This window comes from Sander vitreus, chromosome 5, assembly GCF_031162955.1.
Source record: "Sander vitreus isolate 19-12246 chromosome 5, sanVit1, whole genome shotgun sequence".
Taxonomy (NCBI): Eukaryota; Metazoa; Chordata; class Actinopteri; order Perciformes; family Percidae; genus Sander; species Sander vitreus.
In genome coordinates this window covers 6,316,942-6,461,120 of record NC_135859.1, presented here as the reverse complement: position 1 = coordinate 6,461,120, position 144,179 = coordinate 6,316,942, and the positions used below count along the sequence as shown (strand labels likewise).

Sequence of the window (144,179 nt, the reverse complement as noted above, 5' to 3'; positions counted from 1 at the left end):
AGTCCCAGTAGCTCTCGTTCTTTCCGGTGACCACCAAGAGGAGGTTATCTTCAAGGTTGTGGCAGCATCGTTCTCTCCTCTCATTCTCGGTTTTCCCTGGCTCAGGTTACACAATCCTCAAATAGACTGGCAACACAAGACTATAAACAGTTGGAGCAGTTTCTTCCAGTCATTCCACATGTCTCGGTTCAGCTATTCCTCCCAAAATTGTAACCCCGACTACATCTGTGAAACTGCCTGATTTGTCATTGGTCCCCAAAGAATATCTGGATTTAGCTGAAGTATTTAGCAAGGAAAAGGCTTTATCTTTGCCACCTCATAGACCCTATGATTGGGCTATTGAGTTGTTTCCAGGAGCCCCCTTGCCTTCAAGCCGACTCTACAACCTGTCCAGGCCTGAAAGAGAGGCGATGGAGAAATATATCGGTGATTCACTGGCTGCAGGTATTATTCGCCCATCAACGTCTCCTGTGGGGGCGGGTTTCTTCTTTGTGGACAAGACACTACGCCCCTGTATTGATTTTTGCGGATTGAACAATATTACAGTGAAAAATAAATGCCCATTGCCACTCAAACTCTGCTTTTGAACCCCTTCAGGGCGCCACGGTTTTCTCAAAACTGGACCTGCGCAATGCCTACCACCTCGTCAGGATTCGGCAAGGGGATGAGTGGAAAACTGCCTTTAATACACTGCTTGGACACTTCGAATACCTGGTAATGCCGTTCGGACTTACAAATGCACCAGCAGTATTCCAAGCGATGGTGAATGATGTTTTGAGAGACATGTTAAATCGTTTTGTGTTCGTCTACCTGGACGACATTTAGATTTTTTTTTTTTTTTTCTAAGTCCCTTGAGGAACATGTCTCCCATGTCCGTCTAGTCCTTAAACACCTCTTGGAGAACAAGCTTTTTGTAAAAGCGGAAAAAAATTTGAATTCCATCGTGAGTCAGTTCCTTTCCTGGGGTTCATCATAGAGAAGGGACAGGTTTCTGCAGATCCTGAAAAAATTAAAGCAGTAACTGAATGGCCCATACCTCAGACTCGCAAACAGTTGCAACGTTTCCTGGGTTTTGCTAATGTTTACAGGAGATTTATCCAGGGGTTTAGTCGGGTAGTAGCTCCCCTCACCAAGCTCACTTCCCCTAAAGTCCCATTTGTGTGGTCTCCTGAAGCAGACCAAGCCATGAGTACCCTGAAAGAACTGTTTTCCACCTCCCCAGTGCTCATTCACCCAGACACATTGCCTTTTATTGTGGAAGTAGATGCGTCAGATTCAGGTGTTGGAGCTGTTCTCTGACAACGCTCCCCCCACGGAACAAAAGCTCCATCCTTGTGCCTTTTTCTCCAAAAAATTGTCACCAGCAGAGAGACACTACGATGTGGGGAACCGGGAGTTGCTGGCCGTGAAACTGGCATTGGAGGAATGGAGACATTGGCTGGACGGGGCGGAGCAGCCTTTTGACCACAAAAACCTGGCCTTCATCCAGTCATCTAAAAGACTAAATTCCTGCCTTTACTCTTACCGTCCTGGCTCTCGCAATGTAAAACCTGATGCTTTGTCCTGCCAGTTCTCTGTCTCTGAAGAGTCCAGTGAGCCTGAGTCCATCCTGCCATCTACCTGCGTCATGGCCGCAGTCCGTTGGGAAATCGAATCCCTCGTCAAATCAGTCGAAGAATCCGACCCTGGACCAGCAGGTGGACCACCTCTATGTCCCTGTGTCTGTGCGGTCTGAAGTGCTGCAGTGGGTCCATTCTTCCCGTTTCGCCTGTCATCCAGGGATACAACGTACCCTAACGTTGCTCAAAAGATTTTTTGCCACGGGCTTACGTGGCAGCATGTACCACCTTTGCCCGAGGAAAAGCCTCCCACCAGTCTCACTCGGGTTTACTGCAGCCTCTGCCGGTTCCAAGTCGTCCCTGGTCTCACATAGCCCTGGACTTTGTCTCCGGTCTCCCTGTGTCTGAAGGTAATGATACAATACTCACCACTGTGGACAGATTTTCTAAATCTGCTCACTATGTAGCATTACTGAAATTACCGACTGCCAGTGAGGCAGCGGACCGCTTAGTCTTACATGTATTCCGTCCCCATGGTATACCTGTAGACATTGTTTCTGACAGAGGCCCACAGCTCATTTCTCAAGTTTGGAAAGATTTTTGTTCTGCTCTTGGCGCGACTGAGTCTCTCCTCAGGATTCCATCCGCAACCAAACGGCCAGACTGAGAGCCAACCAGGACCTGGAAGCGTCTCTTCGCTGCGTGGCGGCTCAGCATCCATCTTCTTGAGCAAAACACCTTCCCTGGATCGAGTATGCCCATTATTCCCTGACCACCTCTGCCACCGACCTATCCCCCTTCGAGGCGTCGCTGGGGTATCGACCTCCTGTTTCCTGATCAAGAAAAGGAGTTGGTTGTCCCCTCAGTTCAGGAGAACTTACATCGCTGTCATCAGATTTGGCGCGACGCCTGTGAGGCGTGCTCAGGACTGCGGAGCAGAACAAGAGTTCAGCAGATCGGTGCAGGATCCCAGCTCCCCAGTACCAACCGGGACAACAGGTGTGGCTTTCCTCCAAGACCATTCCCCTGCGGATCGAATCACGCAAGTTGGCACCTCGGTTTCTGGGTCCATTCATTATTGATTCGATTATCAATCCCTCTGCTGTGCGGCTAAAGTTGCCGCAGACTATGAGGTGTCATCCCACCTTCCATGTGTCGCAACTGAAACCTGTCTCGTCCAGTCCTCTGTGCCCGCCTGCGGATCCTCCACCTCCTGTACGCATGATTGACGACCACCCAGCCTACACTGTCCAAAGGCTTTTGGATGTTCGGCGGCGGGGTAGGGGTCCCCAGGAGTTTTATTTTGGATCCGCAACTGGTGACGGACTTCCATCGAGCTCACCCTGACAAGCCGAGGCCTAGAGGGACGCTGGGAGGCGTCCGTTGAGGGGGCTACTCACGTGTATGATGACATTTAGGGAAATTGTTATGCAGGATGTCTTAAAGACATTTTCTGAATATTTTCTAAAAGGAAAAACACTCCAAAATTATCTGTGTATATTGGTATTTTGACTAACAGACCATTAGCAGCCATAAAACTAAGCAGTCTTCAGCGTTTCTGCGAAAAACTGGTTACTTTGTTGTACTGTGAATTTGCTAACTACTTTTTTATTTTTTTCTCCCCCCCCCATGAGACTAAGTACCCATGTTCATAAATTAAGAAGCTTAGAATTTGGGTTTAATATGTAAGTAAACCTATATTATTACCTGGTTCAACTGTTTGTTTTTAATTTAAGGGCAGTGCAATAAGATGGAAACAACAATAGCATAACGCTGTTCGTAACGCTACATTTTGTTATATAATTATTATCAAAGATGCTAGCAAAACTATACAGCAAATAAGCACAGCAGAAACGTCACATAGGTCGGACAACCGTGTTTACCTATTAAATGTTAGTTATGGCTGTAAATGACAACAGTAATAAACAAGTTTGCCGATTTTACATATCTCCACAATTCAAATCAACTGCCATTTGTCTACCCTGAAGGGATTTTTGTGTTTTGCGCGGGGATTTAGTCTATACATTGTTTTTTTTGTTTTTTTTAGGATAATCCTGCATATTATACATAGACTGTTAATATTAATGGACAACGCATGCCTTATGCATGAAGTGCCTTAAACTAGCATTCTATCTGAATTCCAGCAGGGGGTGACACATGCGGTTGCAAAAGGAGTTCGGTTTCTGTAGAAGTCTATGAGAAAGTGACCTACTTCTCATTTGATTTATTACTTCAGTAAACATTTTCATAATGAGGTTATGGTCTCAATCGCTAGTTTTAAGTCTTCTGCAATACAGAATGATCCTTTTTTTTTTTTTTTTTTTAATTATGGTCTCGTTGATTTTAAAATCGGCGATAAAGCTAGGGCGCGATAAAGTTTTAGGGCGTGGCTATGATGTGAGTGCCAGTGAAAGTGTGTAACATATAGTGTAAGGGCTCCTCCCTCACTTCTCCCTCTCGTCTAAAATCGTCACATCCGCAACCAGGATGGCTGCGCCCGTAACAACAAACTCGACGACGGATAGCAAATCTCCACAAACCAATGGGTGGCATCACACATGCGCTGTCCATTAATATACAGTCGATGATATTATACCTTTAACTTGCATCACATAGCCTATGTAACATATGTACTTACTGTTCCTAAAACTAACCACGTAGTTTTGTTGACTAAACCTTAATTGTTTCTATCAGGGGTGTAGCTAGAAGTTGTAAACATACGGGGCTCAGCCGAAATCTAGAGGGATCTCGGGCCATTCTCCATTTACAGCAGCTTTATGCACTATTTATCAAGCCATTCCATAATAGAATGCCTAAAAAATCTGTACATTATTTGGGAAAAAGATGATAGTTGCCAAGGAAAAAAAACATCCTGTAGAGCTGACATTCTGTTTCATATCTAATTGTTCTCCAACTGTCTTCATCGTTCTAAAACCACAAAATGTTAAGGATGACTCATTTTCCCTCCTGCCACCAAAAAAAAGGGACAACAATTGTCTATTATTTAATGTACATTAGGTAGGTTAGGAATTTCGCGTTTTTTCTTTTATCTTACTTGCAACAGTTGTCACTCTTAATACTAAGTCAACTTACAGCGCTGCGGCCGAGCTGCTGCTCTGCCCGGTGCGTTCCATGCAGACGCTAAAGGATTGATTTTTGCGTCGGTATCTGACGCTGAGAGCCACTGTCCAAGCGTCAGTATTTTACGAGTTGGGAGTGAGAATGGGTTGTGCCGGTACATAACGTGGTGTTGAGTGGTCATTTCACGTATTTCTGTGAGATCAGACCAGGCTGAGGGGGAAAAGCAAAGTCAGGTGATGATTCTCTGTGGGCTTGTCACTACAAATGACCCACTTCACATATACCTGGTCATTTTATTTTTTTATCAATTGTTTGTATAAAAATATTGATAAGAGCTGGTTTGAGAAAACATTTTAGAAATGAATTCCTTTGCATTTCAGTGAATATAAACTAGCACTATGAAGACTAAGATTCTTTTGACAGCAATATTTGATCAAAAGATTAAAAGTTGAGCTGTGGATCATTTTTCTTCTGACAAGGGACTGACTCTTCACTTTCTGCTGTTATAAATGCCATTCAGTTGTCCATAGGTTTCCTAGCAGTAGCTGTAGAAAAGGCTGATTGGTGCTTCATCTCAGACAGATTTCCTCTCTGCCACTCAGGCGCTGAGCAGCTCATAGAGGTCTGGGCTAAATGTTCTGGTCATTAGTTCAATACCATTGACTTGATAAGCTCACCTGGGAAGGACAGGTAATGGTTTCTATCGGCGCAATTATGGCTCCTCGCACAAACAGCTATTCCTACTTGTCACGTACATACCTGCTCAATTTCTCTGACCTCTGGAGCTAAGTGATGGAGCCTGACATCTGGCACAGAGCTCGGAGCACAGTCACAAAACACTGTCACGTTTCTGCCAGTATTTTCTAAAGTTTAAGAAAACATTCCACACAGTCATGCACATTTTTAACAGTACTTCTTGGTACATATTTACTTTCTTTTTCTTTTTTTTTACTGCTTAGTTTAACTGGTATTGAAAGCTAGTTGATTTAAAAAAAAAAAATTTGGTGCATTTTCTCACAATGCAATCTTTGTATTTGGTATCTAATTAAAGTTATTGTGTGATATTTTAGCATCATTTTGAATCTTGCCTTTTCTTAGTGTTCATCTCCTATTCTGTGTCTTTGAGCCTCACTAATGACAAACAACAGTGGATATGCTAACTTCAAGTACTTGATAACGTAATAATATTCATGTTTGAAGATGTGATTAAGTGACTCTGGGTAGCAAACTATTTCCACGTCTGTCAGATATCCATTTACTATGATCTGGCTTTGTTTCATTTGGCACACCAAGAATTAGACAATAGTTCATTACTGCTGTCAAATGTTTGTTCAATCTCATAATTTTGGTCCCAGTTGTTGTTGTTGTTCATGCCACACTTAGTATAGGGCTTTACAGGCCTGTTTAAAAATGGACTATATGTGGCCGGGTTAGTTCAGTTGGTAGAGTAGGTGCACATAAATCAAGGTTTACTCCTCGATGCAGCAGCCGTGGGTTCAACTCCGACCTGCGGCCCTTTGCTGCATGTCATTCCCCCTCTCTCCCCTTTCATGTCTTCATCTGTCCTATGGAAATTAAAGGCCTAAAATGCCCAAAAAATATCCTTACAAAAACAAATGTATTATAAACAATTTTAAATGACATCCTATGATTTATCTCAAAAGAACTCTCTGTGAATCCAGTCATAAAACTGCTCAGTGTTTAGTCAGTTCTGTTTGTTTTGGTTTTCTCGTTCTTGTATTTTCGTCAGGCAATGTTAGTCCATTTCTGTGAATAGGTCCTACTATTATTTGTTCAGGCACTTAGTTAGGCACCTAGCGGTATAAAGCCTGAAGCAAGAGTTAGGACCCTCCTTTTTAGAGTCATTTACACATGTGCAGAGCAAGCAGCAGCAGGTTGACTCCTTAGATTGCAGTTTAGTTTTTTGGTGTGCATGCATCTAATGGTGAGTTGATACCAGTAACTCTATGTATATTTCTAGCTTTAATGTTACATTTGTTTACTAGAGGCACCGCTTTAAGTTTATGGGGCTCATCAGCAAAAGTGCTAATGTTGCTATGCTAATGCTAGGACATGCTAGTTGCTAATATGCTAGCTTTCTTATTTGTTTCATTGTTAGCCATTGTTAGCCATGCTGCTTAGCCTCAGGCTGTGTATTAGCTTAACAGGTCAGAATGTAATGTTAGCTATGCTAATTGCATGTTTTCATAGGACATTGAATTGTCTTGCTTTTTGTTTATTTCAGAACCATACCCAAGCTCCCAACCTTTCATTCACCTGATCCATCTCTGTTCTGTGTTGTGGGTGTGAAGACTTAATGTAAAATAAATCTTTGAATGACCTTGACAAGCCTGGTTTCTGTGTTCTGACTGGACACCCTGTGGAGGTTGCTACTGGAAATTAAGAACTACATCCCTCATCACCCAAAATCCTTTTCATGGTCCTTCGAGTCGGAATGGCAAGTTCTGCAGCTTAACCATGTCGGCCAAAGAGAGGAGGCAGTCACCCGCAACACGTGAAGACTCAGACGGAGGAAGATCAGATGCTACAGGCCTTGAGAGGTGTCTACGTATCCTCGCTGAAGAGAATACAGTATTAAGGCGCTGTCTAGAGGAAATGAAGGAGTAACAAGTGTACTACTCACGTCCGAGGCATCATAGCCCTGGGGCCAGGGCTATCTCCACTCACACCGATTTCACAGTGCATGGAGATGTCTCCAAGAGATCAACAGGATCCATGTCCTCCGATGTATCCATACTAATCGACAGCTACTGAGGGCAAGCTACAGCATGCAACGGAACGAGGGGATGTTGATGACACTGCCCATGGGCTGGAAAGGATGGGACGGCCATCCAGTCGAGACAGAGTATCCCCTTCTCGAGACCACCATAGCAGGAGGATAAGTTGCCGCCGTGAATTACTTCTTCACCACAGCTACTCTTCACATGATGACCCTCTCCTTGACTCAACCTGGCATCATCGCCCTCGCAGATCTTCACCGTCCCATGGATATCAGTATGCGAGTGCATCTGCTAATTATCGTCATGACTATTCAAGCAAACACAGATATGACTCCCCAAGAGACCAGATTCTACTGGATCACCTGAAACTGGAAGAAGCATTGCTCATTGCTGATTCCTACAGTCACAGCCGAGATCCATATGCTGATACCATGGAAGCTTTGACAGAGATATATGGCCAACCTCATCAGCTTGCATTTCAATGCATCTCGAAGCTGGTGGAGGAGCCAAATATCAAGACAGGGGATACAAAGGCCTTTCGACAATTTGGTCTTAAAGTGCGCACCTTGGTAGGCATGTTAGAGCAACTTGGCAACAGTGGACGAACAGAGCTGTGGTGTGGATCCCATGTTTCAAGTCTCCTAGGAAAGTTGCCTCATGATTTAAGAGCTAGCTTCAGGAGATGCGTGAATCCCATAAAAACTCCCATTCCCACTCTTCTTGATCTAGCTGAATGGCTAGAATATGAGGCAAGGGTGCAGGTGGACGTTTCACAGTTCAATGCTGACCACAGCAAGGAACGCCAGTGCTCCAAAGAACAACGCAAGGACCGCCAGTCAAAGCCCAGGTCCTCAGCAGTGAGCCGAAAGCATCCCAGTTGGAACCAAAATCAAGTGGTTCAGATTGGCCCAGCGAAAAGCCCAAGAAATTCTGTACCTTTTGCAACACCTCAACACTATCCGAATCAGTGTGCGAACTTCCAGATCCTCACTACGGAGCAGATCGGAAAGTGGATCCGGTCCAATCAGAGATGCTGGAAGTGCGGAAGGAACACTTGTCAGCCGAATGCACTTTGAGGGCCAAATGTAAGAAATGTGACAAGCGGCATCTGGACATTCTTCATGAGGTGAACACAGGTGGACGTAAGACCGCCACTTCCATGAAGAGCACTACCAGGTTTTCGGTGAGTGCCAAACCAACCAGCTCCACTACTGAAACCCTCTATGTGGACAGACCCACCAGGAGAGGAAAGCCACATGAGATCCTTTGTGACAGAGGAAGTGCCCTGTATCTCAATGTTTGCACATGAACACACACAGGAGATGACTTCCTGTCTCCTTGCATGTTTACACCTCTGTGCGCCCCACACTATTCTTTTTCTATTTTTGTTTTTTCACCCGCCCAAAATACAATTACAAAGACATCCAGGATAGCATTGTGACATTTCACAGGCAAGTGTTGGTCTTTTTCTCAACCCAACAAAAGGTCACGTCCAGTGATAAAGGTATCGGCACAGTATAAGGCATTATTCTTGCCTGAAATACATCAAAACAAAGGGAAATAAACTGGAGAGAAAATAAATCTGTTTTATCACTTGAGGCTGAAATAAAAAAAAAAAAAGGAAACACTTCTATTTCTACTTGAGACAGTTTAAGTGCTGGGGATGTTAAATTACATACTCAGGCACTTCAATACCTACCCCACCAACAGATATGTAAATGTAGGCCTATTATTGTCTTAAAAATACTTTAATTCTCTACAGAAGATTAGAAAAACGGATCATTTTGTTGCATTTTTAGAAAACCGGTTAAAGTTTTAAGTAAATTAACCCGTGACACTGTAAAACTAACCTCCCTATCCTCCTAGACAAGATGCTGTATGCTATCCAACATGATTGAACCTTTAGAGTTCCAAAATTGACTCCTGCTCACTTTAGTGCCCTACATTCCTCGCCTTTCAAATGGAATGTTTTGGATTTGATTGATTTCCAACTTGATCTATCTCTGCACCTGTACTCAACCACCTCCATCAACTTGGCAGAAATGCAACTAGAGCGCTATTGATTTTCCGTAGCCCTGAAATCACTTAGAAGAGGATATACGCTTTGCTCTCACTGTACCAAAAATAATTTTATCTCTCCAAAATGGTTTCCTATATTCTCAATTTCACAAACTCATTTCATTCAGGGGAACATTACTGTGGGGGGAAATTGAACATGGACTGGCTGTGCCCAGGTCAATGAAACTTTAAGATATAGAGCCAACACTTACATTGTGTGGAAGTGCTGTGCAGTCCACTGTGATCAGCGACACGTTGAATGTAGAGCTGGTCTTATAGGTTGCAATGGATATTTATAAAAGAACCCAGAATAAAGAATGACTTGGTTCACATAGAAATATTGCTGTTTTCATAAATCCAATTTAAAGTGTGAAACTTCAGTGGTGTTACAGTAATAATAGGAGCCTATGGTCAATATGATGTACTGGCCATACAGTATCCGTTAGATCTGTGTTGTGGACACAGCAGTTTTCATAAACCAAATACTATATCAACAAAGATTTTAGGATCCATGTTTACATCCAAAAAGAGCCCAATGGCCGCTTCTTTCGCAGCTTATCGGGCGACGTTGCACTGCAATTGACAACAACAAAAAAAGCCCTGCTCCCACATGACAGTGTCATCCACAGCTCTACTCTTTGTGTCAAAGTCACCTCTGGTGTCACTGCTTCATGGAAAGCTGCCCAATGATGAGCTGCCAGGTATTAGGCATTTTTAATCTCACTTAATCTCCCACGAGTTTCATCCAACCTTCCATTTTCAAGGAGTTAAAACTTTATGATTTGTGATACACGTTTATGATTCTCATATTTCCTTCCTTCCCAGTCCCTACAGTGACATCAAGTGTGCATTTTACTTTCCTATACTGTATATAGACTTACTGCGACGGAGAAGCAAATGACCTACATGGGAACCATCACGTTCTTGATTGAATCTTGCATCTCGTGTAACACTTAGGGTCTCGATGAAAGAAATATCAAAACAGATTAGCAGTAAAGTAGATTGAGAATAATCCCATTTTTAAGAAACAAAATCCTATTTTTTTTTCATTACTGGGTGTTTTGTGTGATGCCCCATGACCAAGTATGTCACCCTAAGTAACCCTTAGTAGTAGTAGTAGCCAAACTCTGCACGTAAACTGCACAATTCAAGCTGATTTGATTTTACAGAGCTACATTTAGTCTAATCCTGTTATCCCCTGCACTAAACAGTGCAGTATATTCAAGGCCATGTACAACACATGAAATATAAAGAGGACACGCGCACAACCACCCCACACACCCGAGGGGTCCTTAAACAGCTGGAGATGGTCTGTGAAGCCTGTCAATCAAATCATGCGTTCATTTAATTCCAAATATTATATGTCAAGGAGATATAATTAAGTAAATGGATGTTTAAAAGAAATGAAATTGTTCAACAAAAACAGACGGTGCTGGGTTGAGTGTAGAGAGCGCAGGCTGTTTTTCTGCACAGCAATGCACACCATTTCTCCCTCAAGTATCTCTGTTTCTTTATCCGTCACTCCTGTTACCCCTACATAACATGGCACCGGTGGAGATGGATGCGTACTGCCCATAGGTCAACTCAGTCTCAGATGCAATTGAGAAAGGAGCTGTGACGCTGGCAGGAAAGCACAGCTTGAAGCTGTTCTTCAGATGAGTGAAAAATGTCACAGAAAAAGTGACATATCCCACACAGGTTATGACGGTGGATATGGCTTTGCATAGCAACTCAGTATAGCCTCCAGGTATTCCAAATTTTCTGTGCGGAAACTGCTTCATGTGATGCTCACAAGGTGGATAAAGCAACCACAGGAAGCACAAATAGATTTTTTTTTTCTCTCCAAGATTTCTGCCGAATTAACGGAAGCATTTCCAATGTCACAGTCAGTAAACAAATATAACCAAAATAGATATTTTTTATGTTCCTTGTTTTGTTTGTGCTGTATTATGTGGAGGAAAATTGGTGCAATGTGCCTCTGCTCTGAAGTACGAAGAGCTATTTGAATTCCTGCTGTGCATAATTATGATGGATGTGCATAAGTCTGGGTGGCGGGGAAGCTTTGTGTGTGTGTGTGTGTGTGTGTGTGTGTGAGCTGTTACTCAGGTCAGACAGATAGACGCAGAGATTGTGTGGGTGATCTCTGGAGCTGACAGGAGTGAGAGGTTCCTCATGTAGGAACATTTTAAATAGCCTAGATACAAGATACTACAATGTGCCAGCACTGAAAGAGGACTGACAATTTAGATTTCCTTCCTCTGACAGAGAAGAATGCATTTCTCTTCATTCATGCCTCTTACCAGTGTTGGCATGCACAGCTGTGAAATGTTATTATCTTGTTTTTGTGCAAGGTGCCATCCTTGCAAGACACTGATGTACTGCTGACGTCTAAATAGGAAATTAGCAGCATTTGAGAGTGTTTGTAAAAATCAGCCCTTTCGCTCAATATTCTCCTGCATAAAGTGCTTTTTAAATATTTGATTTATTATTATTAATTTTTTTTTAAATGTCTCTGACGTTTAGTGCAAACGTTCAATCAAACAGCCAACTTTTCAGGTACACGCTGGCAGAGAAAACCAGTATGAGGGGAGCACAATGTTTTAACAGCCACCTGAGCAAACATCAAAGCATTTCACAGTTATTGGGTTTGGTATAGACGCACAGTGGAAATCCTTGAGATTTAGCAACATCTTTGATTCTGATTCCTGTGGTGTTCATGCACTGCACATCTAGAGATCTCACCAGTTTGGTTTTCTGAAGACGGCGCTCTTTAATTCGTCTGTTCAGCCAAGGTGACTACTGCTGCTCATGCTAATTACACAGGACTCCAAGTGGGAACAAGTTCACTCACCAAAGTGTTTTTACTAATACCATGCACATAATAAATGAGTACTGGTTACATAAGGCCTTTATCTATTAATTGATAACTACATGTAGATATTCAGTAAAGCGTACATAAAATTGTCACTGATTATGACATTTTAAAGGGGACCTATTATACAAATTTTTATATTTTTATAATATTTACATGTTTACATGCTTTAATGTTCAAAAAATGCTTTATTTTTCTCATACTGGCCATGGCTGCTGCACCTGTATTCACCCTCTGAGGAGCACTGTTGAAGTGCCTGTCTCTTTAAGCTCCCCCTCCCGAAACAGCCCAGTCTGCTCCGATTGGTCAGCCTTTTCATATTTCTGAAATCTCGGCAGTAAAAATCACCAGTGACAGCTTTTAAACCAAATCTTACACAACCGGACAGGTTCCAGGAGGAATGTGATTTGGTAAACAATTAAAGGAGAATTCCGGTCGATTTCAACCCGTAGCTCTGTTGTTTGTAAATTTTGAGTGCTGTCAGTAGTGATAAAAATGATGATGAATGATGTTAAAAAAAAAGAAAAGAAAAATGTTATCCTCCTGCTAGATTTTGCAGCCAACAGGCTTAAACAGGGCAAGTTTTAAATGTGTTTTTAGCCTCTAAACATGTTTGAAATGTCATTACAAGTGCCTACCCATGTGCAGTTATTCCTATCGGGGGAACACAGCCAATTTGACTGCAGTAGATGTGACAGAAATGCATAAAAGTAGTGATAATCCATACTTCTGTTTGTTTCCTGGTGTCTAGTGAAGTCCACACTAGTCGATTGCCGAACTCATACAATCCAATATTCCAAAACGTATTTTTCCCCCAAAAAACGATTTTCCATGGTTATTTCCATAGTAATGACTGTAGCAACCAGCTGTAACCTGACACCACACCACAGCTCAGCCTGCAGAGTGGCCAGCTGGAGTTCAAAAGTTCAACAGCTATCGCGCATGCACATGCATAATGTAACCATGGCAATGGTGAAGATTCACAAAATTTTTTTTTTTTTACTCACAGACTGTCAGCTGAGCTGAGAGAGAAAGGAAAAAGACTATGTAATAGTATATTTTACAAGTAAAGTTTAATAAGTAAATTGTAAGAATAAGTAAAGTGTACAGTTCTATAATATATTGCTAACACCTATCTGTTATCAGTGGTTTTATAATATAACCGTACACATTTCATTTGTGCTTTTGTGTCTTTACTTCAACAACAACAAAAAGGAAATTACAATATCACAATCTAGACACAATGTAAAGTATGTACAGTGCAGTGTGTGGGTTTATACATAATCATGCCGCAACATAGTCTGAAGTGTACAAAGATAAAATAGTTCAGTACTCTTTTCCTAGGTCTAGAACATGCTCATATAACACAAACTCGAACCATATTCTCATATTCCTCCTGATCTAACTCCAAGCTCCGTCTGTCAGCTCTGTGAGCTTCTCTCTGCTTTCGCCAACAAGCTCCACCGTTGCCATGGTTACCTTATGTGCATGCGCGATAGCTGTTGAACTTTTGAACTCCAGCTGGCCACTCTGCAGGCTGAGCTGTGGTGTGGTGTCAGGTTACAGCTGGTTGCTACAGTCATTACTATGGAAATAACCATGGAAAATCGTTTTTTGGGGGAAAAATACGTTTTGGAATATTGGATTGTATGAGTTCGGCAATTGACTAGTGTGGACTTCACTAGACACCAAGAAACAAACAGAAGTATGGATTATCACAACTTTTATGCATTTCTGTCACATCTACTGCAGTCAAATTGGCTGTGTTCCCCCGATAGGAATAACTGCACATGGGTAGGCACTTGTAATGACATTTCAAACATGTTTAGAGGCTAAAAACACGTTTAAAACTTGCCCTGTTTAAGCCTGTTGGCTGCAAAATCTAGCAGGAGGATAACACGGTGTAGGCAGCACCGATTGTTTTCGTTTTTCTCGCTACTGACAGCACTCCAAATTTACAAACGACAGAGGTACGGGTTGAAATCCACCGGAATTCTCCTTTAACAACATCTGCAACCAAGATTGCAGGTTTTCCCTGACGTTAGCATGTAGCTACATGTAGTAGTGTAGAGCAGTGGATTGTAATGGAATGTAGCAGCGCTTTCTACTGTCTAAAACCACCAATAAAGGCTTTTACACCAAATACCAAACAATCAGACATGTTCCACCAGCAATGTAATTCGGATTTGGTAAGCAATTAACATCTGCACCCAAGATTACAGTTTTCCCTGATGTTAGCATGTAGCTACATGTAGCAGCGTATGTAATGTAAGTGCTGCAGCATCGGGCCTTGATCAGATGTCCATATATAGAAAACCGGCCCGGAGTGACATCACATAGAGCCGAGAGTAGAAAAAAACTGTTGAAACCAGAGCGTTCAGAAAAGCGTGAAATCTGAGGTTTTGGCTCACACTCTTAAATATGAAAAAAGCATAATAGGTCTCCTTTAATCTTTCAATAACACGAGAAAACAAGTGCAAGGCTAAGCCACAGTTAAAAAAAAAAGAATGCTTCATCTCACTCAATCCCTTGTTAGTGAATGCTGTTCCCAGGTGCGGTGATGCCAAATCCAAAGCCCAGTTATAAGCTGTGTCCCAAATCCACACCACATACCACATCTCATCATGTGGAGTGTTCACACTGGAAAAAAGTGACGTTTACTCCAACCGGTCAGGATGCATACTAAAGAACTCTTGCTTTTTGAGTGTGCTGTTGATGGCCACTGTTCTCCCACAATGCAATGCACAAAGGCAATGGAGGAGTTTTACATGGTAAATGCTAGATCAGATCTGCTAGACGTGTCGACGTGGTTAGGTTTAGGAACGAGGAGTGGGGATTGGTTAGAGTTCGGGTAAGAAAAACGGTAAGCCAATTCCAAAAGAATAAGGCAAAAATAGGGCATTGACACATCTTGCGGATCTGATCTAGCATCTAGCGTTTTTCATGTGCTCGGAAAAAAAAAGATAAACAAATTGTGAATGATGGGGAAACAGCTTTGTGAACGCCCCAGCAATAAAAACATAAATATCAAATCCTTGGGAATACATAATTTGTGCTGGCTTTTTGAAGTAGCAGTTTGATTGACATGCAACTGCACACATCCTTTCCTGTTAGAATGAAACAGTTAAGTATGTTGATCTTTTTGTCTGCTAATGGAAAAAACAATATTCTAAGACAATTATCTGTATAGGCAGTTGTAATTAGTATGGAACTGGGACACGCTGACTGTATCCCTGTGTGTAAAACAGATGTGTCTCTTTCTTTTTGGCTATAGAACAAGACATATGGCTCCACCACATTCTTGTCCACCCACATTTATGAAAAGCTCTTTTGGGAAATTACCACTTGTTTTTTAATTCAGTCAGAGAGAACTAGTTAATAGAGGCGATCAATTCATTTGCCTAGTGTTAATTAAATCAGTATCTTCCAATTAAAAAGTCATATGTCATTTTTTGGTGCCATTTCATTCAGTGGTGGAGGAAGTATGCACATCCTTTATTCAATTCACAGTAGCAATACAGTTATTTAAAAATACTCCATTACAAGGAAAAGTATTGGTTGTAGCAGGAGGCAATATGAATTGCAAATTGGACTCAGTGAAAGATCGTTTCTACAGGTACTGATAACATGCACGCCAAATCTAGGAAATTGATACAAGAGTATATGAAAGACCTAAACCTGCTGGATATTTGGAGACACCTTAATGCAGAGCTCCATATCTTATACACACTACTCACTCATTGATTACTTTTTGGTGTCTGCACAACTGCTTCCTTAGATTACAGATTGCCAATATAGCCCAGTGTAGTTATTTGTGATGATGCAGCAGCATGGTTAATTTAACACAAAATAGTGAGCGACCCTCCCTAATGGCGTCTTTTAACAGGATGGCTTCGGGACTCATCATTAGAGTTCCTAGGCAAGCAAATCAATTTATTTTTTGAAACAAACACACGTGAAACTTCTGCATGTGGAAGATGGGAAGCATTCAAAGCTTCCATTAGAGACATTTTCCAAAAAAGGAACTGACAATGCAGATGACCATAAGAAACTGCTACTCAGGTCCCAATTAAATGAACTGTCTGCAAGTAGAGCAGCTGCAAAAATATGGAAGTTAGAACAGAATTGTTATGAACATGGAGACAACTGAAGGTCCAGTGAAAATGAATTTAGGGATTATTTTAAAATGTTTATGCATATATATGATACAACATCATGGATGCTAAGGATATGATTAGATATTATGTCTGTAAATAGTGGTTTCCAATAAAATGTTATGGACTTGTACAAATCATATCTTTAAAGGCCGTTTTCTCAAAATGAGTTTTTTCTTGTACTCCGAGCCAGAAATCTCCATTTCAGTAGCAATTACACCAGGCTTTTCAGTTTTATTCCTTTCTATATTCTGAAGGTTTTTACACAGGAGTTTATTCATATATCATTCATAACCTGATTTATTTAACTTTTTATTCCTAAAAACATGGATAAAAACATTTCTTTCTGGCTGTTGACAGTATTTTCTGAATTTATGGAGTGATAAAAAAAGATTCCCTCTGTAAAAACCTCTGACTCTAATATGTCAAGAATTTTGAAACCAGTGTTTGGATTCTGTTTTCGAAATGTATGCAAACGAGTGCATAGTTAATTAGATATGCCTAATTTGCCAGCAATTCAAACATAACATTTCAGAAAACTTGTAATACAAAAACATTGGTCTTTATGTAAGTAAAAAGTTTGATGATGATATCTATTAGAATTTTTTTGTACCCTATTCACCTGTAGTGTGTACAGGTGTGTGTCTGTGTTCCTGTGTCAGAGTGTATGTGCGAGGGACCTTGCTTACTCGCTGTAATATTGGAGATATTTGAATGAATAATGTCTTATACGGCCTCTCATAAACCCGTTCATTCTAGCACACACACGGTGCCCCTCGGCTTTACACACAAACATGCCCCAGTATCCAAAGACTCTCTGTAAGGAAGGCTTCTAACTCCACAGAACATTACACTACAGTGTAAATACAACTACAGTGCACAACATTTGTATTCCTTGTATAAACATGAACCAATAGCCGTACTGTCTAGACTTAACAGCAATTAAAAGACTCATTTCCAGCTGCATTTGCTCGTTTACAATCCTTTTTATATATTTAAATGATTCTAAATGAATTGTGCAACTCTCGTCAACATAATAGAGAACCAGGAGATTAGCTGTAGATTAATTTAGTGAGTAAATTAATAAAAACAGGAGAAGGGGGGGAGGACAGACTCATATACTCAAATGAAAATAAATTATGTTTGGATTTTGGCTACACATATAGTGTTTAACATATTCATTGCAGGCTGCTGGCACATTTATAAAAGAGCATTAGCTGTGTGTAACAGCTTCATTACACGTTTGTATGACAAGAGTAGTGATGTCAATACAATACATTTTGGTTGCTGAATACATTTCCAATCACTTTATTTCCAATCTAAATGCTTTTATTCTGGACTTTGCTATGCAGCCAATTAGATAATGCATGTGACACTAAAAGGAATTTCCGTGTTATGAAATGTGTCATCGAGCTGTTATGAAAACAAAAAAAAAGGATCTGGTTTCAAAAAGACAAGAGCAATACATGGAGTGGTGTGCACCCATCTCAGATGTCTCTAATGGATTTCCCTCCTGCCAGGTGTTTGTGTTTAACAAAAAAAAAACAGATTACTCCCGGGTGAAACCCTGCCAGTTACAAAGAGCCTTTCTTGCTGAAGCTCCCCTGACCGTCACTCATCAATACGAGCTCTTATAGCAGGCAGAGATCTTCCTGTTACTTAACCAGGTTCCGTATTATAATTCACTTCTGATTAAATAGCCACGCTCGCTGATTAAACATGATCCGCAGCCATCCTTCCAGTAGCCTTTCTTGAAGTTCTTGATTAGATCTGCCATGATAGAATCCCAGCCATGTGGAAAAATAGGGGGAAAATGCTGGATTTCTGCAAGTCATGAATTGCCTTCTGCCAGGGAGATGTAAATCAGTGTAGCAAGCTAAAATTGATGGAGCATCCTCTGGTTTTATTCCTGGCCCCCGAGATCACCCCTTATGCCCCAGCCGGTGCTCACAGACACTAAAAGATGGATTACAGGCAAAAACGAGAGCTGTGAAACAAAAAAATTCAACATCTGAGCTATCAATCACATTGGTCCGATACGGCTTTTTGTGGCTCTTACTTTGTTACATAAACTGTAAATATGGACACAGCTGAATGTAAGGCCTGCATCTGCTTTGATCCCCATTGACAGTGCTTATGTTGAGTTAATTGAGCTCATATCCCAAGATACATGTTGCAGGGCTGTAACATTATCCATTTCCTGCTTGCTAGCTCATTGGGATGCAAGGGCAGTGCTGTCAGAGTAAACTGCGCCTTGGCAGAGATGGCGAGCAGTGCTGCTGCTGCTCCTGCAGGGACATGACAGCTACAGTCTTCCCAGCCATAAATCCCCCCCACACTCCGCAGGGCACACAGCCACACCTGTGTATTAAGTTGAAAGACAGCTAAATTCAATCTGCCCCGTCGTGCCATGTCAGTGGGTGAAGTTGGTCGGGTGTAAGACATTTGTGCTGTTTCATCAACAGCCCATTATTTATTATGGGTGGCTTTTTTCAGTTGCCAGGGAGGGGGGGGGGGGGGGGGGGGTTGGGGGGTTGGAAGTCACTCCACAGTGTGTGAACCCAATTATGCCACCTCCTTCACTTGTCCCACTCGAAATCAAAGCAGTTTGCTCAAAGCCACATCCCAAGCTTTTCTCACTATGTCAGTCATGGATATAAGCATGTATTATCCTGAATAGAGTGTGATGAATGTTAAGCTTTTCCCTTCTTTTTTTTTTGCTCTTCTTTAAAATCAAATAATCAATCACTGACTACTTTATGGAGTGTACTTAATTGTTCACGGCAGCGCCTGTGGATATCAACCACTTGCTGCCGCGCGCGGTTGAGGATGGGAGGTAAACAGCTCTCCTTCTGCTTCCCAGCTCAGTGTGATATGACTTTGATTGTCTACTTGCAATTTACCCAGCAACTGCCAGCTCTCTGTCCTCGCCACATCTCAAACAGACCTTTTCTTAGATCTCAATGGATTGCCTAGCAACCTTTTTCCTCAGAACAAATACCAATCTGTGCACCCAGCAGCGCATGGTGACCAATAGCCCTATAATTATTATGCAAAGGGAGACTAACCACAGACCTAACACCTTAAGAAACAATGGAGTTATAGAAATCCTTAAATATATACACAGCTAATTAAACATTCAATAGAAACACTAATGGTTTATTCATAACTCCATGTACCTTGCATGAATTATGAGAGCGACTTCCGGTTATTCCTTTCGTTGAAGCGGCAATTTAGTGCTACAGGAGTCCTTCCTTTTCTTTGAGCTTTTCTGAAAAAAGAAATGATATGGGAACACAACCTGTCACACATAAAGGTATACGTAGTATCTGTGAGTCGGCGTAGAGGCCACTGGTGAAGAATGTATTTAATAGAAGTCCTTGGAGTATGCCGACCCAATTGACCTGTCATCTGAACTGCAGCTGAATGTGAAACTAGATTAGCTGCATGTATGGATGGAGCTTAATGGAGGATTTTCACATTATATAGCACATACCACAACTATAATCCTGCAGCGAGCACGTGTCTGGTAAAGTGGATATTGTAACTTAAATTTTGGTTGGAGGTCTGGCAGTCTGAGTTTTTTGGGGAGAGCAGGGAAGAATCTTTCACTTTTTTCTCATTTTTTTTCTCATTCATTCATACTTTATTTTAACCTTCCTTCCCAATATAGTTAATAGTTACATCTATTATTACATTAAAAAAAACCCGCTTTCAGCTGTGCCATGATTTATAAAGGTGCACTTTGCCGCAAAGGACAACAATTCTGTTTCTGTGTCAGGGTTTTATTAATGTGTACACTGTGGCGTACATTAGAAATAGAAATTGTGGTACACCATTAATCAAATTGTACTATGTTAAAACTGTTATATTAATTTTGTCATGTGTGTGGGGACGGTGATGCAGTTTTTTCTGAGTCAAGAATTTGGGTTCAAAGAAAACATGAATTGCTTTTTAACAAAGTGAAACATAAGGTTGGGCCCCCCTCACCACCCCAATCATTTGTGTACAGCCCCTAAACAATGAGTCTGTTTACATTACTGGGTTATACCCAGGAGTCTTTTTTCCCATCACATTGCAGAAAAATGGCCTACTCTAACATAGTTTTAACTTGTAAAATGGAGGATTAGGTAGTTGAATATGAATGTGGGAGTCATTGAACTTTTCACTTCAAAAGCATCCCTCATTAAAGCAACTTTAAAACAAGACAAACAGAGTTATGAGTCATTGGGAGTCATTAAAAGTGGCCACACCTTTGACTCTGAAATGTATCAGGAAAGTATTGCCTTGAGTTTAAAAATAAACTAGCAGCGCCAGTGTCATAGTGGGCTTGTGAGGTGGTAAAGGTAATCTCAAAGTGTGGGCATGGCAGCAGTGTAACTCCCCAGGGAAATCAAGAGCTTTTACAGCTGCCCTGCCCGCCAGCAGTTGCAACACAACTCTAAAATGACACGGCAAGAAGACAGACAGAAACTTGAGCTTGACCTTACATCAAAATACTTCAAAATACACCATCAACTGGTGGGTGAGACAAAGCTGCTTGTTTCCAGATAAATATGCCACTGCCTGAAGTGCAGCCGAACATGAAAGTGTGTTTATCTTTCACCCTGCAAGTTTGATATGAACCGTACATCTGTTAAGAATTCTATTCCCACTTGTTTTGTGTTATGCCAACCACTCAGCATTTATAAGAGGAATATAGGTTAGACTATGCCAAGAGCCAAAACATGTGGCCCAATTTTATAGGATTCTAGGAAATTAAAGTAAACAAGAAGAGTACAGAGTTACTGTATTTGAGTCACGTAGCCATTTGAAAAGAAGTGCAGAAAGTACATAAAATGAAGGAGGTATCGTGCCTTTTTAACACTTCTTCTACCCTTTAGTTTATTGTGCTTTTATGAGTCTTGTAAATATAGAGAGCTCTCTTGATGACGTCCTGAATCCCAAAGAATATAAGATCACTGGATGAAATCAATGGAACAGAATGAGGGATGAGAGGATTTTAAGCCCACATAATATAAAGTGTTACATTGTCTAGCTTACTTTGACAGCTCCGAAGAGGGAGAAAATAGCTTGTGTCCGCTTTCCAAAGAAGTGCCTACAGATAGTCAGAAAGACCAATATGTGTCCAAATAGATAAAATGTCAAGTGAATAACAAACCTAAAAAAATCGTCTCTTGCTATTACCTTGAAATTACAGTTAGGGACCGTTCAGTATTTATGGAATGGACCACCGGAGGAAAATAGGGGAGGATCATGTCTTTTTATTCTTTTTTGAGGGGAGGGTCACCCAACGTTTTTTAGTCTGGGGGGGGGTACATACTTTTGTATTCATGAAAACAGCAACATTTCAAAGTGGCTTGTTTGGTGCATATTTTTCCATTTAGCTCCCAGTCTCGGTCCCCCATCTCTAGCAGATGGGTCGGATCCAACAAAAATCGCACCATCCACCACCCCAATGATGCACCACACCTGACCCCCCCCCCCGATCACAGGTAGTCCTATTGTGAACAAGCTATTTAAGCTCTTGTGAATGCGCACAGATTCAAAAAATGGATCACAACGAGCTGAAGACGAAAAGCTGGAAGCACAAAAACCTGTTTCACTCCAGACCTTGTCGGGTGAGGAAACATTCAAGAAAATAGATTTTTTTATAGATAATGTTGACACTCCAACATTACGAGGAGTCCAGAGAGTGTTGGAGGAGTTGCTGGTACCCTATGAAGACAAGCCATGTGGTGTCTTGGATATGGATTTTGCCTTCAAACTGTTTGCGTCATTTTTCCAGTTTTAATATATAGATGAACAGGTAAAAAAACAGCTAAAATATACAATGATTGAGGAAGCCTAGTGACGAGTCCATAGCAATCAGTTCATGTGTTTAATTTGGTCTCAATGTTTTATTGTTTTATTTCATGTGAACTAGTTTACTAGAGGAGCAACTTAGTATTTGAAGTAATGCAGTAATGCAGGAAGTGTGCATTTAGTTTCCATGCTTATTGTGTTTCCACAACAATGTTAGTGAGTAAGTCTACTGAAATGGCCACCATCTTGATGGAGTATGATGTGTAAGATGAGAAAGCAGAGGTTAAGTCATGTATGTCATGATTGTAAAAAACAGTGGCTATCTGTACATCTTTGCCAAACACAAACCTGTCATAAAGGCATCAATAAATTGTTGGGGAGGGTCATGCCTTTTATCCCAATCATTTTGGAGGGTCATAGAAAAATGTATTGCTGGCAAAGGGAGGGTCAAGTCTATTTTTGTTAAAGATCCCAAAACTCCTCCGGTAGCCCCTTAAATGACAATCGAACTTAGCAACTTGTTGCTCCTTTATAAATGTTTTTCCCAAGTGACCCTCTGACGTGAGCACACAATTCTGAACACTGTTTTTCAGGCCGTTTCAGTCTATTACAGGTTGAGTCATTTCAAGGACTTCAGATGACAGCATTTCTCGATTAGAAAAACTTTTCCACATACCAACCCTCCTGGTTTAGGCAAACTCCCAGAATTAAAATATCTTGTACTTCTCTTGTGTTTATATGAGTCACACAGTTGATTTAAGACATGCCGTGGGTGATAATTATTTTCCTAGTAAAGTTGCAGAGACAGAACAGCTCCAGAAATGGTTATCGATTGAAGCATCATGAGTCATCAGCCTGTTAGTGTAAATGCTTGTGAACACATAAGTCTGAATGCTATGCTGTATCTCCTCTCTATCCTGATTCGCTCACCCGACGCTCTTCTGGACACTTAAAGTGAGTGCAGTGTATGCAATCTATCAGTGTCGTTAAACTGTTCCATGTGTGCGGCTACAGAGCAATAAATCCTACAGCAGCGTGAATCTGTCATATGTCAGAACGTGTTGTCATAAGCAGATATATCTTCTGCACTGCCTATTTTTTCTTTTCTTTCTACAGAGGAAAACCAGGCGGAGCATTTACAAAATGTCTGTTATTGAGGAATCATTGAAAATCTGACATACAAGTGTGCAGTTGTACACAATCAATGTGTCAATCATTTGCGACTATGATGTCGGATGACTGATTTTATACAGTCAGCTTTAAAATATTCAGTTTACATATATTACATATTATGTTTAATATTATGTTTTATAATATGCCCCCGTCCCCCAAAAAAACAAACAAACAAGGAAATACAAGGAAAATAATGTTTCTATAAAAAAAACATAAAAAGCAAACATATAATAAATAGATATGACAATTTCATTTATGTCACATGTTCAAAAGCATTTTGTTTTATTATCAAATCAATATTGTAAAAAGCCACTCAGCGACATTGAATTGACCACTTGCTAAGCTCTGCCCCCTTAGTCACTTTTGCCACACCTGTCAAGCTCTCTGTTCTCACACAGCACTATGAAACCAGGGACAATCTACCACTCAAACTTCTTAGTCATTTATAAATCAGTGGCTCCAAGATTTCAGACAGTGGTACACAAAAGAAGCTTCTCCATTCTATCTGGCGACTCTTGATTTTCCCAGCTGAAATGAAGCTGAAACTGTTGCTGGCAGATTGTCTCACCTGTAGCAAGCCAGCTAATTAAGCTTCGAAATTAAACATTTGCTACATTAATTGATTAAAACGCTTACTCCGGGGAACATTTTGAAGTTTCCAGCTGACTTTTTTTATAACGTTTGATTTGATGGCTACATGCTAAAAAACTGAGGCTAAAGCTACATTTCCAAGACATTTTTGTTTTGTTTTGTTTTTCAGATGAGTGTGTTTGCTGAACACAATCCTATCTCTGGTAACGGGTTTGCTGGAGTGTAAACGTCCCAAAATCCAGCAGTAGAACAGGGGCAGGACAGAGCTGTTAACATTAGCGTACCCTACACATTAGTATCTAGGACCTGCGGCCATGCAGTGGGATATATTACACAGTGGACGTGCTAGTTGTGAAGAGGGCTTTCTGTCTAACCTACCCCACAAATGTAGTTAACTAATGAAATGCTCCTTGGCCTCGAAAACAACACTTTAGCCAGTAAGCTAATTAGCCAGGCATGCTAATGTTTGCAGCTTACATTAGAGCAGAAAAACACAGTTTAATCACTTATGCTCTTGCGTTTATGGTCTATGAAAGACTAGACAAAAAGATACAACCCTCCTAATTCTTTAAGATACTGTCCTCCCCCAAACCAGAATCTTTTTCTAAACTTAACTAAGTAGTTGTGTTGCCTAAACCTAACCAAGGAGTTTTTGGGCCTAAACCTAACCAAACTAAAACCGTTTCATGTTAATGACCTGTTTAAAACTGTGGGGTGTCTTTTCTGCCCCCGCTAGGGGCACAAATTAATGAAACACTCTATGAATGAACAACCAATATGGTCTTATGGTTTGGAGGACTTGTCTTTAAATGCTGAGTATGACTCTTACCAGAAACACACTGCACGCGTGGAGCGTGAAGCGTGAAGCATATCTATTTTAATTTCGGCGCCCATGTTATCCAATCGGCTGCGATCAGGCGCGGAGCGGTCGCACCGGCCCACGTGCTGCAGCGATCGTTTAATCACATACAGGAAGGCTACAGTGCAGCCGGATACTTTACAAAATAAAATAAATTTCAAAATAAAACACCCAGGTTTAGGGAGATTTTGGCTGTCTTGACCTCTCAGCCATGTGTGTACAGCGAGACACGCGATCAGGCACACACACACACACACACACAAACAGGAGAGAGAGCGAGAGCTGTTCTGTAGAGTGGAGAAGAGAAGAGGTCATTTTGTGACTGGTGCGGAGAAATGCACGGCTGGTATGAACAGCCAGGCGCGCGTTCAGGCACGATCGGTGTGTTCCTGGTGTTACAGCACCACGCACAACAACAAAGCTTGACAGGCATGGTGCACCTTTTTACGGTTGCCTAACTATGACTGGACAATTGGTATTCAGGGGGCTGTTTTAACTAATGGTCAATTCCCAGCTGACAAACGTGCCAATTAAATAAATACATTTAGCTTTCACCAGTTTCATGGCACACTATTTGTGTGTGAAGAACATGTAGCTGTTGTCTATTAATACCCAGGACCTTAATTGGGTATTGTTTTGTACAAAAGTTTTTTTCTTTTCCTGGAAGCAACATAGAAGTCCATTAGGCGAGTTCAGAAAGTGGAGTATACTGTATTACGTCAGATAACGGTCACACACAGTCACAGGAGGGAAAAAAGTGGAAGTTACCATCAGGGTCTTGATCACTAAGGCAAAAACAAGACATATGATTTTTAGCAGTCTTGCCATCAGCGCTGTGCTCTTCAGTCTTAACCACATATGCTGCTGTTTAAATACAGCAAACAGTTGTTTGGGTTGATACCAGTCATCTTGATGAATGACAATGTGATTGGTCATTTACCACAGTTTATTTACCATATATTATGATGTAACATCTTGTAAAAAGCACACACATGTAGCTATATGAGTGTACAATCAGATAATTCGTCAAAGAACACATTTCCAAAACAAAAACCATTAACTAGAGTGATTTAAATGGATGGTGAAAAGTAAATATCCGCACATCCCAGTGCACCGAGATCTGGTGTTTATTTTTCATCTGTTTATTTCTCAGCTCGATTAAATTAATTATACATCCTAAATCATTTAGGAAATCAAAGGTCACCATGTAAATTATACTTACTGCCGGCAAGATGTGTAGGCTGTACATTTTATATGACAATCACTGTCTGTTGTTTTCTGACTTGTTTCTCTCATCCTGGGTAATTTCATTTGGGTGGCTCATCTCTCGAGATGAGAGCGCCATGGGGACGTGAGTTAGCGAGAGACCTCTGACTGACAGGGTGATCAGAAAAAAGCAGCAGAAAACCTTTGAGCTTGGCTGAGCTTTCTCTTGTTCTGCTACTCAATTGCTCATCATGCTGTTCCCCTGCTCTGTTAATAGCATTTCGCATTTGATTACCTTACCTGACGGCGGAGGGGTGCCCGGATAAGGATCAGTCGAGGAAATATGTTTTAATAAGATTAACAAATCATTAAATTATTAGCCTAAATACACCTTTAGAGGCAGAGCAGAACGTGGAAAGCAATGCTGCTGCTCAGCCTCCTTTGCCTATTGAGGACATCGTGGGTCAGGTAGGTCAGAAGCTCACTAATCAATACTGCTGCACCCTTTTATTTTCACTGAGAACTATTTTCATTTTCATTACTCAGGGTCCAAGAAGCTCTGCAGTAGATTAATTGTCTCCTTTGCTTCTTTACCAGTCCCAGTTCCCTCCCACGCAGCCTTGTGTTTCATCGGTCCCATTATTCTGTGCAACAGACATACAGTAGTTTGAACACAGAGCCTCACAGTGGGCACAGCTCACTGGTGGAGGGAGTGGGTCTGGGGGCAAGGCAGCGCAGGCTCGGAGGGGAGGGGAGCCATGAGGCCGGGGTGATACTTGGCTTGCCTGGGACCTCCCAGTGCCTGAGTTGGGGGCTCCATGCCCATGTTGAGGTGCAGCGACAGGTGGGCATGGCAGTAATCCAGAACCGACTGCTCACACCTGTACAACGTCAGAGCGCTCAGCTGCCGCCGTATCTAGACAGAAAACAGGATAGGCAAGGCAGAGAAAAAGAGAACCATGCGTAAGTTTTCTAAATCAGCCAAAAAAAGGCTTCATTTCAACATTCACAACACACAGCTCTCGGAATATTTGGAATTGGCTTAATTTACATCATGAAGTCGTGGCACATCGCTGTCATTAATGCAGCCTTGGCTGCTGATACAGTGCGCGCTCCAAGACCTGAAATCTGTGGTGCTCAAACACCCACTTTCAGCTGGAGTGATTTATATGCAAGATGAAAGCCTTAAGCAAGAGTGCACACATATTTTTTGCCCTCTTTTAAATGGAGTCAAGACTCCATTTAGAAGAGAGTGCTTATTACATTACAAGCACTTTGCTGATTCAAAGACCCCTCTTAGTTTTCCATGTTAGTGTGGTCTGAATTTTGTCAATTAAATGGAAAAATGCTGCATCATGGCCTGATATTAATATCATAATGCCTATTATTGCTTGCACACAAAATATGAATGCACTCATATATCTTGAAATGCACAAAGCAACATAATACAGTGTATAGAAAGATCTATATTACAATATGTCAGACAATGCATCACTTACATGCACTATGTTCACCTCCACATAGAGATATACACTGCCATTCAGACGTTTGGAATCACCTGTTATTAGTGGTATATTATATTATGGTGCTAACCCCAGACCAACCTACTATTTCCATTGTGACATAGCTTTGCTAAAGCAACACGTTGCCTGTTGATTCCAGCTAGTTATAGGCATTATTGTGCACTTGACACTGCCTGTTCCTATTTAAATCTGCACACATTTTGATGCTAATCTTCCAGTTTCTTTATCCAGCGACTGCTGGTTTCTTGTATTCTGATTGAACTGTTGCTTAGAGGGATCTTTGTCTCTTTCTGCCCTTTCAGTTGCCAGTCTGGTTGAACCATTGTACAGCGTACTGTTTGCCATGAACAGAACATGACTTTTTTGCAAACCCTTTATATAAAATAACATCTACAGTTGAAACCAGATATTTACATACACTTCAGAAAAAAACACAAAAACTTTTATTTCTTTACTGTCATACATTAAATCAGAGACAACTTTTTCTGTTTTAGATCAATACATTTTAACATATTTTTTGCATTTGTTAAATGTCAGAATCGAGCGAGGGAGAATTTCTATGTATTTTATTTATCACTTTCATCAAAGTCAGAAGTATACATACACTAAGTTTATTGTGTCTTTAAACAAAAAGAAAACTCCAGATGATTCCATTCTGAGCTTAAGAAGCTTCTGATTCCATTTGAGTTAATTGGTGGCACACCTGTGGATGCATATAAAGGCACACCTCAAACACAGAGCCTCTTTCTTTGACATCATGGGAAAATCAAGAGAAATCAACCAAGACATCAGGAAAAGAATTGTGGACCTCCACAAGTGTGGCTCATCCTTAGGTGCAATTTCCAGATGCCTGAAGGTCCCACCTTCATCTGTTCAGACAATAATAAGTATAAAAAACATGGGAATGTACAACCATCATACCGCTCAGGAAGGCGACGGATTCTGAGTCCCAGAGAGGAAAGTTTTTTGGTGCGAAATGTGCGAATCAATCCCAGGACAACAGCAAAAGACCTTGTGAAGATGCTAGCTGAAACTGGTAAGACAGTGTCATTATCCACAGTAAAACGAGTCCTGTACCACCATGAGCTAAAAGGTTACTCTGGGAGAAGAAAGCCATTACTTCAAAACCACCATAAAAAAGCCAGACTACAGTTTGCAACTGCACATGGGGACAAAAATCTTAATTTCTGGAGACATGTCCTGTGGTCTGACGAAACAAAAATTGAACTGTTCGGCCATAATGATAAACAGTATATTTGGAGGAAAAAGGGCGAAGCTTTGAAGCTTCAGAACACCATGCCAACTGTGAAGTATGGGGGTGGTAGTATAATGTTGTGGGGCTGCTTTGCTGCAGAAGGGACTGGTGCACTTCACAAAATAGATGGCATCATGAGAAAAGAAAATTTTGTGGATATATTGAAGCAACATCTGAAGACATCAGCCAGGAAGTTAAAGCTTGGGCGCAAATGGGTCTTCCAAATGGACAAAGACCCCAAGCATACCTCCAAATTAGTTACAAAGTGGCTTAAGGACAACAAAGTCAAGGTATTGCAGTGGCCATCACAAAGCCCTGATCTCAATCCCATAGAACATTTGTGGGCGGCACTGAAAAGGCCAGTGCGAGCAAGAAAGCCTACAAACCTGACCCAGTTACACCAGTTCTGTCAAGAGGAGTGGGCCAAAATTCCAGCAAACTATTGTAGAAAGCTTGTGGAAGGATACCCAAAACGTTTGGCCCAAGTGAAACAGTTTTGGGCCAGTTCTACCAAATACTAAGGAAGGACTTTGATGAAAGTGATAAAAAAAATACATAAAAATTCTCCCTCACTCGATTCTGACATTTAACAAATGCAAAAAATATGTTAATATGTATTGATCTAAAACAGAAAAAGTTTAGTCTGATTTAATGTATGACAGCAAAGAAATAAATGTATGTAGTGTATGTAAATATCTGGTTTCAACTATATTTGTAAAGGATTCTACAACCTAAAAGCACCAAAGACCATTCAAAAATATAGAGCAGTCCTCTCATCCAGCCATCTGACTTTACCCAATCAAGCTTTTGTGGCAGGCGATTCCAAACTTCTGAACAGCAGTGTATTCTGCATTTTATTATACATCATACATCTTATAATGAATTATTCCCATTTTCAAACACTGCATATTCAACTTAATGAACATCAACAACACAAGTGCCTGCTTGAAACATCACTATAATATAATTGTAAAATATGTTGGATTAGATTATTGTATTGAATCACAAAAGCTGATTTCATGCAGAAATGACTTTAAGATTTCTGTTTTCTCTTTCAGAGAGCCTTAAATTTAAAATCACAGCTCATTAAATGTTTTCCTTACTGGAAAAAAAAAGATATGGCTCTGTTTGCTCTCTGCTTTAACAGGAAGATTAGTTAAAAACACTCTATTGTCTAATTCAACAGCTGAACTTTGCACACTGCTTCAGAGGCCTTAATAAAATATTCGTCAACAATGCTCCAAATGCAAAATGAGCTCAGTAGGGGGGGTTGAATCTGGGAGTTCTCTGTACAAACTGTCAAGGGGAAAGGCTACATTGTGGACTTGTTTTCTCCAATTATTGCAATTGAAAGAGTCAAACCTGTAAGTGCAGTCAATATAAATTTGGTTTGTTGACTGGTTGAACCGATAGCCCCCCCCCCCCTCTCTCTCTCTCTCGCTGTGTGTACAGCAGTTGGCAGAGCACTTGCAACCTTGGTCTCTTCAACATCCCTTGCCTCCTCTGTTGTGTTTTCCACATTGCCAGTTTATCCCAGCTGAAATCCAAAGGCCCCATAAAATGAACTGAGCTGCAGTTACTGAGACAATAAAAGGCTTTTTTGCGTTCCCTCTACAGACCTGTCAAAACATAAATAAATACACCTTTTAAAAAAGGTATGGCGCTATTATTATATAGGTCTCCTCACTATAAACACAGGATGAATAGTCCAGACGGCATCAAATAGAAAGCTTATGACCTCTTAAACTAAAATGAGGAATCATATAGCCTTTCTTTAGGACTGAAATAGCATTTAGGATTTTTGAAGGATTTGTGTCATTCATAATAGTCAGACGAGATTGTGAAATAATTAACAACTGAAATTCAAAACTTTGAGAGTTGTGCCAGGTTATTTCTGCTGTGCGTCAAACATTATACAGTATATATCTGCTTATACCAACAGTTTGCAGATGCATGTACACCTCAGAGAACCTGACACAACTAGCTGCAAATTTTTTATCATTATGTTTAGTCTGCGGCAAATGCATCAGTGTCAAAGTTGTTGTCTCTGTTTGCAATTTGCTGTTTGAAAGATCGTTTTAGACTACGGCAGAGGATCCAAATTGTGCCAATTCATTTTTCTGCTCGGCCAGGAGGTATAGTGTGATGGAGGTATAGTGTGCAGGGGCGGGTCTAGAGGTGTGTCAATCTGACAAATTTGATTTCCATTGGATCAGAGTACTGTCACTTTGCTGCCTGTTCTGCCAATCGCTGCCTTTCCATTTGGTAAATAGATATATACTTTAAACACACACTGTATGGCAACTGTGTACTTTGTTGAAATGTGGAGGCCAGTTTAGAAGTAGAACATATTGAACTCACTGCAGAGCACTTGTTGCTGTAAGAAATAAATTCTGTATTGCACTTTATTTCTGTTCTGATACCTATTATCTGAAAACTGTGTACAGCAAGATTTTCTGTGTTGAAGTTTGAGTTTATTGTAGTGTATTGCACCTTATTTTTATATGGTTCTGTGAAGAAAAAAAACTTCCCAGCCCTTGTCATATGACATTAATGTTAGGGTTTTTTTTTGCCTTATGAGCCCATAGTAAATGTGTATTGTAGGCCTATTGGGATACACAATTTGTTGAAAATAAAAACAAGCGAAATTAATAATGAATGTGATGTGTTTTATTTAGTAAAATTACATTGTGTTGTTCTATCCTATCCAATATTTAACTATATTTCTAAGCAGATTTTCTAGGCTGTATTCTGATAAAATCCCCTGGGCCCCCACAGACTGATTATTGGTTGCCCCTGTGCTAACCCACTTAAAAAATCCTGGAATCACCCCTGATAGTGTGATGCAACACGTGTGGTAATGCACTGAAAACTCATTCCCAAAATAGCATGTATGCAAATGTTGTCTAATGTTTGTCTAACCTATATTTGTATGCTACCAATCAAAAAGCACATTGACCTGGAGAGATACACTATCCCTCCTAGCAAGTTTGTTAAATAAAACAACCACACTGTATGATGACCTTTTTCGGTTTTTTATTGCCTCCTCCACAAACACTTTAGTCAGGTACTGCCTTTTCCAGCACTTTGCTTGAACTGTCACCTACTGTAGCTTACATAAAGTGCACTCTTACTCTGCAATTCACTAAGTTGCAGTCACGTTTTTTATTATTATGGAGCAGCTTACCATGGAATAGACTATAATTTCTATTTCATGGGGTCTTTACTGTATTTTTTTAGTAAGGCTCTCCTCAGTATTTTTGCATTGACAGCCGAGGGTGGTATATCTGGAACTTTTCTCTCTTAAATGTCGTACTATCGTTCTATTGAAAACTGAAACATTTGAGCCCATATGACTTGCTCCAGATCAGCCCTCTAAAGCCACACTTCATATAAAATGCATTATATGAATGTGTTCTACTGACACTACAGAGTTGAAGTGACACAGAAACATCACTGAGTTTGTGAATCTTCAACACTCATCATTAAGAATGGCTTGAAGTAGTGAGATGTGAAACGCCAAATGATCGAAACCAGAATATCACACAGTAGGAATTGTTCTAATGACATTTGTTGAATGTCCTCTGCTCTGCTATATATTTTGGAGCGCTCTCCTATATTATATTTAACAACACTAAACAGGCGTTCAGAATGAAAACAGCCCTGTGTTAAAACAGATGGAGGTGTGTTGCTTCAGCTACCGGTGAGAATGAAATTTGATCCAGAAAGTTTGGGTACGATCTGTGAATTTGAAGGCTTACCAGATGCCATAATACCCTGACACAGGATGTTTAAAAAGTTATCACAGTGGCAGTTATTTTTTTTCTTCCATTGCAACTGAGGTAAACATCTTCATGTGACTATGTACAAAGAATATATGTATTTGACAGACTGTCCTCGCCTAAAAAAACAACCGTATAGGTTGATTGTGCAAGCAGCTCATAAATACCCATATATATGTTTGCTGTTATGCGGCGACCTCTGGTGGCCATAATAATTATCGTGGCAGCAAACAAAGAAGTGAGGTGACAAAGTATAAGAGCAACAAATTCCACAAGGAGACAAATTGGGGTGGTTTATGGGTCAAACAAACACAGGACTGACTCAGGAGAGGTGATCGTTTCCCGTGTAAAACCAAAAGTCAATGGTCATTTTTGAAATTACTTGACTGTTACGAACCTTAGTCCGTGACGTCCTTATTTTAGTAGTCTTACGTGCCAAATTTAAGCCAATCCCTGATGATTACCTAACTCTAAGTAACTTTACTAGTTCCATTTCACAACATTAACTACGTGTTTAAAATGGCGGCCGTTACGTTAATAGACCGGTCACATGTTTAAAACCATGCCATCGCAGCAGTAAATACAACTGTCATATATGTCGTTTTGGGAGTCATTAGAAATCGACCTATTCTGTCGTTTAGGTATAAGGATGTGTAAATATTTGATTGGCCACCACAGCGTTTTTCCGGATGCCATGCCATCTAGCTTTGAGTTAAATGCTAATGCTAGCGTGCTAACATGCTCACAATGACAATGCTAACATGCTAATGTTTAGCAGGTATAATATTTACTGTGTTCATCAGCTTAGTTTAGCGTGTTTGCATGCTAACATTAATTAGCAATAAACACAAAGCAGAGCTGACGCTGATGGGAATGTCATCAGCTCTGTAGGTATTTGGTCGTAAACATATTGGACAATTAAAGGTTTTGACCTGATGTTGGCAGTAAAGGAAAAGTCAGGGGATCACCAAAGTGATAACAATTTGTCTTGAGGGGAACATGAATGTGTATATTAAATTCCATGGCAATCCATCCAATGGTACGGTAAGATATTTCACTCAAAACCACAAATGTGAAATTTATGGTGGTGTTGGAGTCAGAGGATCACCAAAGTCAGAAGAATTCACTCATTAATATCTGAACCAAATTTTCTTGCAATCAATCCAATAGTGGTTGAGATATTTCAGTTTGGACCAAAGTGATGAACCGACCAACCCACTGACATTTCCATCTAAAGAGCCAGGCTATTTGGCTACTAAAGCTAAAAAAAAAATGATGAGGACTGACGCAGCACAGACAGGCTGACTAAAGTGCCTGTTTGTATATTTGTGGTAGTAAGTTGTTCTAGAAAAACTGCTGTCTAGTAACCAAAAGGTCACCTTTTTGATTTCAACCACATCCTCATGTCTTCCAATTAGCCGACCAATTATCACACCCTCTCCAGCGTTTTTGTAAAAGATTTCAAACAGCTTTTCAACTCAGTGTCAGTCTCCCTGGACAAGGAGGCCCACTAATTTCTTAAATACAAAATGTCAAAACAAAGTCAATTAACTCAATGCCAGCTCTCTTCATAAGTGTGATGAAGTCTCGATGAAGTTGAGAGTCATTAAATTGGAATCAGTGTTTTATAGCTTGGCAGTACTGCATGTCTCCTAGGTCAACAAAACACTGTCTTGCATTTTAAACCTGTTCCACTCACACTGAGCAGATGCGGCCTTTTCCCATTTCTCCATGGGTGAGATAAAGTTTAAATATCTGCAATTCTGAGGCAGTAAACTAAAACAGGCTCAGTTTCACGTCCTAGCACAGAAGAAAAGAATAAAAGCCTTTTTGGCCAACTGAGCTGAGTGGGCATTCAGGTTTAATCAGGAATATTGAGGAAACGTTGGCTGTTCTGGTTGGAGCTCTTAGAGAGGTGAGTCATTGGCTAGCATAGCTTGGATAGCCGCCAACAGAGCGGCTTAGGGTTGAGCGCTGCATACAGTCGGATTTTGCCTGAGGCATGATCTCCATCTTTCCTCAACTTTAATGTCTCAGGAAGTCCTTTTCAATCTAGACACAAGCGGATAAATATAAAATGAATTCAGATCTCTTGATTACAATAGCTATCTAAGAAAAGCCTTGTTTCCTCTTGACAAGTGTAAGTCATTATTCAGTGAGTCAGTGGCTACTGGCCAAGGTAATAAAGCGGGCATCTGGCATCAGCCCGATCTTGTCCTCACTTTATGTTAACAGTTTAAACTACATCTCAACCAGTTTACCCTGAAGTGAATTTAAGTGTCCTGTACAAAAGCTGCAACGTGCAAATGTGGAAACTACACTTCTGTTCCAGCTGATGTATTGTATGTGTATACTGTGTAATACATTTATATTTGAGGCTAACACATCCTATTTCAATTTGATGATACACTTCTTCCTCTCAGCTAGAATGACTCATTGTTTATCACTGGAAACCTCTAGAGTTTGAAGTGTTAAGAAAATATCTTCTCAATTGATCTGGGAATTGTTTTAGGCTTCAAGTAGTACCAGCTATTAACATAAACAGTCGGGCTCTTTTTTATTTATAGTTTATTCCAGTTTAGTTCTTTGGGTGTTGATAACACAAAAAGTTATTTAAAAAGGAAAAGAGGATGAATGTAATTGTTAGCCAAAACAAAAATGATAAAATATAAATGACAAAAACATTAAACATAGGGGAAAATTTGGAAGGTTGGAAAAAATAAAAGACAGTCGGCCTGATGCAGAAACAGAAATCACAGGAGACGTGAGAGTTGGTTTTCAGACAATTTTGAGCCTCAGCAAAACATAAGCACTGAAACCCTCACCCCAGGCAATATGACAAATTATTCACTACCATTTCTGCCCAAGACTGCAGTGGGTAGTTAAAACATTTCTGTGTAGCACACACATCATCTAGCTATTCTGATAGATCTTACTACACAGAGATCAATGCAAAAATATTAAGAATGGTTGACATTTAGGAATATATGCTTATTTTCTTTTTTCAGTTAGACAATGAGATAAATACCACTCTCATGTCTGTACAGTAAATACGAAGCTAAATGTGAAGTTATGCTTTCCATCTGCTGCTGGCTAGCTAGCTTCATATTTAGCTTAGCACGGAGACTATAAACACAGATACCTTAAAGATTACAGATTACTAGCCTATGACACACCCTCGAAATGGTTGCAGTTGGTTTGCATTTAGGCACCAAAACGACTTGGTTAGGTTTAGACGTCAAAACTACATGGTTAGGAAAAGATCATGGTTTGGGTTTAAATAAGTACATATATGCAGGAAGTAGTTTATTTCCACAACGTTCCACTTCCGGGATTGCTCCAGTGCTGCCAGAAATTGTGCCAGTCACTCTTTTCGGCCGGATATCCGTTACCTTCCGTTTAGTTTGTGTTGGAATTTTAAAGGAGTGATTGAATGATTATATAGGGTATTTTACACTGTTCCTTAAGGTCTCCTAATAGGGTATGTAACATTGGTTGGGCTGAAAATTGCCCGAATGCTATTTTATTAGGCCCTTAACTACCCTTTGAATATGGCTCTATTTGGAACAAGAGCTTTTCTTCCAAATATGGTATGCTCATGAATATTTAGATGAGCTGCGCGCTGATTGGTTTGAGCGAACCACATAGAAACACATTGGAGACGAGACAGCAGGTCTCATATTTCAGACACTGCAAAGTTATACGTTGTTTGTCGGGCTATTTCGTTATTAAATTCACTTCTGAGACTTTTTTAAGCGAGAAATCAACTATATAAAGCTCAAATATGGGCCGTTTTACGAAAATTGATGGCTAATTGCAAATTTGGTAAGACGTGTCGGACTTGGAGCTAGGAGCTAACAATGGTGTCCGATTTCAATTTAATGATTTTTTGTGAACATTAGGGATTTCGTTAGCTGCTACTGTCCCTTCAATCCTATGTGTACAGATCGCGGCTAGTTAGCTTCACTTTCGGCATAATTAGAGTATATTTACAGTTTGAATTTCGTCACGCCACTTACATAACATCTACCCCAAGGTCTTATAAAGCTAACAATGGTGTCCGATTTCAATTTAATGCATTTTTGTGAATTTCAGAGGAAGAGGAGGCTAGCTAGCTCTCATTGATAGAGCTCCATCCAGCCGCAGGCTCTATCAATGAGACTCACGGACAAGAGGCGTTTATTTCCCCGATCGTTTGTTTAAATAACTCAACACATTATAATTACACACATTATAAGATTAACTGGAACCTGCGGTAAGAGATTGCTGGCATAACAAGCTTGCTGACCACGCTCTCACTCACACACACCGGCCATTTAGCAGGAAGAGGGGCGCTGCAGGCCCTGGAGCTCTGTCAGGGCAGCGGTGTTTGGTAGTCCATTAACCCAAAAAACGGTGACTTTGCGCAGGTATGGAGTGCCGTGGGCTGCCAGCCGTGACGGAGCTCCATCTACCTCACAGCAGGCCGGGGTCTGTGAAGGAAGGCAGGCCGGGCGTCGAGGCAGCAACACAGGCAGCACCGGCCGCTGAACTCCGTCACACAATTTTCGGACAAAATTTGCAATTAGCCATCAATTTTCGTAAAATGGCACATATTTGACCTCTACATAGTTGATTTCTCGCATAAAAAAGTCTCAGAAGTGAATTAAGTGGTAAAATAGCAGAACAATGTATACAATTTCTGAGATCTGTGCGACCTATTCAGAAGACTACCTGATCTTAGGTCAGTGATGTAGCCTATGTAAATGTTTGGGCGTGACAAAGATAGAGACTAGAGCCAAATGAGGAGGAGCCACTGAGTTGACGTCAACTTGGCGGCTCGTTGAGATTTGCCCGTTTTTAGAGGCAGTTCAAATTGTAGGATTTGCAGAGGAAAGAGGTGTCAATGGGATTTTGAGGTTCTATGTATGTCCTAGTTACCCACTAAACTGTCATTATTCAACTATGACAAGGTAAAATCGGTTTTGCATTCAATCACCCCTTTAAACTCTGGTCGATTTATGAGGACTGTGGTTAACTGCTCCTCAGATCTCTGCAGGGTAAATCCAGAGTTTTCTGTTGTACAACTAAAACAACTTTTGAACGTACACGTTCCACCAAAAGAAGTTCCTTCCCGAGGCTAATTTGCAGTGGCAACGGGGCTCCGATCCCTGAATGCTGTGTAGGCTAGCCGGAGGAGAGTCTGGCAAAGCGAAACTATGCAGGAAGTTATCTCAGAAACTGTAAAAATAATGGACGAAGCTTCCAGATGTGAAAAAGGGAAGCCAGTGCGGAAGTGCATTAAACCTGCATTCTATCTAATTTCCAGGAGGGGGCGACTCCACTGGTTGCAAAAATAAGTCTGTTTTTTAATAGAAGTTAACCTTTCTCCATGTTTCCAGTCGTTATGCTAAGCTAAGCTAGTTGGCTGCTTCATATTTATTGTACAGACATGACAGTGGTATCAATCTTCTCATCTAAATAATATTTCCCAAAATGTCAAACTAAAAATAAAAGAGGTGGCCTGACTCTATGCAAAATATCAGAAACTTCCAATGTTATCCAACATCTTGCTGGTAAATGAAATGTTTTCCAACAAAAGGCAGTGTAGTTCTTTACTAAAGCCCTCTGACCCACTCTAAAGCACTTTACTGCACATGTAGAAGAGGACAATGATAGAAACTCTTTTCACACAGCAATTAATTCTAATTCCCAAGCTATTAGCTTTGGATTGCTATTAAAAGCATTCACATAGGTGGTCCCCCTTTGCACTGCTCTGAATGTAGGTCAAGCTGCAGCTAAATGATTCCCAATTAGGTGATAGGCAGCTGCACCATGCCAGCGTGCCTCAGACTGGCACGGGAGCCATGAGCTCTCATTGGCATATTAACAGGCCGAGCTGTGCTGCTGCTCTCTGTCAGCTGGATAATTCACTCAGTGGTCAACGTTGCGTCGAGAGAGCACAGACAAGCCTCTATTATCATTGCTGTCTATTAGGCGACACACACATGGATGCTGAATGGCATGCTAATGGCCACAAGACCCACGTTCCTGATTGTTGCTTAGCATAGATACATTAAAAAATGATTTCAGGGTGAGTGACACAGACATGAAGCTGATAGCAAATAAACTTAATCAAGCAGGGCATATTGTACTGTAGGGGAAATACACAATGTGTGTATTGCACATGTTCATTATTATGAATGTTAGAAATATTCACAAAAAAGCCAGGATGAGTTGCACAAAAAACCCATAATAATGAATAAACCTTACAGACAGCAGACCATTAGCATCCTCCTTATAAGCACGGTGTAAACTACAGGGGGCGGCTTGGCTCCTCTTAATAAGACATGAGGAGCTATCTGTAAAATATTTACAGTATGCTGTTTTGCCATGCATTTCTATTTTCTGTATCTTTATCATGGATAATGCGTAAAATGAGGCTAGTATCGAAGTATGATTCATGTACTAGGGAGATTTATCACTCTTTTTTTAAAGTGAATTCACTTTAAAAAAAAGAAAAAAGATACCGGCATGCATGCAATTCTTTCCATCACAATCGAAGCGTGGCAACAAAATAGGAAAATGCAGAGTATACTGTGTCCTACCTAAATTGGCTGTATGGTATCATACTGCGATGTTTAGTTTTGATACCCGTGTGGAGGTTTGATGTGGCCATTCATTTTCTGATTCAAACTGATCTTCATTTGAATGATCCAATATCAATTCATAAAATCCTAAGATCCATCTTTTAAGAGGCTCCGTTTTAAAGCTAGAGTTATTGGGATCATATGAAACTAGATGATCTAGGGCAGGGATCTTCAACAAGGGGTCCGGGACCCCCTAGGGGGTCCTCAGAGTCAATGCAGGGGGGCCTCCAAATCATTGTTAATTTTTGAAAGTTTTTTCAAAAATGTAAAAAGTCTTAACATAAATCCCCACTGCTTACTGGCCTATAGTCAAGGTAGTCACTAAGGCCACCCACAGATGTATTCCACATGTATGTTTAACATCTGTAGGAGGTCCCAGTCCATCTCTCTTTTTAGATAAGGGGTCCTTGGCTTAAAAAAACTTTGAAGACCCCTGATCTAGGAAATTCATGTCATGCTAAATATCGTTCCAAAGTTAGGCTAAAATTTGGCTGGCATTGGCTGTTTTCGCAGATGTATGGCTTTAGGTATAGCGTCTAAAGAAAGCAGTTTTTCTGTCTCTATGTAGCTGCTTTGGGATCAAGTCTTAACATCAACATTCAAGAGAGTTCCTTGTACAATTTACAGCATTAGTTCTCTGAGAATGTCTTTCATTTCCGAGCAAAATTGGTATAGTAACGTATCAAATCAAATCGGAAATCAAATGGAATCATAACCTCGTGAATCGGAATTGAATCGGTTTTAGGAGATCAGTGGCGATACCCAGCCCTATATATCAGATGTGCTGACATAAAGCAAACAGGCCTGCATGCTTGCAGCTATGAATGTTTCTTTGCAACAAGAGTCACAGTCAGTCCTCTCTTTGAGCTTCCTCGAGCCAAAGCCATAGTACTGTATATTTCGCACACTGTCTATACAATTCCAGCAATCAGGAGAGAAAAAAACTGACACCCGTCAGAATGGAAACTGAAAGTAGTACATTGTAATACAGCGTGTGTTAGAACTCCCAAAAGATCACCTTTTACTGACTTTAATATTCACCATGAAATTACATTTCTATTTGAAAAGCACTTTGCATTTGTCAACATAACCATAATCCTTCAGATGTGGGGATTTATCTTCTCCTAATGCTGCTCATCCCATTTTCTGCTCATCAATGTTGGCAAGGCATGCTGAGATTTACTGTTATTTACTGGATGGACAATTTATGAGTCACTACAGACTCTTTCCTGATGTATGTAGATATAAGTAACCTGGATATAGATACCAAGAAATAAAGATGCATAGATGAATCCCTACAGCGAGAAGCGATGTGTGATACAGTGTCTATCACGCGGTGGCTGTTTTCCTTTCTCTTTACACTCCCACACACATTTCTGAGTGCACACACACACACACACACACACACACTGCACAAACACATAAACATACAGTATGTCCTGATGCTGCATATCAAAACAGCCATTAAATGCCTCAACCCTGAAAAATAATATGTCGCTTCTAAGGTCACAGTTATTTACTTGGAACGGCGATGGTATCTAGTGTACTGTATTATTCTTTCAAATCTGTTTCAAGCTTCATAGTTCATTTTTTGAACAAACACACACATATAAGGTAGAGCTAAAGGCTGCATGCATTGGACTGAGGATTAAATATTGCAGTCCTTAATTCAATTCCAATAATATTTACAACAAGAAATACATCTACAACATAGGCTTTTCATTTAGACAGAGACCTTAAGTAACCCAATTTGATAGATTTTTTTTATGTATAATGCTACATATTGGTATTATTTCATTTGGGGTCTGGTTGCATGGGTAGACCAACTGTACTTTACTGGGGAAAATATAATAATGTGTTTTTGGGGCCTTGGATTGTCCAAGAAATATCTTTGACCAGTCCTAAATATGAAAGAACAGTTAAAGTATACTTAAAGCTGCCCTGATCAACATTTGTATATTTACAATGGCTCACATGACTACTTGTATGTGAAAGGGCTCCCTCTTACCCAACTCTGCAGTTCTCTTCAGCTCTGCAGAGCTTTTCGGCATCTTTCAGTTCATCATTTTAGTTTTCTGACACACAACTTTTTATGTTTGGTTTACTTTCACCGCTACCTTCCCATCACCAAACGCCATGAAGACAAAGTTAGCACCTACCGGCCTAACATAGTGGGTGGTTTAGCAGCTAAAGAGCCAGATATTTCCCTCAGGAGTGTGGAGACCAAAAGTTCAAAGGAGAGTCAATATTGGACTTACATTCATCAGGTGGACAGAAACACGACTCCAAATGAATGATAATATTGTGCCCAACAGCTTATCAGAGTTCATACTTTTATTTTGGGTGTCTATTAGAACATGCTTTAATGTTCAAAAAACACTTCAAACTCTGTCTGAAACACTACGTTTTAGCACCCGTCTCTTTAAACCCCCCATCTCAAGAAACCAAGTCTGCTGTGATTGGCTTGAGAGAAAAATGTAACACATCTTTGCAAAGGTATAGTCATGGATGTATTATAAGACCTGAATGCAACATTAATAGTGGAGCCCCATTGCGCATTCGCCAAAAATGTTTCCGGGTTTACTTCTGTGATATGTGACCACTGACTATGCGCAGTATTCTCCCATAATGCCTCAGGCTCTTTTACAATGCTGGCCAATGAGGAAATCCTTTCTGGGTTGCAGGGGGATTTTTAGTTGCAATACCGTGAGTGGCCACTGGACAAAATCAGCGGAGGGGCTGAGCACTGGGGGCCTGGGTGTAGTTCTAAAGCTGTGGGTGGAGATACTCAGATGGGGGCCAGTATATTCTGAGCTTGCATGTGACATAGGAACGGGAGCCAAATCTGAATGGCTTGTTAAATCCCATGTTGTCAGCTCTAGGCAGCCCACAAAAAATTTACTGGGATGTCTTATTTCAGTTTGTGGGTTGGTAGGCACTCCAGATACCCAAATGTATGTGCACAAGCATGACATGATATGTCCCCTTCAAAAGGTAATGTAAAAAATAATCAGCTTAATATAAATAGTTATTCAGTTATGGTCCTAACCCCCTTATGTTTTTTTAGGATGAATGAAAGATGAATGGTGCCTAGTCCAGCATGCCCTGGAAGAAAAGCAGGGACAAGAAACCAGTCCCTCATAATAGAAATACAGCACAGTTATTCAAAAAGCTATTCAACATATTACATGAAAGGTATTTTTTTGACTTATTTTTGACTTTCTTACCAAAAGAAAAGAGGTTTGTCAAGAGGGACATAGTCGGTTGCACTAAAAGAAAGTGCACTAAGGCCAAGCTATATAATTCTCTAATGGATCTCCAGAGTTTATCAGCCTTGATTTGTCCAGATGAGATACCAAGCTAATGTTGCAAATCACAGATAATTTAGCACTGTAAGTTCTAAAAGGATACAAAAGGATACGAAAGACTAGAATGACAGACGTGTGTTTAATGGATATGGTAATAATACAATCTCCTTGGTTCAGATTGAATGCTCATTGATTGTGCAGATGACTGCTTCAGAAATGTTGGGCAAGATTTTGCTTGATATGACGATTTTACAGTTACAGTGTCTAGTTGGAGACTGCCCTTCTCTTATTTAAAACATTTTAAATGTGTGTGGACATGCTGATATCCACACACGACATTAGAGATGTGTAATCTGCCTACAGTTTACTTGGAGAGTCCAATTAAGTGATTACATGTATTAGTTACAAGTCTGCAGTCATTATACAACATTATGTGAAAAGGATAAGTGAAAATTTAGAGTAGGGGTTAATTTGGGGATTACAGTAACACTTAAAATATGGAGAGGATAGAGGGTTGGGGTTTAGGATTACAAATGGGGTTGGGATAACCCTAAACTCAGTTTTGGAGGACACATCAGACTCAAAAGAGGCCACTGCTATAATCCTCCTGTTTTTCACTATAATGTTTTGTTTCCTTCCAATCTTCTTTGCAGTCTCTGTTGTCAGTGAGACACAACAACATGAAGCAGTCAAGCTAACACACTATGTGCTAATTAAGAAAAACTCTGACAATGCCTGAATTGTGCATAAGGCAGGTAATTAGTTATGTGCAAACTGTTCCTCGGTTACATTTCCCCTCCAGTACTATATTTAGAGAATGAGCACTGCGCAAAAAGTTCTGCATCTGAAGATTCTGAAATTCAAATAACTTGTGACATCTTTTACCAGAGAAATCAGTCTGTGATTAAGGGATCCTCTTGTGATTTGGTTTGCCTCTTGTGGCCAACTTTGTCAGTTATTGGAGCCGGAAAATCCAAATTTGGGAGAACAGGGGTCGGATTGAGGAGGGAAATGAAGAAGCGGAAGCAAGCATGGTTGAGAGAGATAGGCTTAGATTCCTGTCAATCACCGAACATGCTCCCAAACATACATAACCTTCAACCAATGCACATGTTATTCCTTTTTGTTATTCCTTTCTGTTATTGCTTTCTGTTGTCCTCCTTCCTACATATAACTACCTGTTTTTTTTCCCAATAAGTTAATATACAGTGTAGAGGCTAAGCCCAAACTTTAAGCCCCTGAGGTGCTGTTCCACAAGTAGAGTAATTGACACACTTTTTACCTTTTTGATCAATGAAAGTCCAAGTCATATTTGCAGTTAAAACCTTTGATTCCATTTATTTCCATGAGATCTTAGTAGGGTTTCCAGACAAATCACTGCTTGTATGTATGCCTGTGTGGTGTTGTGCGCGTGTGGTCAAAACTGTATGTGCTTCCGGGTTGCACCCGAGGAACCAAAGATTGGTTCCTATTTATACAAAGGGCACTAATTGGCTTTTACATACAGCATATTATGACATAAATATCAACATGTAACGCTGTAAATAAAAATGTGCAAAGAAAGAAGCTTTTAATAAATCTTTATAAGTGCGTTAAATGATAATATGTTTTACACATCTAGCATTTATTTGGAGTCTTGTTTCCGTGCACTTGACTAAGCCCAAAGTGCTCTTTTCTTTTGGCTCTGGTTTGGTCTCCCCCAGCTCCTGAGGTAAACATCTGCCTCTTTAGCAGCTAAATACACCATTATGTATGTTCATCAGCTATTTGCTAACTTTGTCTATCTACTGTTAAGTGCTGTGCAGGTAGTGTACAGTTGCTTGATCAGAGCTTTTTGCCTGCTGCATCTAGAAACAACAATAAGTGCTGTAACAGTGAACCACAACAACAAGCTGAAAGACGTTATGAACCTGCGTAGAACTGAAGGGAACTGTAGAGTCAGGGGATAACTCTCTGTGGGTTCATCACTACAAACTACACCTGCAAGATCATCTGCATACATAAAAGTAGTGCAGAGATAAGGTAACTCTCTTTGGGCTTCATAGTCTCCAAAGTAACACCAAATAGGCAAGTGACACCATTAGACAACTACTTTATGTTGGTTAATAGTTATTTGAGCAAGAGCAACGGGCAATCAAAATAAAGGGGACATATCAGGCACAAATTATTTAAATCAGAGAATATTTATGGCCTAAAACATGTCTGGAGGGGGAAGCTGACTTTCTGAAGCATGAAAGAATTTAGGTAATACCTTTAATATAGCCATGCAACCATCTGAGGACTCAGAATTGAAGCAACATGAGAACCCTTTTGGCTGCTGATATATAACTGAATAGTGTTGCTGAGGAATTTTCATTAGTTATCACTGTTGCTTGTTTCTGATCACTGAGCCCTTCTAACAACTCAGAACTGCATTCATTCAGTGGTACTAGAGTGGTCAAAGCAAAACAAAAGATGCAACAGTAGGAATCTATATATTTTTGCATTTTAGAGGAGTTGACAGATATAGTTTGTACACGGTGTGAAACAATTTCATATAAATGTCACAGTGTAGGACCAGGAGGCTGTCATGCCATTGCGCCATTCACTGTAGTACAGGCTTTTCACTCCTGTCCAGTTTCCATGGTGATACCTCTAAAGAATGGGCTGTATGTCTAACTCTTAATGCTGTGGAAGATTGCATGTGTGTGCGCGCCTGTGTATGCCACATTATATTTTATGTGCTCTGTAATGACGTGAGTATCCACTTTACTTTCTGCTCTGATATAAAATCTTTTAAAGATATTGAACAGAGATCTCATAGAAACAAATACACACGCACGCATGCACACACACACACACACACACACACACACACACACACACACACACACACACACACACACATCATTTGCTCTAGATTTGATCACTATCCTCAGTTGTTGAAAAACCAACATATCTACTAGGAAACAACTGAGTGCACAAAATCTTCAAGACAATGAACTGCAGGGGGAAAAAAAAATCTGATTTGGCAGGGGCAGAGGACGGCCATCTGTTTAAGTGCTACAATCTCAAACAGCCCCTGAACTTGAACAGACTTGTCCAATATTGATGTGGCTGGAAATGTGAGGCGACAAGAGATGAACTGCAGCCAGCTGTTGGCCTCCCATGATATTTCCACAGAGGAACGATCTGCACCGGGAGGATCGGATTGTTATTAAGGAACCAAAGCCCGACGAAGATTAATCTGCAGTGATGAGATGTGAATATTGCAGAAGGATAATATACAACTCAAGTGAAATGGCGTGAGGCCAGTGCTGCGATACAATAGCTGCTGCATAGAACCGTACATTATCTTGCCATTCTTTTCCCTGTCACACAAAGGCACTGATTTTGATGACGATGCTCCACTTAAAGTCGTCTCAAACTGTCATCTTGTTTTAATTTGGTATAATGTGTGGTGCTCATGCCTCCTCCCCACAGGCATGGTATACAGAGACACACGTTAACCACACTGGCCGTGCACCTTGTTGTTGCACCCTTATAATAGTGGATAACTGTGCTTAACCATTGTGTTAAGCAGCACCATCGCATGAAATTCTCCTTTCTCTACCAAACTGTCTTCAACGTGTGAGGTCATGCAACAGACTACAGAGAAAACTTTTTTTTTTAAAAAGCTCACTATTATGAGCTTTGAGTAGCTTGGCGCACCAGTGGCACATGGTTTCTGTAGTTTTGCTCAATCCCTGCATTTCTGGTAGCACTTTTAACTTAAAGCTAGTGGCCTCACTGCTCACCTGTATCTGTAGTAAATGTAATAAAAACACATGTGGGTACAGACACACATAATGTTTAAACTGCTGAAATACTATAATACTCCACATGGCTACAGGATCATCACTGGCAACAGCACTGTGAAATAAATATGTTATTATTTCCCTTACTTTGGTACAAGTCTATCAAAAGTAGCATTTGTCACATTAAAACATATGATTATCTCATCTGTGATTTTTTTTTGTTTTTCTTCTTATGCTGAAGTTGTTGTTGCTGCTATTTTATACATAGTATGTGTGCGGGAGGGTGTGTGTTGTGTGGGAGGGATGGGAGGGTGTCAGTCAATTGCATGTATTCAAAATACATGTGCTGTATATGTGAGTGGGTGAGTGTGTGTGGAAGAGAGAAAAGAGAGAGTGAAATGTATGTAGGGGATGGGGGGGTGTTTGTTTGTTACATATTTTATTGATTATTTATCTTTTTAAAAGCACTGATCTGGAGCGGCACCTTGAATTTCGTTGTTTTTAATACACATAACAAATAAAGCTCGATTGATTGATTGATATGAGCTAGTCAAGCACCAACTTCAGTCACAAAACAACAAGTGTTAATGCAACCTTAGTCTATATCCACAATGTTCCACTTCCGGGATCAGGTGCCGCAAATTCCGCCGAATGTCTTTCATTTCGGCCGGATGTCCGTCACCTTCCACTTTCTTTGTGTTGGCATTCTAAACTCTGGTCGATTTCTGAGTACTGTGGTTAACTGCTCCTCAGATCTCTGCAGGGTAAATCCAGACAGCTAGCTAGACTATCTGTCCAATTGGAGTTTTCTGTTGAATGACTAAAACAACCTTTCCCGAGGCTATTTTGCAGAGGCGCCCATGACGATTGTGATTGGTTTAAAGAAATGCCAATAAACCAGAGCAAGTTTTTCTCCCATCCCGGAATGCTGTGTGGACTCGCCAGACCTTCCTCCACAGCGCTGTAGAGGAAGGTCTGGCAATGCGAGACTAATGCAACCTGAACACTTTGTGCTGCTGCTGTCCATGCCTTCAAAGCTATCAACTTGCCACTAATTTGCAGGCACCTATTGTGAAGTCACCAAGGTTAGCGACTAACTGCTAACTCAACTAGAATTACTGCCTTGCGGTTGTATGCCTCCGCCAACCAGTCAAGTTGCCATTTACATCCATATGGGTCCAGACTCATATGCCTTTCATGTGACTTTAAAGCAATTTAATGAACGATATTGAGTGTATTTTTTGGCAAAAATCTATAATCCGGCAGCACAGAAGATTTACACATCACCACATTTTCAAGGTGGGCACCCAAGATCAGTGTCACCAATTCAGTGTCCGACCAAATGTCTCCCCTCCTGTTCCTGAGTTATGGTGTTGAATAATGGCCAGAAAAGTGTTTTTTTCTGAACATTATGATAACACAGTGAAGTTCACCTTTGACCTTTTGGATAAAACATTTCATCACTTATTGGGCATTTGTGTGAAATGTTGTCATAATTAGCATAAACATTCTTGAGTTATCACAGTGGCCTTGACCTTTGACCACCAAAATCTAATCACTTGAGTCCAAGACATTACCTCAAGGCGTTCCTGAGATATGGCTTTCACAAGAATGGTACGGACGGACAATCCAAACACATAATGCCTCCCCGGCCACGGCTGTCGCCAGGGCAGAGGCAAAAAAATCTGTCTACATCAAGAGATGGGTTTGGACTTTTTTTGTGATAGTTTTAAATATTAGAGGGAATGAAGCAGCTGGTTGGATAAGGAGGTACGAGGTGTTGCACTACACCTTTTTTCCATGCCGTGTCTCTTGTCGGGAAAACCACTTGTGCGGGTCGACGGTTGATCGACCACCAATTTGGTAACACTTGAATGTATCTAGATAAGAGTGACATGACACTGTCATGACACTGTGATAACACATGAACTAGGGCTGCACGATATTTTGTTTCATCGTCTACATCGCGATGTGCGCATGCGCGATAGTCACATCGCAGGACGTTGCGGTGTTGGCGCTACAACTTCTTTGCTGCTTGATAAAAAAGTAAACTTTCACCGTTCTCCTTTTCCATGATTGTTACCGGCCGACCCTTCCCCTTTAAGACAGGTGGTCATGTGACGTAAGGTTAGTCCGACTGGGGGGGTTGTTATGGGAAGTGAGGCTCTCTCGTGTGTAGAAAAGTACCGTAAGCGGCAGCTGACATGCACATGCTATTCCACGGGTAGTGAAGCTACAGTAGTCAGTGTTTTATGTTCGCTGCAAAGACAAACTAAATCACCTGATTAATGCAACGTAATCACGACATATCCCGGCCATTTTACCAGCCAGGCTAAAGCTAACATAGTTAGCCTAAAGAAACAAGGCGTCTGTCCCAACTAACGTTATGGTTCGGAGCTGCGACGCTGGAAACGTAACACTAATCTACAACAGCAGTCTGTTTCTGATATAACGTCATTTACACTGATTTAGGTGCTCTTGGATACACAGTTTGTTGAAGAGTGTGACATGCAGGCTCTGCATGCACAGCAAACCACCAATCATGATCTATTTTAATCAATTCATCAAACAACCAAAGCAGGCCCCGCTAGTCGACCACAACCTGACGTTTAGAGGAAGCAACATTATTAATATCATTCACTTTAGCCTGGATTGATATTATATGAATACAATGGTGTCATGTCAGTCAACCAGTGTATTTCTTCCTAATTTCCCTCTCCAAAATCTCTTCAGAAGAGTAATCACAGCGCTTACTTGCTTTGGTTTTTGTAAAGCATTAAAGTTCAACAAAGACTGGTTCACATAAGAAAATGTCCTTTTTCATTTTTATTTTCTTTGTAGATGCACTCCCCTACAAAATCACCCCAGTAGTTGAGAATGATTTAGTATTTCTAAATAGGGATATTTATGTCCTCGTAAAAATTTGTCTTTTTTTCATATCGCAATATATATCGCAGGGGGAAAAAAATATCGCAATGTAAGTTTTTTCCAATATCGTGCAGGCCTAACATGAACCCAACCCTAACCCTAACCCTAACCATAACTTGTCTACCGACACTTAAAAGAAGCGTTACGTCATAAATGTTTATGACTTGTTTATAATGTTTATAATGACACGTTCATGACAGTGTCATGTCACTCTTATGTAGATACCTTCAAGTAAAGTGTAACCACCAATTTGAGCTTCTGTTGGTGGCTACGTTCCTTGATTGTTTATTGCTTTTGCAAACAACCCAGTATTTATTACAGACAAACTGCACTGCAGCATAAAATGCATTATTCTGTTTGGCAGAAGACATCTTAAGGGGATGCCTTTACAGACAGGTGGTGTTTAAACGAATAATGTAACAGCCTTTGTGAAGTGACTACACTTTGAAACTCTGTTGTGCTGCAGAATATCAGCCAGTGATGTGGGGTAGCAAAACACGTTTCTTGAAAGTGTGTGACAGATTTTTACTTAAAAGAATAATTGTGCTGTCAAGCATTTGGGAGTCAAATTAAAATGTGCTTTGCAGCAGTTCTACAAAAAGAAGCTTTTCTGTCACAGAATGTTGCCAACAGGTAGACAGGTACTTTTCTATTCACAGAAATGGTGGGAAAAGAACATTGTGTTTACGTTTGAGAAGCCTCTCTCACAGCCCTATCTGCTTAGCTCCTCTCCTCTCTCTGTCTCCCTGCATTTCCTCCTCTAACTAGCACCTCTGCAGACACATCAGTTTGATGGTCAACTTTATTAAGATGAATGAATCTCATCCGTGTGACGCTTTCCTTCATTTTACCGCAGAATATTCCCAGTGTGTGCACGGCATACTTTGCTCAGCTGTCACCTTGGGTAGCCCGACAGGATGTCCCTGGAGTTCACCTTGGGGATGTAAGTTCACAGTCCCAGTGCAAACGTTGTGGTACCCTTACAAAACTGCTGCAGCATGACTCAGTTACACTGTCTGTCTGCTGAACAGGGTGAAATGTACCGAGCAGAATGCATGGTAATAAATCACATAAGAAAAACACGTGGAGAGAATAAAGGAAACAGGGGAGTGGAGGTCAGCAACCTCAATGTTTTCTGAACAACATGCATTTAAATTCAGTGATATGATGAAGGATAGGGAGGCGTAAAAGATGTCAGTGGGGTCTGTCTGTATCCTGCGGTGATATAAGATGACTCTTGATTAAACTTTGTTTTCAAGCAAAAGCACAACCCTGCATCTGTTCTTTAAGGCCGGCGGGATTGGAGACAGTAAATGCAATTGCCTGCAAGATCTAGCGATTCAGTTTTGATTATTTAGCGGTGCACAAAATGGGGAATTAACAAGAAGCAGATTAAGGGTTGACTATTAATCGACTACTGTATGCTCAGCATCAATCACATTAGCTCAGAAACTTCTAACACTGCTCTGGTTTTAAATCCTTATTTTTAACCATGCTAGAGGCCTGACATTAGTGCCCAAAAAATCCATCAATGCATCTTTAAAGACAGTGAAATGAAAAATACGTTACCCAAGCTCGAATCCTGTTTCCCTGTTTATCATGCATCGGTAACACTTTACAATAAGGTACACAAAAAAGTAGGTAGTTAATGATTAGATACTGTTTTTGAAAGAGTAACGAATGATTAGTTACTGTTTTTCACAAAGGTAGTTACCCTTTTTCAGAAGGGTTGTTACTGTTTTTCAGAAGGGTTGTTACTGTTTTTCAGAAGGGTAGATACCATTTTTCAGAAGGGTAGTTACTGTTTTTCAGAAGGGTAGTTACTGTTATTCAGACGGGTAGTTACCCTTTTTCAGAAGGGTAGTTACTGTTTTTCAGAAGGGTAACGAATGATTAGTTACTGTTTTTCAAAAGTAAAAACAGTAACTACCCTTCTGAAAAAGAGTAACTACCCTTCTGAAAAACATAACTACCCTTCTGAAAGAGGGTAACTAATAATTTGTTACCCTTCTGAAAAACAGTAACAACCCTTCTGAAAAAGGGTAACTACCCTTGTGAAAAACAGTAACTAATCATTCGTTACTCTTTCAAAAACAGTAACTAATCATTAACTACCTATTTTTTTGTGTACCTTATTGTAAAGTGTTGCCCATGCATCTCTTGTTGCTAAAATCTTTTTTACAACATTTTTGATCTTGAACTCGGGGGCGTATACATCCATTTATGCATTAAAATGGGATTCGGGTCAACTAGCTAACCCGCTATCATACTAAAGCACACTTGACTGTTAGCTTGTGGGTCTTGTGGGTCTACAGTAGCAGAGGGATATTATAGTAGGAGATGTTTGTTTGGATCTCAGTTGGCAAAAACTTTGTTTATATTTCCAACCATGCAAAGCTAATGTATTCAGTTCTCCCTGGTCCTCCTCCTCCTGATCTAATGAGGAGGGTGAGGGAGGAGTGGGTGGAGGCCAACAGTCCTCTACAGCTGTTTCTCACTACAGCTCCACATCAAGCCGCTGTACATGCTTTCAAGATATTTCTGCCCTTTTGGTCCGATTCACTCATTAATATGACACATTACAGATAAAGACGTTCTAACTTCTATCACACAGTGACTTTAAAGGTCCCATATTATGCTGATTTTCAGGTCTATACTTGTATTTTGGGCTTCTACTAGAACATGTTTACATGCTATGATATAAAAACACTGCATTTCTTTCCCCATAATGTCTGTCTGAATATACCTGTATTTACACTCTGTCTGAAACGCTTCATTTTAGCACCTGTCTCTTTAAGCCCCCTCCTGAAAAAGCCCAGTCTGCTCTGATTGGTCAGCGTTTCCGGGTCTCCCGCATCTGTGCTCTCAGCGTCTCTGCACCGTCATTGCAGCCAGGGAATGACTATAACGACACTGTAGCGGCACTTTCTACCTTAATATAGTATAGTTGTGACATCATAACTGTCCTGACGGCACTTTTAAAACGCACAGTTTCGAAATGAGGGCTGTGTTGCATTTCTCTTTGGATTGAATGTTTTGATACTTTCGCAGTATTTATATAGTACCTCCAACTGCTTTATAATCATAAAGGACATGGAAATCTCACTCTTTAAAATATGGGACCTTTTAAGTCTGATACATGTGGAGCTGAACCTGACGAGCTGAGTCTGAGATGTCCTAAGTCGATAAAGCCATTTTATTTGACATTTAACATAATGTTTCCTGTGGCGCCACCATCAGGCCTGAATTCACATATCTGATCCCACTAGTGGAAAGGATTTAAGAGTAGCAAAAATGTCTTCATTCTTCATTCCACGATTTTGTTTTCTGGTGTGTAATGAGGATTAAAGCCAGGGCCGCTAGTGTGGCTATAGACCTTTAGCTTTTTAATGTGATGAAAACTGGCACAACAGAGCACTTTTATTAGCCAGTGTCTATATTCTGTATACTCCACTAATTACAGGATTACAATGCCTGTTCCAGTCTGTTGTAGCAAAGATCAGGGACTGCTGAAAACAATATAACAAGACAGAGGCCTTAATCTAAATGAACACGACTGAACAATACACACAGCTGTTGTATTGTATATCTAAAGAAGTTGTTCTTTTAAATACCAATTAAAACATCACTGTACAATCATTCAAGTGACTAAGAAACCAACAGGTCTAATTATTCTAAATCGAGGTCAAGGAGGAGAGAATATATCCTGCTGGAGAAAAAAAGTTGTCTGATTTTCCTTTGCCAAACTTTTGGCAAGGAAACTCTCTCTCTCTTTACCCCCTGTCAGACACAGCTGACATTAGTATTCTGATACAGCCTCCTTCAAGCAGTGTTCGGTGCCAGCCACTTAATTTGTCATTTATTGCTCCATGACAACTGAAGTAATTGAACCTCTTGCCCATGGACCAGATCTGCCAGCCTTGTGGCCGTTTTCTCTCATTGTGGGAGAGATGGAGCTACAGGACCTTGGTGTGAATAAGGATACATATCTCATTTTATTGGGCAATGAGATAGTTAGTATGTACCCAGGCCACAAGGGCCTCTGAGATGTTTATAACAAGCCTCAGAACCCCAATAAAGAGGTTAAAAAGAGGATAAAAAGCAGAAATTGGAGAGGGTAAATAGCTATTGAAAATGATAAAGCAATCACAGAGGAGATGAAAATAAACTTTATAATACCTTTTCATTAAATGCTTTGTTGAAATAAGTGATTTTAGGAAATCCTATAACAGAAAATTAGGACGCAAACTAATTGCGCAGCTGCAGACTGGGGATCATTTGCATGTTCATCTCAAACAGCATGCACCTGGGAATGAAAGTGATTGTGTATCAGATAAAGATATGATGAATTAAAGATTAATCTTTGATCTGCTGATTTACTGTTCTTGTTCTTGTGCAAAGAAGTGACCTCGGCTCATCTATTTGTTTTTAGTGTGTTATCCTCTAACCAAGTGGTTGTTCTAAAAAAATAATGGCTGGATAGAGATGACATGGTATGAATTTTCACACAGCGAACAGAAAGAAATCTATTGATTTTGATGACCACCGAACTTTCCTGCAGCCCTATCACTGAGGCAAACTGTGCATACCCTTAATTATTCTGTCATCTTCTCTGCAAATTATTGACTGTGAAAGTAACATATTGACTATACAGTACACTTGTTCTGCCATCTACCCAGTTCAGTGTTGACTCCATTTATGTTGACATGCATTTTGAGCAATCAAATGATATCTTGAAAGGGATTTGCACTGAAGAAAGCAGATGTAAAAACAAGAGGTATTAAGAACAGATTGAAATCCAATTACTGCAGGAGGTGGTCTGAGACACATTATAGCCAGATGGTACAAGTGTTGGCATATTCATGTCTTAAAGCCACACTCCTGCCAGGATTCTCAACCCGTTCTCATTCCGAACTTGTAAAATAAGGACGTTTGGACAGTGGCTGTCAGCGTCTGATGCGACGAAAAAGGCGTGTTTGTGTAACGCACCGGGGAGAGCAGCAGTTAGATAGGATTTAGCGAGTAGTATGTAAGGGCGAATTTCCGCGCAAGGAGGTTGGTTGGGGTGGGAGATGGTCAAACACAGGACTTTCACCCTGGAGAGCGGGGTTCGCGTCCCACTTGTCACGCTTGCTTTAGTCGTTTTTTTCTTTCCTCCCGTGTGTCACAGAACCGTAAGCAGTTACAGTAAACCACAACATTAAAGGGATAGTTTGGATCTTTTAAAGTGGGGTTGTATGAGGTACTTATCCATAGTCAGTGTATTACCTATAGTAGATGGCGGTCGGCACGCCCCCAGTTTGGAGAAGCAGACAAATGTAAGCAATGGAAGGTAAGCAATGTACTGCTGTTGACGGGGCCATCAGCTAAAGATTTTTTTGTCAATAAGGTCCACCTAAAAAAAATCTATATCTGTTTAAGTGTATGCTTTATTTAGAATAGTTGTACCGCTTTACCTTGCCATTAGACAGCCCTTTCCAATGGGAAACTGAAGCCATTGTATAAGACTATGCTCTCTAAAGCAAACAGACTCCTTACGTAATTTTAACTCGTAGAACACGCAGTTGCTGGTCTATCGCTGCCTCTATCGATGTTCTGCAAGGTAAAATTACTGTTTTTGTCAAGGGAGTCTAGTGGCTTTGAAGAGATCGATATAACGGCCTTCAGTTCCCTGTCGGAAAGGGCTGTTTGAAGGCAAGCTAAAGCGGTGAAAATAAAATGCGAAAAATAGCGTACACTTAAACTGATACTGAATTTTTTCCCCCGTGTCGGGACTCCTGTCTGCTTCTCCAAACTACACCACCATCTACTGTACTGTCTACCATACACTGACCATGGATAGGTAACTCATTCAACCCCTCTTCAAAAGATCCGAACTATCCCTTTAAAGCTGAGGTCCATAAAAACAAAACAATGAGCTGAAAGCTGCAAAAACGTTTAATAGAGCTCAATAGGTCAGGCAATATTCATCTGTGAGTTTGTCACTACAAGCGACGCCTTTTACATTTCATAGTCCTTTGATCCAGTATTAATCTAAAAACATTAATTAGTGAAGTTAACTAAAAGAAACAAGAACAAATCTGGAGCCCCTACGCACTTCATCAGAACGGCAGGAAGTGGAGAATAGACAAAGCAGAAACTATTCACATAGAGGTGGGAAAAGAAAGAAAAACCCTGTATTGGGCTGCGTTCAGAGCCAGTGCTGGAGTAATTCCCTAAAGCAATGAAACAATGATAAGTGAAGGAGACACATTTGCCTCCAGAGGATTCCCAATACAATAACAACAAAGCCAGGAGCTTGGCCTAACAAAGCCTTTGCCCTGTTTAGATGTAGAGAAGACTGGCTCCTAGGTATTTAGTGAAATCAAACTGCCATGTGTAAAAATACACACCCTCCTTACCAACTTCTCCAGTTGGTAAGTTACTGTAGCCAGGTTCTGTTGTTGATGCTTTATGGAAATACATATAACGTTTCTTATAGCTACTGTATGCGTTACATGACATGGCATTCCTTTCACGGTCACATGTTGTGTTAGTTAGTTGTGTCAGTGTTATTTTAAATGCTGATATGCAATGGAGACAGGTGATATTTTCCCAGGGTTCGGATCACTGGAGCAATCCACACATCTTTGAGAGAACAGAGATCGCTTTAGGATGCGTCATCAATGATGAGATGTATCCTTTAGCTGACATGTAATCAGGCATCCATCAAGTATTCAAGAGAGCACATATCTGACAAGGTCCAATCATTTCCCTAGTTAACCATCACTTTCATAGTCAATACAGTGCTGTGTGGAATTTTTTATTTATTTAACTACAGTTAAGTGCCAGAATTTGACTTTCTATTTTGAAGCCAAAGTTGGAGTTGATGGTGGTGGCGCTAAGGGGAAAGCCATGGGGTCAACAAAATCAATTGATATCCTGTTGTTGCGGCTGTGAATAAGAAATGTGAGTTTTTTGATGGCAGTATTGTAGCAAATGTTGTAGCTCTCCAGTCAGTGTCAGTTTTAAAATACCAATCATATAAGTCAGTCAGCGTGAATCTAAAAATTACCAGCATCCCTGTAGTGTTCAATTCACTTAAATCAAACTCGGAACATTGGTATGTATTAGTAAATACATAAATAAATAACCAAAAGGAATGGGTTATATCAATTTTCAACACATGCTATTATTCTCACCATGTGCTATCATAATAAAGTAACCATCAATGACTGTGGGATATCAAACACTTTTCTACAGCATCTGACATTTGTGTACAATTCTACAGACGTCAATGCGCAATCCTGGCTCATGAGTCATCACAGGCTTTTCCTCATTTGGCATGTCTACATCCTTGATATCAATCACTTCAGAGAGACTAATTAGCCCTGTGGTCTTCTACAGTGCAATCAGCAAAGGTGAAAAGTACAGAACATGTGAACTCTTTTTCTCACGTCACAATTTATAAGATCCAAGGCCTGTCTCACGTCCCGTAAAAAAAAGCCACTTGTTCAGTCAGGTCACAATAGGATCACATTGACAGAGCCATGCAGAGATGCAATGCTAATTGTATTCCTAGCTGTGTTTGCCAAACCAAGATCATTATCTGAGTGTGGGTCAATGATGAAACATTTTGCTGTCAACTGTATATTTTTCCCAATGCAGTGCAGAAACGTGGACACAAATTAGGGGGACACTTTATCAAGGAACATAAAAGTGGTGTAGATGCTAATTTAATGTAGCCTGACAAGCCAGACCCACATCAAGATGTTGGGTCTGGGAACTCACCATTGGCAGGGGCTCAATCCGAGGGGCGGAATAAACGGTTGTCTTTCAAATTCCCTCTGCACGCAATAGGATAGCGCTACAACCAACCAGAGCAACGCTAGTTGATGGATTAAACTTTTGCCGTATCCGGTCGGCAAAACTCCGAACACATCTTCCTTTTTTAAGAATGACTTCAGTGCTGTTCTTTGTTCTTTTCTCAAAGAAAAGCTTAACTCCAAGTCTTCCAGAGTCGCGACCAAAGCTATTCGAAAGACCGCTGTTCGCCTGCAGCAGCAGCCATCTTCTTTGTTTTCAAGTAGCAGAGAATTCACGTGGAACTGTCGCAACTCTGCCGTCATTATGTTAAGCCCGCCCACCGACTCTATACATGTTGTGATTGGCCTGACCAGAGTTTGGTTTTTCCAGCTCGCAAGCCAACGGAGAGTTTCTAGACGACCCTGGCTCCAAATTACATTTGCTACCGCTAGGATGCATCTAGATTTCTAGGCTAAATTTAATGTGTATTTGTCTTGGATGTTGGACGGTTGGTCTACCTCCCACTTTGGCTCAGACTGAAATATCTCAAAAACTATGAGATGGATTACCATGACATTTTGTACAGACATTCATGGTCCCCAGAGGATGGAGCCTAATCACTCTGGCGAAGTCCTGACTTTTTATCTAGCTCCATCATCACATCAGGTCAAAGTTGTATGTGTCCAACACTTTGGTTTCTGACCAAATACCTGCAGAACTGATGGCATTCCCATCAGCCTCAGCTGTACTTTGTGTTTAGTACTAGTAAGCAAATGTTAGCATGCTAATATGCTAAACTAGGATGGTGACTGTTGTGGAATTTCCATCTTATGAACTCGGTGTCGGCTAAATTGTATTACAGGTAAAAATATCGACAAAGGCCACCATGGGACTTTTACCCAAAGAATATAAATAATCAGAAATAACAAAATATGAAGGTTGTTTTATATTGTTGTTTCTGATTATTTTAAATCCCAGGCATTAGTGTTTTTACAACTTTTATTTTCCTTCTTATCTTGGTGTGTATATTGTTTTAATACAGTATCTTTATATTTTTTGGAATCTACGTCTCTAAGTTTTTAATTGTGGACTTGCCTGTGATCGAGGGAACCCCTGGTTTAAAAACAAATGAGTCATTAAAAGTAAGGAATTAGGTTTTAATCCCAAGCTTATTCTTTGGGTGAAAGTCCCATGGTGGTGTTGTCGATATTTTACCTAACACAATTTAGCCGACACCCCTCCACGTGTCCGTTACATATGCATGTTGAGACAATGGTACCAAGGTGTCATTCAGGTCAGTGTCCAACATAACCTCATAACATTTCCAGGCAGAGGAATACTTCAACTTTGTGCCTCCACAGATGACGGGAGACGTAGCAGATGTATGACAAGACAGAGCTGCTCACCCTGCCAAGACCATGGAGGAAATAAACACTTAACACATTTAGTCTGTGCTGAGATATTTGGGCGCCCGCAAAATCTTTGTTTACCCTAAAAGTTCAGCTAAACTTAAAGCCTCCAGTAGGATAAAATACACCTTCAGGAAAACAGGAACTTCAGAAGTTGGGATGGCACCACACTGTACTGTGTAATCCTAAATTCTCCTCAATTGAGTGTTCATTAAATGCTCCTGTGTAATTCGTCAAGGTCTCCCGAATTTTCTTCACGTATGTGAAATAAGTTGTGCTGCTCCTGAGTTTTTCCTTAACAGTGACCATGGTAAATATGACCTGCTAAACATCAGCATGTAAGCATTTTTAATGTGAGCATGTTAGCATGCTGACATTTACGGTGGCCGACAGGGGCAAACGCATTGCAACTCAAAAAAAACACATGCAAATAGACAAAACACAAGCAAATTAAGAAAATGTCTTTATGAATTTGACAACACATGCACAGCATGTAACAAACACACAACACAACCAAATACATAAACGCGCTGCAAATACAGAAATAATGCAAAATGAAAAGCACACAAACCCCGAAAACAAATGCAACAGAAAAACTCTGCATCCAGTTTACACAATGGAAGTTCTCCAGGCCTCTAGGGGGAGCGCTAAGTGGAACAGCTTGATTTTCGACCCCACGGGGGAGAGAGAGAGAGCGAGAGAGAGAGAGAGAGAGAGAGAGAGAGAGAGAGAGAGAGAGAGAGAGAACACAGATGAGAGGTTTGTTTTGGAAATGGGGAGAAAAGTGTAGTAAAGAGGCAACATAAAAACGTGCATATTCATTTTTACGTTTGGCCCTAGTTTTTTACAGTACTATAAAAGAGCAACAGGTTTACGTGGCTACAGTGTTAGAGACTGACTTCTACAAGAGCTTGCTAGCTAGTTAGCCCATATATGTTACTGAAAAGTAGAACACTTATTAAAAATCTAATAAAAAAATTCTCTTTGACATAACCTTGCTTCAGTTATGTAAACTGGATGCAGCATTTTTCTGTAGCATTTGATTTTGGGGTTTGTGTGCTTTTCATTTTGCATCGTTTCTGTGTTTGCAGCATGTTTATGTATTTGGTTGTGTTGTGTGTATTAGCAGCTCATTTGCTAGATGCTGCGCATGTGTTGTCAAATTAATGAAGATGTGTTCTTAATTTGCTTGTTATTTGTCTATTTGCATCTGTTTTCTTAAGTTGCAGGGCATTTGCCCCTGTCGGCCACCATAGACATTAGCATTTAGCTCAAAGCAGTGCTGTGCCTAAGTACAGTCTCAGAGTGCAGCATGGCTGTTGACCAGGTCCTGAAATTAACACCCGACTATGCACCAAATGCAGGTGAATTCTGCCATTGAATTCACCCGTATTACGTAACCCTAAACTTCCATTCACTCAAACAGTGGATGAACGTTTGGGCTGTATGACGTCTGTTCTCTTGCAGCCACACGGTGACAGGCTCCGGCCTGTGGCCTATTTCTCTGCAAAACTTGATCCTGTGGCAGCAGGTTTGCCCATATGTCTCCGAGCCGTTGCTGCGGCTGAAAAAGCTCTGTCAGCATCAAGAGACATAGTGGGCTATGCTCCATTAACATTGTTAGTACCGCACGCAGTTTCACTGATCCTATTGGAGCAAAAATCTTCTCATTTGTCTGCAGCGCGGTATTTGAGGTATCACACATGTCTGCTTGATATGCCTAATGTCACTGTTAAACGATGTACAGTACTTAACCCTGCTTCTCTTATGCCTACGCCAGGTGAGGGTGAGCCGCACGACTGTTTGGCTGAGTTGCAACACACCTGTGCTCCGCGCCCAGATTTGACTGACACACCGGTGCCAAATTCAGATCTGGTTTTGTATGTGGATGGGTCAGCCTCACGCTGCCCTGACACTGGCCAGGGACAGGTAGGGTTTGCTGTAGTATCAGATGCAGTAACCTTAATTGCTAAATCTCTTCCCAAACACTTCTCTGCGCAGGCTGCTGAACTCATTGCTCTCACTGAAGCATGCAAACTGGCTGAAGGGTCGTCTGTTACGATCTATACGGACTCCAGGTACGCCTTTGGGGTTGTACATGATTTTGGGGCATTGTGGAAACACCGGAACTTCCTCAAATCCAATGGTAAGCCTATCTTGCATCACCAACTGATAAATGACCTTCTGACGGCCATATTGCTCCCATCACAGATAGGCATATGCAAATGTTCCGCACACACTGGGGCGACTGACGAGGTCTCCAGGGGAAATGCTCGTGCTTACATGGCTGCAAAAGCTGCTGCACGCCTTCCCGTGCCACTGGATGACGCGTTAGCTTGCTCCACCACAGATTTTTCACTTCCAGATTCAGTGGCGGCTATGCAGACACATGCTACATCACAAGAAAAAACACAGTGGAAAAGTGCAGGGTGCACCTTTAAAGAAGGTGTCTGGCTGGGGCCAGATTCAAAACACTGCCTTCCGCACCATTTCTTTACACATTTTTCAAAGTTGACACATGGAAGGGATCATGTGTCAAAGGGTGGGATGCTGTCTCTGTTAACACAGACATGGTTCACAAAGGGCTTCACAACATTTGCAGAAAAATTTTGTAAAGCTTGCATGACATGTGCACAACACAATGTAGGCAGACCAGTGACTGTAACACAGCAGGCAGGACATCCACCACCGACACAAGCATTTGAACATGTGATGATGGATTTTGTTGAGCTCACACCGTCAGAGGGGAAAAAGTGTTGTTTGGTGATGGTTGATATGTTCTCAAAATGGGTGGAGGTGTTTCCCGCTTCAAAACAAACTGCTTCAGTGGTAGCAAGGGCTCTAATGGCAGAAATTATTCCCAGATGGGGAATACCAAGTCGATTGTCAAGCGATAACGGCACACATTTTGTCAATGAAGCAATAACCCAGTTAAGTCTGTACATCGGCATAGACCTCAGAAGGCATTGCAGTTACCATCCCCAGAGCGCCGGGTCCGTCGAAAGAGAAAACGGCACTCTAAAAACCAAACTGGCTAAATGCTGCGAGGACACGGGTCTTCCTTGGACAAAGGCGTTACCAATAGTACTAATGTACATGCGAATGAGGGTAAGAACGCGCAGTAACCTCAGTCCTTTTGAGATTCTTTTTCGGCAGACCACCCAGTGTGGGGGGTAGAGGCTCCTAAAGCACCCACTTCCCTCCACAGCTCTGTGTGAGCATGATATGTTGCAATATTGTGTACAACTGTCTTCTGCTCTCTCTGTCATGAGAATCCAGGTTTCTGCTGACCTGCCCCACCCAGACCGCTCCACACTCTGCAGCCAGGAGATTTTGTGGTCGTAAGAAACTTCAGCAATCCCAACGCTGGCAAGGTCCTTTCCAGGTTCTTCTGGTCACCCACACAGCAGTGAAGGTTGCTGAGCGGGCTCCGTGGATCCATGCATTACACTGCAAGAGGGTCCCAGCGCCAGAAGACGAGGCAGTCCCGCCAGACGCCCGGAAATCCGTGACCTGACAGACGGCGTTCTGTGTCACCAACGGTGCAACACACACACACCAGAAACGAGGCAGTGGTAAAGACTGACTCCGACGGTGTGTTACGTGCTAGGGGACGAACCTCTGACACCAGAAGAAATCAACGGCGCCAGAAGCAAGACAGTCCTGATCTACAGCCCGGTACTGCATCGCTCAGCCAGCCACCCACACACACCACATCCCTGAAGGGCATCAATCACGATAATGCAACCTTTTGAGCCCGTTTCGCATCGTTATTCTCGTCCTACAGCTCCTTCTGACAGCACCATCAGAGCTAAGCACAAAATGACAGGGACCGGTTCCAAAATTCTCTCCGGTTTCTTTCCATGGTGGGGTGTAGTAAATAACGCACGTAATATTGATAGCATACATGAAAGTTTGGAAAATCTGACCGCCGTCATGGTTGCGGGGTTCAGCGACCTCCCTCCTGCCATGCGAGCTATGCGTAACACGATACTTCAACACCAGATGGGTTTAGATTTACTGTTAGCAGCTCAGGGGGGCCTCTGTCATGTTTTAGGTGATCAATGCTGCACATTCATCCCAGACATTGGAGGTAACCTCACAGACACTGTCCATCAGCTAAAACAACTCGCCACTAGTCTCAAGGCTCAAGATGTCCCTCAGACAGATTCTGGGTGGGAACTGGGGAGCCTGGTTGCTTGGGGAGGGTTGGAAGGCCTGGATGGGGAAAATTGTGATCCCAGTGATGTCTGTAATGATTTTCTGTCTGATTGCTATTTGCTGCATTATTCCTTTAACTAAGAAAATGATTTCATCTCTGTTTGCTCTTGAGAGGGTCCAATACCAGGCAGTGCAAGTAAATGATTATATTCCTGATCTGTTTAAGTTGCCCTCCTACAAAGAGGACGAATCTGATTCAGACTCTGCCTCCGAAATCCCGTAGGTTTAAGACAGCTAAGATCCATTTGAATTGTCATGTTTTCTTTGAGTGTTTGTAGGGGTAGCTTGAACCCAGAGGGTTTTAGATCCCTCACAGAAATGTTTTTTTTTCCTGCATGTCTCCTTTAGTAATTTTTGTATGTAATGATTAAGGTTGTAATCAAAAGTAGGGAATGTAATGGAAAAAATTACATAGACCATGATTTTCTTAACCATGATTGTTCATCTATTGAGTAAATGTTAATTATAAGTAGATCCTTAAATATGCCTCTGAAACATGTGTCTCCTAAAGATATTTCTTGAAACAGTCCTCCAGTTTAAAGATAGCTGAAAAGGGTATGACCCTGTGTATTCTCTACTACAAGCAGATGGCAACGACGCACAGGCGTCTGTAGAGATATGCAAAGGTCAGTTTGTCCAAAACCTAAGGTTGGAGCCTGAACCAATCTGTAGACGAGATAGATTCCCGACTCCTATTGAAGGACTTTTTTGACGCACTAGACAGATGTACAGGGACAATTTTAGACAGCAGTGTTCAAGATTAGAATGTTTTCTAAACATGGTCGTGTTTTCTGCTGTGAAAATGGGATATAAGGAGTTGGCATATGTGACGAGGCACAGAACTGTTGTCACTTTGTAACTCTGTTCATTGTGAATTGCTGGTCTTGTCATTTTTGATTGTTCTCTCGAGAAAATAATTAAACCCTTCCACCGGATACCTAAACTTTTAGATCCAGTTTGCAGCCTGTCTTTATTTTGTTTCAACAAGGTCTCTTCTTCACCCAAATTCCTCCCTCGCTGAACAGAAACTTCCACCACAGTTCATTTTTCATTCATTAGTTGTTTTCATTAGTTTCATTAGTTGTTTTTTGTTGTTTTTCATTAGTTGTTTTTTGCCACTGTTCTTTCACATTTCAACCAAGTCCGCCATTTCCTTTGGTTTGAGCTAAAAAATGGGGAAATCAATAAGATAAAAATATATATTCTAAGAGTCATTAATTATAGCGATTTCCTTAATAACTTGACCCCTGCTAAAACTTGTGTCAAACATTAAAGTTAGGGTTTTCATATACTGTATATTTATATTGTAAAAAGATGAGCTAAGCCTGTGTAAGGTCACATTTCAGATATACGTAAATAGCCAAGTAAGTGTAGATAGCCATGTGTTTCAATGCATTCAAAGTTGTTGCCTCTTTTCTTTGTTTCCTGTCAGCAGGAAAACATCAACATGGGGGGTTCAGGCTATATCCTTAGATCCGGCCCCCTTCTGCACACACCAACCAGTATGAGTCACTATGTTGAGAAGGACATGAGCTCTAACTTTGAGATAACAAGCCAACTCTGTTGGCCATCCAGCTAAAAAAAGACCTACAGTGTTTTTTTTTGTTGTTTTTTTAAGAATACCACCCTCTGTATGTGTTACTTCACTTTCATGAGCGAGCTATGTGACAAAGTGTGGGGACAACAGGAGGTGATGGACACAGTTAGTAGAGGGCAGCTTTTATCTTAGCCTTGTTAGACGGTGCAGACATTTGGCTTCTATTTCACTGCATGCCTCATATTCTAACGATGCTAACAAAGTCATTTATTTAATCTGTATATAAACCCATTTTTACTTTACATGATTCACATGATTACATGATTTCATAATGCACCAATCAAGGTTGTCTTCAGATGCAGTTTGTGCACACTACATTTATATGTGTCAGAAACAATCATTATCAGCAGCCATATGGAAAAATCGCATTACGTGTGCTTAACTTTTCAATGCTAGGACAGTACTACCTTTCCACAATGACAGTAAACATCTGTTTTCATTCTACTTCATTGTAAGTGTCATCCATGTCCAATGGCTGGAGCCAATCCCAATGTGCATTGGGCAGAAAGCAGGAAAACACAGTGGACAGGCCTCCAGTCTACTGCCCACACACACACACACACACACACACACACACACACACACACACACACACAGTCATGATCTCATTCACACCTACAATCGAAGAGCTTCTGGAGTCATCAATGCACCTAGCTTGGTTTCAGTGATTGTGTGGGGGCATTTGTAGTGTACTGTATGCAGTGGAAATATCAGTTAGGCATTTGTGTGTGTGTGTGTGTGTGTGTGTGTGTGTGTGTGTGTGTGTGTGTGTGTGTGTGTGCGCGCGCACACACGTGTGCTAAAAATCTCATCACTCAAAACGAGAAGCACTATTTCTTATTACATTCATATAGTCACGGCACACTATTCAGTGTGACAGCTATTTGCTTAATGAGGTACAGCTTTTGTGATTTTACTGCTGTTAAACAGTTGCATGTTAACATGCAGAGAGGAAAGAGACAACAAAGTAAAAAAGTAAGTAAATAAAGTCGCAACAACGTGGATGGAGCTCCTTTGTTTGCTTTACTGCAATGTTTGTACCGCAATCTCAACTGTTCAAACACTGAGTCAAACACAGGTGTAGACACAGTAAAACCCACATAAACCCTGTTAACACCCAGGTTGTATATACCTGTATATTAGGTTGATTCAAATTTTTAGTCATGATTAATGGCATGACTGAGTGTCCTAGCTAACTCCCCAATAATTACAAATTGGTCACACGTTTTATCTGTTCTAAATGTACTATTAAAATGGATATTTTTGTTATTTGAGACTCGACTACTCCTTTAGTAACTCAGTTTACATCGACAGTAGGCCCTACATGCAAATAATTTTCATCTTGTGGTGAGAATCATCTGGAAGGGCTTTAAAACTCAACTTGCCATTCAAAAGATCCTTTTCTTTATCCATTTTTTGCTCAAGTAGCTTTGTTTCTGCTAGCCATCCGCTTAGAGCCCCTGCACTGTTTTTTAATCCCGCTCTTGCCCACTCCCGGGGGATTTCTGACCATTACCGCCCACTCCCGATGTGTGTGTGTTTTGCTCCTGCCCATTCCCGCAGCTTGTATGTTGGGTCCCGTCCGCATGGCAAACATTAGATTGATTGTCAATAGATTGACAGCACTGATCAGGAGCAGCGCTCCTAAATCCCGGGACCCGCTGTCTATTTTTGGACCGCCCGCTCCCAGCCCCTATTAAAACCGCCCGCTCTTGCGATATTTGTGTTGGATCCCGCGGGACCCGCATCCCAGTGCAGTCCTCTACATTCACTCCCGTTCATGGATGTATTATAAGACCCGACCCGCTCCCGTTCCGCCGTCTTGTCTCCGCTGCAGGCAAACTCTCTTAATCTAGCAAAAAGTCAACAAATTGGCGACACTGTACCACAATGTTACTGCTGCAGCTTCCTGATTTCCCAAACCATAGAGCGAAATCACAGAATGTGCGTTAAAATAATTTGTGCCGTTAAAAGGAATTTACATTAACTTGTTATTAACGCGTGCATTTTGACAGCCCTAATTCGAATATATTTATAAGTTGCTGAGAGGGTCTGAAAAGTCGCTAAATCAAGCAAGAAAGTCACAAAGTTGGCAGCACTGTTTAGTGCTGTTGCTTCCTGATTTCCCAAAAATGGAGCAAAATCACAGAAGGTGCAAGCGTTGATCGCACCTTAAAAGAAATTGCGTAATTGCAGCGTTAAAAGGAATTTGCGTTATTAATGCATCAATTTTGACAGCCCTAATATATATACATATACATATACACTATACAGTAAATGAGTTTTGGGTGCCCCTACTGTCATGTGCTAAAATTACAGTATTTCCACATTTAAAAATCAATCAAATTCTCCACAAAGCATAAATATAGCCTATGATAACATTTGTGATTTCAACAAGTGGTGAGAAGGAGGCCTCTAATGGCTCTTTTTCTGCTTTTGTAGATAAGTGAGCTGGCAGCTGTTTGGTAACACAGTAGACATAGCAACCTGTTAAACTCATATAAAACAGTTAAACAAGAGCTGTTTCCAAAATTGCTCTCTAACTACAGTACTATATGTGTAAAATATGTTATGATGCATTATATATTCCCCCTTAAACATTCTCACAATAGAACAAAAAAAGCAGTGTCCATGGCATGTACATTCATTTCATTTCTGCGAACAATTCCACAATGCAATGTGTTGCATTTTATAGATGCAGAAATAACAGTTTTGTAACACTATCTGTCAGATGATGATGATTGTGTCCCGAATCTCAATGTACTACTCACTGCGGAGTAATCTACTGAGATTATAATGCTGGATTAAAGCTCCCTAAAAAAATGCATTAGACTGAAAAATGCAACCCTACCAGCTCTTCATCAGGCTAATGGCACAAATGACAAAGAGCAATGTTTATATGGACATTAAATTGATTACATCGTGCCTGACTAGCGTAATATGTACAGTAATAGTAAGCCCATGAAATATATCCAAAAATATCTTGATCACTTTTAAATCATTTCTTGAAAAAGAGAAGTACAGCATAAGAATAAATGATAAATGAGTGAACAAGGGAATCGTTCCGTACAGTTTTCTGCATCCTAGTGGTCAAAAAATGCTTAATTAAGGTCAGTTTTAGAGTATAAATATACTAAATACAGTGTCAGCTAAATGAAATGTTTTGTCCTACCCGAAAATCCATCTTTGTTGCTAAGCCACTTATATCTGAATAGGTAACATTGACTCAGATAGCATCAATACCCAAAGTAAATGCGGCTTATCAATAAAGTCACAAATCCACAAATTCTCCAAGCTGGATCTTCGTTCCAGCCTTCAGATATAAGAGCCTTAAACGTCGTCATTACTGACACAAGCAGCCCAATGAGATTCCTTCACAGAGCGGCTGGGCTCCCTTTGCATAACAGGGTGAGAAGTTCACTCTGAGCGGCGTCCTGCCGCTCCTCCGCAGTGTTGAGGGGGTTGGCTGAGGTTTTTCAGGAACCTGATAACCCACATCATTGAATCCTGTAAATATAGCCCATGGTTGTTGGCTTCCCCATAAGCTATGATTAATGGAGGTAATTTTGAGATGTCAGGAAGTTAAACTTTTCAACTTGTCTTTTCTCCAATTTCGCAGTCAAACCACTATAGTCCGAGTTTTTCTTGTCCTTAAAGTTACTCAGAAATGCAGGATGTAATTAAGTCCCGTACATCATGCAAAATCTGAATTATTACCACAAAATGAATTCCACCGTGAAGTAGCCCTTGCTGCACTTTTTGTAATCTTACTGGAGCTTTCATAATCGACTGGGAGAAGCCTTTCTGTGAGTGTAACCAGTAGTAATATAAATACACAGTTGCCCAAGAGAGAAATTCATGAGACTGAAAAATCTTTGCATTAAGCATCTTTCAAGTACATTAACGGGAACATGATGCAGTGTCAGCCAACACACACACACAAGCTTTAGTGCCCTTGTCATGCGTTTCCAGTATCTGTTGCGGTAATTGTCACTGAATTGGAAAAAGCCCTCGCCAGCCGTCTGACTCTAAATTGCTGAATAACAGATTCTGATTTATTCAGACTATCCACAATGAAACTTGTTTTCCTCACTTTGCTGTCAGACGTAACTGCTACCATGTTCACTTCACACGGCTCTTTGCTAATGAATGCCACTGTGTCAGTGTGTGTGTGGGTGTGTGTGTGGGTTTGTGTGAGTAAGCTGTAAGAGAGATGTCAAGCCATGCATGACTCCAGCAGTACAGTCTGTGTGAATGTGCATCTCTTTGGCCCGTGGGTCCACGTGATTCAGATTGAACTAAATGCTGTTGCTCATATTAATTGATATCAGCAGCCTTGTTTTCTACTCATTTGAGAATGAATTCATGGAGCCCCTTCCTCGACTATTAAGTGTGTCGCGGCACCAGAATGTTAAGTTAGAGCGAAAAAGAGATATCTTACAGTGTTCTGCTGTAACGCTGCAACAGATGTTGGAAAAACATTACCGCTAAAAATGCATTGTGAGCAATAAAATGCTGTGCTTGGGGAAAATAGCTTCTATCATTGATTCTATAACATCTTTAGCAAGACATTACATTCTTAATGAAGCTGCTTTTAAGCTATAGTGCGTAGTTTCTGTCTCCCCCATGAGGAATTCTAACTAATGACAACAACACTGTCGGCGCGTCCACATGATACAGCCTTCCGTGATCGTGCCCACCTCCTCCACACAGTTGCTAGTAGCCAAGGAGGACACGGCGGATTGAAAAAACATGATGGACTCTTCAGAAGAGGTGATTATCTTCACTCTAGCTTCTGCGCGGGAAAGTCACCGGACGACACAATCTTCTGAACATAGCCATGCTGAGAAATACAGAGAGAGTTGTGTGGAGCTGATAGTCTTAATTAGCTTTGTAGCAACTCATTTGGCAATGGCTTGAACGTAACGGACGTTCAATAATATCAAAAATGTACGCACTAAAGCTTTAATATGGAGGATTACATTTGTATTCATAAAATGGTTGATTTTGTATCACTGTGTACCACAAAGCCAGGGTTGGGTCAAAAAAAAGAACAAAAAAACAGGCTGAAAATCCAATTCATATGAGGACAGTGTCTGTGCGATGTTGTTAAACTGTTACACAATAGAAACTGTTTGACAGGTGGGAGGAAAAAAGGAGAGAAATAACTACCTCTGGAGCATGACCTCTGACTTAAGCCAACTGCAGCCAGCTCAGACCTCTGTGCTCTATGGAAATGGGGATCGACTGAGATCCAAGAGTCACCAAAAACAGGGAGAGGTTTCAGTCATGTCAAACATGCTTCGGCTGCGAGATCAATACAAAGTCCTGATCTCCAATTGATGAAATGCCTCTTCTTCCAGGCTCCAGGGATAATCTCCACTGCTGATTTATCTGTGGTAGCAATGCTCTGCAGAACACACAGCATCCCTGCACACTGGTCTCTTGTGTTTTGAATCTATTTGTTACATCAGAATGAAATCCCATACAGTATATATGGGAGACTGTCCACCCAAGAAAAACAGCTGCATCATATGTGGTGTGTGTCTTTAAACCAGGAGCACAATCATTCCCTAACCTTAAACCAAGTAGTTATTATTTTAACATGAAGGTTCCTGAACCTTAACTTTGTAGTTATTTTAACCCAAACAGCGATCTGTCTTTAACTGGAGGACATTTACAAAACTTGGATATGAGCCATGACTACCAGCAATGGATACTGGATGAGACCTCAAAAGAATATGTTACCATAATCATATTCAAGGGTTTGTTCAGGTTCAACCGCCTGGTGTTCAGAGTGGCTTCCAGCTCCCACATTTTTAGAGAAGGATGAATGGTGACCCCACCAGGGTAGGGAGCCCAGTAACATATTTGAATGCGGCCTAAAGTATATAGTCATTATTATAAAATTATAACAGTTACTGTGATTTGTGACAGTTTTTGGAGGCCCTGACAATTGATATTATGGCTATAGGGGCATCAGATTAAAAAACACTTATATGGGTCATTTGGAAAGCAATGACAAACAATGTATTTTATTTATTTTGCTTAAAGCTATATTGCGTAATTTCTGTCTCCCCCATGAGGAATTCTAAAGCTGCTTACACACCAACCAGATGGCCAACTGTCGTCAGAAAAGGCAGTTGGACTGATCAGTCAAAGTGATCAAAGTTGGTCAAAAAAATGCCTCAGAACACACCGAAGAGACGTGACGTAATACGTCTCCATAAGAGTAGGCGCCGCTAATCTGTATTGTCGCCCAAAAATGAAAACCGAAACGTGTTTCTGAAAACATTTTAAGCGAGAAATAGACCATGCAGTTGCTGAATCTGTCTTCATTTCAGATCAACAAAGGTCAGTTTAAAAGATTTTTGTCAGATTTTGAGAGACTCTAGTCACGCTCATTCCGCTCCCCGTTTCCGGGTTAGCACGCCACCAATCAGATGGGTCATTTGAGTCCGACTGCCGGCAGTGCCCGCCCCGCCGATTACACGTCAAATCGGCCAAAATGAAGGATGACGGCCCCTCGGACGGACGACGGCACAGAACACACTGAACAGACTCGAGTCACTGACCTCGCCAGACTGTCCAACGGCCGATTATCGGCTCGGTGTGTCCGGGCCTTTAGGAATGATAACAATTCTGTCGGCGCGTCTACATGGTACAAGCCTTCTGTGATCGCGCTTCACCCCCACCCCTTTTCCACACAGTTGCTAGTAGCCAAGGAGGACACGGAGAATAAAAAAAAAAACATGGACTCTTCAGAAGAGGTAATTATCTTTACTGGAGTTTCTGCGTGCGAAAGTCGCTGGATGACACCAATTTCTAAACACAGCCATGCTGAAAAATACAGAGAGAGTTGTGTGGAGCTGATTAGCTTTGTAGCAACTCATTTGGCAATGGCTTGAATGTAATGGACGTTCATTATTATAAAAATGTTACGCACTAAAGCTTTAAGTTGAGGACAAACTGTGTAGAGTACTGTAGCACACATGGCGCTTTCACACCTGTAGTTTGGTTCATTTGGTCTGGACCGAGGGAAAGAATGATATAGGCCCTAATGTTGCAATGGTCCGGGTTAGAGCTGCAAAGACTAATCAATTAGTTGGCAACTATTAATCACCAACTATTTTGATAATCTATTTCTCAAGATTTGTCCGATTCCAGCTTATTCATGTAAATCTATTTCCTAGCTCCTTCACTCCTCTATGATAGAAAAATGAATATCTTTGAGTTGTGGACAAAACAAGACATTTGGGGACATTATCTTGGGCTTTGGAAAACACTTACTGACATTTTTCACAATTTTCTGGTATTTTATAGACCTAACAACGTATCGATTAATCGAGAAAAATATCAAAAATAATGGTTAGTTGCAGCCTATAGTCTGGTTCATGTTCACGCTGACGTTTGAAGTATGAAGTCATACAGACTGACAGCTGACTCATTGACTGGACAGTGTTGGAGTGACTGACAGCAGGACAGCAGAACTTTAAAGCTTCTAATGTGTATATTTATGTTAGAGTTAAAAACGAATTGAATATTAACATTAGTCTTACTAGACTCCAAATCGATCACTTATTATGAATAATAAATTAAAAAAGAAAAAGAGGAATATTACGGGGCTATTTCTGCGAGGCCGCTACGTTCCACACTTTTTTATTGGACTTGATGAACTGCCAAAGTACACAGAGTTGGACACAAGTTTAACATATCGCAATTTGAACTGCTCTTGACTATTTGATAGATCAGGGAAAATCCCTGCACTCACATGCTGACACACATACCTGTGACCTGACACTATACTGACTATGGTCACCAAAAGATATGCAAAAATATATAGCTTATACAGGTTGATTAAGATTGCTTTCAGAACAGTTCACAAACAGTAGATGGATTTATTATTAGTTTAGCCTTTGAATTCATGCTGAAGTCACATATCTTCTATCATAAATTCCTGTGGTTGGTCTGTTTGCTTTTAGACCACAAATGAACTGCACCAGAGTTCAATTGTAAGCACACAGAGACTCTCCTTTTCAAGCACTTGCAGTCCAATTGTTTCATCTGCACCAAAGTTTGACTGACAGCTTTCACACCAGCCCAAACTAACCACACGAACCAGCAAACACACTAGATGGTATGGCATCAACTCTCTAGGTTCACTTTCAAAATGTGTGTACTGTACGTGAAGGCATCTCTGTTTGAAGTGTGACTCATTTGACTAAAACTAATATGGTTCTATCCATTGCAACCAGTTCCTTTTACCCTGGCTCTCAATATTGTCATAATCTAGCCCCTCTACAAACCAAAAACCGAAATACATTTTTTTTCATTCTCAAGTTGATTTGATTGCAGGGTAGGCAGGAGAAACAATGACCTTTTTTAAGAAAATTGGCCAATTCTGACACACGCTTGTGTGTTTATTTCAGGAGTTTCTTGTTATGATTTCCTGCAAAATGTCCTTCAGATTTCTTCTCCCTGACCAAAACAAGACCAAGTGTACTCTAAAGAAAGGCATCACATTTGAAATTCTGCTGCTAGCAGCTTTCTGTCTTTTCATTTCTGTCTGTTTACTGCAGGTTTCCTTTGTTGGTCTGTTTATTTTTCCACTGACTGAGGAAACATGGCTAGAAAAGGATGTTAAGGGTTAAGGGTGTTAAAAGACATGGCACTAAAACATGGAGGATGGTTAAGGGAATGGAGAATTGAAGGGAAAGAAATCTAGAAGTGTGTCTAAATTGTGCTCGGTCAGAGCACATACTCTATAATCCTGACAGGATAACCTGCCCCACATACTGTGTAGATAGTATTTTTTTTCTTTTCTGTGAATGACCACATGTACTATCATTGCCCAGCATGGAGTGACATTTTAGGTTAATATTTGCCATATGGCTGCTCACTGACATGCAGAAAGCATTTTCGATTTTGATTGCTGACACACCCCGCTGATCAGAGCGTATTACATGCTTTTCAGATAGGCCTGTAAAAATGTTCTGCCGGAACAAAGGGCTGACCCATTTGTTTGATTTGAAAAGGATACATTGGCACACAGAGGGAAAACGGAGAGATGAATCCATCCTTTTCCTCCACCTGTGCACAATACATGTCACAACAAATTATACGCCAGCAAATATTCAATTAGGTACAGAGAAGGAATTCTTCTGACTTTGGTATTTTTACACTTACCACCAGTAGGCCAAAGTTTTCACTCATCCAGTAAAATATCTAAACATCTACACAATGAAAGTGTTGTACAGACATCCATACTTCCCAGACGAAGACTTCCCCTGATCCCCGACTTCTTCTCTAGTGCCACCATGAGGTGGAGATTTTTTACGTACAAGTACTTAAATTTGGGTACTTGCTGATACGAGTACTTAATAAACCCTCTGCGGTCCGAGGGTGTTTTCAGACACACAGATGATTTTGTCCTTCTCTGATATTGTTGTTAATTAGAACAAAGCAGTAGTTTCAAAGTACCATGCCTTTTTTCTATTCAAAGCGCAGTGCCTGGGCCTGGACATTTCCCCGGGCTAGTGTTAATATGAAATCATATAATTACTAATATCAAAATACTGAGTGAAGTTTAGAAAGGATGAAGAACGCAAAGTCCGATGACGTCGTTCACATGCATATTAAGTGGATTTACTGATCCAGCGAAAAGGATGGTTTGTTTACGCCAGCAGTTAAGTTCACAAGATTTTGTCCTTGTTAGACTACACACCGAGAGCTTTCGTTTCAGCCTGTTTACAGAGTAGCACTGTGGTTGTTAAAACAGCGCTGTGTAGAAACCGCATGCAGATGGAGCAGATTGAAATATCGCTTTTTTTTCATGTTTTTGCCCGTTAAGCTGATGAGAGACATTGGGCTAACACCGCTACTCCAAATATCAGTGGTGAAGTTTAAGGGCAACAGGATGCTGATGTGCTTTTTCACAAAGCAGCTTTGGAAACACGGTTTCTGTGATGTGGTGACGGCCAGGAATCTCTCGCCTCCAGTACACTGAGAAACCCAGTATTATTAACGACTGACAATGGCTGGTCATCAAGTGCAATCATGCATTGGGCAAGAGCCTAGTTATTTTTTTACAGCCAAAAATCTCCAAACGGATGGCATTGTTCCTCTTCCGTCTCCTATACCTGCTTGACGGAGACGTTATTGTCACATTGCTATGAGGTGGTATCGGGTGTGGTAGTATCGGAGTAATTTTATGACTACAAGTACAAGTACATGCGCACGGCATCGGACTGATATCCGATACTGGCATCGGTATCGGTGCATCCCTACTAAAGTTAGCATGCTAATGGGCCAAGCTAAATCTGGGAACATGGTATACATTATACCTGCTAACCATCAACCCTGTGGCATAGTTTCCATCCAAATGTAGCATGAATTGTAACTGAAAAAACCCAGAAAATTTGCCAAATCATTAATGCACATACTTACTGTGAACATTAGTTGAACATAAGTTGAACTCATCAACATAAACAGTTTCACTAATTCTATAGTTAGATACCATTAAACCATTGCAGGAGTAGAGAGCACAACAAGATGAAGTAATTAGAGGAGCGCCAGTCAAACTTCAAATCATGGAAAACAATGTGGAAACGTTATGGAAAAATTTATTAATTTGAGGAAGGTTACGGTCTCTTAATCACTGTACCTGATGTTTTCATCTCTCCAGTGGAGGGAAAGCATGTCTGACGTTTAAAGGGCCCATATTATGCTCATTTTCAGGTTCATACTTGTAGTTTGGGTTCTACTAGAACATGTTTACATGATTAATGTTAATAGATGGAAACGCACTTATCGTGAGAATGTCAGCATGCTGACATTAGCATACAGCTCAAAGCAGCGCTGTCTCCAAGTGCAGCCTCACAGAGCTGCTGGCATGGCTGTAGTCTCTTGGTCTCGTTTAACTGTTCTTTCTTTTTCTAGTAAATATCTCTTTTTGTGTCAGCAGTGCCTGTATGGACCACACAAACGTAAGAACACTGCCAAATAGAAGGTAACAGAAATGTGTCAGGTTGGGCTTATTTTGGGGAAAGCTCACACAGGCAGCTGCCTGACAGGCATTTTACAATAGGGAGGAGGAGAAGTTGGCGGAGATGCCGCATCATTATCAGTTCGTGCTCACTGACTCACCATTTTGTCCCATCAGACAGACTCAGACGTTGTAGCTACATGATAAAGGAGTTTTAGTTTCTGGGGGAATCACAATACTATTCTTGAGGAAGACTTCAACATTACATCAAAACCCTTCCCAGTGGAAAAAGGTAAAAGAAACTGTCTTGTCTTTATGCGGAGGAGGGTGGAGATACAAATTGCAGTCCACCAACTTACTGGGACATTTTGTTATGTGCCAAGTCAACACTTCATTCTCTTCATCACTTACAAGTTATTTTGCAGTGAATGAAAGTGACACAGTAGAGAGAACTATGGCATCTCGTTGAAATTAACCTTATAACCCTAAATAAATCAATCAGAATAAAATGAGGGGCTAAATAGGCAGTAACTGCTCGATGTGGAGTTGAAAAATGAACGTGGCTGAACAGCATATAATGTTATGTCTAATATTTTCATGTTATATTATTCATTCTGTCTGCGGTGCCCGACTCTATTCATAAAGTTCTAGATAAGCTGTCAAATTGCATTAAAGCCAAAGTATCAATGATTGAGTGAGCAGAAGCTATAACTGGGGGAATCCAGGGCATGCGATTACTGATTGATAGATAAACCATAATAATAGGACATTCAATATCGGATTCAGATTTTTGAGAAGTTATTAAAGAATTTATAGATTTTGCCAAATACTTTTTTCAATGGAGGCACTGGTCCTGACTGAGAATGGAAATAGTTCTTTTGTTCCTCGGCTCTAACTCAGGCTGAAGACTTAATGGAAAAATCCTCCCTTGGATACACTTACACTGTTATGTATTATCAATCTGTGCTGCTCAGTGCATGCCAGAAGTGATTTAGCACTGAGTTGACATAAATAATTTTTCGGGTATCCAACTTCCCTCAACTCGCCACACTTGCTTCGACTTCAGTTAGTGATTCCCAGCATTTCCCTAAATGCCTTTCGACAACTGCAGAGAAGTGAGGGTGAGCCTGTTGCATTGGGCCGTATGTGTTGGCAGACATAGAAGAGAAAACAGTGATAGCATACATTAGTGAGAGTCAAAAGAGTCACATCCCTCACTCAAACCACAGCATATCATGAGGCTGCATTGCATTGTGGTCTGTTGAGGCTGCTGTCAGCAGAGAAATTGGTTTCTGTGCCTCTTCTATAATACATTTCTCTTTAATGATAGAGTGTTGAATGCCAGTGTGAGATTGTGAGCCAATCTTTCAGAGTGTCTGACACCAAAACTAGATGTTCACTCCTGTGAAAGTTATAGCCAACTGGAAATGTTGCAGTGGATGAGACATTAAATGTTTAAACTACAAACTCAGTCGAGCACAGCAAGGTACAACACATTGTACGTAATTAAAATTGCTTGATAAAGTAGTTCCTTTAAGGCATTTGTATTAATTGCAGAGATAAGACTGGAAATTGACAATTTAAGAATTCAGACTTTTCCCTTCCCGAGAAAGCCATTGTGATTGTCCTCCCAAGAAAAACAATCAGTTGTTTCAACAAATGCCCCCAAAACGACGTGTTTACATGGCCTGTAGGAATTATGACTGTTGTCCATTGGGAGCTGAGGTGGAAATAATGTGATGTTGTTATAGCGCCACAAAGTCAGGGAGGAAGTTTAAGGGGTGAGCTGGGACTATTAAAATCCAGACTTTAACAGATCCTTGTTCATTTCATACTGACAATCAAAGTTGGTTTCTTTCAACTGTGACTACCATCATTCCCTAACCTTGGCCAAGTGGTAATTATAGTTACCATGACGACAATTCAAAGTAGTAATTTTAACGCAAACCACGTTTCCCTAACCTTTACCAAGTGTTTTTTGTGCTTAACCTAACCAAACTTTAAAGTTGGGGTAGGCAGTTTATTGTTGGCGTCGTTGGACAAAAGTTCCATAATAACCTTTCAGCATATTGTAATTCAAGTAGTCTGAGAGAACACTAGACTTTTGCACCTCCTCTTGGCTCTGTTTTCAGACTTTAGAAAACCTAGCCTGTGACGGGAGACTTTGGCCAATCACAGGTCACGGCAGAGAGAGAGAGCATTTCTATTGGCTGTTCTACAAATGCACAACTAAAACAACTTTTGAACAAGCACATGTTCCACCAAAACATGTTCCTTCCCCAGGCTATTTTGCAGAGGCACCATTGCTGCTTCCGGCGCTCAGTGCCACCCAATGTTGTAATGTTGTGTGGACTAGCCAGACCCTCCTCCGCGGCGCTGTGGAGGAAGGTCTGACAATGCAAGACTAGTAATCCGCTGACTTTTCCTTCCATCTTTGGTTTATGACTTCATATTTGCAAAATTAATGACAATCACATCAGCCTCAGCTGTACTTTGTGTTAAGCAAATTTTAGCCTGTAAATGTGCTATCAACTAAGATTTTGAACATAGTAAACATACCTGCTTAATATCAGCATGTTAACATTTAGCTCAAAGCACAGCTGTGTATAAGTACAGGCTTACCCTGCTAGACAACCCTTGTTTTCAGTAATGCATCCAGTTGATTATTGGCATCAGCTGTTCTCACAGAGTGGAATGTGAGATTTTCACTGTCAGGGAGATGTTTCCATCAAAACATACTACTAATTAACACAAAATTGGGTTCAGCTGATTCACCATTGCCGGAACAAAATGGCCTTAAACACAAAAGAGAAGAGAAGTTTGATATCCCATTAAATATTCATTAAGGTTTATGTGTGGCTGCAGGAGGGGAGGACCACTGGAGATTGGGTGATGAGAAAGGATGATGATTAGTTAGTGGCCTTTTTCCTTTTTACCCAGATTAGTTTGGTGAAAATGGGTCCTCTAATTCCATTGACAATACATTGACAAAGTTCTTTGTTGCATTATGTTGTACAGTATAATACATGTACGGATTGACTTAATTTGTTTATAACAGCCAAGTTAATTTGATTTTGGGCTTTAGTGAAGGACCAGGCTATTGTGTGCATATCCAAGTTAATGATGTTGTCAATCAATGCCGACCTCAATTTAAAAACGGAGGTTTGGAGGTCAACAAAGCGATGACTTTCGTTTCTTTTTCCTCAGCAGCAAAATGTTTTCTCAGTGATCTAGCTGCAACTATCACTCGTCTGGCTTCAGGCCTAAGCTGCGAGAGTCTGTAATGATCAGTCAGAGACACAAACAGCAGCTCATCGTATATGTTCTGTAAATAAGTACATCTAACCCAGAGTGAAATTCAATATTGTCTGTGTTGAAGCGTGGAGGAAGAACATCAAATTTTACACCTGTGCCAGATTAAGCTATTAGCAGGCTAGGCCATGTTCTATTAGTACATCATAATGAGAATAATACAATCCTGAAAAACATCAATTGGATGAAAGAAGATATGCTAAGATTAATTATTATGAAACAACAGAATTGCCATATTAATTTGAACAAACCATGTTAGATTACAGGCTATAATTGTGTTGCCTCTCTCTGCTGCTAGCTTTGTTAAATGCATTCCACCTCCTCACTAGAGCAGACTTTACTGAATCATACATATTGCAGAGTATGTTTATTTGGGGGAGATGTCCCCCCACGCACAGAGCAACCTAAGAGGTGCTTCACACCAAAGATAGGTCTGAGATCTGATTATGTGCATTTGTGCTAATGAATCGCACTGCAGCACTTTAACTCGACATGAAATCACAGCCTGGGCTGGAACGAAAAGGGATACTGTGTAAATTCAGTTGTGTGTGTTTTAGGGTGCTTTCACACCTACCTTATTTGGTTCGGACTTTCGGACTTTTCAGTTTGATCCGAAACAAAATTACAGGTGTGAAACCTCCCCCAGACCTTGGTTCGGACCGAACAGCCGAAATTTGGTCCGAGGAAAAGAGGTGGACTCGGTACGGATAAAACTGAGGACTTTCGGACCAAATACAGGAAGTTCTAGCAGGCTATCGTAGTGTTTTGAGAAAAGCATAGCTCTTTAAGGAAGAGCTCAGAGCTTGCATGTCTTTTAAAGCTTTAGTGCGTAACTTTTTGATATTAATGAACGTCCGTTACGTTCAAGCCATTGCCAAATGAGTTGCTACAAAGCTAATTAAGACTATCAGCTCCACACAACTCTCTCTGTATTTCAGAAGATTGTGTCGTCCGGTGACTTTCCCGCGCAGAAGCTCAAGTGAAGATAATTACCTTTTCTGAAGAGTCAATCATGTTTTTTTAATCCTCCGTGTCCTCCTTGGCTACTAGTAACTGTGTGGAAAAGGGGTGGGGGTGAAGCGCGATCACAGAAGGCTTGTATCATGTGGATGCGCCGACAGAATTGTTATTCCTTAGAATTCCTCATGGGGGAGACAGAAACTACGCAATATAGCTTTAAGCAAAATAAATAAAATACATTGTTTGTCATTGCTTTCCAAATGACCCGTTTTTTCTGATGCCCCTATAGCCATAATATCAATTGTCAGGGCCTTCCAAAACTGTCACAAACCCTTGAATATGATTATGGTAACATATTCTTTTGAGGTCTCATCCAGTATCCATTGCTGGTAGTCATGGCTCATATCCAAGTTTTGTAAATGTCCTCCAGTTAAAGACAGATCACTGTTTGGGTTAAAATAACTACAAAGTTAAGGTTCAGGAACCTTCATGTTAAAATAATAACTACTTGGTTTAAGGTTAGGGAATGATTGTGCTCCTGGTTTAAAGACACACACCACATATGATGCAGCTGTTTTTCTTGGGTGGACAGTCTCCCACATATACTGTATGGGATTTCATTCTGATGTAACAAATAGATTCAAAACACAAGAGACCAGTGTGAAGGGATGCTGCGTGTTCTTTCCCGCACAGTCCATCGTGTTTTTTTAATCCTCCGAGAAAAAATGTGAATTTGAAAGAATAAAAGCCAAATTTCCATAATTCTACACATGTGACTAACAGGCCCCGAATGTAACAAAGCATCTTGAGCCACTGTGATAATACACAAACATCTATTTCAGTGATTTGTTTTTATACCACCACCACTTACAAAATGACAAGTGATACATGACACTACAAAAATGATGTTTTGTACAGGAAGAGCCATTACAGCCAATTTAACTAAAATGCTGTTTCTCCCTGCATTTTGCTGCAATTGAGCTGAGTTGAGTTGACTAAAGCCCATTTTTCACAAAATCATCAGATATGATAAAAGTGAAGTAGTCTACTGTGGAGCCATGGATCATTGCCATCCAGTCTGGCAGTTACAGTAATTTTCGATTCCACTAAACAAGAAGACGACCAAGAAAAATGAGAATTAATAGCAAAAGATATTGCTTTCTTTATGGAATAACTTAAACCACAAACGATGTATCATTTGTCATAAAGTACGTGCGCTACCTTTTATCGCAGTATGACGCGTTGTATTATCATAAATTACACCAATGCGTGCTGTCACACAGCACACGTACAAAGTGATGTGTTCAAAAAATGACATCCTTTTTTTAGAGGCTGTTCTACTCATGTGGCTGACCTTTATTTGGCAAGTGAGTGACAAATATTGAAAGATGTCAAACTGCCTACATATGATGAAAGCCTGCCTTCTGTGCATTTACGCACAGATAAAGTGCAAGCTGCCATCTTGGCAAGCCGAGGCTGTATATTGTGACCGCACGTCATCTTTGTTTCTTATTCGTGATATTTTAACAGGGCTCATATTCTAGAGCCTTAAAATTAAACAAATATTTGTTGAGCAAATGTACCCACAGCTGCAGGATTTGTAATTAGCAAACACTAGTTAGATCCATAGGAGCCATTAGTATCGAATATAACCAGGAGGGGGACACTGGGTGCCACATTTCTAAGAGCAAATGCAACGAAAATAGAAAACAACTTAAAGCATGATTAAGGCTTGTGCTGACCTAAATTATAACTTCAAATAGCAGTTTGTTTATCAGAGCGTTAACATTACAATGCTCCCGACCCTATCAGCTTTCAAAATTTGTTGTTGTAATTGAGAATTGTAATTATTTTGAGTCTATATAGCTGTTCAGACAGCATTTGTAACAGTCAGTTAGATGCACCAGCAGTGGTGTACCTTCCTTTCTCCTTACTTCACTTCACCCCTCTTTCACAGCCCACCTAAATTATCTGTAAGCAGGATCTCCTCACCTTATTAATGGAACCTGGCAAATTCAGCCCAAGTACAAGAATCACCTTTAGCTAAGATGGTGGGATTTTCACCATAATATTTTCTGAACTAACTTTGCAGGGGATGATCTGTGGGTGGACGTCAACCACTGCAGCTGCTCTGTGAGCACAGAAGTGGATGGCATTCAAGGGATATATATATATATATATATATATATAGATATATTTATTTATAAGCAGGAAGACCGTGGAACCTCACAGTTCAAAGTGTTCAAGTTCAAAGTGTTCATGGAAATTCACACTACTTGCCGAGTTCAGTTTGCAATGTCGAAGCCAACCTGCTGAGCTGCGCTGGAGGAAATCTATAGAAACAAATTGACTTACACGTCTGTTGGTCTGGGCATATGCAGAAGATAACAGGCTTCAATTACGAAGCTCTTTTTCCTGATTGAAAATGCAGCTAATAGCTTAAGTGCTCGCCTATCTGGGATAGCTAAAATAATGTGCAGGGGGATCACTGGGTTGGGGGCAATGACAATATGCTTCTGACTGTTGGGGGTTTGAACCCTGGAGCAGCCTTTTCCAGATATGTCTCAGTCACTTTCATCTTTCTTGATACTCTCCACTGTGTGCCATTCAGTAACACTGAAAAGCCTTCTTATATATCAGGAGAAATTGTGCTGCATTGCCTGTATTGTAATGCTAATAGCCCTAGACACTATCACTGCACATCATGGGATTCTTGTACTGCGACCTACACTGACTTCTGATGCAATTGACATGGTCAATAAACATGATACTTCATTAGATTAAATAATGGAGCTGTTTGAAACCGTTTAAGATGCACCATTCTAACTTGCATAAAGATCTGGTAGTTTGGAAAGTCCCCTGCTGTACTATGTGTTCTTACATTGCAGTGCTTGGCACAAAATGTAATACACACACATTAAGGGAAAAAAATCCCATTACATTTTGAACAACTAAGGCTGCTCCCTTGAGCTGTAGAGGGCGAGGAATAACAAAGCAGAGGGAAGTCTCGGCTCCTTACCTCTGATGGGCTATTAGTTATTCTAGCTAGCAGAAGCCCCATTAGGTCTGCCATTTAATGTTCCCATGCCACATTCTCACATGAAGGCCACAAGATTGATGAGGCGACCATCTCACCTCAAGCTTCTTTCGTGTTTGAGAAATGCTCTGCCACAGATAATCTGACAAAGCGCTGATTTAGCTACCTGTGTACCTCGTACTATATGACATTACTGAAAACAATGAAACGTATTTGTTCCGGCCTCTCCTGTGACTTCAGAAAAAAGGAACACGACAAGAATGTAAGTGGTGCAACAGTACTGGACAATCTACTGAGTTAAAACATGGACAGAGATGATGTATAGGCTCCATGTGGAATATAGGAAATGAGCTGTGCGGGAGTGTGAGATAAAACTTTGTTTCTGGAATGTGCTGACAGATACAACGGAGAAGAAAGATGCCTCCTGTACTTTACAGCGTGTCTGGTGAGGTAGACAAAAGGTGCAGCTAAGATTCCAGTGACACAATGTCAACATGTCCTGTTAATCACACTTAGCTATACTGCTAAAACTAGAAAGATGCTGGACAAAGGAAGACGGATGCATATGCATTAAGGGGAAAAGACTACACAGACAGAAAAGTGCCTAATTAAGCATAAGCAAATTGATTAGTCTTTCTGTCAAGGCTTTCTGTCTCAATCCCTCTGTGCCGTATACAGAGTCAGCCATGTGAAGGAGTCTGGCTGAGAATTTCAATTGAAACTTTTTGGACAAAAGTTAACCGAATAGTTTCTTTATCTTTCTGAGATTAAACGAAAGCAGCATCATTAAATGTGTTACTGCAGTGCAGTTTGGCTGCAGGCCTTTATAGTTGTTGCCCAGCCTGCGGTGACTGTTTGAACTTTGTAAATTAAACTCCTGAGTAAAATCTTAAGTACATGATTGCTCCTGGCGGAGAAGGAAAATGGGATGTATGATCAGCTGGTATGATTGTAAATGTTAACATTAATACAGCAACAAAAAAAACAACTCACATGACTGGTGTGTTTGCTACTACAGCTGTTGTAGTTGTAGTTGTAGTGTGTAGCAAACACACAGGAAAGGAGAGGACCACCTGCACAGTGACTTGATCTAATCATTTCTTATCATTCCATTCTGGACAGCAAGCCATTTTGTGAATAAATAATAGGCTGGCTGATAATACGTAGATTCATCAATGAGCTCTTTTATGTCAGGAATGAAAGATGAACCTACTTTGTGCATAATGCATCTTACTGTACATTCTCCAGGGAGAGGAGCTGCCGCTGCAGTTTCAGCTAATCATAAATCATATTTTAGCAATAAAACTGTGATTCAGAACAACAGCTGGGTAATCATATGGAACTGAGCAAACCCAGTGTATTGTACAACAAGTCACCATGCACTGACCTTTGCTTCCTTATCCCAAAACAGACAAGAGCAGAGGAGGAAGGGAGTACTTTTCTCTGCAAATTGTTAGAAAATTTACCTCTCATGCCTCGCAGTGGAAATGGATTTTTGGAGGGCAACGGTCATACCTCGCATTCCCTGGAGCCTGAGATGGTGTATGTGTAAGGTCCTGTCCCATTAACCAGCACATCCATAGTCTCTGAGTGTGAAGGCTTGTAGTCCACATAGTACTCTTGCAGTGGTGAGTTAAGGGAGCGCTCGGTCTCCCGGGCCTTTTTCTGCCGCTTTTTAACCACCGAGCGCTGCTGAAGCTGTTTGATGCTGCTGGGATAGCGCCTCCATGAGACATAGGTTACCAGCAGAATTATAGCTACAGATAAGAGGAGGGCCACACTACCAGCTATTATCTTGTGGAAGGACACATACTCAGTGTCTGGCAAAGGGATGGTGGGGGAGGCCTCGGAAGGAGACGGGGAGGCTGTCCTGTTCCAGATCAGCTTCTTATCCACCACAGACTGTGTGGGGAGAGGCAGCAGCTCAGGTCGAAAAGCAGAAGTGAGGGGCGATGGTGTTGAGGAAACAGGGGACGGGGTCGCTGTACAGATGTTATAAGCCTCCACCACATCGGTCACTTTCTCTCCTTGTGCCTCCTTGGGGCCGGCACAAATCATAGTGGTCTCCTTGTTACCTTTGAAGGCCTTGAGCCAGGCCAGCAGGGGACATATGTTGGGATTACAGTGCCACAAATTACCAGCCAGACTTATGGTGGTGAGGGAGATCCAGGCTTCCACTGCCTGCTGAGACACATTGGTCAGCTTGTTGGAGTCAAGGTTAAGAGTCTGCAGGTTAGGGAGGCATTGAAATGTACTCGGGTCCAACACTTGGAGCTCATTCCCTGAGAGGTCTAGCTTTTGCAAGGAGGTCCACATCCAGGGGAGGCCCTGGGTTAGCAGTTTGATACGGTTCCATTGCAAATAGAGCGCCCGCAGGTTAGTCAGGCGGGGGAAATGAGCAAAGTTGATCTTGGAGAACTGGTTGTGCTCCAGATGAAGCTCGATGAGCTTAAGGAGTCCTGCAAAGGCGTTGCGCGTGAGGCTCCGTAGCCTGTTGTAGCCAATATCTAGAAACTCCAGGTTGCGACAGTCGAGGAAAACTCGCATCGGGACAGTTTTTAAGGAGTTTGACCTCAAGTGTAAACTGAGTAGTTTCCGTAAACCCACGAACTGATTAGGCTGGAGAACCTGCAGTTTATTGTAGGAAAGGTCTAGGTTGCGTAAATTCGGAACGTCGTGAAATGAGTTGTTTTTTAGCAGTGTGATCTTATTTGAGCTGAGGATCAGTTCTTTGAGCCTCCGTATCCCGTGGAAAGCCTGGCCGTCCACATCATTGATGTAATTGTGGTCGAGGTAGAGCCAAACCAGTTGACTCAGGCCTGCAAACTGGTGAGCTCGGAGGTTCACCAGGCTGTTGTAACGCAGGGAGAGGCCCTGTGTGCCTACAGACACATTGCTTGGCACGTCACGGAAGGCATTGGATTCGCAGTATATTATTTTCCCATCACATCTACAGCTCTGGGGGCAGGGACGCTCACGAATGCCGCTTGGAGCAGCAAGCAGCCAGGCGGGCACCACCGCTGTGAATACAAGCCATCTGAAAAGCACGAGAAGACCTGCAGACAAACAGAAAAGTGATAGACATGTACAAATCAGGACCAATATACACAGTCTAGAAGATAATAACACAGAATGAAATATTAAATGGAATTGAATCAGGAAATTGAAACATTAATTTGTAACCCATAGAGTGTTCTGAGTCATTTGTTAACAGAGGGGGTTATTTGCAGCCTACTTCATTTGCATCCCTGTGTCCATGGCAGATCTAGACACACACTTATTCATTACCACAGTCAAAGTCACGTTCTTGAGACATTGGAAAGGAGATTGATAACCAACATGCATCAGGCATAGTCCGTCAAATAGTTGCTGAGAGAAAAACCTCCATCAGATACCCCCAGTCTGCAGTCATCACTCATAAACCGCAGGGGGCACAAACAGCAGCAACATTAGCTTTAAGTGAATTGTATTTAGGAAAACGACTGAAGACTTTCTGCTGAAATGCAGACCATAACTACCTTGCGGAACAGTGTACATACCCATATTTGCGCGGTGTCGGCTCCTCCTCATGGTTAGGGCTCTCTGTTGCATGCGTCCCAGGTCCACATGTTAGACGCACTCGGCGTTTTGTCCAAATAGTTGGACACGCACCCAGGACGCCTGTCTGTACGGAAAAAATATACGCACTTTGTGCCGCAGCCAGGTCCGCTTTGCGCACAGCCGCACACCTGTCGGAGATGTGAGCCGCTCCAAAAGGTGCGCATCAACCTCTGCCTGATAGTTTCCCACGTTAACGCACAACATCAGCTTGATAATGCATATTTATTTCAGGCTGCCACCTTACACAGCCCTTGAATGGACGCACTCAAGCTTGTAGCCTGGTGAGAATGACACTAGTGTTGAGCGCGTGCTTTGGGGAGGCTAAAAGACACATTTAAAACACCGAGTCGCCAATTGTTCAATCTAGGTGAAGTGGCAGAAAAGACACCGGAAACCGAGCAAGTGAAGACATTTGAGAGGAATAAACTGAGGTCCAAACCCGACAAGTTGGATGTATCCAGATTCAGATGTGGACAGCGGAGGGAAAAGGCGCCGTCTGCTGTGGATTAGACTGACCGTGGCATCAAGAATAAATCAGTTGTATAGCAACAGGAATGATGTTGGTGGAGGGTTATACTGTGCTCAATGGTGCTCGTTTCAGGACTTGAGATGCCCTCTCCTGGTCGCTGAGTGACTTTCCGCAGCCCACACCAGAGTAGACATCATTGTCCTCATGATGAGAGCCTGCATATCAATTAACCCTTGTGTTGTCCTCGGGTTAGTTTTTTATATCAGAAATATGGGCTTTTTACAACCAAATTGCCCAAAAATAACTTGGATGCATGCATGTACGTTGTATGGAACCAATACAACATTCTTCGCAGGTAAAATTAACGATTACTTCCATTTAATTGTGGTTGTTTTATTCAATTTCATAGCATTTAGAAAACAATGTTTACAGTAAATGGTTTTAATACAGTATCCTGACTAAACTTTGACATAAACCAGTCTGTGATTCACTCAACATCCTCTGATCTTAACTATTAGTCAAAATAATTCATAATTTCTGCTTTTTGTTAACTAAAAAAATAGGTTTAATGTCATTTAAATTAGGTTTAATGACCATGAATAAAAAAATGTTTTAAAAATGCGTAGAAAAAATTGACAAAAACGTTTTAAAAAGTGTCAAAAGCATAAAAACGTCGAGAAAAGCGCCAAAAACTGTTCATTTTCGAATTTTGACCCGGAAGGACAACAAGTTCATGGTCAACGAGAAGACAACACAAGGGTTAAAGGTGCAGTTAGTGATTCTGTGCAAAGATAGTTGATATTTGAACTCAACTGCCAAACAAATACAAACCCCCCCTTCATAAGCTCCACCCCCCAGATTTATGGACAGAGAACTACTGGCCGGCACATTCAAATGCTGCCTCCCCCCTAGTCTATATCCTTCGCGTTCCACGAAATTTCGCCCGATGCATGTATTTTCCATTTCCGTTTCTTATTGTTAACTGCTCCTCAGATCTCTGCCTGTTAAATTGACATAGCTAGCTAGACTATGTGTCCAATATGTCTTTATACTATTGGGTAGTTTAATCTGTAAGAATGCATCATATTTTAGAAGTTGATTATATGTTTTGTAAAATCTTAATGTCAAATGCATGCAGATGACTAAAAATCTAAATGTTGTGGAACAGAAATACTGTAGCATAAAAGTAAAGTACAAGTACCTCAAAAAGGATTTTGCGTTACATTACTTTGAGTAAATGTAGCCTATTTAGTTATTTCCTTCATTGTAATTAAGTTGAATTAAGCATCCGTTTGCTGTTGTGTTGCAACCTGTCTATAGTTGAATGCATTATTTGCTATTTGATATCATACATGTACCTGACACTGTATTAGCCTAGGCTATTTATGATTACATTGCCTGTCTGCAAAGTCTGCAAGAGTTGTAGCTACTTGTGAGCCCCTCACTAACTTCAAAGGCCCCCCAGTGGCTTTACTGGACTCTGGATCTGAGGAGCTATTGGTAAACTGTCATGTGTTAATATGAGTCTTAGTGCTTCATAGGCAGGTGGTGGTCCTATAATAAAAAGATCAGAGTTTGTATGCCATAAAACACAGTAACAAGCAAGAACAATAATGTACATTGTCTTCTGCAGCTATGTAGAATCCACATGTTGGCCATTTCCAATAAAATCTACATATTGATTTCTTTATATTTTCTGACTAAGCACAGTGCTTGAAATTTAACCAGAAATGCTAAAACAGTATTAAAAATCTTCACTGGTGTAGATTCAGCAGACCAAGGAAAACAACAGATGGGTTGCAAAGTGTGTATACATTTATCTGGTTTTCAATGTCATTTTTTAATCCATGCCAAGACAAAAAAAAGTTAGGAAAGTTCAGTGGGTATTTTTTCCTTATTGTTGCGTATTGATGCTGAAATTCGTCATGCGTAAGCAAAGGGTGCTGTCAAGGCATCATAATGGGACTTTGAGTCGGGGTCAAAGTCATCACTTCTAATGGGTCCCTCTGCCCTGGTACTTAATGAGTAGCGTAGGCTCATTACCAGTGATGGACATTAATGAACTCAAATGGCAGATAGTTTGTGAAATCGATGGAAACAAACATAAAACTGACGCATCTAGCACTTCAGCAGCGGTCACTGATTGAATTTCCATTGTTGGATCAATTAGTGAAACGGAGTTGAAGGACAGGACATGAACCTACACACACACACACACACACACACACACACACACACACACACACACACACAAAAAAGGTGACTGGAAGAATGACAAATATACCCAATTCACTGTGCACCGGTTTGACTGTAACATAATATCCTTTAGTGTTCTCGCATAGATGTGGTCTGACGATGCTTTCAAACTAAGAATGGATGACATTAACCAAGTTTCATCAACCTTTGTGTGTGACTAAATATGGTACAAAAATATGGTACACAAGATTCATTTCAAACCAAGTTGGTTATAATTTATATACTGTATATACTGTACAAGTCTGTTCTGTCCATCATGAGTGTGATTGTCTCTATTGTCTTTATCCACAAGTCAAAGCACTGGTCATTTTGATCTGTAAATTATGTTACAGTAATGATATTTGGAAATGAATAATAGCCTGTGATTCCTATGTGGGAAAAACTATCTGCAGTTGTAATCCCACTCTTAAAAAGCACAGCACGTCGCTGCTGTGCAATCCTCCCATAATAAGTTTAGTTTGTGTTGTGGAACAAATCTGAAATGACCCGCTTTCACATTTCATCTGGCTTTTTTGGGGGGTACATTGCTATGACTGGCATATGCGAGCAATGCAGAAATGTATGGATCAATAATTAAGTTTCACAGTGCGTTTGTAGTCAACTTTCAACATTGGAAGGAATATCGCAATTGTTAACTCTACTAAGGTAAAAGTTCCCTTGCTTTTGATCTGATTTACAGAATTGACTGCTTGTCAAAACATTCTTCAAATAAAATGGCTTGTGTGTTTTAGATTTAATGAATCGCTGACTCCTTGGTGATCATCTGTAGTTCTTTATAATGCTCCCACAGCCGTCATCAAGTTAAAAATGAACCCCTCAAGAGAACAGAATGGTGCTCTCTTGACATGAAAAGCTTGGAAACCCAAGCCATAAACAGCAAAGGTATAGTGCCACCATATGCACTCACCTCACTTTGCAAATAACTCGGCAACCAAATTGCTTCCTATGAAACTTTAATGACTGTCTGTGACCGACTGAGCCCTGAATAATAGAGCAAGAGAAGGACCTACTTTTTTGCAGCATAATGAATCCCACTGAAACAGTGTAGAAATGTAGAAATAGTAAAAAAACAATTTGAACAAAGAGAGACTTAAAACAGTGTTGAAACAGGTATTTACCGGGAACCTGACTCCTAAATGTGTAACTTCAATTACCCAGCAAATTATGCATAGGCCTACAAAATATTCTAACAGCAGGTAAATATTTCGGAGACAGAGGGCTCGTCCCAAAACATCTGGCACTTTTTACCCTGCTGCTTCTAAGACTCAAATGAGGGGAACTGCATACACTTAACTTATTTTTCTCTTTTGACATATGCGGCTGCCTGTTGACTTTGCTCTGATTATAGGCTATGTATCAAGCGATTTCCTCACAATTAATCCTCAGCTTATCACAATTCATTGATGGGGTCAAAGTTCTTAAAGTTGTGCCTCTGCTGGACGATACTCAGAGCGCTGAGGGGATTCCCGACGTTTTCTGATGATTGCAAGCGAAAACGTTGTTCGTCTGACATGAATTCATATTCTGTTTCATTTCACAAACTATTTTGTTAGTATGTGGGCCAAACATCCCATCTCTTTAGACCAATTCACATACTGAATCACCAGCAGCAGAAGTGCTTCACCATATTCATAAAGTAAATCAAAGAGAAACCTTCATATGGTAGTCTACCTTTTGAAATATCGCTCTCATGCATAAGAAAACACACTTCTGCGGGGACGCCGGTGAGGATCAGCTGGTAATGCATTATAGAGATGATGATAATGGGCTTCTCCATTTAAATCCTGCATCAAACAACCACTTGATAGTTCCTTGCAAAATAAGTATTTCCCTGCATCACAACTGGAAAAAAAGGTTCTTCCTCTGTTTATTTCATTTTTCATTTGTATATTTCCTTATGAATAATGCATCGCGATGGCATTGCACTGCACACATGAGACCATGGGGCAAAGAGGTTGTTTTTATAAAAAAAAGTGTTCGGTGTTAATGTGCCTATAATAACGGTTCTAAAATACAAGTTAAGGTTGCAACAGGTAACATTTTTACATGACATACATTATTTAGAACCAATTCAATAAATAAATCATATAAAACACAATCACACTCAGAAGCCTTAATACTATTTGTGTTCAAACAGGAAATGTGAGAAAGCAAATTCAGCCAATTAGAAAACGTCACTCTGTCCTGTGAATCATATCTAAGCCTGGGGACGATAGAGTCTCAGCTTTTTAATTTACAAATGACTTTATCTAAATAACAAGGTGATGTTCAAAAACATCAAGTCTAGTAGTCAACTCTTTCCTTCTATGAATCATTACATATGTTATTGTGACACTATTATCATTATAGGTCAATATAATTTCATAAAAACATCCCTCCTCCCTTCCCAATGAAAAATGTATCACATAGGAACCACAACATCTTTTTTTTTTCATAATTTATGTGCAATGATGCATCTTACTGTAACTAAATAACTCCATAATGAAGGTCATTTTTCCACCTGAATGTTTAGTTCCTTCTTTCATTTTATTGTTGATTGTAGTCAGAATGCTGTATGGCTGTAGCCTGGTCCTACCAGACTCTCGTACATTTCATTTGTACAGAGAGTCTGGCCTCTCTTCATTGACAAGTGTTAACTTCCTTGAAGGCGGGTACTCTGTTGAAGTTTAAAACTATTGGATCTGGCCAGAGCCACTCTGGATCTGCCACAACCAATCGCTAACGTTTGGTCGTGACGTATGTCATGCGCATGTGCAACAAGAGGGGAGACCGACAACAACTATCGGCTTATATTTAGCATTAGCATCGCTAGCGTTAGCCTTAGCCAACTCCTTCACCACTAACAGAGCGAGCTGGAAAATCAAACTTTTCCCGAACCCCGTGGGGAGAGGAGGGCCACAACATCATGGCCACCAACAAAACTCAGCAAAGATTGTTCTTGTTCGGGCTTTAACTTCTGGATATTCGGCAGCGTTGCTGCCACAACGGACTGAATGGCTTCGCTCGCATCTTTCTAGCACACGTCCTCAACGTCATCGTTCTCAGCCACTCCCTCTGTTTGCTGATTGGACCTACAAATATTTGACTGGAGAAAACCCAAGAATATACCGCAAACCCAGACGGAGTACTGAAGGGAAATGAAAATTGAGCGGAAGTAAGTAGGAGGGCGGAGCCAGGCTAGTATGGCTATGCCTACCTCATTTGGACTTTATGTGCAACTAGAACTTTAATGAAGCACCTGAGTTTGAGTGACCGAGAGCTGTGTGTTTGCATGAGCGACAGGATGTTCTGAAAACCCTCCACACATTATCAGTCTTATAATGGGTTCTTAAGCACTCATTCAATTCAGTGCACCTTGTCCTATAGTAGTAAAACATCATCAAAAAAAAATCAGCCATAACCTGCAATATATTTAGAATACAAATACCTCTCAAAACAGATGTCAAATACCAGAAAAAATCACAGTCACAAGTCCACAAATTGCATTCTCTTGTTTTCCTGCTCTGTACTCATGGCTTTTAACATGGACGACAACAACAGTGATTGGATGGCAAATTTACCATGAAGATCTCTTGTTGCACTGATTTACTGAGATGTCTGTACCATGAGATATTCAATGGGAAAGGGTTTTTGTGGATAACTGTTATGCGATCCACCCATCTCAAGACAAAGGCCACGGACTTGTATCAATTAAGATCAGCTTCCAGATTAGGTATTTCAAACAGTGGAAAAAAGAAAATTCTGCGAAACAATGTAAAATATGATAAAGTGCCCTTTAGGTTGCCCTTCCAGTGGAGAAAACGCAATGTAGGGCCCCCTAGGATGCTGTTCACAACAAAGTGCACTTATGGTGCCCTTTTAGTGGGGCAATTGCAATACAGGGCCCTCTAGAGTTCCCTCCTGGTGGGGATTATGCAATGCAGGGCCCTCTATGGTGCCTTTCTAGTGGAGAAAATGTCATCCATGGCCCTCTAGGGTGCCCTTCTAGTGGGGAAAAACAATGCAGGGCCTTAGGGTGCCGTTCCAGTGGAGAAAACCCAATGAAGTGCCCTTTAGGGTGACCTTATAGTTGAGAAAATTTGATGCAGGTCCCTCTATGGTGCTGTTTCAGTGGAGAAAACGCGATGAAGTGCCATATAGGCTGCTTAGATGCTAGAAGACCTTCTGCGCGCTGGTGTTCCACCACATGCAGTTGGTGCTCTTTTTACTTTTTTTGCCCCTGGCCCTCAGACAGTGTCCACCACTGATTTCAAATATCATGAAACGCCATTTTAAAAGTACAGGTGATATTCTGCTGTTTGCAGATGGGTAACATGGCTGCAGCTTTTGGTTAGACAAATAATTGCTGGAAAATACATGTCAGTAAGAAGAGGGAAAGGTCAGTGAAAGATGAATAAGCGGATAAACAAATCTTTCTCTCCGTCTGTTTGTATTTTACATTAACAGGGACAAGAATCTGCAGATACAAAACAGTGTGTAGTGCATATGTACAGCATAGCAGGCCTTGAACAAGTCAGCTTACATATACATATAGGCCTACATATGTGTCTACATTAACATAATTTAAGATGGACTCTACTTTCACATGTGTCTTCTGTAATTGGCAGAAGATAGTAGTTATCATTGATCTGAGGGTGATTACATTTTCAAATGTCAAGATCTGGCTGGTGTGCACACATGGTCATTTCTTGTATTTTCATATACAAGATCACATTAACTCATTGTGTAGTTGGTACAGCACATCCTGCACTGAATACAGCTTTCACAGTGTTCTTTGTCGATGTTTTCCCACACATTTCTTGAATGACGTGTAATCTCCCAAGACTGAAGAGCAGATTTTGTTGACTTTCAGTTGTCAAACAAACACAAAACAAATGCTACTATAAGTCTGTGAGGTATTATCTTAACAGAATAGCTCATTTTCACACATCCTAGGTTCACCCCTGCTGTGGTGTTCATGGAGCATATTTCAGAAAGACATTTCTTTTTAACACAATCCACAGGCATTAGAAGAAATCCTGTCGGACCAAGACTATTACCACGCTCCTAGCCAGATATTGATATGAATTCATTAGCTAATTTCTTTAAAGCGCAAGTGATCCGGGTGCTGAACTCATGTATTTGTAGATTAATGTCAACAGCTCTGAAAACATGACATTTCTTTTTGCTTGCACAAGGGGTTGCTGTTACCACACATTAGGACTCAGACTCTCCAACGCTGAGCAGTCAAGAATGGTGTTTTCCACACTGCTGTGTCCGGTGTGCTGAATATCTGTGTGAAGCATCCTGAGCAGAGTATAAAAAACAAGAATGAAATAAACACAGAATACCAGGTTACCCTTTTCTCTCCTAATTACAGCATGTTTTCCTCGTTCCTCTCATGTCTGTTGACTGCCCGACTTCCTAATGTAAGGGCCATTCATTTGAATACCAATAATCCTACTGTCGCCACTTCTTCAGCAGCATCTCTAGACACCAAGAAGTGCTAACTGTTTATCTCCAGTACTTTCCCCCCTGCTGCCTGAGAGTGGATGGATGGATGCTGCATATCAACATCACACTTGAGCTGTTAACATAATTATGATTTTAACAAGCTACAGATAGAGTCCAGAAATCCTGATTAACCAACTTCCTGTCATTTCCTGTCATTTTGTTTTGGATTAATGATTATAAGAATGAATGACTGATGGATGTGGATCATGCAACCTTCTTATTTTGATCAGGGAAATATTACAGAATGTCAGTTTCTAGGTCATCATCATGGTCAGCAGTGTGTATTATTACATTGTGTATGATGCCATCTTTATACTGTGGATCCTAATGTCACCCCACATTTTAGATACATTCAGAAAATATACACCAAATTTCATAGCAAATGTATTTTAAGCAAAGTAAACATATCTTATTATGGTATTAATACTTTATACATATTTATTTAACCTATAACACAACATAACACATAGACAGTTAATGACAAAAAAGATATTAATGAATGAATGAAATAATGGCTTAACATACATGGTTGGGATACATAGTATGTTAAAGGGTTATATGTGCTAACGACGCCTACGCCTCTGACAGGGTAGAAAGAGACAGAGAGACGGAGAAGAGGGGAGAGAGAGAGAGAGAGAGAGAGAGAGAGAGAGAGAGAGAGAGAGAGAGACTGCATGGAGTGAAGGATCAGTCTATCGGCGCTCAAATGGGTTATTGCGCACACGGCAGGCTGAACTATAGCGGCGACTCCAACTACGACCCAAGTGTGAGGGCGTCTTGTTTCCGCGCGGCAGACCCACACACACACACACACACACACACACTCGGGGGGGTGGGGGGTGGGGGGCATGCACCGCTGCAGAAAACTTGCGTATATTTGATTTTAGGTTGTCTAAATTGAAGACATAAGTGATGCTCGGTATGTGGATCGACTCTGAGGCTGCATGAACTGCGATTTTTGCCATCTGAGAGCCGTTTAATGAGCTCTTTATTCCGGGAGGATACTCCTTCTCTCAGTAACGATGGGTAAGTCATGTGCTCTTCCCAATTTACTGACACAGTTTCTCCCCGTAGCCAAGGTGACAGCTGTGAGCAGTTTAGACTGACAGATGTATTAGTTCCTAAACTGAATACCTTATATCTAAAGAGTGAAGAAGTCTTCTATCTATTCAAGCTTTCATTTAATTTTCCTTTTTTTTTTTCCTGCGTTTGAGAATATTTCCTCTTTTTAATTCTTCATGAAGGTCTGGTGTTTCAGACATCAGATCTCAAGCTGCTCCTTGCCACATGATCTCCTGATTGAAGAATTCATTGCTCCCATTTTATTATGTAAATGTCTTTGAGCAAACACATTTTCTGAAACCAAGTCATTCCTTTGATTGCCTGTGCCCCACTCTACCCCCAACAGGTTCTGTGATGTTGGACAGGAGGTTATCATGTCTTCTTCTGCAGGCAGCTGTTCTGCTGCTGCTCAGCAAGGGGGAGAGGATGTGCCCTGCGAGTTGTCGCTGCGAAGGAAAGATTGTTTATTGCGAGTCGGGCATCTTCCAAGCCATCCCAGAAAACATCACCACGGGGTGCCAAGGACTGTCTCTACGCTACAACAGCCTGCTGGTTCTGTTGCCGTACCAGTTCGCTCACCTTAATCAGCTTATCTGGCTTTATTTGGACCACAACTCCATCAGAGATATAGATGCTTTAGCCTTTCATGGTGTGCGCAGGCTCAAAGAACTCATCCTCAGCTCCAACAAAATAACTCATCTGCACAACAACACATTCAGCGCTATACCAAACCTGCGGAATCTGGATTTATCCTACAATCAGCTGCAGTCTCTGCAGCCAGGGCATTTTTATGGTCTGCGCAAGCTACAAAATCTCCATCTTCGATCTAATGGCCTGAAACAGATCATCATCCGTACGTTTCTGGAATGCCGCAGCCTGGAGTTTCTGGACTTGGGTTACAATCGCTTGCGGAGCCTCACCCGCACAACCTTCTTAGGGCTGTTCAAGTTGAAAGAACTTCATTTGGAGCATAATCAATTTTCCAGGATTAATTTCTTCATTTTCCCGCGCCTTACAAACCTCCAGGCTCTTTATTTGCAATGGAACCGCATACGATCCATCAATCAAGGCGTGCCTTGGACCTGGCACAAACTACAGAAATTGGACCTGTCAGGGAATGAAATCCAGATCTTGGACCCGGCAGTTTTCCAGTGTATGCCGAACTTACAAATACTCAACCTCGAATCGAACAAGCTCAGTAGCGTGCCTGTGAAAGCCGTGGCAGCGTGGACCTCGCTAACCACCGTCAGCCTGGCAGGTAACGCCTGGGACTGCAGCCCCAGCATCTGCCCGCTTATGGGATGGCTCCGAGGCTTCAGAGACTCCAAAGACATCAGCATGATATGCAGCAGCCCAAAGTCTGTGCAGGGCGAACGAGTCGTGGATGTGGTGAAGAATCACTCGACGTGTGTGGACGTGTCAAATGATTTCTCAACCACCGCTCTCATCGTTCTGACTTCCACCCAAGTTGTGAACATCACAACCTTCCTCTCTCCCTCTGGTGTTACACACCCTGGGACTGAGTCACCTGTACAGAGGGTAACCCCTTGGCCTGTCCGTCCTAGTGGGACAAACAGGAAGACAACAGGGCCCACAAACATGAGCTCCACATCGCCCATCTCCCCTGAACCCCCTACATCGTTTATCCCAGAGCTACAGTTTGAACATATGGCTTTCCATAAAATCATTGCAGGCAGCGTAGCCCTGTTCCTGTCAGTGGCATTGATCCTCTTGGTTATTTATGTGTCCTGGAGGCGCTACCCCAACACCATGAGGCAGCTGCAGCAGCACTCAGTCAACCATAAGCGCAGGAAAAAAGCCCGCAAGCAGGAGCAGGACCTTAACTCTCAGTTGCAAGAGTACTACCTGAGCTACCATTCAAACTCCGAGACAATGGACTCTTTGGTGAACGAGACAAGGCCGTGCACGTGCACCATTTCAGGATCCATCGAATGTGAGGTCTGAGGTGGCAATTCCACCTTACGGGACTCAAAGTGCAATTGCTTAGCAGAGGTAAATGGTTTTTCCACAAGATGAAGTGAGAATGAGAGATGATAGATTCTGCCGCACTGAAGGAAATACTTGGGGGCATAGTACAATACCACGATGCGCACAGAGACAAAGACTGCAACGGAGAGATATATTTGGAGCTAATTAGCACTCTGACAGACACCAGAACAGTGGCGGGGTCAGCCAGGTTAGCTGTGTACGATCTAAAGTAACGCCTGGGCCTCTGCTGCAGCAGACATCCGCCTTGTAGAGAGACTGACCTTATTCTTAGTCAAACTATTTCGCCATAGAACATTCAAACCAACAAAGCCACTTTTTACTTGCTAGTTTTGATTTTTCTTATGTAGCTTGCAAAACATTTGGGATGTATGTGTGCATTTCGGAGTGTATGTGTGTGTTCATATGGAGATGATCTGACTGATGTCTCCTGGTTTACTGACTTGTGGTTGAAAGAGGTACAGTGTTGCACCTTATTCTCACAAAATACTAGGGATGTAACGATGCATCCTGAACCGGTAACAAATCAATATATAAATGTGTAATGATTACAACCGGTTGAGATAAAAAAAAATACAGCCTAGGGCGAAATCTACTCTTGACTTCACTTGTTTGACTTCAGACTTCACTGTCTTCTTAGTTTATTTATTTGAAGAGATTTGTCTTTCTATTTATTTAGTCATTTTGATATTAGATTTAATTTTTTAGAACAAACGTCTAGTTTTTTTTTTATTTGAGATAAAATACAATTTCAGTTTTGCACTTTTGATAAGAGTACACATCTGTTGTTTTGCACAGTTTGTATAAATATAGGAATGTTTTCCAGCTCATTCTGTTAAAAAAAAAAAAGTGGGAAAATCGTATCGTGAACTTTAAATCGTGATCGTATCGAAACGTGAGTTGAGTGTATCGTTACATCCCTACAATATACTATGTGTCCAATTAAACTGTTCTCCATTTGATGGTGCACAAACTAGAAGTAGCACGACCAAACAAAGTAGGGGGGGGGGCAATCGTCCTGAGATCTTTTGCATGAATTAATTCTCCTTCCTCAAGATGCTCCTCTCTCTTATTACATGATCAGTTCTAATTAATGTTAAAGTTGCATTTGGGTCCATTGTGGTACACGCCAATCAAACTAACTATATTTAGGTCTAATCTCAGGACTGATGTTTACCAAGCTGTAAAAATCTGTCGGCTCCAGTGAAGGCCTTGGTGTGTCAAAAGTAACGGTGTTCATTTTCATAAAGATTTTTGTATCGGTTATTCCTATCATTATGATTATTCATTGTTTGTGTAAAGACATAACAATATGGGTATTAGGCATTCTATGTGATGATGACTGTATAATTAAAAGAAACACTTGACAATTGATAAAACATTGTGGTTGATGAGAATATCGACAGAGTGGTGCAATCCCTTCTCTAAATCCATGCATTGTGCTCTTGATGTTATACAACTCATTGGATTTGCTGTGGCATGCGAGGGGAGCTGACATATTTTCCATCATGTTCTATCTTGTTTTCTGGCTCTCTTCTCTTCTCTCCTATCCTTGCACTCCAGTATTGACAACAGTATTGATTGTATCCGGGTAACACACCTCAAACTCAGGGTATAGGGGGCTGAGCTGTTTTTTCTCGTATACAGGTTTGCTTTTAGTGCAAGTGGTGCCCAAGAAGACAATGCCTTTTTTTTTTGCTTGTACATGCGACAAAAAGATATTCCAGTCACTGATACTAAAAAAAACAAAACATATTAAGAATCTCTCTTTTATATAACCATGTATTCTCTGACAATTTGGAAATATTCCTCCAGTGCTGTGAGAGGAAAGGGAGAATAGAGACAGGCTACTGAGAGACAGTGGGTGTTACGGGTCAAGGTAGTTCTGCTATTAAAGATTTCACCCACTTTGGTCTGTCATGTTCCTGTGCTTTGCTTTTCTCTTTGCCTTGTTACTCTTTTGTCCTGCTTTCTGAATGTGAGGAGAGAAAATTAACCTGCACCAGGGGACATATGTGCTTGTGTCAAACCAGACAGGATTAGGCACTGCTTGTGCAACCATGTAAGAGCTATCAAAAAGGTGGTTTTTTTTTCCCCCTGTGTGAGACTAGAAATAATCATCTATGGCAAGGGTCTTTAACGTTTTTTTAAGCCAAGGAACCCTTGACTGAAAGAGAGACAGAGCATGGACCCCCTATACATATATATTGTTTAAAATGAAGTTGCATATAAAACTGGGCCTACAATTACTTGCAGGGCGGCCTAAAGCCTTTCTATATACCTTTTTAGTGAATAGAATACTATTCAATTCAATTCAATTTTATTTATAGTGTCAAATCATAACAGGAATTATCTCAGGACACTTTACAGATAGAGTAGGTCTAGACCACACTCTATAATTTACAAGGACCCAACAATTCCAGTGATTCCCCCAAGAGCATGCATGAATGCGTAAGTACTAAGCTATTAAAATAATAATTGTTGGCGTGATTTCATAAATCATGTTTTAATGTTACACATACATGTGGCACAGTGAATCTTTAGGATGAACTGTATCTGTGGGTGGCTACTTTAGTGACTACCTTGCCTATAGGCCAGTAAGCCTATCATTAATGTGTGTGTGTGTGTGTGTGTGTGTGTGTGTGTGTGTGTGTGTGTGTGTGTGTGTGTGTGTGTGTGTGTGTGTGTGTGTGTGTGTCCAAATAGGCTGATTTATATTTGCTAATAATATGTTGGATTTATGTTAAGACATATTACATTTAGAAAAAAGAAAAAAAATAATAATAATTAACAATAATCTGGTGCTTCCCCCTCTGCAGTAACTCTGAGGACGCCTCGTTGAAGATCTCTGGTCTATTCCATCAATCACCCCCCAGTTTGTTTTCTCAGACCTGCTGTGACGTAAATACATCTGATTCCTTCACCTTTTTATCAAACATTAGCATGTTCACACATCTCGCGTGCAGCACGTATAAAGTTTTACTGGTCAAAGGTGGTTTGATAAGGATTTATGATCTCCTATAATTCATATTCTAAACATGACTCAGGTTTTCTTTAGCCTCCAGGCAGGCGTGCTGGCAAGCTGCCAACAGAATTTATATCCATATATTTAGTTTCCAGCACTTGCATATACGATGCATTTCGTTCGAGAGCCAATGGGAGAATCTGCGAGGGCATACAAAAATAATGTAATATGAACAGAACAAATGATTTGTTGATCTAATTTTGTCAGATATTGTAATTAGTGTTTGGTTTGCCATTTTGAGACTGATGAAAAGCAATTCCCCGTGTGTTTGAAATCTTTTGGTGTTATGTAGCTAAGAAAAGAATGCTGATTAGAAAGCTGTGGTCTGCATCTTGCAGATCATTATTGAGGAGATTTGTTTGAATGAAGAATTGTGGGAGTGCACAGTATTGACTTGGTACAGCAATGCACAAATAGAACCACACTCCACCGGTGAAATCAGAAGAAGAAGAAAAAAAACGCAGCCTATACACTCCAAGAAATGAAAAATGTCTTTTTGAGTTAATTGAGGTACCGTATGAGGTACTCCAAGAAGAGGAGCCAAGCCAAAAACAGAATCTGAAAAAAATCTTGCCTGGAAACATCTCTGTGCTTTCTGTAAACACTCACTGTGATCGCTGTGAGGGATAAGTTGCCTCACTGGCAGGCATAAAATTTCGATTTACATCTCTGTAACTGAGGATCTTTTCTAAGGTAACGTGCAACATTCTGTTCATCTTTGTCAATATACCTCACATACATATTTTTTTTATAATTTAAAGTAATAGTTCAACATTTTGGTAAAAAGCCTTATTTGCTTTCTTGCAGAGAGTTAGATGAGAAAATCAGCATCATTAGTTGTGTTTCCATTCAATTGCAAACTTGAAATGTCGCAAAAAAATAAACGCGAATGAGGCACTCAACTGGTTTGGAGCAAATAGGGAATATCCGAGAAGCGGTGACAGCACGTTTGCTATGTCAGAACTCATCTGGCAAAGGTGTTTTCATATCTCATTTAGTGAATCAAGTCTTTTTTGACAGAGGTAAAAACCATGTAAGGAGACCTTAAAAAAATGTTGCGGTTTCCATTCAAAATGTGCAATTCAAATAGGTGAATGGGAACACAACTTTTTTTATTTTGCGTCCAGTAAATATAAGGCTACAGTCAGCATCTGGTTAGCTTAGCTTAACATGGGCAAGGACTGGAAGCAGGATGAAACAGCTGGTCTGGCTCTGTGCAAAGATAATAAAATCTGCCTACTTTCAATCTGCCTTTTGTTTTTAAAATCTGTATTAAAACTAAAGTGTGAAAACAAGAAGTTGCAGTTTACAGGGGGGTTTATGTACTGGACTATTTTATAGCCAGGAACAATAACTTGCTGAAGTCTGGCAACTTCAATGTGACGACAACACTGCAGGACAAACCCAATATAACTAGTGAGCTTTAGAGGTGCTGGTACACAGTGAGTGTTACGTTTGGACAAAGCCAGACTACCTCTTTCCCTGTTTCCAATATGAAGCTAAGCTAAGCTAACTGGCTGCAGGCTGTAGCTTCATATTTAGCATACACACATGAGAGTGGTATTGATCTTCCTCTCTGCAAGAAAGAGAATTAGCATACTTCACAAAATAGTGAACAATTCCTTCAAGCAAAGATATTTTGAGAAATAACTATCAGCAAATCAATTGTGCTAATGTGCTGCTAAGTTCTATAAATGCATACGGCTTTGTTCCATGAGCATATTTCATTATTGTACTCCCTACAGCCTTCCATCCACTGGAAGAGATTTCTTCAAGGATCATCAAGCCAGAGAGGTCTTAAATTGGACAAAAATAACTCACTAGACAGAAAAGAGTCACTTCTTTCTTTCTTTCTTTCTTTCTTTCTTTCTTTCTTTCTTTCTTTCTTTCTTTCTTTCTTATGTTCTTTTCTTCTCTTTCTTAATAACTAGCAGCCCCATTTCTACTCTAATATGAATTAAAGCATCCAACATGTAGTACCTTTAAGCTAGCTGTCAAAAATAATGAGTCCTTTCAAATTCAACTCATTAATGTCAGCTGAAAATAGAGTTAGTGAAGTATGAAAGTATTCAAAGACAGTTGGCGCAGTTTGGGAGAAAAGTTGTCTTCTGTTCTCCTAAACGGAATGCCTTTCTCACTCCACCTTTTGTGCACTGTGTGTCACCTGTAAAATTCTTTTGAATGCTATGGCTTTTGTTACGTGTCCCAGTGGACCTTCAGGGGAAGAGAAAAACATTATGCAGTAAAAGCAAATAACTCCCGTGAAAATGATTGGAAATGCATGACTCACTTGAAACATGAACAGGATGCTTTATGGGAAATGGCTCATTGCATTTCTTAAAGCAGACTAAGAAACTTCAGTCAACAAATACATTCATCGTGTGGTTTTGTCTGGTCAGTATCTTGTGATTTGTGTTCCTGTAATGATTCTGACATTCACAACAGTTTTTCACAATAAAATAGCAACTGTAGAATCCTTTCAGCGTTGTTGTATGACATTATAAGGAACCAGAAGTGGAAAGGTTGTTCCCAACATCTCGTGTGATATATTATGAGTTACTTTCTCTTCCAAATGAAACGATCCCAGAGCAGCTTTGGTTTACTTAACATTTATTCATCATTTACAGCATAAACCCAGTTAACAGCTTGACCTTTATAGCTGCATTTTTACTTCCCTTTGACAAAATATCTGCTACATTCACAGCACTAAATCATAGTTAGATATATTGTGCAGTAGTAGAAGAAGTATTCAGATCATTTACTTAAGTAAAAGTACTAATACCACGCAGTAAAAATACTCGGTTACAAGTAAATCTCCTGCATTGAAAAAGTTACTTAAAGGTGCCCTGCCACACAAAACCATTTTTACTGTCTGTACATTTTTTGAAATATGTAAGGTCCATATGTGTTTGTGTTATGTCGTGAATGTATTAAAAGTAAAAGTACTTTTAGAAACTGGAAATGATCCAAACAGTTCTGTCACTCAACTACAGTAAATGTTTAATGGTCTTATCATTTCAGCTGGACTTGTAGGCCTATACATTGTTGTATAGTTTAATTTATAATAAAACATCAGATTTTATAAACTACATGTGTTTTGTGTGCAAAAATCTTATTTTGTAAAGTAACTATTAACTAAAGCTGTCAGATTAATGTAGTAAAAAGTATAATATTTCTGAGTGAAATGTAGTGGAGTAGAAGTAGAAAGCGGCATGAAAAGAAAATACAAGTGCCTTAAATTTGTACTTAAATACAGTACTTGAGTACATGTACTTAGTTACATTCCACCACTGATCTTGTGGCCACAGATTTAGAACTTAGATGAAGTAATCTTGTGTCTAACACATGCTGTACATGCACACGGTATGATGTAACAGTAATATAGTGCTTTCTTTGGAGATGTTTCATTGTTTCTTTGACTTATTTCCCCCGATTCTGCAACAGCTCTGCTTCCCACACCGGGGAAATCAACCCAAAGCCAACAACAATTAAATGTATAAGATTTATAAGGAGCGCACCTAGTCATATTGTGGTTTCCTTAGTAATAAAACACAACGGTACCTATGATAAAGACAGTGTTGCAGCGTCCATGGAGGATCCACTTTAGAGTCAAAAAAGGAAAGTCATTAATTTCTGTGAAAAGAAATGTCCCCTGTTTGGTAACACACACACACACACACACACACACACACACACACACACACACACACACGCACTCACACTCTCCTCTCAAAGACGGTCTTGTGATGTGACAGCTGCCTATGTGACTGACAGACAAGCTGACTTGACAAAACCGGAACAAAAGAACAACAATAATCCAAATAATAAATACAATATGTGAAACAGCTACACATCCTGTCCAGATTCTTTCCATTCCCACTGTTATTTTAAATCTCAAGGAGCTGAAATAAAATGCAATAGGACTGAACATATGGAGGCAGGTTAGGTGTTAAAGTTCTCAAACAACACATTCACATTGCGTTAGAACAGCCACTATTCATACCTGTAAGTGTTTTGATTCCAACATGCTGCATGTAACAGCGGAACAGCAAACACTGGCATCATAAGCGGCTGTAAAATATTGCTCTTATTAAGTTTTTTCTGCGTAGGGACTCCTTTTAACAGAAGTCCCTCAGGCTCAATGCTGTGGGCTTCTCTGCTACTGCATGAATGATCGCAGCATTAAAGCAGCAGAGGCACACAGTGCCACTGTGCTATCTGAAACACCCTAATAAAGATTTTTTTTAAAGTACCAAACCCATCTTTATTACCATAGAGACTCCACAGTGAATGTTGTTAAAGGGCAGGGAAAAAAACAAGTTACAAAGGAATGAACGGCAGAAGTGGATGTATATCAAGTTTGAAGGTAGTGTCATTACAATGCTGTTTTGTCATTTTTTTGGGGGGGCTTGAGGATCTAATCGCTTGGTCGTAGCGCCGTCCTCCGAAGCTACATTAACAATGCTTTACTCATTTTTGCCAGTGAGACAGTAAAACGCTCACTTGTTGACAAATCATTTCAGGAGCCAAACTGTTGATGTGATTGAAGTCCTACGTGTGACCGTCCAAAGACTCCCAATCATCATCATCATCATCATCATTCGTCACAACTAGACCTGCCTCCTCACAGCTCATTGAAATGGTCAGTTCTTGTTGTTTTTATGCTTTTTCTATAAGAGCAGAGCTTCAAATATTGATCTTTTAAAAAAGGTCCATATGAACACTGTCCGGCAGAAATCTCGTATATCCGTATTTCGTCTTTTTTTTTTTTATTTGAAATTTTTTTTATAAATAAGTACTATTGGTCACCCTTGACGTCGGTCTGTGGGTTTAACAGATATTTAAACAGTGACGAGGCAATTTCATCTGACTTCGTCTGAGGTAAATAGCTCAATCAAATGTTTTCAAATTAGCCTTTGTTCCATTTAAACCACGGTTTGGGACATATAAGGTTTTCACCTGACAGCGACGATATGAGAGTGCCTGTAATGGTGTGATAACAGTGATCATCCTGTTTTGTCTGTATATTTAAAAAAAATAAAAATACACAAGCAGCCAGAGTGAGAAAAGCTACTTCTCCACAATTCAATGCTACATTTACATCCACTTTAATAACACTAATCAGCTGAAGTAATGATTGCTCTGTAACTCCCCAGTCCAATCTATAACTCATGACATTTATGAATAGGGCTTGGACTATAAAACACCTTGGGCACTGGGCCTCTCAGAGACAGAAGTTAGCTTCTGCAGATCATCATGAGTGTAGTGATTACTGCAGCTAGACATTTTGAACTAATTAATTAGTGGCTAGCTGATGAGAATTTCATTGTTCATTGTTGACTCTCGAAATAACTGTTAGGTATTATTCAGCCATTTTATTATGGCACGATTGCCATGATTTCCATTTTCATAGCTTATGAAATATGCAATTTTATTTTACACAAATACATTTCTGTAATATCAGTTGCAACAATATTCATGCACTCTGTCCTTAATGCAGTCGTCTCTATAATGTAATGATAACTCGTGTAGTCGTGTGCAACGAGTGTTGTCATAGCAAATTGCTTTGCTTGGTTAGACTAAAAAGACATTCGAACATTTTATTTATTTATCTGTTTTATTCCATGCATGCATGCCTGTGATGGCCACAGCCATGGCCACACAGCCATCTTAAAAACCAACCTCTAACATCTTGCTAACCTCTTGCACTCCCACTTTATTTTCTTTGGCTTATGCAGTCTTAAGATTGGTTCATATAATTTCTCTGACACATTATACAGTCATGCTTTTGTTTCAAACATTGACTAAGGTACAAATAATTTGCAGGACCAACACATTCTCACTCCCATCTCGTAAAATACGGACACTTGGTCAGGTGCCTTTGTCGTTGTTATTGACGCTAAAAGTCTCCTTTAGCGTCATATGACGCGCTTTAACTAAACGCGTCCCTTTTGACGCAGTTAGGTTAAGGAAAAGCTCGTGGGTGGGCTTACGTTTGCGTGACTCGCGGGAAGAACGGGATGGTTAAAGACACATGCGGGACTCCTGGGTGAAAGTCCTGTGCTTGACCAAAACCACCCTGACCAACCTCCCTACGCGGAATTTCCCCCTTACATACTACACGCTAAACCCCGTGTAGCTGCTGCTTTCCCCGGTACTTTCTACAAACACGCTGAAGGGTGCTTTTTTTCGTCGCTTCAGACGCTGACAGCCACTGTCCCAACGTCCGTATTTTACGAGTTCGGAGTGAGAACGGGTTGGCAGGACACACGGTTTTTGTTTCACATAGCCTACATATACTTTATTTAGTTGAGAGTACCCGAGTATGTAACATTTAGTTACTTTTTGATTGTCTGTTCCTTTCTTATAACCTTTATTTCTTTTGAGCTCACCAGTGTTGGAGGTTTCACACATGCAGCCTGCTGGGTGACACAGGCGCTGCATCTCACATTGCTGAAATTGACTCCTCCACTTGCCTCCCGCTCCCTGACCGAGGAGTCGAAGAGCTATCAAATAAGGGCCATGAGATGCAGCTCTGGAGCAAGAGCTGCTGTAAAGGAGTGGACAAATTGGACATTGCCACTACTCGTCATGTTATGGGGGAGCTTCATTTGTTCTTTAGATATCTTGTCACTTGTTTTACATCATATTAAGTGTACATTTAGATTGTTTTGAATAAGTGTTTTGTCATGATTGTTGTTTGTAGTTTAATTAGTAATGTTTTATTGTCAGATTCACCTGTGTGTCAAAAGCTGGGCTACGTCTCAGGTCGTGTCATGTTTCCTTTCATTTGCATCCGCTTAAATACTGTCACTGCCCGATGTGAGTGGAGTGCAGATGTGAGCTGCGCATGCGTCACTTTGCGACGAGTAGCCTACAAGAAGCTGCTAACGAGAGACTTCTGTAAAAATTGCATACATAACGAAGTTCGTTCACTGCTGGCTAAGTTAGCAATTAAACAGAACAAAGGCTGTCACTTGAATGGCGTTTTGAGCTAACGTTAGCAATCAAACAATCATAGATAGCTAAAATGTTTTTGAAATGATTTCCATATTCTGTTATTGTTTGTAATGAGAAAAGTTTATTATTTTATGGATTTCACAAATTTCAGCATGACACGTTATGCTGTAAACCGTTTAAATCTGAGCATGCGCAACTCACATCTGCACTCGACTCATATCGGGCAGTGACAAATACACATTTCCTCGTTTCCTATCTCCTCCCATGAGTTCCTCCGTCTCTCCCGTGCTTCCTTGGTGGGAAGACGCGAGGAAGTGAAGCAAGTGGAGGAGCAGGGGATGCTATATAAGGTAAGTGAGATGCACCTTTGGGAAGCAGCCCTTAATCAACCAGTATATACTGTATGTCCCCTTTGTTTCTTCTTTGTTAGGTCAGTTGTATGTTGAGCTTGTTGCGTTAAGAGCTTTCGTTACATTCTGTTAAGTTGACCTCTTTTATGGGCCCAAATCTTTATCTTCATTTTTGTTTTGAAACTGTTTAATTTGCTATTTTTTGGGTAAATAAAACCCCTCCTTTTTGAAACTTACCTGTGCTTCCTCTCCTCGTGCCTTACTGCTTGGTCACTCACAATGCCAGAACAGCCAGAAAGCTGAAATTACTAAGGGACAGTTGGGTCATTATTTGCTCTTTTGAAATGTGTGTGTTTGACATGTGTGTGGCACTAACCTTTAAAAGACAAATAATGTGTGGAGTCTGGGAGAATTATTACATCAGTTCTCTAACATGCTACATGACATCTATAATGTGCATTTGAATTGCAAAACCATCATACAAATAAATAAAACATGTAATAAATTCACGTATTAGTAGCTGCACTGTTCTGCATATTTATTGCAGTATAAAGTTGTTTCTTAAAGCTGATCACTGTAGCTTTTATCAAACATTAAACCAGATGAAATAGCGCATTTGTTGGGGACAATATTCAGCAACACATTTGCTGCTTCAGTGAGTATTTCCAGCAGCAGGACTGTATGTGGGATCCACTCAAAATACTAAAGACTAAAGTGCACATGTTGCATTTAGTAAGCAAAGCTGCCAGTATTTTACCTAAATGATGAAATGATGCATACTAAACACAAAAACAAAAACACACAAAACATGCCTCCCCACAATACATTAATGCTATCTAATTTGCAAGTAAAATGATTTAAATAGGACACGTGGCACTGTATTTGCACAAATCATGAAACCCACACCATCGTTGTAGTCAATGTAGAATTCATAACCGCTCAGTAGGATAAATCATCATAACAATGCATCACGTCTATATTCATGAAACTTAAAGAATCAACGATGTATCAATAAGATGTGTCGCACTATGCAGATTCAGACAACTGGTCATGTCTTTGAGTCTATAACCTCTATATCTATGTCTATATCCTCTCAGCTCATTTGCGCGAGTCATTAAAACACTCATTAAACATCTTGATGAGGGGTGGCCTCTAGCTCACCCAGTAAGAGCGTTCGCCCCATGTTGGCTGAGTCCTGCAGCGACACAGGTTTGAATCTGACCTGCTGTCCTTTGCTGCGTGTCACCCCCCCATCTCTCTCCCCCTTTCATGTCGATCAACTGTCACTTGTAATAAAGGGAAAAAGCTCCACAAACATAATCTAATCCTCTTGATGAGGATTGACCCGTGCAACTGCTCGAGCATACAGCACCTTATCACACATACACACTCTGGATGTTGAATTTCGCTGCAGAAGTGTTGAACTGCAACATAACAAATGGGACCACATGTTCTTCTCAAAGCCTGGCCAAGACGCACAGAGGTTTTTTCTGATGTGGTTGAGAACGATATATTGATATATTGATATATTGATGATATATTACGAGTTACTTTCTCTTCCAAGCGGCTTTGGTTTACTTAACATCAGGAAATCATTTGCAGCATAAACCCAGTTAACAGCTTGATAGCTGCATTTTTACTTCCCTTTGACAAAATATCTGCTACATTCACAGTACTAAATCATAGTTAGATATATTGTGCAGTAGTAGAAGAAGTATTCAGATTCTTTACTTACAGTAAAAGTACTAATACCACACTGTAACAATACTCGGTTACAAGTAAAAGTCCTGCATTGAAAATGTTACTTAAGTAAAAGTATGTAAGTATCATCAGGAAAATGTACTAAAAGTCAAAATACTCAATGCAGAAAAAACGTTCTAGAAACATTTTAGAAACTGGAAACATAAAAAAATGTTCTGTGTTTAATTGTCTAATCATTTCAGCTGGACTTATATTGTTGAGTAATTTAATTTATCATTATTATGTGCAAAAATCTTATTTTTTAATGTTTTAAAGTAACTAAAGCTGTCAGATTAATGTAGTGGAGTAATAAGTGCAACAGTTCCCTCTGAAATGTAGTGGAGTAGAAGTAGAAAGTGGCATGAAAATACTCAAGTAAAGTACAAGCACCTCAACATTTGTACTTAAGTACAGTACTGGAGTAGATGTACTTAGTTACATTCCACCACTGGTAAAAATCAGTAGACTGCCTAAAATATGCCTATAATTTACCTATAATATAAATTAATATATATAGGACTTTTGAGGACTTTTGAGAACTACTCCTGTGCAAACTAAATCAGTGTATTTTTAAAACCTGCCCCGTTGTTTCGAGCTATTCATCTGAACAATGGAGGAAAACTGCACAGATTGGATGCTGCTGCCCATCTTATCCTTACTGAACAGTGTGAAATTCGCCATCTGTGTGTCTTAAGTGGAGTAAAGCGAGGTCTTCTCTGCAAGGCCGTTTCTAGCTTTTGGCGGGCCATACGCAAGATGCTGTTTGGGGGCCCCGATTTTGTCAAACTACGAGGGGGGGGAGAGGAATAATACGTGGAGATGCATCAATCTGTTACATTTTAGGAGGAAAACAGGCTAGATTTGTAAAAACCTCTCTCAAATTCAAATTAAACATGTCAAGTTGACCCAAGCATTTTAAAGCTACAGAAAATGATGATTAAAAAAGTTAGCAATGAGGCTCCTTTACGTCAATAAATGCAACATATGCAGGATTTTCCTCAAATAGAAACAAAGAAGGCTACTTGCTAGTGGCTACAAATAAAGACAGGTCATTTTATTTCTCCCTAAATATATTGAGGCTGAACTTGCAGCTTTGGGGCCCCCTAGTGGCTGCGGGGGCCCAATGCATCCGCATAGTCCGCCTATAGGAAGCAACGGCTCTGCTTCTCTGAGTTCACAGTTCAAATCACAAGTGAAAAGCATATTTCTGTCCAAATTCTTTCTCTTTATCACACCAGACTTGTGTTAAAAGCATTTTTTTCCTTCCAGTTCAAATAGGCAGCTCAATTCAGAGCGCCGGGCAATCTCCCCACACCGTCCATTTATCTGGATAGATGGTGTGTGTGTGTGTGTGTGTGTGTGTGTGTGTGTGTGTGTGTGTGTGTGTGTGTGTGTGTGTGTGTGTGTGTGTGTGTGTGTGTGTGTGTGTGTGTAGTTGTAGACCTGAGTATTATGTGAGTATTATGTGAGGTCATTTCCTTGATGTCTTCTGGCCTGTCCTTGCTTCTTAACATGGTTTGCAGTTTGATTTAAAGTCCAAGTCAGGATCAGGCTAGGGTTAATAATAAGTTAAAGCGCTTCTAATCAATATTTTTAAATTAACAATGGCTCAAATGACTGTGTAATGTAAAAGGTGGCTCATAAAGATAAACCCACAGAGAATTATCACCCGACTCTGCACTTCCCAGCAGCTTTACGGAGCGTCTTAGCGTCTTTCAGCTCACTGTCTTGCTTTTATGGCCTACAACTTTACTGTTTTGGCTCAGTCTCACTGCACTTGTGCAGTATAGGGTATAAATCCCGCCATTTCCATACCGCAGCTCCACTGCCCAATCTGTGCAGACTCTGGATCCGAAATTACAAGATGGAAGTGCCCTTATCTGGGATATTTTGGCTTCACCTTTGTACAGCGGAAGGAAGTGGAGATGTCCATCTTTATATACATGGTATATAAATGGTTTATGGTTTCCAGTCGCTTGAGAAAGCTCCAAAAGCCGACTCTTAGTTACGTGCTCAGCACCAAACAGACAAAGTTAGCAGTTAGCGACTAGCTAGTGAACATAGTGGATCATTAACTGTAATTTAAAATCAGCTGGTTTAGCGAGCATTTGTGAAGAATGCAAATAATGTTGTAATAATAAACAAAACGAATAAATAATGTCACCATGGAAACAGCACACAGTAAGCTAGTTACGCTAGTTGTAAGCTAGCTAATGCCACATTTATTTGTATGCTTATTTACACTCAAAGTACATGAATTTAAATGTGTTCCCTTAAAAAAAAAACGGTTGGTTAAGTTCCAGATTAATTATGAATTGTGATGTTGAAAAATATTAGTAGCCTAGTTGTTAGTAATTAGTAGCCTATACGTATTGAGTAGAAACAGAATACTTCACTACTGCTATCATTCAACATGTATTGACTAGAGTTGGAAAAATAAATGTATTCATGTTTACACTAGTTACACTAAATGGGTTTTCTTTCACTCACACACAGACACACACACTTTTCAGATACAGTTCATGCTGTGTAGTGTGTGCATCATGCTCTCTCTCTTTCTTTCCCACCTGGACCTGTAGGCCACACTCTGCCATTTCTCCTCTACTCTTCCTGCTGTAGCTTATGTCATTCACACTGACCATAAAAAGGGTCGGAGTCTCTGAAAAGTCCATAAAAAACAAGATTCAGTGTTTGTATGAGCTTATAATTCATATTCATATTGAATATTTTTGCAGAAAAAAAAGACCAGCGACTAATAGCCCAATAGCCCGGCCCTAAACACACCCAGGGCCAAACGTAACTCTGCACCAGTCCGATACCTGTGGTGTATGTGGTGTTGTCAGGCCATAAAACTGCCTCAAAAATATGGACATGTGTTCCCAACTTTGAGGAATGTATCGCTGGCTGTTTGAAGCTATCAGGAGGACTGCAACTTTTGACTTGTATTTACTATAAACAGCAAAAGCAACTGGAAGTGAAGAGATAAAACAGGAAAAGGAACAAAGGAAAAAGGGGCGGGCCATATATGTCAACCTTGTGTTTACAGCTTCATGTGCTTCTCCCAAGTGACAAATTACTTGTTGTTTTTATACTTCAAAAGCAATTAAGCTACTTTCCCAAAATGTTGATCTATTCCTTTAAGGTTTGGGATAGAGTAACAATGGTTGCAGCGTCCTCCCATATTATGCAATAGCATGAGCGCTTGTGTAATTGCTGTGTGAGTGTGTCTGTAAGAGTGTCGTGTTTGTATTACTCCCCATAATTGACCATAACTGTCTGACAACAACAAAGTCAAGTTCAATACTTTGTAGCTGTGGCAGACAACGAGCACAAACTGCATCAAAAGAATGAAAATTCCATTGCACAAACTATTGATAGTGTTTTGATGAAAATTGCCGTCTCTCTATGAATGTTGCTTTCAAGCATGGCCAACTGATTTCCTCCAAATGAATGTGTTTTTGTTATCGTCTGAGAATACAGACTGTGACGCAGAACATCGTCTTTTTCCATAACACAGTCGGTGAACGAGGCTGTTTTTCCAAGAATATTTCTGTTAATTTGTATAAAAAAAAAAATAAAAAAAAAAAAGAGCAGTCAGCTTAAAATTACATCATTATATCATAATTCCCCAATGTGTGTGTGGGGGGTAGAAATATGAGCTATCGTAGAAGCAGAGAGTGGGAGAGAGATCTAAAGTATTTTTTCAGAGAATACAGTTTCTATCCCACTCCTGCAAGCGAGGCTTAGGGGGCCGTGAGTCTCTGTGGACTCTCTCTGTGTGCCAGACTTCACTGGGTTTAGCACAAGAAGCACAACTTATTGGATTATGGGGTCCACCAGCTATGCTCATATTGCTGGGGGCTGGTGTGTGTGTGTGTGTGTGTGTGTGCGTGTGTGTGTGTGTGTGTGTGTGTGTGTGTGTGTGTGTGTGTGTGTGTGTGTGTGTACGTACGTACGTATTGGGGTATACCGTATGTGGGTGGGCAGCTTGTGAACCGAGGGAGGGGTGGAGTTGTAAATACATGATAAATTTACATTTATTTTCATATTTTATACGCAGAATTTCTCACAGAGCCATGCCTTTTCATGTTCAGAGGTTAGAAGTTTAAGCAGGCCTGAGGAGAGGCCTACAGTAAATGAAGCAGGACCGTCAGGGCTTTGTTTGTTTCATGTGGGTTTAACTACACCTGTCATATTTCAGTCCTCAGGAAGTGTTTTGTTGGCACGCATTCTTGGTTGGATGGACTTCCTGCTGATCATAACTGTCAATATGTGGACAGAGATTCAGAGTGAAAGTGATTTCCTGGAGCAAAAACAAACTCTCTATTTGTGTCCTTGGTGCCTATTCGATGTAGTAACCTGCTCACCCTTCTTACATTTCAGCCTAGGTAGTGTGGGATGTTGTATTTTCAGGCTAAAGTTAATCTTTCTTTCTCTCTATTACTCATTTGCGCTCATCATTTCATTTTTTGAACCATCTTTTTCAATGCTGTAGATGCAAAAACAAAATCATGAAAATCCTGTCTCTGGCTGCAATAGTTTCAATATAATCAATACTAGAGAATGAATGCATAGTCGTAGGTAACCACTGTGTCTAGCATCATTCAAGCATGCTTTGATGGTAGCTGTGCCCTTTCCTGAGTGGGTTACTTACTGCAGTAAAGAATCACAGAGGCTGGGAGGAATCCTTGCATTTGCCACTTTATTATTTATTCTGCAGCATGGCAAATGGAAACCATGCAGGGCAGGAGCAGCTGAAAATGCGCTCTGCTCGGAGGGTGGGAGCAATCATAACAAGACAAAAGATAGAATTGGATGACAATGCTACCTCTGTACTCATTATTGCGTGGTGTAACTAACAACACCCAGGCTGCAGAGTATATTTTTATGACGTGGCAGGACTTCTGTGAATAACGACTGATTGTTGTAAAGGAGACAAAAAAATCAATTTCACTGTCAGAGTGGACATTTAATTCCAGAGATTCAGGGGGTCATGAATATAGCGTGGGCCCAGAATGTGCTGGCTGTATTCCACTCACGTAGCTCTTTGAGGGACTGCCTCCCTCTGCCAGAAGCGCCATCCTCAACCCAGTGGCATTCCACCTTAAAAAAGACGAATATGTGCCCAACCGGCTGCCTGACATTGACACACCGTGACTCACGCTGCCGTGCTATTTCAGTATGGCTGCTGGCAAACCCTGCCTTTCTGTAGCCTCTCCCCTCCCTATGTTGGCTATTAGTTTGCCTCTTTGCTAGGCTGTTTACTTGTTATTTGGACATCTGTCAAGGTGGTTTGTTTGCTACCCTGTGGTGTGATTAGGCTACCGTTGCCAAATCTGGAAGGATGGATGGGGTTATAGCAAATCTTGGCTGTAAAGATGAGGCTGGAGTTTAGCTACTCATCAACCCAGTTTAGTGGGATAATTAAGAAAGCATTAGGCGACAAAGAGGCTGCTGTGTCACAGGGGTCACAAACGTATTCATCACGATTGTTCACACTCTTTCTCCTGCAGTCTTAATGGTGGTCTTGTGTCCCAGGACTGTCTGTTTGGTCCCGCCTTGTCCTGTCACACAGTCTGTTGCTGATGCCAGAACCTCCTCTTACACCAGTGGGGAACGAGTGGGGCAATTAACCACCTGCTGGTAAAGCAGCTATACAGAATAGCCAAACACACCCCCGACCATTGCGGGATCACTCATGAACACAGTCATGTACATGTTCATGGTGTCACTGATGCACGCTGCATGAATCTCAGGTATACAGCCTGCACACACACACACACACACACACACACACACACACACACACACACACACACACACACACACACACACACACACACACAGCGTGCAACAGAAGAGAATGTGCTCAAATGTGCTCTCTGATCATGTTTCATCCTGAGCATTACTAATTTGTTCATCTCCTTAATGAACATTATTGGCAGGGTCGCATTAACCCAGCACTTAGGGTTCCTGATGACTAACTTCATGCTCTGTGCTCACACCACTTACTGTATACTCTCACCACATCAAAACTGAAACATTTCACTTCATCCAACTTCATCGGCCGTGTCTTTCTTTTAATTGTTTTGGCTCATCAGCCACAGTGAGATTCTGTTCTTTAAAACAGACGATAAACCACCTTGAAGCTGTTTAACTCCAAATCTAAACTCTCCATTCATAGCTGATGAGAAGTTGTGACACTGCAGGCTGTTTTGAATGCTCAACTTATTTGTGATTTGTGTGATAAGCTTAATCATCTAATAAAGGCTTTATTTACTGACTGAATATATGTCACTCCATTACCCGCTGTTTTAATTATTAGGAGTCCATATTTCTGCCTCTCTCTCTTTCTCTCTCTCCCTCTCTCTCCCTCTCCCCCAACCGGTCGGGACAGATGGCCGCCCACCAACAGCCAGGTTTTGTCCTAGGTTTCTGCCTGTTTGAAGGAAGTTTTTACTCGCCTCTCACACCAAATGCTAGCTCTTGTGGGAACTGTTGTGTCTCTGTAACTTATAGAGTGTGGTCCAAACCTGCTCTATCTGTAAAGTGTCCTTAGATAAATTATGTCATGATTTGACACTAAATAAACACACGTACCATTGTGTGCTCTCTGTTTGTGTGGGAGCGTGTTTTCATGGGTGGGGCAGGAGGGTGTGTCGGGGAAGGGTTGGAGCAGCAATGTGTTGGTCCATTAACAATTAAAGCAGTTACCTGTATTTATAACTACCCTGAAGAAGAACTACTGTAGGACTACATACCTGAGATCCTCTGGTAGGTCGCTCTTGGTCACTCCCTGGTCAAACTAAAGGTGATCGGGCCTTTTTTTCCTTTTTTATAGGGAAACCACAAAAGCACTTAAGCAGTATTCATGAGGAACGCATTACAAACAAAGCTGAGAAAATTATTAGTGACCCCTCCCATCCATTATACAGTGATTTTGAACTCCTACCCTCAGGGAGGTGTATTAGAGTACTAACAGCAAATAGAAACATCTTTAAGAAATCCTTCATCACCAGTGCTGTGAAGGTGCTAAATAACACTGGGAACCATGCTTAAGAATGGAATGTAGGGCAAGGCAGATTTCCAGGTTGTAGGTTTCATGCACAGCAAGCATTTTTAGTAGGCTATATTTATCTATTTATTTACTTGTTTTTTCTTTTGTAAATGTAACCTTTGTAAAGTTACTTTTTATGAAATACATTTCATAAAAAGTGCTGTCTTGGCTATGTACTGTTTGTAATGTCCTGTCTCTCTTGTATTCTTGGTGAAACCAAAGAAAGATTTTCACATCTGTGGACAATAAAGTTTTTCGTATTCGTATTCGTATTCGTATTCGTATTCGTATTCGTATTCGTATTCTGCTCGGGCCCCCGAGTTGTGGAACAACCTACCGGAGGAGATCAGGGAAGCCAACACGTTGTCTTCTTTTAAGTCTCTTTTCAAAACTCACTACTTTTATTGTTGTTTGATTATTATCTGTCATTTACGGTGGCCCTGAAGTGCAAATCACAACAGCAAATAGAAAAACGCAACAGCAAATCATAAAACACAACGGCAAATAGGAAAACAGAACAGCAAGTATGAAAACACGACAGCAAATATGAAAACACAACAGCAAATAGGAAAACAGAACAGCAAATATGAAAACACGACAGCAAATATGAAAACACAACAGCAAATAGGAAAACAGAACAGCAAATATGAAAACACAACAGCAAATAGGAAAACACTTCAACAAATCATAAAACACAACGGCAAATAGGAAAGGCCCTACCTTTTCCAGTAGAAGTTAATGCTGTCGTGTTTTCCTATTTGCTGTCGTGTTTTCATATTTGCCGTCGTGTTTTCATGTTTGCTGTCGTGTTTTCATATTTGCTGTCGTGTTTTCCTATTTGCTGTCGTGTTTTCCTATTTGCCGTTGTGTTTTCCTATTTGCCGTTGTGTTTTATGATTTGCTGTTGCGTTTTTCTATTTGCTGTTGTGATTTGCACTTCAGGGCCACCGTAGTCATTTATGTTGTTGTTTTTTAAATGAATGTAAAGCACTTTGTTAAGTAGTTTTGAAAAGCGCTTTATATGGGGTGGCAGTAGCTCAGTCCGTAGGGAGTTGGGTTGAGAACCGGCGGGTCGCTGGTTCACACTGGTACCACACTGGTACCAAAGTACGGAGTGTGGACTGGTAGCTGGAGAAGTGCCAGTTCACCTCCTGGGCACTGGCATGGTGCTCTTGAGCAAGGCACCGAACCCCCTCCAACCGCTCAGGGTGCCTGTCCAGCAGTCGCAGCCCACTCACTCTCCATTTGTGCATGTGTAGGACCTGAGCATGTGTGTGTATTTCCAGCCTGTGTGTTCTAACAAACAGAGTGTAAATTGTAATTTCCCCACTGGGGATTAATAAAAAAAAAAAAAAGGTAAATAAAGGTATTATTATAATTACATACAGAAAAAAAAAAAAACAATTTCTCTATATCCAAACCACATTACAGCATACATAAATCCTATTATATTGAGGCACAATTGCACACAGGAAGTTATAATATGCATGATTATGTAATGACAGATGATACCAGCAGAAAATGCAGCGCAGCGCATAGCTGTTGAACAACGCCACGGCGGGTAATCATTAATCTGCCGTAAGCCTGTGATTAGAAAAACAAACACCAACAGTACGACTGACAAAACTCTTTTTCTGAATTCTAGTTCTTGATTTTTTTAATTCTGTTAAACAAATGAACACATCCCCAACCCCCAAAAAACAACTGACTTTAAAAAAATAAAAAACCTATTTTGAGGAGATTTAATAAATAGAGATTTAAAAATATAAATGTTCCTAGGAGTGGCCAACACATGCACTATGGACAGAGAGGGTGTGGCCATACATAGTTATCTGCTACTGAGTTTCACCTGAGAACCAAATAAGCCAGCTCCACCAGAACTGAAGCACTGCTAGGCCTCCAAGGACACACTTTTACTTTGGATTATACCTCCACTTTAAGGTATGTCAGAGCTACTTTATTTTTTCTCCTAGGTAGTGTGTACTTAGGAATGAAACAGTTGATCTTGGCTCTGCTTGTTTTACATTGGTATTCACATTCACTTCAGAGCCGTAATTCTTCCACTCCAAAGCAGATTTAAGATAAACAAGTTTAGAGAAGTGGATGACAGCCGTACTGCAGAGCTCTTCCACTTTCACTGAATTATATTAAATTAAATTAGAGACAAAGGGTAGTGGACAGATAGGCACTGGTATTACATGCTCTGAATCATTTCTTCACTTCATGTTGCTTTCAGGGTTATAATGGAGCCTGTATTCACAAGTGTGAGGCTTAAGGTGGCTGTGCTGTTTCTGCTTACAATTCGGCTGAAGACAGGTGAGTCTAATGTGATATCTCAGGAATGTGTTTTAGGTTTTAGATAAGTGAGGCCAAAGCAAATACCACATTTCACATGTCTTAAAGTGCCCTTTTTGTACAAGAAATCTGAAAATATTCTGATCATAGAGAGCACAGAATATATGATTGCTGACGGAAACTGTTATTTTGCCTGTGTGATCTGTGACTCACACAATACACTGGCCAGTATGACATGCTCTCAGCTGATGATGCGATAGTAATAGCACTGGGTGAAATGCATTGCACATAATCAATGAACCGTGTACATACTGTATAATGTGGGTGGCTGACAGGTACCCTGCAAAACATTGATAGCTTTCTTTTCTTTTTCCATTTGTGCTCCTGTTACGAAGGGCCAAACTGACACCGACAGACTTTATTGTCCCCAGTTGAGAAATCACTCCTGGGCTTCAATCCAGGCTGTATAACTTGATACATGAAACAATATAATAAAAAGTAAAGTAAAGTTAAATCATATGCATGCAGCAGAGTGAAAGTGTACACATAGAACACATGCAAAACTCTTATCATGTTTGGGCCCTAAAGGAGGTACATAGGATTTGAATATTTGCTGCTCTTTATTGTCAAGCTTAGTGACTGTCTGCATGCGCTCACTGGCAAGTTAGCTTAGCTGCCTCTCCACATTGTAAACACGTCTTCCAAAGAGCATTTTGCCCAAAGGGGTCTTTTGCAGTGTAAACATTTGACTGACTAATTTAAGAATTTTTTCAGACACCCTTTCACACATCTGCCATTTACATGCTTTTTTCACAAATACCTCTGACGTAGTTTGTTTTGTTGCAGTGGCATTGAAGTGCTTTCAGAGAGCTACAGTGGATGTTCAGTGGTGTCCGGAGAGAGGCTAATTTGATTTTCAACCTGGTCCACTGAGAAAGTTAGAGAAGGTTAATCACCTAGATGGGGGGTAAAGGGTGAACGAGATCTCCAGATATCTGAGAAGCTGAAAGATAACATCACCAAAGTGAAATTGAAAAAGGCGTCGCCGTGTTAACAACAATAAACATTGTCAGTTCTTTTTATAAACGTCAAGCTATCAGCAATAATTAAAATCCGTGGCCACAGACAGTGAGTCAGCAGGGTGTGTGTCAACCCAGAAACAGCTTTTAACTGCCACTGCAACATTTTCCATGTCTGCTCATCCATTCAGTTTTCATCATCATTTATACCCATATATTTCTGACAGCGACTGAGCCTCAAGAGTTTAAAACCAAACCATAACATTTTCACAAAAAGTAGCACTTTTACTTCTATTCCAGCTTCAAACCCTCCCCAGTTTGACTTGAGAGGCCAATTAGTCTCAGATCAGCACCTACTCCACTCTGAGACTGTTTACGAGCACACAGGCCCAGAGCTTGAAAGCCATTAAGTTGGAAAAATATTAATGCATTTAAGCGAGACTATTTTTTTCTTCTTTCTGTTTGTCTTTTGGCCTGGGTTTATGATTATGGAAATTGGATGGAGAAAGAAGTGTACATTATAAATGAGACAAATCTGACTAGAATTCTTCTAAATCCATTAGATGTGACGGAGGCGATGGTGGTGATGTCCACGGGGCCACAGACCATTCAAAAGGCCCAGGGGGAGACAGTGGAACTGGGATGCGCCTACACCCCCGGCCCCCAAGATACAGGAGTGCTGGACATTGAGTGGTACAACGTCAGCCCAGACATGACACAGAAAGACAAACTGGTAGGAGAGCTTGTGACGACAGAGAGGAAAAACCAGTCTGGGAGGTTGGGCAAATTACGAGTGTGTGTTCATACTACATGCAAGAGTGGGGGTTATCTGTTTTACCTTTGGGCTCTGTTGGAAAACCTGCTTTTAGGAAGTATCCTCACTCAACCCAATCTTTGCATCTCAGATCTTATCATATACAGGAAACCAGACGCACTACTACAGCGACCCGGGCGTCTCCAAAAGGCTCAAGTTCAAAGGGGATCCCAAGCTGGGAGACGCTTCCATCTCTCTCTCTGATGTGAGGCCCTCAGACACAGCCACCTACCAGTGCAAAGTCAAGAAGGCGCCAGGTGTCGACATGAGAAAAATCACTCTGGTGGTGATGGGTAAGGGTGGAACTTGTTTTTGACCGGTTTAACCTGTTCATGTTTTCAGCCCTCTCATTCTTCTTTGAATTGTTACTCTCACTCGCATGGCATGTAGAGGCTCTTTCCTTCCCTGTTTCTGTATGACCGCTGTAGCCATTCCTCTGATTGTTCTCGCCTTTCACACCTCAAACCCTCCCATGATGAACTAAAGCACTGATACCGGTTATTTATTTTCTGTCCCTAGTTCCTCCGTCATCGCCAAAGTGTTGGGTTGAAGGCGGAGAGGAGAAAGGTGGCCCGGTCTCCCTTCGCTGTAAATCTTCTCAGGGATCCACTCCTCTCAGTTACAAGTGGAGTAGAGAGAGCGGCGGTGCAATACCAGCCACTGCAACCCAAGGTGAAGATGCAAATTGACAGACAAAAAGGCTTTTCTAAAATACTTTCATGATGCTGTATTTGTATAATATGCTTGTACTGAATGCTCTCTTCTTCCGTTAAGACCCACAGAATGGGGAGCTGTTGATAAAGAACCATACAGACGGAAACATTGGAACTTACGTGTGTGAGGTGACAAATACTGTGGGCAAAGGACAGTGTAAATATGCACTGAATGCATACAACCGTAAGTCTATGATTTAATCATCTAATTTTATTCTTAAGTACTTAACACACATCCTGTTAGAGGTAGAGTATTTTCTGCAGTCTGAAAGGCAAGTCGTAAAGGTATATGTAAGCCTCTTGTTAAAGCTGGAATTCGTGGCTGTAAAGAAGGAGCGCTGCACTTTGTTACTGATGGGCGAAAATGAACGAACAAATCTTTTTGAAGGACTCCTTTTAGTGTTCTGTACCGGTTCAGCTTGTCGACTTTCTTTACTCATACTGCCCACGCACTCGCTGTTACCGTATGTTTCTGCTCACGCTGCTGGCTACGGTGGTGCAGTCACTCAAAACATAGGTGGGAGCACCCAAGCGGGACAACCAATGAATGAACGGGAATCATTGTTTCAAACAAGGAAGTAAATGAGTTAATTGCGTCGAGCAGCTAAATGAAAATCAAATGAACCATTCTCTTGATCCAGGATGTATGAGTGAACAAGCAGCGATTGAATCGGACTAGAGTCTAGACAGCCTGGCAGCATCAGTATTTGACGAGTTAGGAGTGAGGATGTGTTGACTATAACAAAATGTCAAACTAATTCCCATTTTTTTATATGAAAAGTATCAAAACTCTGGGCTCCCAGGTAGCTCAGTTGAGCGGCCACCCATATAAAGAGGTTTATTCCGCGATGCAGCGGTCCAGTAACCTGACTCCGCCAGATGGATTGCTTCACATTTGCTCGCCATAAAATACTAGTTAGCTGATTGGATAAACCATCTGTCTATCACCACCTTTGTTGGTGATAGACGGGCCAAAGCAACCAATCAGATCAACAATATATCAAACTCTTGCCAGTCGGGAGAAGAGCAAAAACATTCCTCCGAGAAAAGCCTCCAGTGCCATTTTTTGCTCTTCTTTCATTGAAGGAATACTTTCTAATTCGGATAAAACTTACGTGATAGCTACGCTCATCTCATCCGTGGAAGCCGCCACGTTGTTTAGACTGAACAGTCGCTTCTCGTTGCGTCACACCTAAACCCGCCTCAAAACCAACGCTGATTGGTCGGTCGTTTGGCGAACGGTTCCAAATTTTCTCGGTCTCAAGATGCCGGACTGATCTGCGAGCGGAAAACTGGAGCTCAAAATGCAGAGCGAAGCGACGAGGAGGCAGCAGGCAGTGTAGAAAGATTTATTTAAATAAAAAGGGTACTTAACAGAAGGTTTGGGGAAACTGAAGCATAAAACATACGCATAGATGAAACAGAGTGAAACACAACAGAGAATACAGGAACACAGGAGACAGTAAACAACAAGGAACAGGGAATAAATTAACACAATAAAACTAAAAACTACAACTGAAAACCACAACCATGACACTCAGTCCCATTTCCACCCCCAGTCCGACACCCCTGGGTTTGATGCATTTATCAACTCGAAGGAACCAATTCTGTGAGAAGAATTGGTCTGCCCTTGTTTCGTCTGAAAGCACCCTGTCCTCTCTTTCCAGCTACCAATAAGGCGGGTGTCATAGCCGGGGCAGTGATAGGTGCTCTCTTGCTGCTGCTCCTACTCCTGCTGCTCCTCTGGCTGCTGGTCTGCTGCTGCCACAAGCGTCGCTACGAGAAAGAGGTCGCAAATGAAATAAGGTATTGTACTATCAGAGCTGGAAACTGTTTCAAACGTCCATCGAACAGTCTAACATTATCTTGAGGATCATCTGATGGAGACCATGTGTGACTTGTTTCCTCAGGGAGGACGCCCCGGCCCCGGAGAGCAGACCCACCAGCAGAAACTCCAGTTTCCGCTCGGTGATGGCGTACCGCACCCACCCCGGGGTGCACTACAGCTCCGTGAGGAACCACCATCCCAGTATCCGAGAAGCAGGCCACAGTGGTGGCATCTACGCAGGCGAGAGTAACAGCACGTCGCAGCCAACTACTGCAGGGCAAATCCATCCGTCTCTCAATTACGACCATCGATACGGATACGCTGTGTAACTACAATCCAAATGCCTGATTGACTCTTTTTTCTTTAGCATAAAACTTTGCCTTCTGAAGAAAGGAGCTTTACTTTAAGTATAAAGATATTGTAAAGAACTATATGTGAAGTATGTATATTACAAATGGTGCAATACATTGTATACTGGAGAATAATGGGACTTGTAAAATCGTACCTCCGCACTCGGACTAACAAGAATGTACAACTGGTTGACTTTCATAATGCATAATGAATAGGTTCTCATTGTTACACTGATTTTTCTAAAACTGTGTGTAAAATGTATATATCAAAAGACCTGTATTTTTACATTTAGCTCAAACATTTTATTACTTTTTTTAAAAAACATAACGTGTACAATAAAACATTTTTTTTAAATATCATGTCAATGAGGAGAGTACCATCTAAATTCCATTTAGGGCTCACTGAGCATTCAGATTTTTGTGTTATTGCTTGATGATATCACAACATAATAGAATAGCATTTTAAACCCATCTCCCGCTCCCAGGATGCACAATTGAAACAATCGCTCTGAAAAAAAGATAATACCTAATTGAATGAGTCGTATTTTGGCATAATAATGAAATTATTTTGTTTTGAAATGCAAAGTTAGATATGATTATATAAAAACTAATTATGTGGTCAGAGGTTCAAATACAACTTAATTAGAGGGGGGGTCACTATGTTTTGGAGAGCATCGAACATAAAGAAGTGTCAGAATTCTGATCTTGGTGCAACAATCTGTCAGTTGTCATCGCCCGCAGATTGGAGGATATTTTCAGGGCTGTAATGTATAAATGTTAGGGCTGTCAAAATAACGTGTTAATTTCGATTAATTAATCTGAGAAAAAATAACGCGTTAAAAAAATTAACGCAGATTAATCCATTCCATATTGACGTTTGCATACAGACGAAAATCTGGTGCCACTGATATGTCTGCGCTTCTCTCTGCTGCTCTGAAACAGACGTTACAGGAAACACAAACCCCGCTGCATGTGACGCTAGTTAACACAATACTCAACAGCAGCTAACGTTAGCCTACCGCTAGCTAGTTAACACAATACTCGACAGCAGCTAACGTTAGCCTACCGCTAGCTAGTTAACACAATACTCGACAGCAGCTAACGTTAGCCTACCGCTAGCTAGTAGCTGGATTAAACACGGTTAAAATGCTGACAGCTAACGCTAAACGGTGTAAAGTGTGACTGTGTTTTACTGTAGAGGATTCAACACCGGTATGTAACAATCTGCAGCTGCCTTCAGAGAAACAACACAGACGGTGCGTTCAATGAAACTGGTAAACTACAGTCTCGTGGTGCATTTGAAGTTATTGTTTTCCTATCTGGTTGTTGTTTTTGTCGTTCAACAGCAATTTACTAGTGAAATTAGTTATTGTTCATAATCAATCATTTAATTTTGACCATATGGCCTTAGCAATAAACAAGCCGTTCTTTAATGACACCAACTGTTGTTTAGTACCCTTTTTTTTTCTTTTCTTTTTTTACTTTCTTAAAAAGTATCCGTTCAGGCACCGTTAATAATGTATGCGATTAATTTCGATTAATTAATCACAGAGTATGTAATTAATTAGATTACATTTTTTAATCGATTGACAGCCCTAATAAATATATATTCAAACTTAAAGCTACATTGTTTAAGAATTTCTCCCATCTAGCGGTAAAGTTGTATATGACAACCAACTGAATATTACTTTCTAGCCCCTCCCATTCCGAGCGCATTTTAACTTCTACGGTGGCTGTATTATTCCAAGAAGTACGACTTCTGTGCTATCGTTATTCTGTATATTGTACGAGATTAATAGTGTAAGGCAATGTTTACAGCGTAGGAGAGAAGCAAAGGAGGTTTGTGTTTTTAACATATTTCTCTGAGCAGTATGAACAATCATGTCAATGAATCCGAAATTAGCTCTTAGTATCGCCATCGTTTACACGCAGCTGTTCTAGCTGTAGCTATGTTACAACTGCACATGACGTGAGTTGTCTGCCGGGGAAATCACGACACATATGATTACGTTTATGTTACAAAGTAGACAATCCTTTTTTATCACTGACGCGAGGAAAAGTATCCTAGACGTCGTTCTAGCGTTATGCACAACCATGCTATAGTTAGCCAAGTAACTATAAAACTTCGAATTTACACAAATAGGCAGAATTACCTGTCGAGAAGAAAGCTTTGGTCTTGCTGCTTTGCCTTTGTCGCGTTGTGGTTTTAATTCTCTTTATAACTTCCTTGGCGACTCCGTTACAAGTCCTCGAGAATAGGTGTGATCCTCCATCTTCCACAGGCTTTCAAATCTGCCGGCAGTTGCGAGTAATCTTCTCCCCCTCCCTGGCATTCGTCACAGTGCCACTGAGTGTAAAAGCGCGAAAGGCAGAGTTATGTCCCTCTTTGGCTAATGTATTTTAAAGATGGAGGCGCGCTGTGGCGTATGTATTCTGAATGATTCTAAATGGCAGATTCTAAGCTTACGAGGATACTTTGATTAGTTGGTGGAAGTAATTACACATGAATGAGCACATATTTGTGAAAGAACAAAGGTTTTTTTTTTGCTAAGAATCAACTCAAAAAATTACACAATGGAGCTTTAAAGCTGCTTTTGTATCAGAATAATGGGAGACAGTGAAGGCAATTTTGCCTCTGACCCTCTTATGTGCATTTGCCTCCTGGAGAATGTTTCATTTGCAGAACAAAGTGTTGCAAAATTGCCCTGGTATGTGTTGTGTGTTTCTCCAATGTTTGCTCAGCAGCCAGTAAACTAGTTATTAGTCTACCAGCCAGTAGTGGAGGGGCTAACCTTAAGCTGCCACTCTTCGAATCCAGAGTCAGCCAAACCACTATGCCTGCAGCGGTGAGGGTTGATGGGCCCTTGGTAATAAATTCTGCCAAGGGCCCGCTTAAGCACACACACACACACACACACACACACAGACAAACATGTTTACCATGTCCCTCTGCAGTGTTTGACTTTGTCACTTGTTTGCTTAACATGAAGACAATTTGAAACGTGGCAATTTTTCGTCTGTATCTTTTGGTTTGCTCAATTCAAATGTATAAAGAGATGCTTATCCATGAGAGGGACCAGTTCTCTGTGTACAAAAGCCTTTTTAAGTGCATACATAGTCTGTCTTTTGATCCCTTCATGACCTGCGGGAAAATATACTTACTATATACTATTACTATACTATATATATTTAATTCATTATAAATATTTGTATGGCAACCTCACTTAGAAAACACATAATCTCTTCTTTTAATAATATGTTTCTTAGAGGGCAGAACTTCTCACAGTGTTGGCATAGTAATTCTCCTCTCTTTGTTTTTAAAGCAAAGGCTCCCACTGCAGAATGTTCTTTCACATCTAGAGTCAAAGAGTTTCTGCATGCAAATGAGCTTTGTTATGCTATTCAGTCCCTCCAGGATTTCGCGGCCTTTTTTTGAGATTGTTGCGGCCCAAAATGCCTGATTTCGCGGGAGCTTTTGTAAAAAGTTGGCATAAAAGTTGCGATGCCTTTTGTATGTTTGTTGCAATGAAGTTGCGGGAGACAGTGAAAGTTTTTTTTTTTTTTTTTTTTTAGTTCTTTAAAAATAAAAAATAAACTTGTTTTGGGGAGAATAAAATGACTCTGGGCTGAGATTTCCTATGTAACCTTACCAAAAAGGCTCAGGATGCTGCAAATGTTGGTATAATATGAAAATGGCTGGTGGATTTAAGACAAAAAATAATAGTTTATTGAATGAATCAAAACTGAACTTAACATGGCTTGTTGATCTTTACATTGTTAGTTCATTTCCTAACCTGGTCTGGGACACACATTCACATTCATACGGTTTGATAAAGTAACGTTACTTATTGGACTTTAACTCATCATTGCACTTACAATAACGAGCGTAGCTGTCCTCAATTTAGGTCATCGTGTCGTCTCATCTCCGGTTTTTCCTGCATCCACTGTGTGTGTTTGTGTGTGTGTGTGTGCACGTGTGTGTGTGCACGTGTCAGTCGCGGGGGGGAACTGAGCAGCCACTGCAGAGAGCCGACAGGATTGAAACAGCAGCAGCTTCCAGCGACTTTAGAGAGAAAAATCGTTACAGCGTACATTAATGTTAAAATGCAGACAGGTTGGCAGGACGGTCTGAAATGTTTTGCACGGTCTTTCGCTGTCCGTTTTGTTGGTAAATGTGAGATGTTCGAGTCAGTCACACACGTCTCGTCTTCATCAGAAACAAGGAAATGATCAACCCGTGGCCGTTCTCTCACTCCCGCTTGGTCATTGGCTCTCAGAGTCACATACTGACGGCACATGGGACTGCTGGGATTGGTTGAAGTCGCGGGAAACTTCAGGTTATTGGTCAAATGTGCGGAAAAGTTGCGGTGATTGGTCAAAATTGCGAGTCGCACCAAATTCGCGCCGATTGGTGGAATTCGCGTGAATTGGCGCGATCGCGACATCGCGAAATCCTGGAGGGACTGGCTATTGTGCAAAAAGACAGAATCTGTCCTTGAAATTTGGCTTTGGATTGTTTGGTATTAAATGAACTATTCATTACAATAATAGATTAAACTAAGTTACAGTAAAGTGTTGGTCATAAAGAAAAACATAGATAAAGAAGCCGGTAAGCCATGATAATCCTGTTTGCTAAGATTTGATAGTATGTGAAACACAAAATCTAAATGAAATATAAATTGACATGTGATTTAAGTCAATGTCTTGTTAAAAGCCTGTCTACAAAGTTAGTGTCCTCCACAGCACAAACTACAGTGATAAGGTGGTCCATTAGAAAGGCTCCTGAATGTGATTCAGAGGTGATTTGCTTTTCTTATCAGGTAAATAGATTTACCTGTGTGTGTGTGTGTGTGTGTGTGTGTGTGTGTGTGTGTGCGTGCGTGCGTGCGTGCGTGCGTGCGCGTGCGTGCACGTGCGTGTGTGTGCGTGTGTGTGGTTTGGTGTTTGGAAATATGTTGGCCGAGCTGCTGGAAAAATCCCATTTGCATGCGGCGTCGGGTGCATTGTGGTCTGCGGATTGGCTGAGCTGTCATGCTGCACTGATCGACATACAGTAAAGGCCCCGGATAGTCATAATGAGCACATATCCTGCCCATCCTGGCTAAATGCAAATACACCGCCACCACTACCTGTAGTCATAACTCATGCAAATCTACCGCTTCTATATAAATATATAAATCCTAGTCAAGGAACTCGTAAATCCAAGGATGTCACCTTGCTGTGTGCATCCTGCAGACAACTTCGGGCTAGGATTAACGCCTGGATGAACAAGACAAAACAAAGGATTCTTCAACTGCAGCCAAGGGTATTAGGACAGACCACGTATTGTACAACTAGCGGGCATTGAAAGTGTAAGCAGAAACCTTGAGTCCATCCGACCCATGGGAGGTTCATTTGAGGTAAAAACGGATGTTTCTTAAACTAATTGCTCTAACATTATAACCTCATGCTGACCTTACACCAAACGACTTTTCAAGTGATTCCACTGTCACAGACAAATGACCAATATCAGAATAAAATCATGAGAGTCTTGCTAGAGATGTTGCGCGCTCCCGTCGTCTCAATCGTCTGGTGTAAGGTGGTCATAAAACTCAGACCGAGCTGTCTTTTTCCTGTCTTGACATTCCGACAAAATCAAACGTGTTTGGTATTATCGTAGATTTTAAGTCTTGGTAGTAAAAAACTTACAGTCTGTGACTAAAAACTGACATTATGGCAGATTGTCTTTAGATGTGAGATGGTGTCAGTGTATGGTAGGCATCAGCTAACACTTACACATAGCATACTTCGTTTTGCATTTGACTAATCCCTACCATACACTAGTAGACTGTGAAAAGAGTTTGAAAAGACTAAAGTCTGACTCCATCTCACATCTATATGTCGTGATGTCACTGAGGTTTTAATCACAGACAATAGGATTTTGCAAAGACTTCACTACCAAGACTTAAAACTTACGATAATATCAAACACATTGGATTTAGTCGGAACGTCAAGGCGGATAAAAGACTGATAACTAAAGACAGCGCGCCCCAACTCTAGCAAGACTCGTGATATTGGAAACTTGTCTGCGCCAGTGGAATTGCTTGAAAAGTCGATTGTTGTAAGATCTGCATAAATTGTAGATTTCATGTATCTTCTTAACCACAATAGAAGATTTGAACTGATCCAATTTAGCTTTTGTTTCATGTATTTCAAAAGCTAAATGTGTGAATCTTTTCCCCAGGTCCCAGCGACAGCGACAAACTGTGACTGAGTCTGTGGAACCACAAATGAAGAAACCTCTGGTTTGGAGTGTGTGTGCATACTTTCTGGCCTTCTTGTCATCTCTTTGAACAAAGAAAAAACAAAACACTTCATTACCCCACACAGACTGCCAAGTGCCACATAGAAGGAATAAAGATTAAGTTATTCTCCTAAAGGTTTACACTGCAGTTGTGTTTGGGGTAAAATCATTGTCATTATGTATGAATTGAATAAATTGACCCTCTGGGTAATGACAGGTCTGGTTGCTGTCACGACCGTCTTCTTTAATGGCTACATCTTCTTGGTGAGTCTGTGGAACTACAGGCAGAACAAGAAATGGAGTCCGTGTGAGACCATCATTCTGGCTCTGTCGGTGGCCGACGTGGCTCATCAGCTGCTCTGTTACTTTTGGATGACCATGAATGAGCTAGACAGTCAGTGCCAAATCTCTGCGATGCCCTACACCGTCATGATTCTGTTAATCCACAGCCTCAAGTTCACCATCATGTGGGACACCAGCTTTCTCACTTTTTACTACAGCACCAAGCTGGTACATACCCCCAATCACTGCTACACACAGATCCAGGCCGCCATCCTCAGGCACGTCACCTTAGCTGTTTGTCTCATCCCTCTGTGCGGCCTGGGCACCTGCATGCCCATGCTCTTGGTGTTTAACTCTAGCAACTTCACCTTAGCCAACATAGTCTGTGGGGTTTTAATGCCCAACACGTCCTCTGGCCAGATCTACCAAGGCATGTTTCTGATCCTGGCTGATGTGCTGCCAGGGGTGCTCATGGTGAAATGCTGCATCTCCATCTCTGTCCACCTGGCCATCCATCTCCGTCACATGAAAGCCAGCACAAATGCGGCGCACGGGCCCAAGCTGGGCACCCAGATGAGGGTGATCAAGATGGCTTTATCTCTAGTGGCCGTCTTCATCCTCTGCCTCACGGTCGACCTGTACGTCAACTACCAGATAATGATGAACAGCGAGAACATCATCATGCTCATGTTCTTCTTCACGTCCATCTACACGACTGTCACCGCCACGGTGCTGATCTACGGGAAAAAGACGTTTTGGAAAGCTCTGATACATGAATTGAATGTCTGCCTGGATATATATCCGTGTTTGGCTCGTCTGAAGGTGCCTGAACAAAAGGCGAAACCCAGCGCTCCTGCAAAAGTTCACACCTGAGGAGGTCTTTGTGCTGAAATCAAGTGGTCATTGTCTGAACTTGTTAACTGAACTTTGAAGTGACTTATTCTTTTATCATTTTGTGCTTGCAATTTCAGTAATGACTAGTGTCCTGCTTTATCTCCATTCATTAAAATGTCTTAAAGCAGTTATACACCGGGCCGATTATCGGCCGTCGGACAGTCTGGCGAGGTCGGTGACTCGAGTCTGTTCGGTGTGTTCCGTGCCGTCGTCCGTTGGGGGAGCAGTCGGCCTTCATTTTGGCCGACCTGACATGCTCAGTCGGAGACAGGGCAGTCGGGACTCACCCGGAAATGGCAAGCGGGATGAGCCTCTCAAAATCTGACGAAAATCTTTTAAACTGATCTTTGTCGATCTGAAATGAAGACAGATTCAGCAACTGCATGGCCTATTTCTCACTTAAAGTGTTTTCAGAAACACGTTTCGGTGCACCCCCCCGGACTCATATTGGTAGAGAGGCTTTTAAAAGGGAATGGTTGCTGCCAGGACATGTAAGAGTGGAGCAGTTAAAGTTGAATCATATGTATAATGTCATAAATGGCTCTGCTCCCAAATATCTACATTCCCATATAAAAATGGTTCATACACAGCATAATCACAATACTAGGGCCAGTGTCCGTTCTTGTAAAGTGCCCAGAGTCAACAATGCAACAACAGGTTCTTTTTTTTATACAGGTATAACATTGTGGAATAATCTGCCGCTTTCCCTCAAAATTGTAAATACCAGAGGGGCTTTTAGACACAAGGTTAAGGCTTTTTTATGGAATAGAGTAGCCAATATCTTTTAATTAGAGTAGTAGACTGATTATTTAATATGATTTATGATTCTCTGATTTTAGAATGCTTATAAACCTTGTATGATCTGTATTATATGTTATTGTCTTTGACCTGAAATAGGTCTTCGTTATGTGTTGTATGTTTTAACACCAAGGACCATGTTGGAAATAAGTGTTTACACTTTAATATGCTATCCTTTGGATCATGTTGTTTGTCAAATCCAAAAAAAAAAAAAAAATTAAATCAAATCAAACTATTTTAGTACAATATGAGATCGTAATCTGAATGAGCCGCCAGTAATGGCCGCTCGAAAAATTCAAAATCCGGAAGCAGCAGCCAGATCCATGAGACGCGTTCGTCCAATCAGCTGCTGGTTTTCATTTTTTGAGCGATAATACAGATTAGCGCCGCCTGCTGTTATGGAGACGTATTACGTCTCGTCGCTTCGGTGTGTTCCGAGACACTTTTTTGACCAACTCGGGGAGACTGATCAGTCCAACTGCCTTTTCTCAGACCTCTTTGCAATGCTCCATTAGTTTACACCCCCTGGCATCACCAAGTGGGGTTCAAAGCAGAGATACAATAGTGCAGCTAATCCCACTCCACACAGAGGCTTGAGATCCCTCCTGCAGCTAAATGGACAAAGTAAGAAAGGCCATATCTTCCTTTGATGTGTGGGAGTTAAGTCGTACCAAGGCCTTGGTTTGCATCCCATCCCCTGTCTTTCACTCTCTGTTGGAAGGAGTTGGGTTTGGCGTGGCAGGGGCAAAAACAGCTCATTATAAGACTGGGCAATATGGATGCAACACTCAATAATGGAATACAATAATATTATTCTGATGATGGAAGTATTTAGATTTTTAAAAGTACCAATTCAACAGTCTATTGCAAGTAGAATTCCTGCATTCAAAATCTTGAAAAAGTACAGGGGCATTTTTACAAAATGTGCCTAATGGACCAGTGTGTAGGATTTAGTGGCATCTAGCGGTGAGGTTGCAGATTGCAACCAATTGAATACCCCTCTCTAAATTCCCTTTACGAGCATGTATTAGAATAATCTACGGTGCCCCTCAGGTAACGTAAAAAAAGTGAAAGGCCCTCTCGAGAGCCCGTGTTTGGTTTGTCCATTCTGGGCTACTGTAGAAACACGCGGTGCAACACGGCGAGCAACGTGGAAGAAGACCCGCTCCCCATGTAGATATGAAGGGCTCATTCTAAGCTAACTGTTCTATCCCCTGACCAATCGGCTATCCTAACCTTAAACACTCTAGGTCAAATGCCTAACCCCAACCAAGCGAGCTGCTTCGTAGGGCGTGTGTTGGCGTGGCCATAGTGGGATTTGTAATTTCACGGACAGGCCAATCACAACCACTTATCTCATATGGGGCAGGTTTGTTACGACTGATAACTTGCGGAGCCTTGGCTATTTACGCGAAATACTTGATGGCGTCATTTTTGGCTTGGTCCCTCTCGCCGGGGACACTACAGCGAACTAGACCTAGCTTAGTAAAGAGGAGCGCCGTTGACCAGCCAAGATGGCTACAGCTGAAAGTATCAAGAGTAAAAGTACTCCTACAGAATAATGTCTCCCTCATGACTGACATAAATTGTTAGTAGGCCTACTGTTGCATTCATATAGGCCTATAAGTCGAAGTGGAGCTAGTTCAATTTAACTACACAGGTAGCGTAAAGGCGATATACTTGCTTTTTAACAATGCGTACGCGTAGACAAGCGGCGGCACAAACGGCATTGTTCACATACTTGCCTGCGTACTATGCGTGTAGCTGGAGGATTAAACGTATCAACTAGGGGGCAGATCAGGGCCATATCATCCCTGGCCGAGACTGGAAGATATTCCTTGGCTGGAGTTGGAGTCAAAGATACTTACAGTCTATGGATGGAGTGTGGAACAGCTGCTGACCTGCCTGTCAGATGATATACTGCCCCCCACGTTCATGTGCTGAATTGCATCTTGCAGACACGTAGCGTTAATTTTTCTGAAGACGTGCACAACCTACGCTCCAAAAGAAACGCAGGATACGTGTGGCAGCCATTTTACGTACGCGAACGCTTGGTTAAAACCATTCTCTTAATACATACATGGTTAAAACAGAGACGGTCAATAAATCCATGGTTATAACAGAGATGGATTTAGTATAGAGGATCTTTGGTTAAAAGCAAGTATGCAGCGGTTCCTAACCGAGGGGTCGTGAGATGATTTATACATTATTTTGGGGTGAAATATTGAATAATTTGACCAGTTTGGGCCTCAAGCTGTTATTTAAATGAAACGATGTGAGAAGTTTAGAGAAGAGGAAATGTATTTGGTGGAACTGCTAACTAACCAGTCCCTCCAGAAAAACGTGATTATGCGATCGCATAATTCAATGCATAATCAGCCAAAGTCTGCATATTAATGCGCAAAATATGCAGGGCTTGCATGATTTCATAATCCCTGCATTTTTGTTGCAACAAAGTCACATATATCTTGAAAAATGTTGCGTTTACTTCACACAAGAGCAGCCATTTTCCCCTGTTGCCATGGGAACGCTATGAAGTGACGTAATTACGCGACGTGAACGTCATCGAAAAGCTGCAAACCCCGTGATGAAGCCACGATGAAACTGCAGTTCTTGCAAGTTCCCCGCAATTTCATCGCATAAAATTGCATAAATATCCAGCATATTCCATCGCATTTTTTAAGAAAACGTGCCGCATAATCAAGGATTTTTGCCCGTAACAATCACCAAAAAAAGCATTTTTCTGGAAGGACTGACTAACAACTCAAAGACATCATCATCATAAGGGGTCACAAGCCCAAAATGTTTGTTACCTCTGGTTTAATCTTTAACAATGTATTAAGTTATATGTTTTTTATAGTAATATAGTGGAATAAAAAGTATATTTTCATCTGAATTGTAGAGAGCTTTTATACAGTCTATGTAGTGGAGTAGAAGTATAAAGTAGCATGAAATTGAAATACCAAAAAAAAGTAGGCTACCTCAAAATTGCACTTATGTACAGAGCTTGAGTAAATGTACTTGTACTTGTAAAAAGATATTAAAGACTTTCCATCTGTGTAGCTTTCTACTGGGAAAAACTTAACCAACTGCTTTCCATGGAGTCTTTCTTTGAGTCTCAAGGTAATGGAAACTGCATGTGTGGGTGTGAGACCTCAGTCTCTATATAACTTAGAGTTAGACACAAATGTGTCATTGGCGTATTGTCAGTTGAGAGTAGCCTGGGAAGACATCTACAATGTACATGAAAGGAACGGGACTGTTCGATGTCCTCAGATTACATAAATGTTCCTGTGCATCCAGCGGAACCTGGCAGTTGCAACGCTGCTCTCCTTGCATGGGTGAACATCACTTCAAATGTTGTTTTGCTCCAGAGACTTGCACGGAGAGTGATATCCCATACCTCACTATCTGACAGGAAGGAACAGGCCATTAGCAATCCAGATTAGCAAGACCAGCACCCATCAAACAACTCCCATAAATCCCAAGATCATAAACTCCTCCCTGCAGATGGCCTCCCCAGATGATGCTTTTTTAGCTCCTGCATCAGCGTGAGACAAAGAAGCCTCATTTTCCAACACCTACTGTAATTATATTTGAAATGCATAAGTCAACAGTTGCATGCCAGTTTGTCAGATGTTTTGAGCTTGAATGGGTAATTTTTCACCCTATCATCAGCGTCCAAATGACTGTCTGTGTGAGTGCCAAGTTTCCAAGGAGGAGGGCACAGAGACTAATCTGTATTCACTGTGTTGACAGGATTGTGGTAAAGAGACGAAGAAGACGCCTTTCTAAAAACCAATCAAGAAAATCAGAGTTTGCTGGTCTTTCAACAAGTCTTTATTTTTGTTCAGTCAACAGTTTGTTCGTAAAAAAAAATCATTATATATCTCTTGAGGCATTGTTTGCATAAAATGTATTTGATGCTGGTTAGGAAATGCGTAGTGTACAAAAAAAGTGAATCCCTTGTAAAACAATTGAAGATCTGAGAATAAAACACTTAATTATTGATTCAATTTGATCATTTTCAAAACAGCGTTACATGCATTGATTTAGCACTCTGAAGGCACTAAAATGGCATTGCTTCTTGTAAAACATTTAAACAGCGCACAGTAAAGCGGTAGGTTGAAATGAACCTCAATTAATGCTGCATAAAAATAAACCATCTCTGTACACGCTGGGTGTGCAAAACAATGGGAATATTAAAATTCAATGAATAGCAATAATTTACACTTCAATAATGAATTGAAAAAAAAAAAAAGACCTGAAATATAAAACTAAAGTGAACTTCAAAGGAATTTGTGTGTGTACCATACAGCGTCTAGGATTCTTTAAAGGACTAGTTCCAAATGTTGCGCAGAGTGCTTATTTACTTTCTTGGCAAGAGTTAGATGAGAAGTTCGATGCCACTCTCAGATCTGTACGGTAAATATGTAGCCGTAGCCAGCCTCCAGTTAGCTTAGCTTAGCATAAAGACCGGAAACAAGGTGAAAACAGCTAGCCTTGCTCCGTGTGAAACCCCACATAACCCCTCGTAAAAACCCATTTTTATTTTGATACAACACGTTAATTCGTAAGCTTCAGTGCTGGTAGGCAGATTTTGTTACCTTTATACAGAGCCAGGCTAGCTGTTTACTCCAGTTTCCAGTCTTTATGCTAAGCTAAGCGAAGCTAAGCAGCTACTGGCTCCAGCTACATATTTACCATACAGATGTAAGGTTGGTACAGACAGAGTATCTAACTCGGCAAGACAGCACATTTCCCAAAATGTCAAACTATCCCTTTAAAGAACAACGTACTTCCGCTGAAAACAAACATCAACGTGATGCAGTTTGGAAGCATCAGTTACAGTATTCAGTTCATCATAAACATCAAAACAAATGCATAATCTGCAACACATTCATTAATGCCATCCAGTGTCTCTGAAACATTGTGGTTTGGGGGAAATGGGTTTGATCAAAATATTACTGAACACCATCATCGGACAAAATCACTACATTTCAAACATACAGTTACATTCTGTACATTGTATTCCCTGCTCTTGATCAAGTTTGACATGTGTCTAATGCAGCGTGTTCCTGTTCAAATATGGAATGCCGGTAAACGGGGAAAAGAAGTCATCCAGTGTCACTCCAGCACATAAAAGCTAAATATTACATTGCAGCATTGGTCATTCCTTTTCCCTGCGAGTGATCAAGTCTGTACTTTTCTTTTTTTTTCTTTAAGCATCAAATCACTGTTTCATTACCTCTTAAAACACACACACTCAATCTAAGGCTGTAGTGACCTTATGTTATGTACCCAAAATCATATATCCATTTTTGCGCAGTAGTACCCTCTTATGAATATAAACCCACATAAAATTCTTTCTTGCGGCTTAAAAACAAAACATCAGCTAAAACTTGAGAACAGAGGACTGCTTTGGAATTATTAGTGACTTGCAGAAGAAAGCTTGTCCCCCCCACCCCCCCGCTGAAAATCTTGCATACATCCCACGTAGATGGTCCTGCATGTGTACCTCACTGTGTTGTTTCTGCAATGAGTCTGAGCTATCATCACAGCCAAATCAGAGAATTAGTGGCACTTCTTAGTGGGGGGGGGTCTGCTCATATGTGGGGAACATCGACTTCCGCGTTTTCGGAGGCGGCGGAGGAGGCTTGCTCTCAATTTTCATTGGTAGTGGAGGAGTGAACTGTGGGGAAGGAGAGACGAGAGTTCATGTTAGGACTTCAAATAAAAAAAAATAAAAAAAACGGAATATTTTAACGCTTACACGTCATTAAATATGCATCATTGAGAGGGTGCTATTTTCCCCAAGCAGTTGTACCTCTGAAGAGAAGCCGGGGTTGTCAATCTCGTGCGGGTGTTTCTTCGGAGGCATGGGTGGGGGGGTCCCTGGGGTGTCAATGGTATTGACATCATTGTCACTGAGAAGCGATGAATAACCTACCACAGGAGGGAAGAAAGAAAAGCCTTTCAGAGCGCATGCATCTGTGAATATATGTGTGTGTGTGTGTGTGTGTGTGTGTGTGTGTGTGTGTGTGTGTGTGTATGTGTGTGTGTGTGTGTGTGTGTGTGTGTATGAGTGTGTGACCTGATTAGGGCTATAGACCAGAATGTGCTTACACAAGGTTAGCAGGCATGGTATTCTTCCTTTTCTGTGTGCAAGGCATATTTATTTATTTATTTATTTTTTTTAAGAGAAATTAAAATGATGACATGCAGTGCGGTGTTTGTCAGAGCAGTAGTTGTTCTGCTACATACTGGAGCTGCGTGGCGTGCGAGGTGTGTGTGGAGAGGCAGGTAGCGGGCTGAGAGGGTTCGATAGGCTGAGGTGGGATGGAACGCCCTGGAACAGGGACAGGGTAAGCCGTCGGTCTCCTAACTGTAAACTCTTGGGTCTCTGCTGCTTCTCTGGAGGAGTCTGGAATTAACACCGGAAAACAAAGATATAGAAGGCAGTCAAGCATAATGGAGCTACTCCCAATTCCCAACCGAGTAGCACAAACTCAATATTAGGATCATATGGTCGAGTACACAGCTAATATACTCACCTGAGTGGAAGTGCGTTGTTGTAAAAAGCAGAACATATACACACACACACACACACACACACACACACACATATATACACACATATACTGGACTAGTCTAAGGTCACTAATGAAGATGTGTGTTCATACTGCAGAAGATCTGATGCACTTGATGTAAGTGTATTTTGAGCAAGGATGCAGTTTTGTGTTCTGATGTAAATTGTAACATAAGCTCTCACGGTGAGGACCTTTGTGCCATGTATGAACGTATTGTGGGATCTGTGTGTGAGGCCAGTAGGTCATTATTTATCTATCGTTATAAAAGACACAGCATCAAGCCAGGGTGGAATAAATATGTGGCAGTTCATCATGCTGAAGCTAAGGATGCTTTTGAGGCCTGGGTTCAGGCAGGCAGGCCCAGAGAGGGGCCAGTCTTGGAACTCAAAACGCGTACTAATGCTAGTTATAAATATGCACTTCAGTATGTCAATAAACATGAGCAAGAAATAAGAGCGGACTCTATGGCTGAAAAGCTCCTTGGTAATGATGTTACTGGCTTCTGGAAGGAGGTGAGAGCTCTGAACAGGGACAGTGCATCATTACCATGCAACGTAGAGGGAGTCTCACCTTACATGTTGTCAATAGTGAAACAGTGAGAATTACAGCTAATGAGATCTATCAAGCTTATACATTGCTAGCTGATAATAAAGCTAGTGGGTCAGATCAAATTACTGCAGAGGACCTGAAAAGGGCCAGCCCGAAGGTTGCAGTTCTTCTTGCCATTTTTGGCCCGTTTTACTGGCTTTATGACCCATGGTCTGTTACCAGACTCTTGTACTCTGTTACTTTGGTGCCTGTCATTAAGGACAAAGCGGGCAAGGTGGGGAGTGTGGATAATTATAGACCTATTGCTTTAGCTAGTGTATTATCAAAAGTCCTGGAAAGATAATTTTATTAGATAGGTTGTGTGTTTATTTGTACAGTTCAGATAATAAGTTTGGCTTCCAGGCTAAGCATGGCACTGATCTATGTATCTATGCACTAAAGGAAATGGTAGAAACCTACAGAAGACAAAATTCCTCTGTTTTTATTGGTTTTATTGATGCCTCCAAGGCTTTTGACCGAGTTAATTGGTATTCCAATCACAGCATGCAGATCAAATGGGGGGGGGGTGTATATTCTCTACTCCTTTTGGAGTCCGTCGGGGGGGGGAATACTATCACCGGCCCTCTTCAATATTTACATGGATGACCTGTCTGACCAGCTAAGGCAGTGTAAAACAGGATGTATGATTGGTAACATGCTAGTGAACCATCTTATGTATGCTGATGATTTGGCTGTTGTCTCTCCTAGCAGTGCGGGGTTTCAGGAGTTGTTGAATACATGTTCCGATTATGGTGTTCAATTTGATGTGAAACATAATGCCAAAAAGAGTTTTGTTATGATCTGTAGAGTGAAAGAGGATAAGGACCTTATTTTTCCATCTTTTCATCTGGCAGGGCAAGTGCTAACTGCTTGTTGTAAAATTAAGTATCTGGGGCTCACATCTTCACGGATCAAATGTCTGATGATGATGACATGTATAGGCAGCGCCGCATGTTATATATACAAGCGAACATGCTCACCAGGAAGTTCTCTTGGTGTTCGGATACTGTCTTGTACTGCTTTTTACACTGCCCCCTTGGGGGTCAAGTTCAAAAAGGCAAGCCTCAATAAGCTGCAGGTCGCTTATAATGATTGTTTGCGCATACTACTCAGAAAACCGAGGTGGTGTAGTGCAAGTGAATTGTTTTGTCAAGCAGGAGTTATTACATTCTCTGCTTTACTGAGGAATCTAATGTGTAAATGTATTGGTCGCCTGAATTCTTCTTGTAACTCTGTCATTTTACAACTGATTGACCCGAGGTTCAGTGCTGTGCGATACCAGTCACCCTTATGGGATTACTGGTATAGATGTCTTGTTTAATTGGTGTCTGTCCTTTTGTATCTGTGCTTTTTTAAATTGTGTTGTTTTCTCTAAATGGACCATGCGTCTAATAATAAAGGCTATCTATCTGGCTATCTATATAAATATAAAAAAACATAAAGCCTTACCTCATCTGCATCGGACTGTCTTTCCAGTAGGACCTGGGATTTGCTCACGCTCCATTCCTTCCTGTTCTTTCGAGCAATCCTGTTGTCCTCCTCGGAGCGGGACAAAACCGAGGTCCTGCGATCGCTGGGACGGGACAACAAGGAACTGCTTGTGAATGATCAGGGGCAGAAGAAAGAGATGCAGAAAGATGTACAATCACAAAGACATTTTTTATATTTGAGACAGAAAAATAAATCAGTGTTTGCAGAAAGCGGTCTCTGTAGTGATGGCAACACAATGTCAGACAAAACCAGACAAGGGGGAAAGGTAGACAAAGGAAGCAGGGAGAGGATGCTAGGGGACTGACTCTTGGGAGGAAATGCAGGAGGGTCCGTCTGAGGATGCCGAGCCGCTGGAGAGGCCTGAGGAGGCGTTGGAGAGGGTTGAGACAGTAGACATGCGACGCAGGGTGGAGGACAGGATGTAGGGCATCACTACCGAGCCCACGCGACTCTTCTTCCTCTCGGTGAGTGAGCAGGGCTGGGACACACAAATGGGATTAAGCATCATCGGGGAATGTTGGCAGGGGAGGAGCACAATGACAGGCAAAACTCGGGTTGCAATGGACTGACTAAAGGAAGATTTATGGTCCTGCGCTTATATAACGCACACTCTGCTTTGAATGAGAAGAGTTTGATAGGAAGGCGGGAGGGCCAATAGCTTAAGTTGGCACCCTCTTACATTAAATTGAGTTTGTGGCTGGCAACGCACCAAGGTTATGACGCCATAATGCTTCTCCACTTTCTCCCGAAGGTCCTGGAAGCAAGTAACCAGACGGTTGTGTAAGGGCTTCAGCTGCTCCGTCGTCTTCTCCCCGTGGATTCGAATCCCATCTGCCAACAGAGGGATCTGGAGGGGAAGACGGGCACTTAAGTATCACAGAATGGGTTCTGCTTTGAGGCCGGTGTCAATGACAATGATGGCGGAAGGATTTACCTGCAGGGCGATGAGCTGTTTAAGGACCTCGATGCGCTCGTGGTCCTCGGGGTGATTTTGGATGTAGGTGTCTGTAAAGAATGCCTACAGAGGAGGAAAATTGGGCAGCGTTTTAAACAAACTCTTCAAAATATAGCTGTGAGCAACAAATGAACAGGTTTCCACAGCATGACAACGAGGCCACAGCACTTCCCACATGAATTCAACTTTGTAGCTAAGAACAGGCTCGAGGCCAGCCAGAACTCATGTTCAAGAAACATGAGATTTACAAATGTGTATGATGTATGTTATCGCATGCTTACAGTTGTATGATTTATCTGTTATGAGTGTAGTTTGGCACAGCTGTTTATTTTCTGAAAAAAAAAAACATAAAAGCCTTTATGTTTAAAACACCCTCGGATTGAAATAACCTACCTGTAAATATTCAATCCATTTCATCTCTCCGCTCCTTCAAAGATGCCATGTCCTCTTATTACAAAATGAAGTGTACCTGTCCATAACACCTTTATATCACTGTAACTACCACTGGCCATATTACTCATATCCAATTTAATTATTACTCTGCCTCGTCCTCCGCCTGATCTTGATGCCTTTTTTCCCTCCGATATGTAGTGCTCGGTTTTATTCTTTCTTTGTTTGCTTGTTTGTTGCTGTTTTGTTAACTGTCTTGTCTAATTGTGATTGTATGGGATATTTTATGTCTCTAAGGACCCCCTAGAAAAACGAGATGTTACAACTCAAAGGCTTATTCCGAATAAAAGAACTTCCAACCTGACCCCGATTCAGCAAACAGCTCAACTCTAAACAAACACAGTGCAGGGCTCTGTACTCTCAGTGTCCGTCTTCCTTGTCTGTCTTTATCTGTGTTTGTGTGCACTCAGCTGAAAAACTGGCTCGTTAAACAAAAGAAGTCAAACCTTCTCATAGTTGGAGAAGCCGCCCATGACAGCAGGGTCAACGATGCCGCTGAGCATCATGGACAGCGGGTTGATGGACAGCGAGCGATCGCAGGCTTGCTGCTGCACCAGGTTACTCAGCTTTTCATTGGCCATCTCCATGGTCTCCACGGCGTTCGCCAAAGGACTGATCTCCTCCTGCACATCAAGTATAATATGAATTTGACAATTTCTTTTTTTCTTTCTTTTTTTTACGTGAAAGACACTGAAAAAAGAAACCACAAAGCATCAAGTTGGCTTCTTACCACAGAGACAGATTTGACTTCAAACCATTTCAGAATCCCTGGGAAGCGATAGGCTGTAATGAACGTTGTTCTCTCGATCCACATGGTCTGTGGAGCAGAAGTAATATCAATAAAATATTAAAGGGTGACATTTGAATGTATTTATTAATCTTCAGAGTGAGGTATGCGTAGACACAGGATTGTTTGTACTCCCCCCCACCCAGTATTTATGGCTGTGTGTGCTTATACATATGAGCTAGTACTCTGAAGTAATAAAAAATAAAAAAAATACTCACTGCAAATTCATTGTCTGGGTCCTTTTCACCTTTCCTGAAGGGCCTGGAATACTGGAACTTGTCCACTTCATTGGTTCTGTAATAGCTGCAAAAGAACAGGGACAGCGGTGAGTTAGCAGAGAACTATAAATCCCAAGGTGTTCACGAGAAGATAAATCAGCCTTTAAGTGTTCCGTTACGCACTTTAATATCTGCTCTGGAACCCCCTTGTCTTTAAACTGGTGCGGCACGGTGAGAACAGGCTTGACAGTAAAGCACTGGATGTCTGTGAAGTTCAGCTAAGGATAAGACCAGAGTAGTGTGGAGGAGCAGACAAAGCAAAGTTGCACTGTATCAGATTACTTTTTTTTCCTCCTGAAATTGTCAAGCAAGTCTACAGCCATGCTAGCGGCTGTACTTAGTAGGCCTATGTACTTGATGCTGACGTCGGCATGCAAACACGCTCACAGTGACAATGCTAACATGCTGCTGATGTTTAGCAGATATAATGTTTACCATATTTACCATTTTAGTGAAGCTAATTAGCATGCAAACATTTGCTAATAAGCAGTAACCACAAGCACAGCTGAGGATGATGGGAATGTCAGTGGGAAAGATTTAGTCATGAACCAAAGTAGCAGACATATTTAAATATTGACCTGATGATCTAGATGAAAAGTTATGGGTAGGTCATTTTTTTTACAATTCATCCTATTCACATGACTTTTTCCATTACATTTCATGACTATTCATCCAATTTAAACCTCATTGCCTTCCCTTGAGCCCTGCTGCTAACATGGCTGCAATGGGCTTTACCATATGAGGACTAAAGCTTTGATTTTCTGCACGAACCCGATTGGGCCTGAACCAGGCTGTAATTTCTCAAAATTCCCCAGGGCTTGAATCACGTCGGGTATGCGCAAAGTTCCCGATGTTTTGTTTTTTTAACGCAGACCTTATAGTCTGTGCAATGTAATGAATAATGTATGGGGCTGTGTACCACTGTGTGTGACCCCCTATCTTCTGGATATATCTATTCAACTTACAGCTGGAACACACCGGGCGTATAAGTGTCGCGTAGCGTAGATAGATGCCTGATCGTGCGCCTGGCCATTCATACCAGACTCGTATTTCTGCGTGCCGGTCACAAAGCGACCTTCGTCTCGTGTCTTGTGTCCTCTCTCTCTCTCTCTCTCTCTGATAGAACGAGACAGGATGAGT

At 41.0% G+C, this 144,179-nt stretch overlaps 6 protein-coding genes across 10 annotated transcripts in view; 4 read left to right on the top strand and 2 right to left on the bottom strand.

Moving 5' to 3' along the window:
* The first annotated feature begins 6,501 nt into the window (after positions 1-6,501).
* LOC144517966 (uncharacterized) lies at positions 6,502-9,006 on the top strand. Its single transcript, XM_078250274.1, has 2 exons — positions 6,502-6,585; positions 6,886-9,006. The coding sequence occupies exon 2, from the start codon at positions 7,480-7,482 to the stop codon at positions 8,455-8,457; it is 978 nt and encodes a 325-aa protein (XP_078106400.1). The 5' UTR covers positions 6,502-6,585; positions 6,886-7,479; the 3' UTR covers positions 8,458-9,006.
* Positions 9,007-26,050: 17,044 nt separating this feature from the next.
* LOC144517524 (leucine-rich repeat transmembrane neuronal protein 4) lies at positions 26,051-86,148 on the bottom strand. Its single transcript, XM_078249610.1, has 3 exons — positions 86,145-86,148; positions 84,121-85,661; positions 26,051-27,015 (listed from the first exon to the last, which is right to left on the bottom strand). The coding sequence occupies exons 1-3, from the start codon at positions 86,146-86,148 to the stop codon at positions 26,797-26,799; spliced, it is 1,764 nt and encodes a 587-aa protein (XP_078105736.1). The 3' UTR covers positions 26,051-26,796.
* A 9,142-nt stretch (positions 86,149-95,290) lies between these two features.
* On the top strand, positions 95,291-98,908 carry LOC144517964 (leucine-rich repeat transmembrane neuronal protein 4-like). Its single transcript, XM_078250270.1, has 2 exons — positions 95,291-95,449; positions 95,832-98,908. The coding sequence occupies exons 1-2, from the start codon at positions 95,446-95,448 to the stop codon at positions 97,448-97,450; spliced, it is 1,623 nt and encodes a 540-aa protein (XP_078106396.1). The 5' UTR covers positions 95,291-95,445; the 3' UTR covers positions 97,451-98,908.
* A 19,549-nt stretch (positions 98,909-118,457) lies between these two features.
* vsig8b (V-set and immunoglobulin domain containing 8b) lies at positions 118,458-124,003 on the top strand. Of its 3 annotated transcripts, none has more exons than XM_078250272.1 (8): positions 118,460-118,565; positions 118,861-118,940; positions 120,502-120,671; positions 120,844-121,045; positions 121,272-121,424; positions 121,527-121,649; positions 123,133-123,271; positions 123,376-124,003. In XM_078250272.1, the coding sequence occupies exons 2-8, from the start codon at positions 118,868-118,870 to the stop codon at positions 123,620-123,622; spliced, it is 1,107 nt and encodes a 368-aa protein (XP_078106398.1). In that variant the 5' UTR covers positions 118,460-118,565; positions 118,861-118,867; the 3' UTR covers positions 123,623-124,003. The 3 variants fall into 3 exon arrangements, with proteins under 3 accessions (XP_078106399.1, XP_078106398.1, XP_078106397.1); XM_078250271.1 differs by having other exon boundaries at positions 118,462-118,567; positions 118,852-118,940; XM_078250273.1 differs by lacking the exon at positions 118,861-118,940 and having other exon boundaries at positions 118,458-118,565.
* Positions 124,004-129,885: 5,882 nt separating this feature from the next.
* Positions 129,886-131,278, top strand: tas2r202 (taste receptor, type 2, member 202). Its single transcript, XM_078250275.1, has one exon. It carries the CDS (start codon positions 130,104-130,106, stop codon positions 131,079-131,081), a length of 978 nt encoding a protein of 325 aa, XP_078106401.1. The 5' UTR covers positions 129,886-130,103; the 3' UTR covers positions 131,082-131,278.
* Positions 131,279-135,717: 4,439 nt separating this feature from the next.
* The window catches only part of dock5 (dedicator of cytokinesis 5), a 39,759-nt gene continuing 31,297 nt past the window's right edge, over positions 135,718-144,179 (bottom strand). The window contains exons 41-51 of one of the 3 annotated variants that reach the window (XM_078250262.1): positions 143,163-143,244; positions 142,980-143,064; positions 142,705-142,791; positions 142,421-142,597; positions 141,504-141,587; positions 141,279-141,416; positions 140,875-141,047; positions 140,528-140,675; positions 138,165-138,324; positions 137,728-137,846; positions 135,718-137,592 (exon numbers count right to left, since the gene is read on the bottom strand). In XM_078250262.1, the coding sequence (XP_078106388.1) occupies positions 137,488-137,592; positions 137,728-137,846; positions 138,165-138,324; positions 140,528-140,675; positions 140,875-141,047; positions 141,279-141,416; positions 141,504-141,587; positions 142,421-142,597; positions 142,705-142,791; positions 142,980-143,064; positions 143,163-143,244 (1,358 nt within the window). In that variant the 3' untranslated portion in view covers positions 135,718-137,487. Of the gene's footprint in view, positions 137,593-137,727; positions 137,847-138,164; positions 138,325-140,527; positions 140,676-140,874; positions 141,048-141,278; positions 141,417-141,503; positions 141,588-141,808; positions 141,857-142,420; positions 142,598-142,704; positions 142,792-142,979; positions 143,065-143,162; positions 143,245-144,179 lie in introns of those variants that run through there. The other 2 variants (XM_078250263.1, XM_078250264.1) reach the window with 2 other exon arrangements.

What these genes read in the sequence shown, in the direction of transcription:
- LOC144517524 (XM_078249610.1), bottom strand. An exon ending in CAGGCTCCAGGGAATGCGAG is followed by an intron (nt 27,016 to 84,120) that starts GTATGACCGTTG and finishes TTTTCTGTCTAG; the next exon opens with ATACGGCGGCAGCTGAGCGC.
- vsig8b (XM_078250272.1), top strand. Translation starts at nt 118,868, where the DNA reads ATGGAGCCTGTATTCACAAGTGTGAGGCTTAAGGTGGCTGTGCTGTTT. An exon ending in ACCAGCCACTGCAACCCAAG is followed by an intron (nt 121,425 to 121,526) that starts GTGAAGATGCAA and finishes TCTTCCGTTAAG; the next exon opens with ACCCACAGAATGGGGAGCTG. An exon ending in GAGGTCGCAAATGAAATAAG is followed by an intron (nt 123,272 to 123,375) that starts GTATTGTACTAT and finishes TTGTTTCCTCAG; the next exon opens with GGAGGACGCCCCGGCCCCGG.
- tas2r202 (XM_078250275.1), top strand. Translation starts at nt 130,104, where the DNA reads ATGTATGAATTGAATAAATTGACCCTCTGGGTAATGACAGGTCTGGTT.
- LOC144517966 (XM_078250274.1), top strand. Translation starts at nt 7,480, where the DNA reads ATGGGACGGCCATCCAGTCGAGACAGAGTATCCCCTTCTCGAGACCAC.